At 35.9% G+C, this 144,179-nt stretch overlaps 1 protein-coding gene across 2 annotated transcripts; it reads left to right on the forward strand.

The window, feature by feature from the left end:
- The first annotated feature begins 8,271 nt into the window (after nucleotides 1-8,271).
- On the forward strand, nucleotides 8,272-96,242 carry GLRA3 (glycine receptor alpha 3). 2 transcript variants are annotated; one of them, XM_071807692.1, is made up of 10 exons: nucleotides 8,272-8,642; nucleotides 28,801-28,928; nucleotides 35,396-35,463; nucleotides 53,801-54,024; nucleotides 55,753-55,835; nucleotides 67,979-68,116; nucleotides 79,203-79,417; nucleotides 80,796-80,942; nucleotides 86,043-86,162; nucleotides 89,938-96,242. In XM_071807692.1, the coding sequence occupies exons 1-10, from the start codon at nucleotides 8,524-8,526 to the stop codon at nucleotides 90,205-90,207; spliced, it is 1,512 nt and encodes a 503-aa protein (XP_071663793.1). In that variant the 5' UTR covers nucleotides 8,272-8,523; the 3' UTR covers nucleotides 90,208-96,242. The 2 variants fall into 2 exon arrangements, with proteins under 2 accessions (XP_071663793.1, XP_071663792.1); XM_071807691.1 differs by lacking the exon at nucleotides 86,043-86,162.
- The last annotated feature ends 47,937 nt before the right edge of the window (nucleotides 96,243-144,179 follow it).

Below are 144,179 nucleotides of genomic sequence, written 5' to 3' on the forward strand. Positions count from 1 at the left end.
GAGCAGCAGGAGATGAGCCAAAGAAGGGACTGAAGGAAAGGCTACAACACAGCAAGAAGACAGGGCTGGAAAATGGTACACTTACAACACTGCTCAGTCTCGAGCTTAAATGGATCTCCTGAGCCCACGTGCAACATTGTTCTGCACTGAGGAGGTGCTGGGTCTTTTGGGATCTCAGTAAGAAAGGCACTGACACTTAAATCTGGTTAATGAGTTTATTAAGTAAAAGGCAGAAAAAAAGAGAGAAAGTGATAGCAATCTTATATCCCTTCTGAGGTTCAGTGTGGCTGGAGGCCCCAGATGAGGCTGTCAGGGTCATTAATGCCCACTAGTGCACTTAGGACAATGACATGAGTGTACAGGATCATACCATTCAGGGCAGTCATTGAGAGGCCCGAAATTTTACTCCTTGCCTACTTAGAATTTCCAGTCATTTGAAATACATCACATAAATAAAAGTCAGTTAATGAATCACGAAGTATTAGGAACACTAAGGGTTGAAGGCTATTACACAGCAGAACTGCAATTTCTGAAATTTTGAATATGCATTGAAAGAAACAGGCCTCATGGCTTTTGCATGCTGACCCCCTTTTCACTTTGCTGTCAACCTCATCAAACTGTAGCAGCACCTGTGTATCTACTCACACTTGGGCTAATGTTTTCAGTAGACCAAAACAGCAACTAGTGGCTAAAGCAATGAAAGAGCATGTCTCCCAGTTCTGCACATTAGGCATGTTTGTCCTGACATGACTGCAGATAGAGCAGGGACATAAAAGAGAGCCTTGGCTGCCCTGCTTTACTACTTGGAAACTCAATAAAAGATTTATACGGACACTAAAACTGGCATCAAACCGAACAGCGTAGCTACATCGCACCAAGAAGTCTAACCCTAGAGTTTTATATGTAGACTTAAGTTATGATCATTTACTGATCACTACAGTACATATCAGAATGTACTGAAATTATTGATAAATTGTTTTAAGTTAAAAGTGATTGCATCCAGTAGATTTCATGAGCTCTGAAGAACATAAATGAAGGATCAAGATAAACAAGACATTTAAAATAAAATCTAACAAGAAGGTCCAAACCATATGAACAGGGATATTTTTGTTTATTTTCTTTGATTTGGTTCCAAACAAACACTGCATATGTCCAGAAAATTCTCTTAGTACTTCCTCATGTATTGGAAAAGTTATATTTTTAGGCAAGCACTAGTGCCATTCTGTAAAGTCCTGAACTGACCTTATGCAGAATAATGCATTTTATTTTTTGTGAAAGAGAAATTCAAAGTAAAGAAAAGGTGAGAAAAGCTACTCAGGAGACTGGAAGAGCTTGGTTCATTTGGCAAATGCATTTCCTGAGGTAAAAACAAAGGAAGGAAAGAAATAATATTGGGTTTGAAACAAACAAAACAAACAAACAAAAACAAACAAGCAAGCAGCAACCCCAAACCAATCAAACAACCAACCAAAAAATAAACCCCAAACAAACAAACAAAACACAAACACAAACCCCAACCAATCAAACAGAAAATTGTATGTGAATTTAAACTTGCCAGGGTTTGAAATCTGAAAAGATATCCTATTCATCAAAGTAGTGAGATACTACCTCTCTAGGAGCAGCAGCAGAAAAAGAGTCAGATATTTTTACAATATAACTTATATATGTCAAACTGTGGATGATTTTTCAGGGTGTGATTACTTAAAGTATCAGTAGATGTGGACTAAACCTAATGTCTCTAGAGTCAGCTTCCAGAGAGAGTACAGTTAGTGGGAAATTTTCCACTTTGGTCTATGTCTTGAGAATTCACTCCCTGAATTCATACCTGTACTTGTTAGCTTTCAGAACATGCAGCAAAATCTGTAAACTCTCTAAGATGAATGAGAAAACTGGTGTAAAGTATGGCAAGATGAGAAAATCTGGGCTCCCATGTTTGATTCCTTCAATTCCTTCCATACACCTGCTGTCTCTATGACTTTGCTGCATTTGTTGGCGGACACTGAGAAATGCTTATTTTAAAGCATTGGGTTTGTTTTGTTTTATTTTTACCATAAAATACTCCAATAAAAACAAAGGTAGTCCAACATCTGCAGATTTTTAAAATGTAATATCTAAACCCCTGCCACTAAAACAAACATCAATACAGTCTAAAATATAAAACACTATGATATTGTTGTAATAATCCCACTCATTGCATGACGCACACATTTTCAGCTGTATCATTAAAATGACTCAACCCATACTATGCTTTATACATGCAAACAATCATATTCCTAGCACCAAAACCCATTTAATTTATACAGGTACAATTTGCTTCTCAAAGTTAATTTTTTGTGTGCAAAACTATCTCATGGGCAAAAAGAAAAGAAAAGAAAAGAAAAGAAAAGAAAAGAAAAGAAAAGAAAAGAAAAGAAAAGAAAACAAAACAAAACAAAACAAAACAAAACAAAACAAAACAAAACAAAACAAAACAAAACAAAACAAAACAACAACATTCCAAAAATAGAAGAAACTTAAAGTTGCACTCTGGGAAAATGTCAGGCTAGTCTGGATATTTAAATTAAATTTAAAATTTAAATTAAATTAAAAAAAAAAAAAAAGAGATGAGCCCACTAACTAGCAGGAAGTCTCCTTTGAGGCTTGAGCCAGCAAAACATTCACAGGGCCGCTGACTCCAGCAGAACAGTTCTCTTGCTTTGAGCTAGAGTTTAATAGATTGAAGCATTGATTAATAAATAGAGCTAATAACAAAGTGTGAAATTAGTTGGAAAATCTTTCTGCTTTTGATGGGACTCTGTACAGAACAGTTCACAGGCATTTCTGACCCTATTTCAGACCACTATTGAGTCTGTTCTTTTCTGTAAAACATAGAGGAAATACTACCTTCCCATTGACTCTCATTATCTGACAGAAATTCTGCAGATAAAGAAAAGACCAGATTTTGCTGCAAGGCAGTTAAGACACTACAGTGAATATAAACATATCAGTCTCACCTCTGCACTTCTTTTCAGTGATGATTGCTTATGTAGTACAAATTTACACTGCATTTATATGCTTGCTTAGTTGTCTTCATATAAAGTGAATACATATGCACATATTTTGTAAGCATAATGACTAATATCTAATAATAATGTTATATTTCCATATTAGACAATTTCAGGGTGGTATTTGAATGTATAGACCTGTGGGTTTTTCATTGAAGTTTCAAATCTTTTCTCCCTGTATACTTTCCAAATTCTACCGTGTACACAGTTGACATGCACATATTATTACTCTGAAATATACCACTTATTAATATTAGATGAGCTCTAGCATGGAGAATAAAATACAGATCATCTTCTGCATTTAAATTTCTGCTACTACTATAACCCACTCCCCAGAGATTAGATTCTCATATAGTTTAGCACAGATCTAAAGAATATGGTGGGTAGAACACCAGTTGCCACTGGAACTCTGGAACTACATCTGAATTAAGAGAATTAAGGCTTAAGATAGAAGGTGCTTGAGAAGAAAAATTATCTGAAGAAAAATGCATGCAATCCATTAGTCATATCTCAATTTGTTAAAAGACTGATAACTTAATTAACCATGAAGTAGAAACAATTTCTTTGTCTGCATCCAGAAATTATATGCAACAGCCAACAGTTAAGAAAACCAGACTTAAAAGTTGATTTATTTTAGTTACTCCAAGACTTACTTTTGAGGTAAAACATTTTGAAGAATGTTATATTACAACCTTGTGGTTAGCACCTACATTTCTTATGGAGAAAATCAGCAAATGCTCTTCTACAGACTCCACACTTTATTTTCAGAGACTTAAATACATTACTAAGCCTTTTGTTTCTGATTGAGGTATACTAAATAACTATATTTTTCCTTCTGGTGACTTTACTCCTATATTTTAAAGTTGGCCTCTCTATTTTAGGATTGTGTTTATCAAGAAAAGTTTATTCTATTTGTAGTTTTGTGTTTAGTAATAGGTCAAAGCCTCTGGGGTTTCACACTTGAATGAATTACATCCTGGGGAATCCTGTGTACTGAGAATACCAGATTAATTAACATAATCAAACATGTCTCAGTAAAACCAGGATCTAAAACTACAGTGATGTCATATCCCATCACAACACTCTCCTAAAATGCTGCAATGTTCAAGCTGGCAATAGAAGTGTGGTAAAGACTATATTTGTGAGATCTTTATTCCTTACTATTATGATACATGTGCTTTTCAACTCTGTGAGCTTGTAAGCCAATCTAATGTTTGTAAGGTCAATCTACTGCTTTTCTGTGAAAGTAAATAGCTTTAACTTTGTAGCTGAATATATCATGATAAAACATTGTGTGTTTATAGATTCTCATGTTTTAACACGGGAGTCACCATTGATTCGAAGTTCTGAATCTTACATCTCATAAAATTTTACCCAGCAGCTTCTGGATCAAACCCAGAACATAGAGCTGACCTAGATTTAAAGACTTTAAATAGTGAGTCCTGTTTATTCTTTAGTTGTTTCAATCTTTTAATTGCTTCAAAGTAGGATTTTTTTTTTCTATTCCGAATTCCTCTTTTATCAGGTTCCAGACTTGCTAATTTACTACCTCTATTTATTTAAAAAATTACCTTAACTTCACAATCTTGTTTCCATCATGAATGTGTTTAAAGACACCTCTAAACCTTCTGGTTTTTACAAGCTAAACTGTTATAATCTTACATTAGAAAAGTATTCCAAACCGTACTGTTCTTGTATCTCTTTTCAGAAACTTTTAAAATATGTCACCAGCCTTCTTAGAGAATGTTTATTTTAACATTTTGTACCATAATATGTTCCAGGATTGGGCACACTAAAATGATAGTAACAACTTCTCATGACCACCATTGTGATTAATTTGTCTTAATATTCCACAAAGACAATGTCACACTGAAAAGTACATTCAGTAATCCCTCAATTCAGATCTGCACACTGGCTTCTCTGTATGAACACTGTTGAGTTGCTGCATGATCTTGCATTCAGTTGTATAAATTGTGTGTTATTGAAGTGAGCTACTCTGTACAATTGACCTATTCATACCTCTAGGCTATGCCTGGAGAACATCTGTCAAGTTTATAAATAAGAAGTGGTTTACTTTCAAATTTACCTAAATACTGGTTGGATGACGGAAAGAGTAGCTATACAGTGTACTGGTTATGAGGAGAATTACAGACTGACACCAACGTATTTTGGTGAAAACTTTTCATTTCAACATACTAGCATTTCCTATTTGTAAAGAATATGCTTCAGCTAACCTCCAGTACTACTGGAAGTGAATTATACAGCTCACCTTTGTACACATATGGCAAGCTCATATCAGCCATCATGTTTTGAACGATGAGCAATATTTTGTGATGTTGTTATCCAAGCATATAAGGAATATATAAATGAACAACATTAATATTTCAGATAGATTCATACCACAGTGACACTCCATGGATTTTGTTTTTTAAATGGATGTTCAAACAACTCTCACCTTTCAATTTACTGTATCTACCAGAAGTATCAAGAGATACCATTAAGGTTTTCTAAATACTGGACACAGCTATGTGTTCAGCTTTGTATAATAGCAATGATAGACTAGCAGTACTCATATGGAAAGAGAAAAAAAGATCGTAATTAAACCAGTAGCTAATTAAAACACCTAAAACAATTAGGGAATATTTTATCAAAGTTTGTGATTAAAAACTAAGTTTGTTTCTAAGCTTCTAATCTCATCAAAGTCAACAGTATGTGCTTGAGTGCTTTGTTAAACTGGAACTTTTCACGAATCAAGCCCAGTTGTTTAAATCCACTCAAAAGAGAGTATTTTAATATTCAACACTACCTATATGTAAATTTTCAAAAGCTTAAGAACAACATTCATATTTAGCAAAATAAAATGATGCAACAATAAAGTTCCTACTTAAAGCAAAAGCAAGTGTATGTTTTTGCCACAGGGATTGTGAGAAGTTTGAACTTTGCATATCTGAAGTCTAGACTATACTTATAATTAATAGAACTGTTCCTACCAGAGAACTGGAGAATTTGTGCTGGTAGTTTTAACTAATAGCCTCATAAGAAAAACGCACTTGCTTGGTGAAAATAAATGAAACGTTAGATTAATTCACTGTTGAATTACACAACACACAGATATAAAGTGCCTGGAGAAAGAGCCTCACTAAATACTCATTTTAAGGGGAAAGATAAGCATCAACTGTTGTGAATATATAAACGAAGTACTCTGCACTGATTCTGTTGAGCACCTTCATTGATGGACTGTCCTTGAGCAAAGAGAGGGATTCCTTAGTTTGCTAGCTATTACTTCTTCAGTTAAGGGTTTAAGTTAAGTTCTTTTCATGATCACTGTTGCTACCCAGAGTGAGAGGGAGAGTGAGAACAAAAGGATAAACTTTTTGCAAAGTGGACCTAGAAAATTCTAGTACAGAATACAAAGAATCCTTGAATTTATGTAAACACTACTAATACAAAGTTTAGGGAACAGAGGAAATAAGTTAGTGACATAGGTATCAACAAAGAAAACCAAACTGGATCTAAAATGTGTGGTAGGTGTTATTATTTAATGGTACCTGCTGGAACAACCTTGAAGAAGAGCTAAAAAAACCAGACGAAAAGGATATGGCAAAAATGGAAAACCTAAATATTACGGTCAAAGCTGTGTGTGGGATATTTTTGAAACAAAAAGAAGACACTATACTTAGAGGAGAAACAAGTGAATGCCTCCAAAGATTTCTAATGAAATATCCTATTTCTAACACACACACACACACTATCCTTGGACACAGGATTGCATAAAAACCCTGTTTCTAATTTCTTTCCTGCATCTCCTCTACTCAATGATAGTTCAATATTTTTTCTGTTCTGTGTAAAAAGTTGTCCTATATTTCACTCTCTGTTTTCCCATCATCCTTTTTCTGTATTGAGTTCATTATACTTCCCTCAAATTCAGTTTATTTTACTCTGCCTCATGTCCTTAATCTTGCTGAACTTTTGCCTTTTTCACATCTTCCTTCTTCAGTACTTGAGCTTTCTATAGCTGTTTGTAGTTTAAATAAGACTCTGACCTGATATAATCATGTGGGGTGTGCAACCAGTGGAGCTGCACAAGTAGTGGGGCTGCTCTCTAACACAAATTAGTGGCTACGGGAAAAAGCAATCCAGCAGATTATACTGAGGTATACACCGTAAGGGGCATACGCCCAGACAGATACATTTCACCTATGCAGAGATCTGCCCCTGAACTGCTGTCAGATTTCTCCTTCCACTGGCTCTCCCAGACATTATGTAGGTGTTCAGAGCTCATTCCTTTTAGGTTCAGATAAAGTATCCCTATCCTACAATCTCAGACATATTTTCCTCCTCTGTCCCTCTCCAGGTACAGCCTTTACTTATGTATCTTTCATTTTAGTTCATGCACAAACCATACAGATTCCCACAGGAATTTCTCAAGCAATGTTTCTAAATATCAACTCATAAATCCTTACCCTTTCCTAATACAACCAGCTCCTGGCTTGCATGAAATGTATGGTTTCTCTAATAGCTGAAATCATCTCACTGTCCTACTGTCATCTGTACTTGTAAATTCATTCTGTTTTTCTCATTAATAACTTTTCAGTTTCCGTATTACAATGTTCTTGCACATGTTCCTTCCCAGAGTCCCATCCACTCGCCTCTTCAAAAAATGCCAAACTTTCAAAGTCTTTGGATTTCCCTGTTAGTCTGCCTATTGACACTAGATCACCTTTCTTTCCTAAAAAAAAAAAAAAAAAAGGAATAGAACAGGATATATATTTCCTGTGTCCATCAGCACTATACGTTCAGAGAAAACTAAAGTACAGAGGTGGGATTTCCACCCCACCCTACCCACCCCACCCACCCCATAGAATAACTCCCACCTCTCTTTCCACAAATAATTGCAAGACACAAGGCTCAGTTAATTCACCGCAGCTCTTGAGGGACAGCTGCCCTGTGCGGGCATCAGCCCCACCGCCCCTCTTTTGGGCAGAAACATCCACCACGAGCCTCAGCGGGGCCATTCCCCCTGCCAGGGGCGCCCCTCGCCGCCGCCGTCCCCGGTCCCGCCCCGCCGGCCTCCGCGGCCGCAGCGCGCTCCGTGGGGGCGGCCGGGACTGGCCCCCGCCCCCTGTCTCCCCGCCCGCCCCGTCGCCGTCGGGGCCGCGGCGTTCCCCGCGTCCGGGATGCGGCTGGCGGCGGGGTGCCGGCTGCTGGCAGGAGCCGGGGACAGACGGCCAGGAAGGTGGGCTCCCGCCGCCGCCACGGCTCGGCGCCGCCGGCGCGGCTGGGATTAGGCTCCCGCTCGGCTGCGATGCGGAGCGGTGGGGCGAAGGCGGCGGGGCCCAGCGGGAGGGCGCTGGGCGCCGCCGGCCACTAAGCAAACGGCGGGCGCGGAGCCGCCGGAGCTCTCCAGGGTGCTGGGAAGACGTCCGCCCGCGGGGAGCCGCGCTGACACCCCAGCTCGCCGCGCCGCGGAGCCCCGCCGATGCCTCGGACACGACCGCTCCAGGGCTCGGCGGCGCCTCCGAGCAGCATGGCCCGGATGAGGTACCTCCGCACCGCTGTCTCGGGATTTTATCTGTGGGAAGCCGCGGTCCTGCTCAGGTGAGTTGTTGTCTCTGGAGAAGCAAAGGTTTATCTCGGGCAGCTGAAGTGCCTGGGACTGGTGCGGAGGCTGGCATCGGTCACCGCCTTTCCTCACCACTAACACCCGGCGAGCTTCGGCAGCCGGACCCTGGGCACGGAAACTAAATGCCTGGGGTCCCTGCTTCTCGAATGACTTTGTAACATTGCGTTGCCTCAAATTCGATATTGCGTTTTGCAGACTGGAGGCTGTGCGATTCTTTCACCTGTTTGCAGGTAGGGTTCCTCTATTTGGTCTGTGAATTTTACCACAGGAAACAATTAATAATCTTGAAAATTCTTCAGATGCAAAGTGTCTATATGTAGAAGTTGGGGAAGACAATCTGAGTTGGGAATCTATAGACTTATTTACTATCAGTTCTTTTCAGTAAAAGGAAAAATCGGGATTGCATTAGGTCGGAGAAGTCTTAGAAAAAAATCATAGCTAAGTGGATAGAGGATACAGTCTACAGAATCTTCCTCAAAAGGGAAAGCATTTGCTGTACCAGTGGCAGTCTAGGATTTGTAATATTAAAGATAAATTATAGCCTGAGGTTCACATGGATTTTTCTGCTTTCTACCCAGCACACTTTTTCTAGCTAATGTTATTGTATCAATGCAAGCATTCTTTTAAGACATAGCTCTGGAAGTGTGGTGACAGCAGGCAAAAATCAACATAAGCCCTCTATTTAAAGGTGAAGGAAAATTTAAAAAGAAGAATCAGACACGTAAAGAGGCAGATTTCAATGTCATCACATATTCACTGCTGATGCAGAGTTAGCCATGCTTGTTATCAACAAACATTCTAGCTCTGAATCACAATAAACAGACTATGGCATATAGCTTGATAATGCCAGACTATTTTAAGAATCACATTGTTACTTGACAAGGATAGAAAAAGGAAACTTAAATTTGAAACGTGGTTCTGCAGAGAGTATGGAGATGATTCATGTAAGGGATTTATAACCAGGAAGTTTGAACAGTAACATGTAGTGCTCCGCAACGATGGCACACTTCACGAGTGCTCACAGGTTCCTAGCAAATCTTTCCTTTTTGAAGTTAGTTTAATGACCTGTTTTGTATCAACATATGTAATGTAAATAGTTTATAATGTGATTGTAATTGTGCCAAAAGAAAGAGATTTTAAGAAATTGGTTCACATGGTATGGAATTAATTGACACTGAGAGGAAAAAGTAAATGCACATATATTGCAGTTTAAACTTTCCAGTTGCATTGAGTATTTAATGTTCAAAGTAGATTACCAAATCCTAGTGCAGTGTAGGTAATACAAGCACCACTGTGTTGTTACTATTCTATTTCAGGTTAGTTATAGAAATGATTTTTCATCTGTATACTATTTAAATACCATCTTACTGTTGAATGATTCATCCTTTATTTTAATGATGTAGAAACACATATTACATTCTAAGGGGGGGAGGGAAGTGAAAAGTGATTTTTTTTAATGCATAGGTGTATTTTGCATCACATAATTCTGGACTGAAATGTAATCGTTTCAAAATGTATACAGGCTTCTTATCTTGGATAAATTCAAATTATTCGGTTTAATGTCCAAAAAACTGTTGTATTGCAACAGCCTGCTGCTCTTAAATTGTCATTTTATCACAGTGAACAAAGTTACTGTGTACAAGGTCTGTATAGTTTGAGAAAGACTTCAGAAAACTGCTCAGAGTCTATGTATATTTTTGAAATGTATCTCAACATAGAGACTACTAGTGACTTTAGGTCTAGCAATAGTATCATCTGAGAAACCCAGTCAGTTATGGACACACAGGAGTATTTTCCATGCTTTAAAATGGGGGGGGAGGGGGGGGGGGAGGGGGAGTGTTTTAAAAAAAAAAAAAAGGTAAAATATTAAAGCCTCTAAAATTCCCAAGCTTCCTGGAGCCATCAATTTTAGTTCTTTTCCAACTTAAGCCTTTTGAAATGCTTTACATTAGAGCAAATGGAACAGGGAAGAGTAGAAGGCTGTTTCCACTCTCTGCAAGATGCAGTCTCTAGCCTTAGCACCTATATAACACCCTCAGTGAGAAGATGGATGTACTCTGACTTTCCAGGAACAACCAAACCTTAAGCGCTTCACTTGCTTAAACATTATGGAGAAAATAATAAATCTTATCTTACATCGTGAAACATGAAAACTTTTCTGCTTTTCATTAACAAGCAGTCAAGGCTGTGGGAGAAGACTGAAAGAACCCCACAGGAAGAACCTTCAATTCTTGTCGAACAGCCCTGAGACCATTTAAAGTGATTGTTTAAATTACATGCCTGTGAAGACAGACATTTAATTTTCAGTACAGGTCAAATGAAAACAAGAAGTATTTTTTTCAGTATAAAGTTACAGGCTTGCTACTTTAATGAGCAAATCCTCTGGATGGGTAGACTGGTATGCTTCAGAAGAGGAAACTGCACCTGCTTTTTTTTTTTAAGGAATTCATTTTTCATCCCACATCTAAAGGCTCTTCCAATTGAAATGACTGAATCAAGATGCATATTAGTCGTAGGATCTAGTTTTTCAGAAAGACATCGTAGGAAAAATAAAATGTTAATGGTCTTTCATAATATTGTGAATATTTGTACTACATCTTAGATTAATAATATACTTATTGATAATATATCGATTGACTTTAGACAATATATTGATTGACTTTAGACATCAAACCCAACAGTTTAAGCACATAGAACTCTAATATGTTTTCAGTGGTATATTTGAGAACTGAGAGTAAAGCTCTAATCAGACACAACATAATTTTTAGAAAGTATTATTTATTAATGACTGCTTGGCCAAGCCCCAGTGTGATATGAAGAAGTGGGCTGAGGTTTAAAACAAGGAAAAATCTAGGAAAAATAATTTAATGGAGCCTCAATATAACTAAATCACTACCAAAGAATGAAAATAAACACTTCTGAGATACAGTTTGAAGTTACAATAATCTCTGAGTATTCCCCTGTTTTCATTAAAGTAATAGTGTTAACAAGAGTTCCTCTGGATTTGCCTGGATTCCAAGAAGTAATGCTGGAAGTATGATCATATTTGTAGAGTCAACATGATGATCATATTTTTGAGTCAAATAGTTTTATGACATCTCTCAAACTCCCAACGGCACCAGCACAGCTCTGTTAGAACTACGCTGTCAGGGACTTGCCAAGGACTCTGCTTTCTCCTTGAAGAGCATGGTATAGGTATTTTATGTGAAGACCTGTGTATAGAGAAAGCACAGGACAAAAAGGTAGGTGGCACTGTGGAAGTGTAAAATAGATTTTCCCTATATGATATTTCTTTAGGTAGCCATATTAGCTTAGACCATGAATCATGCTATGATTATTGTCTCTTTCCTTGTTCTATTCACTGCCTCATTGGCCTTATTTTGAAGGAAACAGTGTCACAGAGACAGCTAATTACACTTAGAGACCAGATTCTTGAGGAAAAAACCTCCATGCAACCTAACTCTGGGGCATGTCTGAGCTCACGGTTAACTGATTTTGAAATTATCCTTGCATTGCATTGCAAATTGATTTCAGATGAATAGCTTGAAGAAGCAGAAGTGAATATTCTTTGAGCCAACATTAGTTCCTACAAATAATGAAAAAGAAAAAACAAAAGCAAAAAGATTAAATCTGGCATTTCATCACAAAGATCTTTGAAAATAAAGATAACTTCAGTAGCTTATTAATATGTTAAGAATTATACCTACAATACTATTCAAGAAATAAAAGTGTCTGCTGAAATCAGGATGTGAATAAAACAGTGTGTGAAATAAAATGTAGTAATTCAGAATGAGGGCTTTGAGGCATAGTACCTTTCCTTGGCAGCCCAGACTCAATTTGAAAAGTTTCTGTGGGATAGATCAGTAGACAGACTCTAGGTCTCACTGAAAAAGATTTGATATGTCTCAGAGAGCAGCAAGGGAAGGGGAGGTGAGCTGAGAGTTCAGATGCACAGCAAGGCAGGCTGGAGCAGGGTCCTACCAAAAAATTTCCAGACCCACAGAACCTGTGCAGGAGTAGAGCAGATCCAGCCCAAACAATGATTCAGATTGCAAGGCAAAGCTGGTAGTGATGAGATGGGTCTAAGGGCAAGCCAAAAAGTCAGGTCAGCAAATCAGGCTCAGGGTCAGAATTAGAAGGTACAAGGCTGGGTGAAGGTGCACTTTCACAGTAGCTCATCCAGAGACCAAAAGCATCCCCCAGCACTCCCCAGGGAGTTAAAAACAAAACAAAACAACAAACAAACAAAAAACAACCCAAACAAACAAACAAACAAAAAAACACAACACAAACAAACCACAGAGAAAAAGAAAAAAAAAAAAAAACACAGTTCCTGAGAGAAGAGGAATGAACCCTTGTTGAGACTTCTACAGCTTTTTATCAAACAGCTCTGCTTCAGAGCTGGGCTACTGCATTATCAGAGCTGGCACTGAGCCCAGGTAGCCAAACCCCTGGGATGAAGGAAATACAGTCACGGTCTTTATGAAATGTCAAGCAGAGCATTGGGGTTCCCTTGCAGGATGTTCCCATAGGCAGGCATTGTACTTTCCAAAACTCTGACAAAAAAGTATTTTTTTTTGTAATTCAATTTCTCTTGTATTTCAACTATATCAGTGAAAACACCAAAATCCCTGTGAACCAAATAGGAGTTTTGTCATAAGTACAAATTCATTCAGAACTTTTATTATCCATTCTTCATTTCTATTTTTTAAATTGACTACCACGTTTACAATTTTGAGAAAGAATTGTGTAGATTTTTGAGTTTATAATATTATAAACTGTCACAAAATTAAATAACAAAGAAATTTCAATTAAAAACATGAGTTTCAATTCTTACTGTGCTAGTGACATTTTCTTACTCTGCGACCTCTTATAATTCTTTCCTAGGTAATTGATGCTTACAACAACTGAAAGCAAGTAATATTGGGACATAAGTTCTGTGCTTCTGTATGATGACAAATGCAATAGCTCCTCTATCAGATTGGTTCTGTCCAGATATCCTAGGAATGATGACAATTAGAGAAAATGAAATTTTTTATAAGATTAGGGCTTCTTATTTTAACAGATTTAGCATACAAGCTTCAAATGACCTTACTGATTATTATGTAATAATACATACAGGGAAAGATTCCCACAAATCAGCTTTTCTCAAGTAAAGAGCAATGAAGAGCCCTTCTGTGTGGTGTTGCATCTTCTCATTTTTATTGTTCTTCCAACCGATCTTCATGATATTTATTGAAAGACTCAGTAAAAGGAGACAGGACCTAAAAAGGACTAGTTTTACCTTCACTGATATGTAGGCATTGTGAACAGATGGAGCAAAGGGCACCTTTTTGAGGATATCAACTACCAGCAAAAAGGGAACATCTCAGAGAGCAGGAAAAGAGCGAGCTAGAAACCATGTGTAACAAGGACCAAAAACAGGAGAATGAGAAGAGCATCAGGAAGCAGAACATTCTGCACAATAAAGTCAAGAGAAGAGAAAGCAAGAATCTTTGAGATTGCACGTTTTTGTAGCACAGGCTGTAACAGATTATTTTTACGGTTTCTGAAGCGATATGATCCATCTTCACTGATGTCTTTAGATGCTGTGTCAATGTGAATGCCAAGTAGTGTGAGTAAAAAGAAAGAATGAAGGAAAAAGTACAAACATAGACAGCATGCGATTATAGAAGTATAAAAGAATGCATTTTCTTATTACTCTTCCAGTCAGCTGTCTAATGAATTGCTCCAGCATTATTAAACAGCAAACAGGGTGATAATACTTTGTGTACATAGCAGTGGACTTTCTACATAACAGCACTTCCTATATAATTTTCCTATACCACATAGTACCCCATTATTCTCCTAGCTCTACTGCAGATGTACAAAATGAGCAAGGAAAGGAGAAAGATTCAGGGCTATTTCCAGGTAGGAACTTCCCTAAGAAAGACCAGTCCTCTACAATATTGGTGTAACTGAAGTTTCTATTCGGTGACATGAAATATTAGCAAAATGCAGTTTTCGAGGAAAGCCAGCTTGAGACAATAGAAAATGTAGAAAAGTTCAAGAAGACTCTGACCTGAGATAATGATGCTGTCACTGATGGGGCTGGTGAAAGAGTGGAGTTCCACAAACAAGTATTGGGGCTGCTGGCTAATACAATTCAATGGCCACAGGAAAAACGCAAAGCAGCAGATTATCTTGAGACTATTTCAGTGAAACAATAAAGTGAGCAAAAAGTAAACACAGGAATACTAAATTATCTCAGAGTGTGAAGCTGAGTTAATTGGTATTAACCTGTTTGTGATTCTTACAGCTACATCTAATTTTGGAAGGTTATCATAAGAAGAATCAGTGCAGCTGTGATATTTAAAAGAGCAAAATAGTATTTTTGCTCTTCCTGATTAAAATTCAAGCTGCAGTTATAGCTATATAACCTACTGTCTTAAGATTTTGTCTTTTGTTGCATTCCATCTTTGATGTAAAATCTATATTAAAACACCTTTGATGTAAAAAAAATATTATTGGAATATGCTATGCATCTCATCATTGCCCAAGGGTTCACATACTATGTGCAGTTTGCATAAGACTCTACTATGTCTAGAATTTATCTCATTTCTTATTAAATTCTTCTGTCTTTCAGAATTGTGAAAGCTAAGATATAAGCCTAATGTAATCCTAAGTAGCATCTTTGAGGATTCACAGGTACCAGAATATATCATTTCCAAGATCAATTTCTATAAAATGGGCTGTTAACAAATTTGTATGCTTTTTAGCAATTGACTTTCAATTCACAACTAACCACTCAGTAAAAATGCCTATTAAAAACAGTTATACCAGCATGTTTTTTCTGAAGGCGGTGGGGTTTTTTCAGTTTTGATTACTTTCCATGTTAGATGGTGACTGCCCAGCTTAGGGACTTTTTTGTGAATAGTTGGTTCATGATGTTCTGAGATACAGCGGGAATTGATTATTAAGAAGATCCTGAGTTTTTGTCCTGCTAAGGCTTTTCATTTCATAACATTTTCAAAACTGCCCTGTCATCTGTTAGATTCAGTGATGCAGTGGAGGGTCACTGCTCTGGGCATATGTAGGTTAAGACATAATTCATCTGCAGGGACCAACTAAACTTCCAGTTTTGTGAGCAACATGTCAAATGGCTAAGGGTGCCCTACTAGATACATAAATGTCACCAAGTGGTAACTTACTGGCAAAAGTAGGGTAAAACTTTTCATGTTTTGAGGGAAAAAATAAAAATTTTGGCATCAATCATGACTAAAACACTGATTTCACACAGTTAAATTACAACTAAATACAGTATTCTAAGATAAATATTAATTCTATGCCTAAGCATCTGTGTGACACCTCCATGAAGGGATGCACACCTGACTGATGTTTTCCCTGATGCTATTAGGTCAGATCTATTACGTCTGACTCAGTAGTATTAGAACTAAAATCCAGGTAGGCAGATTTCAGCATCACACCTGGACTGCATCCTATTAAATACTTTTTTTGAGATCGTACTGGGTTTTCTTTGGGTTTTTTTGTTTGTTGTTTTTCTGTTTGTTTGGTTTTTTTTCTTTACGTATCAGAAAAAATGCTTTATCCAAATTCCCTTTTTCTTTTTTTTTTCTGAAAAGAAAAATAAGCAGATTTATTAGAGCTTGCAAGGTTTGTTGGAGTTTGCTCTTACTCTTCATTTGCAAGAGTTAAAGTAAAATAAATTATCTTTGGTTTTCCTTCAGTTCTCACACACTGAAGATTGGATGCTCAATTGTTTTGAACAAGATACTGTGATTTTTTACTACACAGAGTGAATATGAGATGCACCCACTTGAAACAGTAGTACATGATTACAAAAAGTACAATACAGTGGAGTACCAGAATTAAAAAAGCTATATGTAACCAGTTTCTGCATATATCCATTACAATTTTTCCTCCAAAACTTATCCATAAATTCTAACACTGTGCAAATGAACTCTAAGAACATATCTGTGCCTTTAACTATTTTTGTAGCTCCTGAACACAGATCTTGGGACGTAAGAGTACTCAAATTTTCATCTATAATCAAAATGTGAGCACAAATGCACTTGTTCAGATTCTCTAAGTAACAGGAAGCTCCTCCTTTGTAACAGTGATGCCTCCTGAAGGAGATGAATTGTCTTGCACATAGTAAAGACCGAAACACATTCAGTCATGGTCTTTCCTTTGTCCAGCACATTTCCAATTTGTTTATATGAAGCTTACAAGACTCAGATCATAATTAAGGGGGTGCTTGATATGTGGCATAAGCAATGCTAATACAGCAAAGACAAAGCGTGTATCTGAGGGCACTTTCTGTGTCTGAAAGAGAATGTGAGGATGTGTAGTGGACCAAGATAATTTTGGTGGAAACATGAAAGGCTAGCAGCACTGCTTTTTAACCTTCACATTATTTTCTGTGTCTTATTCAGTAAGGAATATGCTCCATTGCATGCATCAGGAAAACTGGGTGCTGTCATTATATAGTATAAATCCTTCCACTCTTCTTATGACCCTGAAGCTCAACCCTGTTGTTCCTTAAAGAAAGTCTTATATTAAATTATCATAGTGTTGATTGTAGGTAAAATTAATAAAAAGGAAATAAAAAATACTTAACCGATTTATCTCATATAAGTTAATAGAGCTGGTTGAACTCTTCCTGTCTTACAGAAAATTTCAAAGCACTGAAAAGTTTTTATTGCTTTTTCAATGTATAGAAATAATTTTAAGTTGCAGAAAGCAGGAAAAAAAACTCTGTCAATTCTGTGGAGGAGATGTTAATATATATATATACATATATTTTTAATTTAGAATGCAAGACCCCACCTTCAGTTCCCATCAACATCAAAGAATGTACTGTGGCTGCCAGAATAGAAAGGACAATACACAATATTCCCCCCAAGCTTGCCAGCAGTTCATTAAAACAACATTGAAACCGATATGTTTCTGTAAAAAACCTATTTCAAGAAATCGGTACTTTTCTAACTAGAAATATTTTATCTTAACTGAAAATTCTTAATCACTAGTAATAACACAGTATATACACTACAATTAGCTGACTAATCAAAATAAATAATTTAATCTGAAGCATTTTGGGAAAGAACTTCATATAGCACTGAGTTCTATTTACTGGTAAGTTTTGACTTGTCTGGGCTGTAGTCCTCCTGCTTGTTGAAATACTTTAATTTTAGGTGAGTGACTCTTAAGCTATATTCAGTTTTCTCTTCCTGAACTTCCATCTTATCAAACTCATTTCGGAGAAGTCTCATCTTCTGAACAGCCATCTGACGTGCTCACTGCAGATACAGGACTACACTGTTGTACTGATACAAGCAGAGCTTCCCTAAGGCAAATGGAATAATGTTTAATTGAATTGTGCTTCACTCTTCCCGAACCCTGGGTTTTCATTCCAAGTGGAATTTTAATCTAGTTTTGATAAATCCCAGCCATTTCATTGTATTATACGAATTTCTGTAAAGATTTTTTATGAAGAGTAAAAGAATTGTTTGAGAAGAAATATCAAATAACCCCAGTTTTCAGTTTCAGTTAGTCTTCAATTCACAGAAGCGGATGCTTAAAGCAAAATAAGACAAAGGAGGAACAGAAGACTTGTAGCATTCTAAATGATCATTGATTAGGATTACAATAAATATCTTTTTTCTACAGATGCACACTTCAGTGGACACTGTTTTGTTTACAGTGAGTGAGAGTACAGCAACCTCATGGATGCAAAGTAAGCTGATGGGGCAGTACCACAACAACAGTAAAAAATCTAGGCAGTGAATTAGAAAAAGAAATCACAGTGATATGTAGCTCTACAGTTTAAAGGACATTTTTGGATGTATTAAAAATATAGGATCAACAAAGCAGTTGCAATCTGTAGAATTCAGTTTTCAGTATTCACAGATTGCTCCTAGATCTGGGAAGAGTCTGTCTTGGGAAACAATAGTCTGCAGTTTTAAGCCAGGCAATGTCTCATTTTAATCTCCTTTCAATCTAGTGTTGCCTCATTGTCATCAGTCCAATTACTATTCATTGTGGTGAAAGACACCAGTCAGTTCCTCCTCAATTTCCGTTGGTTAGAGGAATCGTTCATTAATCGTAAAACCAAATGCAATTGTTCAGTTCTGACATACATTTATAGAAGGATTTCTGGTGTTATAAAGGATAATATTATGAAATTATTTTACTCGGTCATTTTGCAATCTGTCCATTACTCCAATAACTTTTCTCCATTATTCAATTAATACACAAATTAATCTTTATAATCAGGTAGTAATTCAAGTTCATACTACTATAGATTAGTGATTTACAGTTTCTATTTTCAAAGATATTATATTCATTTTAGCCAAGTATTATTTGTCTAAAAAGAAACAAACAAACAACAACAAAACCAAGAAGAGTTAGTTGAATTTTGGGAAGATCTGACTGTTAAAGTTGTCAAGAACTTAGCGCATGCACCATGTCTTTGGAAGAGTCAGAGATCTGTTAGAATTTGAACATCTGAAACATTCTCTACTCCTTGTATAGCTGTTTGAGTCAGATCTTTGCCCAAAAACATAGGTTGAATAAATGAAGAGACAGCAAGAAACTAAGACCTGAGTTTGGAACACTTATAAAAATAAGATGTACAACAGGTACCAAACACTACTAAGGAAGTGCGTGCTTCAGGGAAAACAATGAGAAAATACTCAGATTAGAGCAATAATTCACAAAATATCTTAAGAAAATTCACATGGTACATAGCTAAAATTGGCAACAATAAACTTGTCTTAAACAAGAAAGCAAAATTAGACAGGCAACCCATAGCTTATTCAATGTATATCTTAATAGGATTATGAAGAATGCTGTCAAATTAGTTTTCTCCCTTTAACCCAAGAGTTTTTTTGTTTCAAAAGGGTGAGTAGTAAAGCATTGTGCTTGTATATATGCACAGAGTCATAAACAAAAATAAGTATATACCAGTTTAGCCTCATCTAGAATAAAAAGTCCTTTGACCCACAGAATGGTGATCAGGTCAGAGTGACTTAATCAGAAGAGTTAAAACCACATTATTCACTATTTTTCTTCTCTGTTAAGAAAAGCCACAACAATCCAAACCTTCTTAAATTATAGTATATAAAGTAAAAAAGCTATAAACATATATAATTTTACTTCCATGACAAACAGGATTGGAGAAAGACTAAGGGCTGGAAGAATTCTCAACTGTATTAATAAAAGGGAAAAAATATGACACTGTAAAGCTATCAGAAACATCTTTGCAAAATACTTTTAATCATTGCCTAACCTACAAATACCACTAGAATGCCATGTTATTTCAGTCACTGAAACAGAAAAATAATTTTTTTCCAAATCTGAAAGAAAAACTGTTTTTTGATCTTAAACCAGAAAATTATTGTTTGTTGCACATAAAAAATGTTACTTTGGCTGAAAATGTGTCCTGATGTAACTCTACTTAAAATTAGTCTGACCTTTTGAACTCATTTAAAATAAGAGGACAAAAGGTCAACTAGAAAAATCTAAAATTGTGGAAAAACAGTAGAAAAATCTCACCTGTCAGAGAAAATATTCAAAAATTCTCATGGGGATTTTTCTTAGAAAACACCTCTTTAAAATCTTGGTGATACAATGCTTCTGCTCCTGTTAGTTGCACTGACAGTCTTTGGCAAACGTGAGCTAAGGGTTCTGTGCTTCTCTCTGACCTGATAAAATTATTATTATCTAAAACATTGCAGGATATGAAAATCTGTACTTTCATTGCATCAGGAATTGACAACTTCATGACCTACAACAAATAAAAGAAATTTCATCTTCAGTTAGCAATCAAGACGTTATTGTCAGTTTTAACGGGAGTAGCAGAAAGATAATTTGGAATCTCAGTCTTTTTTAAGACATTGCAAACTTACTTCCTCCTTCATTTGCTGTCTTTGGTTGTAGCACATAACCCTTTTCCATTACTCTTTCACCTTTGGAAACTCACTTTTTTTTTTTGGTCCTTCAGAAGGAGATTAATTTATTCACAAATAAAGCTCAAGTAGAATAATTTTCATGTTGGAATAGAAAAGAGTTGGAAGGAAATTATCTCCTTGCACTAACCTTGATCTGTAGAAGAGGGTAATGTTATCTAATTCAGGCATCTAAATGAGGAGTTCTGTTACCCTGGGTTCCCAATGTAGATAATGTAAAGAGATCGAGTCTTTCAAAAGATAGTTCAGAGAAGGAGCTCAATTTTGAGTCGTGTTTTGCTCCTCAGAAGAAATTCTTTCTGTGTGAATCTGAATGGGACAGTGGTTACAGCCAATTCTGTACGCTTCCAGGACTCCTGTCTTTCCAGAGTGGCCCCAGTGTTTCGTGAAGCAATATTGCCTTCAATAAGAGAAATCGATTTATTTTCTGGTTTCTGTGAAGGATTGTAATTTTCAGTAGACTGAAGAGATTGCTTTATAATTTTACTGCAATTTTAAAAAATATTAGCTTTAAACGTATTTCCCCAGACCTCTGAGCTCCCAGTCCACAGTATTTGCCTTATCTGCAAGGCTTTCCAAATGTGAGATTGTTTATTGGAATGAAAAGCAGAGAATTGTATTTCTCTTCTGACATCTGAGGTAGCAAGTTTAAACACATCACACCTCAGAAGAACATGTCATGCTACTTGACTGAACAAACACCTTTTAACAGCAAACTGCAAAGATTTGGAAAAAACTTCAGGAAGCAGCTTTACTCACAAAAACCAGGCTAATTAGTATGTTTATACTTTATATTGACCTTTTTTTTCCTGAAATTGAAAGCAGTTCTTATTGTTCTGAAGGAACAGGATTCATTTTGGTTCAAATATGCAAAACACTTTCATTTGAATGGGCTTGGGACCTTCAGCAGCCCTTCTTGTCAACATTTGTTGTTTGTTTTAAGCTGTCATATTCTGGAACTTCCTTCTCTCAAAAAGGTATTTTTTTGTCAGGTCTATATTAATCCTTGGAATAACGTGCAAATTCTATATACTATAAACTCTGATCCTTTTAGTTATTTTCCTACTTTAATCAATAGATCAGCGAAATACATACACTCCCTTTACAACAACAACAAAAAAAATCTTCGACCTCTTCAAACATAAAGTTAATGCTCTCTTCATACCACAAAATCTTAACTGCCACAATTTTCAAAATGCAATTACCAGACACCACCTATAGGATAATCATTTCATTTTAGCAGACCTTGTTAATTATATGGTTATATGGAACATTTTCTGTTTTAAGAATTCTATCACTGTTACTGACAATTACAGAATCAAGGGAAGTAGTCATGAGATTAATTCACCTGTCATTGGTGAGCCAATGAATAAGTACCAACTCAGATTAATTTACTGAAATGCTTTTGTGTATTGCTGTTTGTGAGAGCATATTGGTTGGCTGCAGGTTTTGGTTTCCTTATGAGTATGTAATTAATTTCCTTGAGATTCTCTGCAAAGCTTTTTAATGTAGAGTGCATTAAAAACATTTAAACATCAGCTGGAGAGAATGGACCACAAACACAAGATCAAATTGCTCCAGGGGTTTGGCCACACTTGCTGCCTTAAAGAATAAGCTAAATAATGAAATGAAGGAGCTATTGGACCATCCTAATGCACGCAAAGCATCCTGTAACAGCTCTGTAGTATGCATTGCAAGATGAAATACAAAATTTCTGCCTCTCTGAATGGCTAGGATGGATTGTGTTCGAGACAAAATAAATAATTTATGATCATATAAGAAATATTAGCAAGCCAAATATGACAGTAACTTGGTGTTAATATAAGATTTTCAAGATAAAATACATAGGTAGTTTAACTGTGGAAGGAAGAAAATTAAGATACCATCTAATTCAAAGATTAATTGCATTAATTGTATTCAAACGTAAGTTAGTGAAACAACATGACTGGAAGTGATTTTTAAGAACCCACCTTGAAGATGAAAAGCTCAAAAAAGAGAGGAGAAATCAGTGAAAAATAGGACTTCCTGTAGCACACAGGGAATATAAAAGTCTCAAAATCAGTATGATTGAAATTACTTTTTAAAATACAACTTTTAAAATAAAGCATATATAAAGCATTTCCATTTGTAAACAAGTGCAGAATTTTGGGGCAGATAAAAGAAAATGGGTAGGAATACAGTGGTTCTTCAAAAAAAACATGGGAAAGCAATCTGATTTTTGTAGCTTTAAATGTTTCAGAGAAGGAAACGTTTGTGGAGATTGTGAAATTCCCTTTGAAGAGTATTTCTCAATTGTTTTGTTTTGGAGCAAAGGAAGAGAGAGCGGGATTTTCTCTCACAAACATGCCTACTTTAAATAGACACTCCAGGAGCACAGATTCATGACCCATGCTTTCTCTTGCTAGCTAAATTGCCAGCTGCTGAATGAGATCTCCAGTTTAAATTCGATAGATGTTAGTGCTCTGACTGCATAGCTGTGTTAACTGTATATTTTTTTCAGAGTTCTGTGCTAGTAATTATCTTAAACACATGAAAGAATGATAATGCAAACATATCCTCAGTAGTGGGGTTAGAAGTGAGTCCCATCACTTACAATCACAGTCTGTACATGTTACAGAATCCTAATCTCTAGCTTCATCTTGAAACACACAGGGCTTTTCTACCTCTACTCCAAGTGCTAAACTACTCTTGAACTGAAATGTTTCAGTGATTGAAAACCTTTTAATTTACGATCCAAATTTGTCCCTGGCCTCTTCATATTCATGACAATGTTATAATTTACCCTAAAATTCTTTCCTCCTTGCAGGTGCTTGTTACAGGTAGAACATTAGCTCATTTTTTCCCAGTAGTGGTCAACCTGTGATTTTTAAGCTGCCTGTAGCTTCTGGGCAGCTCAAGTGCAGTTTCCATAATTCTATATTGTGCAGGGAGCTGATGCTCATGGAACCACTGGGCAGGTCAAATATCCTGCTGTGAAAGGAATTGTGCAAAATGGGCCAACATTGCCAATTGTAACCTGCAACTCAGATTATAGGTTACAGTATAGGCATCTGCAAGCCTGCAATACAGCTCCACTATAGAAGGACTCCGAGAAGACACCTTTTTCCACTTTGAACTACTCCCATTGCTTCCCTTCCTTAACCTCTTCAAGTCTGTAATGTGTCTTTTGGCAATCTGAAGATTTTTGCATGAGATTTGTAACGTCTACTCTGAATTTAGCCTGCTTTTCTATATATCACAGGTCACTCCTTTTCTCCAAGCTACCCATATATGAAACACAACACCTTATATTTTGCTAAATTATGTCTTCCAGAAAGCTGTACTGCCTTGGCTGGTACAGTTTGATCCTCTGTTAAATTATCTTTTTTATTAAAACTGCGTACCTGAATTCCCATCTGAATTTGCTTGTCTCTCATTGTTTGTCCTCTGCCTTTCTTCTTTCGATAAATGTCCATCATTTTCTGCCCCTTTGAGCTATTTATACACTTCAATCATGTTATTTTTTCAATCTTCTTTTTGATAAACTAAGTAGATTGAGCTCTTAAACTCTCTTACCATAAGAAAATTTCTCTCAACTCTCAGATCATGTCTTAGTGGCTTTGTTCAGTATGTTCCCTAATGTTTTAATGTCCTTTTAAAACTTGGACATGAAATTTGATGCAATGTCCCAGAACCGGTGTCATGAATATCTTATAAAATAGTAAGTTAACTTCATGGTCCTGCTCACTTTTTCACTCATTCCACACCAATGTATAACACACTAGTGCAGTGAGAACTTGACCACAACAGTGCTGAGTTGTTCAAGACGAATTCTGAATCCTTTTTCAGACTCATCACTGTCTCCAACTCTGCCCACATTCCAAATTCATATAACTCTTAATATCCTTTCTTTGTTTTAAACTGTTCTACTTAAATGGTCTGAACTTCAGAAATTGGTTTATTTTCTTGCCCTTGTCAATATTTATAACCCTGTCTTTTTTTTTTTTTTTTGCAATTCTTAGCTTTAAACCATCAATGATTTTGTATTTTCTTTCCAGACCATAGATGTCAGTGCTGAACACCATTCTTACTACAACTCCCTACAGCATCTTTTTGTCTAGAATTTGTGATGTGTGTGCTGATTTAGAGAAACCACATGTTGGCTGTACCATGCTCCTTCTTACACTCTAGGATTTATATCCCACTGTAAATGTCTTCAGCTTGACCTAACCAGTTCTTACTTAAATATGACTTTTGGTAGGTCATGCACTGTCAGAGATCCGTAATTTAGGATATTTTCGCATCTCAGTCCATGAAATTTCAACTTGACAGTCTTCAAGGCATGATGCAAAGCTCATCTCCTCTCATTTTACGTAAATGCTAATTTAACAGACAGAACAGAGCAAAGACAGGTGTAATTACAGTTTTGGTGATTCTAATCTTCTTTTCATATCTGGTTTTGTATAACAGCTTATTTGGAACAAAAATTCTTACCCTAATTTTTGATGGTGTAAATTCAACCAGTCACTTTTTTTTTTTTTTTTTAATACATTGTTCGACAACATTTTCTATTATTTTCTCTATTTTTATCCACTGCTTTCATTAACAAATCTATTTTTAATTGTTTGGCAAGACTTAATTTAACTTCTAAAGATGTTCAGGACACATCAGGAAAGTCAAATAAAGCACTGCTTTAAATCTGAAACTTGAAGATGGTTTAAATCCTTATAACTGTTAGCAATACTTACCAATAGCTCACAGGAATAACACAGAGTGACTAGCAGGGATACTATTCTAGTTGGTAACATTTCCTGGTAAAATATTAATATACAAGAAGACTGGGAGGCTATAATCTCTCTGAAATAAAAGACTTCAGCAATGGGAAGCCTTTTTTGCTTTTGCCTATGAACAAAAATGTGCAGCTTCCCCTCTCCGTAGTTTAAAGTTGCATAATGACTTCATGCTAACCGCAAGTCTATTGTAGCATACTTCTGAATGCACCATAGTATAAAAGTTTTGCTGATATTAAATTCTTCTAATTCTACCTGTTAGAAAATGCATGCATGAGTTATTAAAAAAAAAAAAAAACAAGCAACAGGTCAGACTAAATCCCCTCTGGAGGTACACAAAGCTGTTCCTAGTGTTTATGCAATAATTGTGTGTAGAGGAGGAAGCAACGTGCATTAACACTAAAAGGACCTACATTCATACTTCATGAAAGGAGTGTGACCTCCTCTAACCACTTAGCCAGAGGTTTATTTTTTGGAGGCAATGTATAATTAAATTGAAGAAACCTTACCATGCAGAATAAATTTTTATGTTAATTTGTAAACCCACAGTTTGCCAGGTAGGTCTTCCTAAAATTCTTCCTAAAATCCACTGCTTTACTCAGGTTTTACTATATAACCAACCAAGTCTCACTCATTTTTAACTCTGTAAGTATTCCACTATTCTGTTTGGATAGATGAAGTTATTATTTGTCCAACACTGTGCTTGAAATACATGTTTTCAATTAAAGGTAGTTTGAAAGGGCAGAAGTCTGCAGTGCTCTATCATCTTTTATTCAGTAACACCAAGCTGAGAAAAAGGGAAAACTTGAAGAAATATTTAGTTACAAATTACAACTGATTTCTAAAATAAAACTTGCTTATACAAAATGTATTAGTTATGCTGAATATATTGTTTCAGAAGCAGACAATAAAATTATTCAAGATATTCTGAGACTTTTAACTGACAAATGAAAACAAATATTAATGACGCTATCATACTAAAAAGTAAATACCACTTTGAGAAAATCCGTAGTCAGAGCAATTACTATTTTTCCTGTTCATCATTAGTTACTTTAAAAGTCCTCCATTCCACCACAGCCTTTAAAAGTAAAAACTAGAAGAACAACAAAGATTTAGAAAAAGTTCAGAGAAGTGAAAAAAAGGAGAAACAAATTCTCCATTCAGAGAAACTGATCGATATTGAGGCTAACAATACGCCTTTCTATATTTGTGTTCTGGATAGTTTATTTATATGCAGAATAAAAAAAACAGGGGATATATATCATGTAGTGTAGGAATTCTATATGTCCTACAGAAATGTAACTTTCTTATAGAAGAGTAGAAGAAAGAAATCTAAGTGTTTATATATGTACATACATAGTAATTTGACTCTCCTGCCTTGCAAATAGATAAAATCCAGTAAAGCGTAATTGTACTTGCAGATTTTATTTGCTTTATAACCACATATGTTGTTTTCTAGAAATATAAATGACTTCGAGTTGAAATAATGTGATGAATCAGATAAATTCAGAATGATTGGTGATGAAAATTATGTCAGAGACCAATAGGATAATTTCAAATTGAACTAGAAAAATAACATACAAAGTACTTTCTCAGTAAGGGAAATACATTCTCCAGCTATGGGAAGAAATGAAGAACTACGTTAGCTACTGAAGGGAATTAAAGAAACTTATTTTTTCTGAAAGATAATACTGAAAGAGATCCCAAATTATTCAGAAAAAATATAAATATCCAATAATTTAGAAATTTGTGAACAATCTAGAAACACGCAAACCAATTTACACATAGAATAGCCTAACCACTAGACAAGCTAATAAATGGAAGAATTAATTTTTAACTCTCTGATTTCAGTTAGGATTACAATTACAAGACTTAATTTCAAGGTTATATAAAATATTAGTAAAACAAAGTATTCTATAGGTTTCTAGGTTCATACTCTGTGCATGTCCCAATATGTGACACTCAAGATTTAATATGAAATAATTTTTGATTTAAGATATTAAATCTAAATTTAAATTTTGAAGACAGACTTCTTAGTAGACCTTCTAAATGGAAGTTGCCATAAAACTGCAAGTTTTCATGTCCTGAGTAATGAAGTCTTGGGAAGAAAAATAAACGTATTCCCAGTCTGCATCTGCATACACATATACCTGTATGGAATTTTTCCATTTGGAACTCCATCCACTGTTAGCAAGCAAAGTTCAGCATAAGGTTCATTTATGAGATAGAAAATTCCTAATGATTTTACATTATTCCCTGTGTTTATTTCTAAATGAAGGCATATTTAACACTCCTGAAAGAGTTAACTGGTATTAATAGGAGACAATGAAGTGAGTAAGTGAAAGATTCATATCCTTCTGCAATAGATTTTTTATTAGAAGTCAGCACAAACAGGAAAAGCTCTCTATCTTTTACTCGAGACTCTAAAAGCCACAGAAGGTTTTAGCTGCACTATGTATCACAATGTTACCTATAATTCTATTTGCATATATATTTACTGAGTCTGTTGTTTTCTTCAATGTGTTGGCCAGAGTCCAAGTAAGAGTTCCACAACAATAAAGACCTTTTTCTTCAGGTCCATATGACTGATCATAGTGCTGGTACTTTACTCTCTTGGCATGTGTGGAACACACTTTACAATGTCAGTGAAAGTTCTGCATACATATGGAAAGGAGGCTATAGGAGATGACATTCGCCATGTGGCCCTGAGATGAAAATTTTGCCCTAAGATAGTTCCTTCAGTAAGTTGTGCATTTTTATTTTTTTTTTCCCACTGCAGCAGTCACTTTTGTTTTAGCAAAAAACAAACCTCTAAGACCATGTTGAAGAATACCATTTGCCAGGAGACTGTTTGATATGTTGTATTGTGTTTAAATATCAACATAAAACATTGGCTGAACAAAAACTGAGATAGTACTACTATTCTGTGAAAGATCCATACTACGTTTTTTTTTTTTTTTTCTCTGATCTAGGCTTCTATTACACCACAGCCAGTTAAACAGACCAGTCTCAGAGTAGACTCCAAGTTATAAGATTGTACATGCACCGCTATTTGTGTAGATGACATTATTTAGCTCTCTGATAGTGGATTGATTACTGTTGACTGGCAGTGTTATTAATCTCCAGAAGTCCCGAGGAAATGGTAACAACAACCTCCAATGATGCAGCTTAGCAAAATAAAATTAGCATGTAAAATGACAGATACAAGAAGAATTTACTGTTTCCATTTCTTTGCTACAACTACTTTTGAAGCATAACCTAGTTTGAAGGGCAGTCATAGGTTTCCTGTTTTCCTGTTCATACAAGAAGGAACTAAGGGTTTGACTGCATAAAATCAAAGTTTCTCTAACAAAATATTTTGTTCTTCTTTTATGTTTGTTTTTCCTTGCTGTTAGCTTGGTGGCCACAAAGGAAACAGACAGTGCAAGATCTCGGAGCATGCCAATGTCACCATCTGACTTCCTGGACAAGCTCATGGGTAGGATGTCAGGCTACGATGCAAGGATCAGGCCAAATTTCAAAGGTAATTTCAAACCTAAACCTGCAGGTTTTCAGTATTTCTACTGACACAAATGCAGCTTCTGGAACAAACATGAAAATGAAGTACATTCACAAAAAAAAAGTGCTTACTTTTGCCTTTCTTTGCTATGACAATTCATTTCAGTAGTAATATACCTTATAGCTAGATTTGAATTGTCTAATAGGGCTTGGTTTTGTTTTTTCTTTCCTGAAATGCTTGTTACTGGATTCAAATTCCCACCTTGAACTACCATAGCCTGAAGCATTCCAGAATGCAAGTTCCATGAAAGAGAGGCCAAATCCTTATATGCACCTGATCCTAGACTGAAAGGACGAGTGTGTTAATGACGTGACTGTCAAACTCAAAAGAGCTGATCTGTTACCCAGTTTATCACTGAATTAGATTCCTCCCTCCTGTGCCACAGTTCTGTTCTGAAATGACAGAAGGGACCATCTTTCCTCTTGTTCCTTTCCCTGTTCTCAGTTCCTCAGCAAAACTGCTGGTTCTCAACAACTGGAATTGTCTCTTGGGGTCTGACTTTTATGCACTTATCACAAAGGAGATTCAAACAAGACAAAGGAGATCCAAAGACTGTTGGGAGCCTAAGGCTTGCAATGCACTGATTACATCTTGGCAGGGTCTTCATGCAAAACATATTATCCAGACTCAGGCATGCTAAAGTAGGGTATTTAGTGAAGGATTATACAAAATACATTGTTATACAAATATACAAACTATTATACAGACAAATATCTCCCATTCTAACTTTTGCAGTCTGGGAAGTTTAAGTAAAATTGACTTTTATTAGAACACAAAGAGTTCCAATAATACAGCAGAACTATATTTAATTCTATTTCTGAATCTTTGTATCAAGTTATTGGTCATTAAACTCTCCAGAACATAAGGGTTTTTTTTCAAAGAATAAACCTATTGTGACTAAAAATTATATTATTCTTACTTTGCCTCAGCCGCCTTCTCTCATGCCTGTCTTCTTGAGTGCCAAGAGATTCTCTTAGCTCTAACATTTCACTATAAGGTGGGATTTACTCCACGTTTACTACAAAACTTTTCCTTCGGGCAGACAAGCCTTCCTCATCTAAGTCATCTGTCATCGCCTTTCCATCTTAATTCTTATTCAGCATTATATTTTATAGTTTTTTGACATCTCCAAGTCCCAGAAACTTAAGTGGTTATGACTCTAAAGACATTGCTATTTACTGGTTTTGCCAGAATTTGCCCACAATGATTCCTAAAGACCAAATAAGTCACATTTTGTCAAATTACTTTCTCACCAGTAAGCCATAAACAGTTGGTGCTGTATATATAAACTTATTACCAAGGATTTACTGCAGCTGGAAGTGCTTTGCTTTTAATAAGTAAGTTATCAGTGCTGATATTTCTCAGATACTGACAAACGTACAATAGAAATTCAAACATACAGCTAAAAGATTTGCCACAATGATCAATATCCCTGATGGCCGTACAGAATTAAGTCCCCTGGACTTTCCTTCCCAGAACTATTCTGAGGAATGTTCTAGTGCCTGGCTTCCTGGAGGGTTAATGTATCAAAAAGTATTTACGAAGTAATGCAAAACACTGTATTTCTAAAATTACTTTCTTATATGAGTGGTAGCTGTTAAATTATTTTTGCTCCTTATTAAAGTTGTCTTGACTTGTTGCCACAGTATACTCTTTGACATGCAAACTGCAGGTTCAAGTTGAGGTAAAGCTGTGCTGGGTAGAAGAAGACCTCAGGCAAAGCCTAATAACTGCAGTTTTTCTTCTTTTTTTTCGAATCTCCTGAAGTGCTACAGACAAGTGCTTAAAAATGAGGAGCTTACAGCTTGTAAATTGCTTTGGAGGCTGGATTTTGGAGTTTGTCATGGACACTAAGCAATCACAATCTTCTAATAGGGCTACAGTGAAGAACAGGCAGATGGTTTACAGATTAGTGAATTCAATACAGTACTTCTTGAAAGTATGGTTCAAAAGACTTAGAGCCTTGTTTTGTAACTGTTGAAATTTAAAGAGACAAAACCTAATTTGACATTGTTCTTTTTCAAAAAGTGCACATTCTAAATCTTCTAGACAGCTATGCAGTTTGAACAAATCTGCCCAGAATGATTCAGATCTATCACTAAGTATCTCCTTAAGTGACTTTGCCACTTTCTGGTTACTTTTGTTAGTCCTAGAAGAAGTGCTGGGGCTTAATGCCATTTTGAATTTTTAATCTGGCAACAGTTTTAAAGAAACAGAATGATTACAAACAAGATAAGTCAAGTAAGCATTTAAAATAATTAGTTCTTCCAATAAAATTCTTATGTAGACAAGATTTTCAGTTGCCATCTTTTAGTCATAATTAATCTTGGTCAATAACACAATCTTATATATTTTGCCTGATTGTTCTGCTTTTGGATAAAGAATTCTGCATATCTGTTCTTGTTCAACAGAAAAAAACAGAGAAGACTGTTGGTATTTATCTAGCTATGGAATAAAACGGAAAATTGAGAACTCTTGTAAAATCCTTTTTCCTGTTGCAAAGTATTTTTATTACCAGTACATCAAACATATAGCAAGGTCCTTATCTTACTCAGCTGTTCCATATCCCAGACTGTATCTATTCCTGCAAATATGGGAAATACTGCACTGTCTTTCAAATTTGGACACAGGTATGTAATCCATATGTGAAAACTGTCATGGCCTGAAGATGCTCAGAACTACCCTGGTGCAGAAGAGGTGTTATGTTTTTAAATCTATACAGTCCTGATTGTACCCTTTGATAATGATCTACTACCAAACACTATTCAACAATCATCAGTTTCGGAACTTCTTAAGCCAGAACTTAACTGAAAAAAATAATATAGATAAATATGTTCTTCTGATCACTTCTGGAAGCTGTTTATACTTTTGACTTTTCCTGTATTTTACAGCACTAAAATCTTCATGTTTTGGAACAGTGAAAAGTATCATTTTTTGTTTCCCTTGAATTTGGTGACTATTTTACTTATTTTTATTGCCATATGACATATTGAGATATGAAGGAAAATTATTACTGCCTTTTGATCTTTACAGATTTGCATACTTAGATATCAGTCCCTACTGTATCTCTTTTCCAATGCTAAGAGATCTGCTCTACTTGAGCTGTTTCATGTGGCAGCACATCATAGAATTTGTGATCCTTGTTCGCCTTTTTTGACATCTCCTTTCTCCCTAATATATCCCTTTGAAGCACACAGAGGAGAAATTTTGGAGTATTCAAGATGGAAGTTCATGATCTGTTTGTATGGTAGTCCATTTTTTAAAGGTATTTCTTTGCATTCTCCTGTTTTTATTAGCTACAGAACTTGCCTCGAGAAAACCACCCATAATTAATCTAGCCTCTCTTTCCTGAATGGAAATCATTCATTTGGAGCCCCTCTGTAGGAATGCATAGAAAGGATTATTTAGCATTTGACCAACAATGAATTTCATCAAATATTTTTTTGCTTGATAGCTCAATATTTTGTGATTTTTCTGCATCTCTTCGCAGTCAGCTTTATATACAACACCACTAAATAATCTCCTATCAGAAGCAAAATTATATTGCCATATCTTCCTTTCTAGGATATCAATATTGATCTGAAAAGATTCAGTGCAGATCTGTGGTTCAACTCATCAACATTAACCTTGCATTTTGAAAACTAGTTATTTATTCCTAGCATTAATAACTTTAAAGGAAAAGGCCTGTGAAAGGAGTGTCTCTCACTTCATCAAGATTAACATCCTTAAAAAGCCGTCAACAAAAGATCACATTGAAAAGTTTTCAAAACTCCAAATAAATTATTTTAATGAATTTAATTTTATACGACAGTTTAAATTAATATTTATTTAATTAGATTGTCTGTGTCCACATGCTCATCAGGTCTCTGAGAGAGCTTCAGTAGGTCTGAGAGATGTTATTTCAACAACAATAGTATTAATCCATATCTCTTACTCATAACACTTATCATTTCTACCAGTTTAGCTGGTACAGAGGTAAGGTTTACAGGGATAAAGTTCATTGTCAACGTCATCCACCATCATATCTGGAGTCTGTTTTTTTTTTTTTTTAATTCAAGTTATAGGTCCTGGATGTGGCACACATTTCCACTGATAACAAAACTGACACATGTGACAGCTGACTCAAAGTGATTCATACTTTCACAGTTTTGCAAAGATTTTTATAATATCTGGCTTGATATCACCTCAACCTGTCAGTTTGTTCCTCTTCATTTAATCTGAAATGTCTTCTATAGTCTTCATAGAAATCTTCCATCAGAATAGCTCAAGTATGTGACACAGCTTGCAATCGGAGACAACTGCTGCTACAAAGATTTCATTTAGTTTTTCTGCTCGACCTTCTTCATTTTCATGGGTACTTTCATATCTTAATCATCACCTTTTGACTTCACCTTCCAGATCTTGGCAGGATTCTACTTTTAACACCTTGTAGGTTGTTATCATTGTTAGCTTTTCTGCCTCTAGCAAGTTTCAGCTCTATTTTTTCCCCTCTGTCTTTAATTTATGTTCAACTTGCCTGAGTTCCTGTGTTTGAATATGACTTCCAGTTTTAATGGCTCCATTTCTTCTCTTTTTTTTGACCATGTTTTCAGAAGTTCCTTTTTACTCTCAGCACAGTATCTTTGAGTAATCTCTAAATCATTTGAAAGGTGTTTTTAACTTATCCCTTCATGCTCTTTTTAACAAGCTGTTAACTATGTTTTCGTAATGCTGCTTTTGAAATTAAGCATCAACATTGTAGTGATTTAGGGCTTTTCTTTATAAAAACAACTTTGTTGATATAGCAAACTTACACTTTAAAGTATAATACTATTTTAAACAAGATAGTATCATACCAAATTTGAAATGTTGACGAGTACTACAACATAAAAGTGTTTGAAAGGAAAGCTGCCTTGCAAATAAATTATCAAACATAGTCAGGAAGTACAATTTCCTCCCTGACAGTTTTTAGTGACTGCCTTTGGTCTTCTTCCCTGCTTTTGCTTTTTCTCTTGATCCTTGTCAGGAGTTGTCAATGTCAAGCTTTTACTGAATTCTAAGAAATATTGGATATGCTCCACAGCTCTAAATAATTAATCAAATTAATCAATTAGCCAAATTTTAAAAAGTGAAAAAAAATACTGTGAGTGCAGAATGATACCTCCTTACCTGAGAATTCTCCTCCACAGCTGTGGTCTTGTGTATAATGACTGAAGTACATGCACTGATTTTTTGTTGTAATTGCCATATAGTACTTCAAAGCAAATATTGCCTTGAGGAAGGAAAACTGGATGTTCCAAGTTGTGTCCTGTTGACAGAATTTGTAATGGCCGTTCTGATGCTTCAAGTATTTAATATTAAGTTCATTGGTCACATTAGATTTTGCTAGTTGCAAACCACCAGCTCTGGCAGAGCAGCTTCTTACTTCAGTGACCCTGAATGATAAATATTACATAACGGTTTGTAAGACTAGTCCTCAAATTCCTGGTATAGATCTTTCATTATTAGTGACTGATAATACATGCAGAAAGAAATTAGGTTCTCCAGTGCTGAAATGTATTATTGATATAAGAATATCAAGGTGCAGGATGGTGACAGCAAAACGTGATGGAAAAACTTTGTTTCTGCTGTACACAGACTGACAGCTGTAAGAAAAAAAAATGGAGAAATTAGCATGCTCTACCAGAATGCCATTTTTACAGACACTTTCAGAGAAATAATTTCAAACCCTTTCCATGAAAAGATGATTCACTGTTCAGTTATCATGATTGCTCTGCCACTACTGATGCTTCACAAATGCAAGATAAGACAGAACAACATTTGACTGAAGACCCATGTTAACAGAAAATTCAGTTTAAATGGATTCTTAAACATTTTGTTGATTTAAGAGAAATAAGAATAGAATCTAAGCCATTCTTTCCTATCCACATTTGTTCCTGTAAGCAGTAGAGATAAGAGCAGCAATGATGTGTTTCTGTTACCAGTGATGATCGATAGCATTAAAAGCAGTGGTCTTGAGTGAAAAAGGTCACTTTTTCCCCTAATTGTTGTGAGAAGTGACATACACTGCTCACTAAAATGCATGTAAAAATATTTTTTACTATATATTTCAAATGACGTGTTGTTTTTTTGAGTAGAATCATCTGTACAGGTTTATAATAGTTAACTTTTTCTGATTCTGTGGTTTTCGTGGGTTTTTTTGTTGTTTTTGGTTTTGATTTTTTTTGTTTGTTTTATTGCTAGAACTGGCTAGTCAAGTAGAGTACCTTTGAGAAAAATCAAAAGGAAATTTATTAGAAACCATTCAATTTAATTTTGCATTAAATGAGTTGTGAATGTAGCACTACTTCCTCTCAAGTCAATAAGCATTGTTTCATAATAGTTTATATGTTACAGTCACTCAATAAGCAATGATTCTGGAACAGGGACTGGTGTTTTTTCATCTTTTGCAGGCCCTCCAGTTAATGTCACATGCAACATATTTATCAACAGCTTTGGATCCATTGCAGAGACAACCATGGTAAGATATTTTACCTCAAACAGTGTTTAAAGCTCAAGTTAAATATGTTCAATGAGCTCAACTGTTATCTAAGGCTTCTCTTTACCTGGACCTAAATGAAGAATTAAATCCAGTTCTCTAAACAGAAAGTCAGAACATTTAATTTGGCAGCTGACTTTTTCTAACAGAAATTTCATCATTATAGCATCAAACACACCAGTAAAAATAAAGCCAAGGGGTTTTTTGTTTGTTTAGATGTTGAACTGTGATCCAACAAAAATAACTTGGATAAACTTATTTAACAGGTGAAACATATATGCTGATAACTTGGAGCACAGATTTACCTCTTTAAATTGGGTGAAAGATAAGATATACGCATTCTTTCTCCATGCAAGTGCCCCATATATTTTGAAGAAAGGCAAATAAACACATTTTAAAACTTTCACATAGTACTTTGGGGACAGAGAGGATTAAAATACATAGAGATGAAAGAACTGTGAGTTCATTAAAAAAAAAAAAAAGTAAATACTCTGAAATCCCAACAATTTCAGGGGTCAGTACACATACTTGGAATGACAGAACGCAGACTAAAAATAACTGGTACAGCTATAGCAAAAAAAAAAACCCAAACACCAACCAACCAAAAACAAACAAACAAACACCACTCAAACAAACAGGAAAAAAAAAAAAGCAAACCAAAAAAAGAGAAAACCACAAACCACCACTAAGTGAAAGCCATCCTTCTGAATTACCAGTAAGAGGAAAAAATGAGATCTTTCCATGTAACTGAGGAACCCTAGTTAGGAAATCAATAACAAATTCATGAAGTCAAATATTTATGTCCCATATCTCCAAAGTGATGTTCACAGCTGCCTGATCTTTGCTCACTTTAGAACATAGCAGTAGAATTTACTGAGAGACAGATGATCTTTTTCAGGTATAAAAATCACTTTAATTTGTATTTGGGTGCCTTGCCAGATTGCAAATCCCAAACAGATTGACATGGCATCCAAGGAGATTTATTCAGGTTCAATCAGAGGATTAAGCAATTCCCACAGGATTAGAATAGTGCTCCACAGCTACTTTTTAATGTCTGGATGGGTGAATCTGGTGCAAAGCAGGAGACAGAGCATAGGGTCAGTAAAAAGAAAAAATTCAGCAATTACGTCACTATAAAAAGGATATTTGGAAAACTGAAGTTGCTACCCTTAAAAAAATTGTCCTGAATTTGGAACGAGAATGCCTGAGTTCATGTCTCAAGTCTATCTTCTATCCAAAAAAAAAGAGAATTATAAACATTTCCTTTCAGTAAAACTTAGCAATTAATATAATACTTCAGTCTTACAATGAAATCACATTCTGTTTTGTGTTGCCTTGAAAGCCAATTGAAACAGTTGAGATAGACTGCAATGTGATCTGCAACAAATAGTTCCAGGTAGTATGTTATAGAAAATGCCAAACCTGGTCAGAACCATGGGATTTCTCATTCTATTGCTTATATGCATTCAAAAAAGTACTTTTATATTCTTGATGATTTTTTTTTTCAAACTGTAAACAAGAGCTTAAGTAAAACACAAGTGCAAATTAAAATCTGGCTACTGAGTGGTACTCACTGGTATTTAAAACTATGAACTGAATAACAGGATATGCATATAATCTATCAGCTTTAAAGAAGTCCAAGTACATCAAGTCACGCCCTTCACTGTCACTGTGATCGTTCTTGGCACTGTCAGTCTTGCTGTTGCTCTGGTTCTCTTACTCATAACCACAATCTTTGAGCACCCTCTGCTGCTGCGGTTATGTACAGCACAGCAAACAGTTACAGAAAAATAATGGGTTAAAAAAACCCAAAGATCATCTGTAAAACAGCCCATTGCCAACTTTGCATTACTGGAATTTCTAGTTCTCAGTAAGGAAGAGAAGGTCGGCAATGTACAATTGGGGCTTATGGTGTACAGCAGGAATCAGCTTTCAGGCAAGCAGATTCTCTTATCATTCATCCAGGCCTGTTTAGGGTTTTACAGAGGGGTCTAATGGATCAGGAGGGACAGCCAAACCAAAGAAGTAGCTTAATTTGGCTTAGAGTTTATTAAATCTGTAAATTGGTTTGGGTTTTGGTTTTTGGTTTTTTTTTTTTTTTTTTTACCATGTCTTTCAACTTCTGAGTATGGCTTACAGTTAGTTGATATTCCCTTTCTTTGTCTTAAAAGACAAAATTTGTTCGTTCATAGTGGGAAAAAGGCATGCTGCCTTTTGCTAGGAAGCTGTGATTCCAGTAAGTTTAAGAAATCATATGAGGAACCTAACCACATCACGTATGTTCTGAGGAGGCAGAAAAAAAATCACTTCATTTAAAACTGCCTTAAAAAAAAAAAGCTTTAATCATCAGCATCACTTAGAGTCCAGCCTTGACAATCTCTCTATGTTGTTGAGCTGATGTGTAGATCTCTTGATGTTCACAAAGTGAGGATTTCACACTCATCCTCAAGCCAAGTAAAACTCTTATTGTTTCACACATATAAAGGAAAACCTTGGTCCAGTCTTTCATTTCTGACACGTTGCTACTATTCTTTTTTCACATAAGGATTTAGAAATCTTGAAGAATAGCAGGAGAGTAAAATGACTATTTCATGATATGAAATTAATGTAACTTAATATCTGAGGTTTTTTATTTATGCTAAATAGCAAAGAACGTAAGCACACTTAACCTTAAAAATCTGAGAAATTAATAAGATTGCTTGGTCATGTAAAGTTAAATGTGTATTGCCAAGATGGGAACTATGTCCTACAGAAAACCAGATCATTTTCTTATTGGTGCACTGGAACTAGTATTTCAGGTTTTATCACAACATCCTCAAAAGTTCCTTACAGAGTCTCTCTTTGTAGCTCAAGATGTGTATTTGCCCTCTATCTCCTAATGCTCAGAGATTACCTGATTCTTAAGAGCAGCGTCACTGTCACATTTATTGACAGTTACCAACAAAATAAAACAAAGCTTATGCGGTCTTACAGGGTGAGAATAACATCAGTGCCAACATTTTCAGCTACAAATGTTCAGAGACAAAATACTGAACACATGAAGCAAAGGATACAGAATAGTTAGGCTACGGGGTAGATAGTAGGCCATACCAAAAAAGTCTCTTTTTATTCTAATAAATATGGTTGACCAACTTCCTGAAAGTTTTCTGAATCTTAAAGATCAGGAACAACACTTCGATCTTAATGCAGATTTACAGCAGTACTTACTAAGTATGTATTAATATGCTTAGCATAATACATGTGCTAAAAGTGCATTGAAAGAGACACTCACCGAGAGACCTAGTGGCAAATGACAACAGTGCAGACAACTAATACATTAAAAAGCATGTCTGTTATTTGTTCCTGTCACATTTTTGCCAATGGGCATTTCTCAACTCAGCCTGAAAAGAACTGTGTTAGCTTGAATGTTTTTAGGAAGCAGATGATAGACCTTTCTGTGCTTCCAACACTAATGAGATTATCTTACATTTACAAATAAAATGTGCTTTTAACCTACATTAACCCATTTTTAAGCCACCATAGTTACTCTCACAAGTCACAGCTCTTTAATTTCATTAGCTTCATTTTTCTTCAAGTGCGCATTTCTGTTTATGCTCTATTCTATGTATTCTAGGTTGTCTTTAAATAGAGAATTTGAAAGGAGTGCTCATTTGTACATGTTGCAAAGCTTAATGATAAAGATTTTCACCAAATATTTATCTCAGTTGATCATCTCAAATACAAGGAAATATATGCCCTCCTTTGGTAACAATATGTTGAAAAATTCTGTATAATGGATATGTGTTAATATTGAAGCGAGCAGAAATAGCTATACTGCACATTTTTTTAACTCAGGTGCATGAACACGCAATAAAGGCCACTTTACAGTTTCAAAATTACCAAAAAAAAAAAAAAAAAATCTTTCCCTATTTGACAATTCATTCCCTCCGATCAAGTCACAGAGAAGTCTAACAGACTGCTCTTGTATGAGTTTGGAAGGTGGATTATTTAATATCCTTTATTTTATCATAAACTTGCCTCTGCCACCCTGAGCCTGGGAAGCAGGTGTAGACAGGAGTAGACAGCGGTTTTCCAAATTCTAGCAGGTCTGCAGTTCTCCAGTTTGTAACAGAACCAGATTAATCCAAGCAAATTCCCCTGCTGAATCTGCATTCCAAGCAGACAGCATCATATCACCCTCCCCAGATACAGCATCTATTTTCCATATTGTATGGAAATTGTACAGAATGCAACCAAACTGTTCTTGAAAAAGCACATTGTGATGCCTACAGTGCATGAAGTAGCAAAGAAATAGCATCATTTGTTTTCAAATTAAAAAGTTGGCTTTATAAGCAGCAATGGAAAACATCATATTGTGCAGTTCTCCTCTAGGAAAACTTTTTAGAAGGGAATCTTGGAATTCAGATACTGTGTGGTGGAAGATATCAGATAAAACCCTGGCTGGTATTACAATGACACAACAGCATGATGAAGCAGAGGAAGTGTTAGACAAAGGCAGCACAGCTGACTGCCATTTATCTCACTGAGTTACAAGGTGTGGCGAGATACCAACAACTGCTCATGACAGCTGATCACAGGTACATACTGCATGTCGCTAGTGGGTGTTGAGGGGAAGAGGTGTTTTTGGGTGCCTATTAAGAATGAGATCAGTTAGAGCTGTGCATAAAAACACAGGGGTCAAAAATCCAATTTTTTGATAGACTGTAAGAGATGGTGCAGTGAGTTGGGAGATGCTACACATAGAAAAGACTAGTACAGAAGATACTGCACCTAATGGTTATCAGGTATCAAATATCTGATATCAGTGCCTCCTGGCACTGAAACTCAACCTTATACAACAAACCAGAAATTAGGAAAAATAATCTCACTGCATTTATCTGCTGGCCTGTGGGAAGCTTATGAGAATGATTGTACTAATCCATACCTTTTCCTAATCTTCTCTTTCTGTGCTGTAAGATGAGAATATTTTTTTATTCTTTCCTGGCATCTATACCGGAGTTTTTTCTCAGGAAATAACTCCAGCCTCTTGGGCTCCATGAAAAAGTAAAGCAGATGTCAGTTTTTCCTTTTTGATTATTTTGATGATTTATAAATGATTCACAAAAAAAAAAAAAAAAAAAAAAAAAATTATAAACAGTGTTTGGATTGGATCATTCCAGAAGTAAATTCCAGGAATTTGGGCAGCAAATGGGCTTTGTAACTGAAGAACATAGTTTTGACTATTATGTTTGGTTTAGCTTTGGACTAGCAAAAATAGCTGATTAAATTGATTTTTAAAAATCATCAGAAGCTTTGCCTTTGCTGGAGCTGATGGCCTTTGCAGAAGCTGGTGGCAGGCTTCTTTTCCTGTCCCCTTAAGCCTTTGCTTCCAAAAAATCTTGAAATAAATTATGCACCACAACCACAACAATTACTCCAGTTTACAAATCACAACAACGGAAATGGGAAGTTTAATATTTCATTGTGCAAACCTTCTGGTGTATTATGTTTCTAGATTCGGCTTTAAAGGCATCTGTTTTTGCAAAAAGACCACACTTTTATTCTGTTTTGCCCTTGCAATTCTGCTTTATACTCATATTCAACACCTCTTCTAACACTGCCTAAAACCCAAATGGCTTCTTTAGATGCCAGCCCTTATTAAAAGTTCTTCCAGAATCGTTTATGTCCTTATTCCAAGGGAGATTTAACCTTTAGCCAATTTTTTTATGTCCTGTGTTTACCTACACCCATCTGATCTTGTCCTGGAAAAGGTAACAAGGAGTTCACATCTCCTATTACCACTTACCTATGCTTCCCTCCTTTTATACTTAAAGGAAAAGCCATGGCTTACACAGCATTGTGAAAGCTTATGGCATTCCACCATTCCCTTTCTTTACATTTTTAAATTAGTCTTTTCAACTTGTTTGAATAGCAGCCATCAGGTCCATATCCTGCTATAGCAATTACAGCTTTACCTAGAAAAAGCTGTGACAATAATTAAATTGCAAGCAGAGATCTACTCAGTCACTATTGTAGAAAATCTGAGGATCTGTGAAAATAAAATCGTGACATCACTACATATCTCTGTTCACATTGTATAAGGCATGCTGTTCATAAAGTTTTATATGTTGTTGCAATCATACGATATTCTCTCCATCTAGGTTATGGTCATGTATCCATCATGATATTTCTTTAATTAATAAGGACACAGATACCCATGTAAAGACATCATATTAAAAAAAAAAAAAAAAACAAAAAAAAAGAAGACTAGGCCAAAAGAAATAATTTTTCAAATATCTTTCATGTAGCTGCCTCATGATGCACATTTAAGCAATAGAAATTAATCACATCATAATACATGGAGATTTTGTCCTCAACTCTCGTTAATGTTCACAGGAGTTAAGTCCATAGATTTCCATCTATCACCATAAGAATACAGCCTTTCTCCTTCATTTTTGCAGGAACCTGCAATTTACTAACACTTCATTTACAGGAACAAAAGCTATAGTTGACTTCAGAAAAACTGTAAAATTAACCTGGATCAAGAAAAAGAAGGATTTTCAGATTGTCTTTGTTCCTAATTTCTGTTCTCAAATATGGTAAATATGTGCTGGAAAAGCTCTCCATTGCAGACATTTTACATGAAGCATGAACCTTGAAAACATTTCCTTGAATAAATTTGAGTTATTTTGGCATCATTTAAAAATCCAGTTCTGCTCTCATGGCTTCATTCTATTCTGAATACTTCATACTTCATGCACTCTGGGTGTGGATTTTTAACTACAATAGCCAAAGTAATCACTCTGTATGGAAGGGTTGTACATTCAGATTTTAGTACATCATATGCACACTGCAAACACATATCCTAAATCATTTCCAAAAAAAATGGAAAGTATTTTATAACACTTTAAAATTATAAAGTAAAATCATACAATTTATTAAAAGAACGTCCAAGAATGTGTTCTACATAGGCATTTTTTTTTTCCAAAGAGAACACATATCATACTATCAAATGCCATTGCTAACAGCTGGTAGAACAAGAGGTATTACAAGACTGTGATTCAGGCTTGATTGTTCTTTAAAAGCCAATACAATCACAGCGAAGTGTGTGCTGATATGCATTTTTTACTGACCTGCACTTCCCTATGTCATTATTGGCATCACAACAATAGTGCCAGATCTGCCCTCCCCTTCCCCTTTCCTCCCCCTCCCTCTGCCAAACCCTTCCAGATTCTAGTGCAAATGTACACAACAGTAAAATTCAGCATCTCTGAGACAGTTTTTCTTCAACAGCACAAAGTAACCTTTATGATTTCAGAATCTGTCTTGCTTCTCACGTACAACTCAGCAGGCCCAGCCATCCCCAACAGCACAGAAATTGGGTTCTGGACCTTCCCTCACTCCCAAAGCACTTTCCCTTGTCCCTTCAGCTAGCTAACCACCTCAGCCAGGAAGTGCTACCCTGTCATCTAGATTCACCAGACAGGTGTCTCTAGACAAAGATCTACAGACTGCCACCTTCCTCCTTCTCTCCAAACTGCAGGTAATCCCAGCTCAGAGGCTTCTCTGCTCTGCTGCTTCCACTGTTCCAGCTTGCAGAGGGTTTTGCTTTCTCAACAACTTCATCCATGGCTTTCAACACAAGGAAGCCAACAAAAATCAGCTCCCTCTAGCTGCAGCCTTCTCCACAGTTTAGAAAGTTCCCAGCTTGCACGCCTCTACAAAACATTATCAAACCCTAACAGCAAATTTAATCCCATATCCTTCTTTCCCAGAATAAAACAATCAGCTGCCTTCTCAAGGCATTTCTTGTCAGAGACTGTGAAGCAGTGTGAACAGATATTGATCAAACACTTTATCACAATCATGATAAAACCATATACTGGAAAATACATGATAAAACAAGATACTGAAAATTAGTTAAAAAGAAATAAATTAGGCAAACGTAACTGAGAAAAAATGATGTATTCACTATTTCTTTGCCTGTTTTTAATGACAAAACAATAATCATGAAAAGAGTTTCTGTGGAATCTGAATTTATTCCCTTTCTTTAAAAAAACACACACACAAAACACAACAAAAAAAACAAAACAGTGTTTACATTACCTGATCTTTCAGTCAGTGGCTTTCATTTTCAGTTAATAGATTTCCAAAATGCAGATGTATAGGAACATACAAAAGTTAATTTATGGACATAACAAGATTAGTTAAATAAGACTTCTAGTCAGTTTTCCATCTACAAACACTGTGTGTAGGATCTCTCAAAATCTTCTTTCTAGTTGTTGTATCTTTTTTAATAGATTTAAATTGAATGTGTTTTAGCTACTTGACTCCTAATAGGATTGAAGGGATAGAACACTGAAAATTTAATGTTTCTAGTCATTCTTTATTAGTTCTCTGTTTTGTTATATGTTTTTCCTTATTTTTGTGAACATTATGAAACTGGCTGATCTACAGTTTCCAAAAACTGAATATATAAAATAAAAAATTTGCATGCCTTGATATAATATGTTATATTTTATATATATATACACATATATATGTATATATAGAGAGATGTATATATAAATATATATAAGATATATATTTATAAGAAGACTTTTCAAAATATATGCTTATACTCCACACTGGTTAAGTCTTTCACCCATTTTTGATAATTTTACTCGAATTTTAAAATATTTATACTAGACCTGACAGTGTGACAAGACTGTTTCTCAGCTTAACAAAATGTAGGGAAAATGTTTCAGATTTATGCCTGTGACTACTGTTCTGGTATGACTGTAGTATTACAAACCACTGTATTTGAGATCTATCAAAACAAGGTTAGGATTGACTTTTCAATGAGTAACCTCTCTTTCCACGTCATCATGCATGTAGTGGAAGCCCATGAACTTGACATTTCTTCTTTCTCCCTTGACACTCATCTAGACCCACATGAACTGGTCTATAAAATGAATTTATTCATTAAAGGAGTAGGTTAGCAAATGGATACTGCATGGAGTTTGTGCCTGTTCGATTTTTGTTTCATTGCCTAAGTGCATTTGGTGTATTTAGAGATGGCCTTAGCAATCCCTAAGAGTCCCTGGGTTATATATAGGCTGGTAGACATAGCATAGGATTGCAGGAGACATGCATCTTTTTTGAACCAGCAGTCAAAAGGCAGAATATCTCCTGGCTTTTCAAATGCCACCAGATGTCTTTGGGTAGACAATGAAATTGTTCTCTTTCTCCTCAATACTGGTACAGTTCAAGTCAACATTAACTTACATTTGTTGCCATTGCATCAGTGTAGAACTTCTAAAACAACATTATTTTCCTGGCAGACTTGGTGCCCATCATGCCTATCAATAGATTTAAAGACAAATAATATCTAATCAAGTTTGCCTAAAGTTAGAGAAACATCTCTTCCCACAGCCAATTTTAGAAGGTCTTCAAGCTGCTGAAGATAGCGGGCCCTACTTCTGAAATCGAGCTAGTTCAGCTTTACCTTTTATTTTACCCTATTCACTATATTCTAGACAATGCCATGTTTACCTACAAACACAAGAAAAGCAACAGGGAAAGCTAGTATGGAATTTCCATGTTCCTATTTGATCTAATTAGGTTATATTTCCCTGAGGACAAGAAACAGAGAATAATTTCAAATACGTGTTTTCAATAAAGGTTTCTACTACTAGCCCATTCACTCACTAATTGAAAGCAGTAATATTCCAAGTGCTAACATGTAAAATGTATTAATAACAATGTGGAATATATAGGAGAAATATAGAGAAAAATTAATAGGAACAAATGAATAATCTCAGAAAAACTCAACTTTTCACTTAGCAAGAAATCCTTTCTGTTGTTAGAGCAAAAGCATCTTCAGGGACACATCATTTGTCTGCAGAAAAAAACCCCAACAGAATATTTTGTCAACTGAGAACATGGCAAAGATCAACAAAGACAGAGGCTTAGCGCATGATGATTGTTCATGTAATTGTCATGTCCATTTTAATCTAATCCTTTATACTACTGCTTGAAAGTGCAAACATTTTAAAAGCCCCTGAGCTAAAGCTTAAAAAAGCAATTACATCGAACACGTTGCAAAAATGTGATTTCAGTGTAATGCGTTAGGAGCTGGGAACACACAACTTCCATTAACAATGGAAGTAGCATATTCAATTTGTGATTAATAAATATTCCAGGACATGCAGTAAGAGCTGTGACAAATGTTATTATACAGTATGTCAGTACTGTGTTTAATTATTTCTTAAGAGTAAACATCCTAGATATTAACTAGATTTGACTTTTGATATGGCAATTATTTCTGAGCACAGAAACTAAAATCCAGCCATTGCTACTGATAATGAACCAGAAAAAAACTCAACACCAAAATTAACTAAACCTGTCAATTTTGCAATGTTTCCATCCTAAAATCTATGGAAAATAAGTAGATTTTGTAGCATGCTGTGCAATTCTACACACTTTGAATGTTTTGTAATAAAGAGAAGGGAGCCAGAACCTAAAAGTCAGGGGGTTCTCACAGAAACTACTGACTATGTCATTTTAGCTAAGAGTTGAATGACGACCAATAGCTCAGTACTAATAAACATCCTGTAAGTGACCCCACACTTTCAGTAAGGGAAAGACTGGAGTAGTGACAGAACCATTCTCATCCTCCGAACCATTAGCAGTGATAGTGAACGAGATATTACTCAACCCAGAAGAAAGCAAATGACATTCATCTGTCCCAGGCCGAGTGTTAACAGAGACCATACTACTTCAGAATTCAAGGTTATGAAGGCAGGTGATACACCTAGGAATATCACTTGGTGCACAGACAGCGTATATACTTATTTGCTGAACTCTGAATTTTGATTTTGTAAGGGAATCTGAGACACTTGATATTACAGGTAGCAGTTTTGAAGTCCTAGTTCTAGCTAGTTCTTTGCCAAGTAAGTTCTAGTGCTATTGACTTCAATATGAGTATTGCTGGGCAGTTACTGGAGACAAACGCTGCAAAGGAATTGGGCAACACTTAAAACTTTAACAAAACTATTCACAGGACATCCACCTGGATACTTAGTAGTTCAGAAATGTAAGAAAAATGAACAAAAACAAACAGAACCACAAAGCAGACAAACAAAAAGACCAGGAAGATTAAAATATTAATGAACACCTTAGAATCTGCTTTTATATATCCATGGAGAAAGAAAGAGAGAGCTCTTCATCCAAAACCCATCAACAATCTTTTCTGAATAGCTCAAGTAATTTCCTAAAGCTTCCTGAGTTCAAAGGCAAGTTAGCCCTCATCCAAATCCCCAAGCCATCTGGCCTGTCCTACTTAATGAAGGGGTGAGAGCACCCACCATTTTCAGACTAGGATTAGAGCTTTTATCCAGGAACGAAACAGGCCTTACTGCTCATCCTCAGCCTGCAAGGGCTCAATACTAGAGATCCTAATCACCAACTATGCACTTAGCCAACTAACTTAAGGCAGGACTAGACAGGAAAGTCTTCTGTCTCTTTGTGTACAGAAGTGTATACTTGCCCTTCTATAGGAAAATTGCAAAAGTCACTGGATTAGAAAGAATAGTTGCCAAAGAAAAGCATTCCCCTAAGGCACGTCAATGAACACATTCCTTTCTGAAGGAGGAATCCTGTGGTTCTGCAAAATTCATGAAATCTCTTCTTACTACCAAAATCAGTTCTGGAAAGAGAACTTCCACCTATGGAATTATCCAGAGACATCATCAGGAAGGATTCTGTGAGTCACACAAACTCTTTATCATAATCAACAGGCCATATACATTCCTTCTTTTAATGAATAGCCTACAGCTATTCAGTACAGAAAAGCGTGTTCTTAGGGATGTTTGGCATTAGTCAAATCTTGTTACTCTGACACAGATTTGACGTGTCAATTAAAGTTAAGTACTCAGCGATAAATTTAAATCACAGTTAATTTCTCTTTAACTGCTATGATAAATCTTGTACAGATTAATGAGTTACAGTTAATGGTGGAGCATGGAATCTGTTGCAATTTTTTTCGCTCATTAATTGAACTGCCATACAGCATAGATACATGCACTATTGTTGCCGCAGTTCAGACCTGTAATAATGTAAAGATGTAATAAATAAGAGTGCACTTATTTGCAATAATAAATCATCTCAGTGAAAAGATCGATGTTTATTAGCATGATAAAAAAAGGTTGAGACTTTTCTGTCCAGCCTAAATTTATTGATAATTAAGGCTGTTCTCCTTAGATTTAAAATGTGTTCTCCCTCTAGTATTTACCCTTCGATATATTTACAGATGACAATCAAGTCATAATACAAGTTCTTTGTATTACTGGTTTAAAGAAATCAAACTCCTCTTGTCTGCTGTCACAGAACTGGTTACCCTGTCCATGCCTATATGATCCATTTCTGCACCTTTTTCTACATGTTCTTATTTTGAACATGCATGACTACAGACGAGGCCTCACTATAAATAATCTCAGTAATTGTAGAATTCCAGCTATTAAGCTTAAGGAAATACAGGGGAATCCTTCAGATTCCACAAACTATATTATATTTCTCAAATGCCAGTGTGAATTTCAAGGTCCTTCTACTTTAATTTTGCATTGGGATTGGTAACCTGCATGGAAAATGTGTTACCAGTTTGAAGGGCTTACTTAAATTTAAACACATCTGTTTCTATACTAGGGAAATTTCATCAAAGCTATATTGCAATTATTAGCTGAACAGCTTTTGGTCCAGTCTGAAATTTTCAGATAGGCAAAGAAAAGCTAAGGAAACCCCATCAATTTACTCACAGTAAATATGTTACCTAAAGTGCAGCCATAATGCTTACTGCTAGTGAACAAATTTAAAATTAAAAGAAGCTATTAAGATGATATTACCGCAAAGTACTAATATGTCACGAGGCATCTTGATTAATTATACTGATCAAGTCAGCAAGAAAAAGCATATCAAGTTGTATGTTTTTCAGAGACTGAGGTAGCAACTTTAGAAAATCTCACCAGTAAAAATTAAACCTATTAATATGTTCTGTAACATAGTAGCTTTTCATACATCAGTGAGAATGAGAAAGCAAACCTGAGAAGACCACTATGACAAACAATCTGTACCCATCAAGTCCCCACATTTTACTGCCTTTGTATCACTATAACAAAATCCCAAATCATCCTGAGCTTTTTGTGAAATTTTCTAAGTAAAAAATAAATAATTCTGGCTATGATAAACTAAGAAATAATATGTTGCAAGGGGAAAACTGATCTTAGAAACTGCAAAATAAAACTGTTAGTATTCAGTACTATTCTGGATTTTGCAGCACTCATCTGGTTCACAAAACAACCATTTTCTGTTTAGCTTTCAATTTTGTCTTCCAGTTGTGGAGTTAGTCTTAACTTTTCCACAATACTACATTAAAATTAAAATATAAAAGGTAAAATTGCTAGGGGCTTTTAATTAGCCTTTTGCAAGCAACCTGTTTAACAAATTGCACCAAGATTAAGAAGTCAAAGTATTTTGAAGACAAAATGTGTAAGGCAAATATTCTGTAGAATAAAAGCCAAGGGTATTTTTCATTTACCCAAGAAACAGAATAGAAAAGGAATTGAAATATGCTTTACAGCATTCCTTTTTAGGTTGATTTACCAAGGACGTTATGATGAAATATGAAACTACTAATGCTATTCCACTAGCACCTGAATACCTGATAACTCAGCACCTGACAATGTTGTTCTTTTTTTTCCTCTTTTTTCTTTGGTTGCAGGGGGAGGGGAAGCATGGATAGAGGGAGAGGCAGGAATGGTAAGACACACTCAGAAGGAGAGAGAAGAATGTTCCCTATGTGGTGGTAACAAATTCAATAAAATCAACAGCCTGCTATAGTCACAAAATTATAATTAATTTGAAGTGGCTCTTCAAGACATGGGTGAATTTTTTAGGCCAGGATTCCCTTGGGTCTTATTCTTCCTGATAGGTATACCTCTCCCTTATAACACCTGCTGAAATAATTTAAATTGTTCCCTCTTCTCCCACGTTCTGCCTTCCTTTTGGTGCAGGTCCCAGTGTTAATTTTCATTCCTCGCTTCAACCTTCATGTAAGCAGGTCTGTCCAGTACATCCGTGATTAATTTTTAGGTACAGAAGATCATATTCAGCTTTCACTACAAGAAAGTAGATTCCAGTCCACGCCTTTGTCTGCCAAAAAATCTGTCCGGTATTACGTGCAATGGAGCTGTTAGCAACAGCCGTAGAAACCTGAAAAGGGAGAAATCTGACCATTGTGAGGCTGATAGTCTGTGCATGCATAGAATCTACAAATATGGGGCTTTGCTCTTGACTGGTTTTTAAGCACTTACAACATATGAAGTTACTAACATGAGTAAAAATATGTTCAAACAACTCTGCATTTTTCCTACAGTTTATTGGAAACTTGATGAACAAAATCTTTTTTCTATATACTTTAGTAAATGCATCTGCTTTTTGTGCTATTTTTTGTGACTTCACCAGAAGTCAATACAGATCTTTAATGGACATGAATAAAAATTGACGTAGTTATCAATTCAAAATAAATTTCTTCACAAGAACAATATTTCTCATGGTGCCTTTAAATTTAGTCTTAGCAATATTCTTGGAAAGTCCATAAGATTTCCATATTAAAATTCTACAGTGAGCTAGAATAAATAAAGCAAGACTTATTTGACTACATTATGCAAAAGACAAATCTAGATTTCACTCGGATATATTAGTCACAATTATATTAGTATTTGGAACTGTAAAAGGTAGAGCTCTGAAAGATTATTCATTTATGAATAAAAATTTGATTATTTGGTTCAAATAGCAGCATTCATAAATTATGAGAGCAGGTGATAGACAATGTTGAAATGAAGGGCATATTTTGGAAATTCTTTTATACATCTCTCGAATCTAGAAGGATTCCACATACAGTGCCTATTAAAAATGCATTAAATAAACCAGTGAGAGTCAGGCAGTTAATACCTTGAGGATTTGTGTCAAAGTTTCCATAAGGCATTCTAGCTATATTCTGTAATCTATGGGAATATAGCTCTATCTGTATCAGTATAATGAAGAAGAGATCAAAATATTCTGTAAGAATTTTAGATTTCTCTATGTGCTTGAAATTGCTATCTATGCTGAGGCCATTATGGACTCCAGTACTAACATTTTGATTAACAAAGAGAAATTACCTGATTTCCTAGTTATGATTTTATTGAGCCCTATGAAGCAGATGAACAGTATCCTGACCCTCTAAGAAAGTCCATCCTGTGGCTTAGGGTTTCAAAGGACAGTGAAGCAAGTGTAGACCTGTAAATCAGTCTCATTCTGTAGAACCTGGGCACAACAGCACTTCAGACCATGGCAGCCTTGAGGTTATAGAACTGGCTGTGGAAGTCACCACAACTTAAAGGATGATTTCTCTCTCCTTCCAAGGAACCTCCCCAGCACAGAGTTATTTGAGTTGGGAGTCACCCCTCCAGGCAAGTAGCACATGAGAATAGTAATTCTCTTGTAGGAAATCAATTATTTTAAATCCCAGTTCTGGCAGTTTAATTCTCAAACAACCCTACTTGTTTAAAGCAGTTAAGCCTTATGCTCATGATGAGTAATCATAAACTGAGACACTTAATACTTGTCTTTCATACAATAGCAGTCAAATGTATCCCTTTCCTTTTGATAGATTAGGATTTTTTTTTTGTGAGTAATGACAGCCAAATTAAGTCAGACTTTTCAGGGGAGAGAACAGTGAAAAATGGCTTCAATTGCTTCAATGAAAAATTTAACTGAAGCTGGAAACAATTTAAACCAATAAGTTTAGGCAAACAGACATACAGAATAGCTTGATGTAACCTAGAACACATTCCACCATTTGTTTTACTCTAATTTCCATTTTCATTTCAACTTTCTGCTATGCATCTTTCACCTCTACTGTCTTATACACATGAGAAATCTCTTATTCCGTAAGTAATCCCATTCATAAACTTACCACATTCTACAGAGAAAAGTAAAATAAACAGACATACTTCAGCTTATATAAATTAAAAAGTAAAGCTTGGGTTTGGTCGAAGTGCAGATGAAGTCCTGAGAGTTGCAGTGCTCACACCCAGTGCCCCCTATTTAGGGTTAATGTTTCCTTCAACATGATGAGCCCACATGTTGGGACTGGCAGTAGCACCTTCAGTGCTTCCATGTCCTGCTTCTTCCTGGTCTTTGGATTTCATACAGGAATTTGGAAGAGGAACTGGTACTAGAAGGTGTTTGGGATATCATATAAAGAAATAAAGGTATTTCAGGGGATATTATGTCCCTTTGCTGCATGGAAGACACCAAAAGCTCAGTTCTATGAACACCAAGGCACTAGCTTGTCTAAGGGTTTTGGCTTACTGGAGGAGAAAGAAAAAAAAAAAAAAAACCACCAACTTTTTTCTACACCTATAAAGTAGACAGCCCTGGCTCTGGTTTCATCACACCATAGTGCTAATTATCAAAAACACCAACAGCTTCTCTTAAGAACTTTTTACGGCTCTTAAGGGTGTCACTAGGCGTGATGGAAAATAAGAGAAATTTCTTTCAGTCCTTTTCTGAAGGTAGGGTTAACAAACTAATTACTATAAAAAAAACAACTAAACAAAACAAAAAAAACCCACAAATGAACAAAAAAAAAAGGTTAACAAATTCTGCACTTTTCCCACCTGGGATTTAATGTTGTATGCTTCAGTTTGGCCGGAGAGCCTCTTTCACGTCTGCTGAAAACAACAATCTGAATTAATTTCATTCTCCAGGTGTAGTTTTCAACTGGCTTTGTCTTGAAAATTTATAAGGTTATATGAATATATAATCCTCTGCTGGGACTGTCTTTATATTATATGCAGTATTTTCTGATTATGAAGCAACAAATGCTTGGTAAGCAAGTTTTTAGCATCTTTGACCACCTTTAGTTAAGCTGAGTAATTAAATTGACCAACCCAGCAGTATGCTGAAGATGTAAAAAACTATTTCTCATGAATAAACATTGCATATTGAGGTTCCAGTTTTATTATATCATTCTGTTGGTATGATTCTCACAATTCTATGAGTATATGTTCCAAGTTTCATAAGACCAAATATTGATGTGACACTGGAATTTCAACACTACCCACAATTTCTACACCAGTGGAGTTTTAGCTAGTAACTACTACCCATAGTTATTGGCCAAATTGTATTTCTCAAGCCTTGAACTCTTCATTTCCCATTATGACTCAAAAAGTTTTCCTTTTAAAATTAATTTTCATTGTCTTTTATTTTTTTAAAAATGTTATTTAGTTCTATTACATTCAGAAGTGTCACATAAGCTCTGACGACCAGCTCTCATTTCCCCTCTGCACCTAACATGTTTTTGCTTCTATTTTATTTTTATCTTCTTCCACCAATGCAGTAGTGCAAAGAATTAGAAAAATCTTATTATGACCAATAAAATATAGCCTTATGTCCTTATGCTTGGTGTCTCAATTCTCTCAGTTCTGTATATAATTTAATGAGATGCTAATATTCACTCTTATTTAAAAACAAATATTTTCATTGTTCAGAACAGTAAAGTTTTAATAAATTTTGCAGCTATAATACAACATACTCTCTGACAGAGTATCTGCAACTCCAAACTGACTTCCAGAAGTTTGAAGCACTCCACTCAGCTTTTTTATAAAAGAACCCTCGATTAAGACAGGACTGTCTGTAGGAATCAAGGCAACTCCACTTGTACCTAAGCTAATTTATCATAAGGATTTATAAGATCTCTACCATATTTGAAGAGAGAAGGAACAAGTGTCCTCCTTAGACAGCTGTGTGGCAAGTTATTGCTCACACAATTTTCAATAGAGAACTGAGGCATGAAAATTCTAAGTAGTGGCTTGAAAATATTTAAGGATTAGAGAGATAAAAAAATAAATGAATCGAGGCTCCCATACAGTGGGACAGATTCTCACTGCCTAAGAAAGGGAAGTAGGACCATTCCTGCCAAGAGTTGGGCAGAAAAAGGTAAATCCATAAAATTCTCTTTATGCTTTCTCATTTTGATTTCAAGACAAAGCTGCTAGAGGGGTAAAGTTATCTGGAGTTATATGAACTATACACAGAAGCTGGATTTCCTTACCTTGAGATTTTTTCAATTGCCCTGAAATGCATCTTTATTCTTATCCATTGTGTCCCCACTAATACAAATAGGTATCATGCTGGCATTCAGCTAAGTAACTCTTTTGTCATCCACAGATGGGCAGAGGATTACATGGCTAAGAAATGAAATAAAAACTAAATCCCTATGCTTGATAAAGCTTTGCTTGTTTTCTCTTTCATTCAGGATTACCGAGTGAACATCTTTCTCCGGCAGAATTGGAATGATCCACGCCTCGCATACAGTGAATATCCAGATGACTCTTTAGACTTAGATCCGTCCATGCTGGATTCAATTTGGAAACCTGATTTGTTCTTTGCAAATGAAAAAGGTGCCAATTTTCATGAAGTCACAACAGATAATAAGCTGCTGAGAATTTTCAAAAATGGAAATGTACTTTATTCCATCAGGTGAGTCACTAATTCAATTATTTTTTTCAGATAAAAGCTCAAAGTGTGCCTAAGAATTTCCCACAGATATCTTCAGTTGTTAGGCATGCAGAACTATAACTAAAGTAGTTGTAAGTTTTGAATACAGGACTTTATCATAATTGCAGTCCACTGTTCATACTAAAATAGAAAATGATCCTTCAATTAGGCACATATATAGTAAAAATAATAAGAAAAGTGTATTTCCCATTTTAAAGTACAGCTACTGAGCCTAGAGTAACTAGGACATGTCCACAGTGCAAATAGCCCTGAAGTATTATAGTCTGAGCTGGCCCATGTACAAGTTTCACACACCGTAGCATCCAATGTGATGACAATCCAATGTTATTTCTTGTTCACATTTTTGGATATTGCAGTTGCACTTCAACATGGAAACATGACCTGTTTAAGGAAGCACGAGATTTAAAGAATAGTTCACTTACTGCTGGAGATGGAGAGAAAAGTGGAAACTCTTGAAAAGGTTTAAGAAGCTGTAAGCAGAAATCACATATAAGTGTTGACAGAATACAGTTATTCTACTTCTTTTCTCTTCTCCCCACTTTCATTTCATTAATACAGATATTAGTAGATGTTTTACCACTGTCTTCAAAAACCTGATCTAATGAGAGACACATTGGATATAAGTATATTAATGCCCCATTAGACATTTGGTATTAATCCAGTGACCTATTTGTGCAAAATGTTCTATTTTTTGAAATAAATATACCCTTGCCCACTTAGTGTTTTGCTTTGCTTGCTTTTATGATACCACGTTAATTGGTAACATTAATGTATGAATGGTATACAGCCATGCTTGCTGCCTACTGCCCATTTCCCTTTAGCACCTAGACCAAACACAGGGGAATGGAAAGAGCCTTATGTGTAATGAATTGAACTCAAGCCACTCACGTTTTTGGAAAACATTCTATCAACTAAACAGATAAATGAATATGGGACAAAATTATCATGCAAGATATTTTCTAGCAAGAAGACAGGTGCAGTCATGACCCTGAATTATGAATGGATACATAAACTTGGCCAGTGTGGGAAAACATGTCCCTTTATCTCTAACATTCTTCTCTGAGAAGTATCACTCTAAAGATAAGTTATTGTATTGATATAAAATGTAAAAATACCTCTTTTGCCTATAGTTTGCAAAGTATTTCACAGAAGTATCAGGACTAACATGAAATACAGCTGCAGTTCAAAATTATAGGCATATTTCAGTCTACTATCAGTATCATAAAACGTTATTTCAAACCTTTGTGTTGACAATTTAAGAACTGTCTTTTAAGACAATAACACATAAATTACTTTGCCACCATGATTCACAGCTGACGTCTGTTATGAAATTCTTGCAAATCGGGGTAAATTTTATATCAAGGATTTGATATACTGTAACGGTACAATAATTCCACTGTAGCACAAAAAAAGCATGGTGTTGTTGCATTCTTTTAGACTTCCTGTAGTTCAGCACCTCTACTGAAAAATGTGTTTTTCTGAAACTCTGTAATAATTATTTTCCCCATTGTCATATTGGGCTAAGCATGCGAAATGGGATCAGCTAATAGACATCACTTTCAAGAGCTTTCTAATAAATAATATATTTTCTTCTATTTCTAATGACTTCCAGTGTTTTCATGCATTCTTCCTGTGCAATTTTATGGTATTTTTTGGTATATTTTTAACATTTTTTTTGTGTTCTTCCAGATTGACTTTAATACTGTCCTGTCCAATGGATCTCAAAAATTTTCCAATGGATGTGCAAACATGTATAATGCAGCTGGAAAGCTGTAAGTTTGAGTAATGTATTTTCCTCCTATAAATACTCTTGTAGGGATTACAATAGCTATGAAGGAGGCAGAAAGACCCACAGTGATACAAGAACAAATTTTCAAAAAAGAATCCTCTATTTTACCAAAAGAATCTGTGAAACGTACGTGATTTTCAAAGGAAGAGATTCTTTCATCCTTACTTGTACTGAAATTCAGCAGTTCTCAGTAAATCTGAAGTTACTAAACTTACGTACTCAGGGCTAGTTTACCTTTATTCAAAATTTATGCATATGGGGATTCACCATTAAGTCTTCCCTGTGTTCACATATACATGGGGACAGTAACATAGGAGCACATAAAGGAAACATGAGAATAATTTAAGAGAGTGATTTACGTGAATATCCTGAAATCGACAGCAACACTGGGTCCTTGAAAGCTGGAAACGAAATTATATATACTGAGTCCCTGTTCTTTAGATTCCTGCCCTAGCTCTTCAATAAGCCTACATGTTACAGCTACATATCTGTAGTTTCTACCAAATCATTCTAGAAGGGATTAGGGAAAGGGTTTACTGCAAGGGAGAACTGTAGAAGATTTCACAGCGCATATATATATATATATCTGTATATGCCCACATACCTACATCACTTATACAGCCCTCACCCCCTCGACTGGAGCAACTCCTTGGATCAGTGGAACACCCCCCAGAAAATCATGGAAAGGGTTGTAGAGCCCTTGCATTGAGGAAGAAGAAGCTCATACAAGGTATCACCCAGTTTGGGATAAAATGTGAGTATGATCTGACCATAACACTGGAAAAGACTGGGGTTAAAATAATTTGTAGTAGCACAGATAGCTTGACATTGAAAACATGCAGCAAAACACAGAAAGAAAAAAAGACCTGATAGCTTTCTAGTGTAGAGGAGGTCTGACAGTTTGGTCAAACCTGGTGTTAACCTAGAATTTCAATGGAAGAAGTGAAATTACAACTTCATAGGTTTAAAATAATCTATTCATAAAGCCCCATTTGCATTATACTCAAATATCCTGAGGAGAGCAGAGAAGCTAAAACCAGCTTAGACAAGACAGGCTTTGCAGAATTATCTTTCAGTTAACAGCAATACTTTTTATGTGAAACAAATTAGTATTTGTTAACTCAATCCATCATATACCATATTTATCCTCTCCCTTGATATCGCAGTTGGAACACAAAAGAGGATGGAAAGCATACAGCAGATGTGACATTTCAAGGCACACACACAGGGACAAAAAGACAAAACCAAAGGTTCTGTCTGCTGCTATGATCTGAGGTAACACAGGGTGTGTGAGGAGGAAGGTACAGATATGCATCAAATTCTCATTTTCCTTGTGATGTGAAGTATTTGGGAATTGTCTTTTCCCCTAAAAATGAGAGGACTTTGGAAAAGATTCCTACCAGAAAGGTCCGACTAATGTTGTGAATAACAAAAATGAAATAAAGACATTCTTTGGAAGATTCCATCAATCCGAAATTTGTGAAAACTATTGACAGGAGAAACAGATAAAAATAAGTACCCATCTTCATATCAGATCTGGATTTATGGTTTTAGGATCAATAAGTAAAATACTTCAGAAGATAATTTTCTACATATACAACGTACATATTGGATTCTTTGAAATACATTATAGATCAGAAACACAGCACACACAATTTGAACATTTCTTGGTTTTTTCTTCTTTTACGGGAACAAAGCAGTGCCTAAGAGAAATGAGAGGTAATTATCAGTCAGTATGTCACAACTGTTTGTTGTATGGATAATGGTATGTTTTTGCAAAAAGTTGCAGGATGAGTATGAAATCCAGATCTATCTTTCATTACAATGGACAGATGGTAATATTATAAAGCAGGCTTTCAATATGTAATGTCTGATGGGTAATGTCTGATTCTGACAGCAGAAATTTTCTTGACTAAAATTGAAAGACAGTTATTTGCTGCAAATGTCAGGGAATTTAGGGCAATATTATATATTCAGCATTTAAGCAAAACGCCCTAGTCAACCCAAGCGGAAAATTCTACCAATAGCGTATGTCACCTTTATAATTTACATGACTAAAGGAAAGGTTAATGTGTGGCGGTTTATCAGGGTACATAGAGTTGACAGGTATATTCACGTTATACAATTATGTTTCAAACAGAAAGTACCATAGTGTTTGACCAAACAAGCAAAAGGTATATAAGGTTTATAAAATTATGTAAGTGTTGCTTTAAAAACTTCATACATCTTTTTCCTTTCTTTCAGCCCTTGTGAGGCCAGGTGACACAACAACTGAGCATTTCTGAAAAACAGGCATCTCTCTTGCTTTATAGAAACCTTGCAGGAGCTCACAATTCCTACAAACTGCACCATAGGGAACCAACACTTATTAGTTGAATAGCACTGTCGAAGTCCTACTGTATTTGCCAGCAGAACATTTTTCACTGAAATCTTGTTTTTAATCATTCAGTTGAGTGGGAGTAAATTCCCTGCTGCACATTCACATAGTAGAGAGAGACAATGCTCACAGAACAGCTGAACAAAATACCAATGAGTTCTTCACAGTCTCCTAGATACAGAGAAAGATCAAATTTGATTTCATTAGCAAGTTACAAGTAATAAACCTTTCCCATATCACTTTGTCTAGTTTTATTGTACCTGTAAATCCACACATTGAAAAATAAAGACTATGGGCAAACTAGCTGGCCTGAGGCAGAAAATTTTGCAGCATGTGGGAGCTTTGCCTATACCAACATGTCTGATAGTAGAATAACCAGCTAGGTCTGCAAGAACAAGGCAGCAGTTGCCTGAAATTACTTTGGGACAGATCCAAAGAAGATAGGTACAGCAGCATAATTTCCAAGCTCCTAGACCTCCAAGAGCAGGAATTCACCTGCCAAAACCCAGTTTCTCTATTCATGAAGTACAGGAAGGGAAACAGACACCTTGGAAAAGTTACAAAAAGTATCTACATACTAGAAAGTAGAATAACTGGATTTTAAAAAAAAAAAAAAAAAAAAGAGTTTTATATAAGTCTGAACTCCAGCCAGTTTCCAAGACTTAGAAAAAGGTGAGCAGAAACATCCAAATCTCAGAGTCTTTGGTAAGAACTGGGCATCCAGTTCTCTTTAAAATTAGAGAAGAAAAAAGGAGGATGGGTGCATTTAGCATTTTCCCAGGCTTCATATCAAATCTCCCGAGGTAAGAACTGACATAACGCTGAGAGCCTGGATCCATCCAAGCATCTCTAATTTCTAGGCGACAGTGTCATACCCTCCTGTTGCTGTCTGACTTACATTTTTTGGTTCAGATTGAAACAACTTAAACAGAAGGATCAAAGCACTAACCCTGGTAGTTAGTGCAATGTCCAGGGATGTAGAGGACATTGGGTCTTAAAACTGAGAACACAATCCTCTCATGTCACAAGTAAATTATTTGATGATAAGGCTGTGTTACAAAATCCAAAGTGTTTGCAGAAGCAACACAGCAGCAGCCATGCTTCCAGATGGTTCTTTTTAAAGTGATGGTCATTGCTGTTTTTCCCACTGAGTGCCAGGTTAGGTAGGATTTTATACAATTATGAATTCACAAGGCCCATTTATCTCACAGTTTCCTTAAATTGTATCTAATCTTGCAAGCCTTGCTCCTTCATATGTCGTTAAACAAATTAGACTGTTTCTAATAAAACACTCATTTTTTTCTTTCTCATTTTACCACTAGGTTGCCAAGGAAGGATGAAAGTTATTTAAAAAGGACAATTGGGTTTACCTCTGCTATAAAATAATTATTTTGTTTAGTACTAGATAATTTCCTTCAATATTGATACTGTTGCTTCAGCACAGAAAGCTCTAAGAGGAAAAGTCATGTACAGCTTTTCTTCCCAAATGATGATTTTATTTTTAGCCAGCTCATGTAATGTTTTTTTCAAGGTCAGTCTAAGCAGCTGGATTTGCCCCTGGTTAAAATACTTCACTTATGCTATGAAGTGTCTGAAAAATATTTAAGTGGAAATGTCTTCTATTTTTAAAGGATTTATTTTACCAAATGATTTCTCGGCAACTAGAATGAGCTGCTTTTGTATCTTAGAAAAGAAGCAAATGAAAATGCACATGTGAAATAATCCCTTCTATATTTCTATGCCTTGCACCAGTGCAGCCTATAGGCATGTGAGATAATTTTAGTTTTATTCTGCTTGAATAAGATACAAAGAAATGTCAGCTAGATACATATTTATTTCCACAGCCTGTCTCTCAGGAAAGAAATGTTTTTCTTTCATGTGCTAGAGCTTGTTGCCTCTCTCTTTAAGTTTCAGTTTTATCTCACAATAATCCTTTATTCATATATTACAATTATAACTTTGTGACATTGAAAAGTCCTGAATTTTCGAAGAATAGTAAAAAGACTAACTCAGTTACAAAAGAAACGTACTATGAAAAGCGACATATGTAAGGGAGAAAGCACCTGATCACCACATAATTTTATTTTAATGATTTTTGTTTCTCTTAATAAATTAAACAATGGCCTTTTATTTTTTCCTTTTTGATTTCTGGAGGCTTCTTAGCCTGTCTAAGCAATCATCCTCTTGTCTGTTGGATTTTTAGAGAAACTTCATGCCCTACTACATGATGCAGTTACCTAAATAGTACAATTTCTTTCCTCCCGGTCTCTAAATTAGAGATTGTGCAAATGGCAAAGATCTGTAAGCAGTCGGCAGCAGCAGTACAGGCTACTGCTTTACAGAAAATTATGTGCGCATTGCTCTTTTCCCACAATAGCACAAAGACAATAAGAACATAAGAAAGACAACACAACTGGAGTGTATTTCTTATGTGCCAGGAAACCTCAGGTGTCTACATGAATGACAGTAGTTACGGGCACACAAGGTCAATAACTGTCCGTGCCTGAATGTCTGGAAACCATAACTCTTCTTTCCATTTCAGTAGCACAAAAGTTGTCAACAACTCATCCTATGGTTTCTACTCTGCAGACAAGTGACTCAGTTCACTGTGTGTATCTGAAGTGAGACTCAACACACAACTACAAAGAGCTAGAAAGTTGTGTCTTCAGCTCCCAACCAGTGCAATATGGAAGGGTAGCAGTAACTACGCAACTGCTGTTGAAGCCATAGAAACTCATAAAAATGACAGCTATAGGCCTCAGCAGCAAATATTAGGTTTAAGATGTGGTAGAGGGCTAGGCCCAAAGTGTTCTTCTTGTCTGAAATTCAGGCTAAGAAGGATAAATCTGTAACTCCCAAGGGATCGATTCCATCAGAATGACTTATAGGGCAATGCAAGAGGCAGACCCCTTGCAAAACAGCTCAGAAGTACATAAAATAAAATCCTGGTTTCTTGGACCTCCAGCCTAAATTTAGCCTTGAAATGCATCACAGTTGCTTTCCTAAGCTAATATTTTTAGTGCATAATGTGTATTAGAAGTATTTATTCTGACCTCAAGCGAAAACCAGATTTGTTAGCTCTGCCGTACATTCCCCCTGCTATGTTGCTTGGAATTCAGGGCACAATTCAAACCTCTGTCATGTTCTTCAGAACAGACATGTGCAGGCAGCCTGTCCTGGAGGAACACTGTTGGTATGCCTAACAGAAGAGTAGTGAAATTATTCTACTCAACATGACTGTAGCCCATGCCTCAGCTGGATGCCAAAAGAGCTGCTTGCTTTGCTGAATAAATTCATTATTATTGTTGGATCTGTACCTTACTAAACATTAAAGAAATGAGAATGGAATTTAGATAAATCACTAGGATTAAAACAACTATAAAATACATTCTGTAGTCAAATGAAACTCTCTTGTACAAAAATGCTATATATTCAGCTCAGTTGTTTCGTGCCATTCACAAGTTTGTTTATTGAACAAGAGGCAAAGAATTAGGTTTTAATATGCCTGTAGGTATTGCAAAATGACACGAAGAATACATGGCCTTCTTGGAATAAAACAGAACACACAGAAAACTTACAAGATATATTGGTATTCAGCTGCATCACAAGTTTTCCTAAAAAATTTATTCTTCGTGGCTTTGAATGTTACTTTAAGGGTGGTTAAAAGGGAAGAACTTCACAAATAAGACTGTCAGCAGTCTTGGAATTGCCAGGACAAGTGTGATTCAAAGATGTGGAGTTTCTGAAGGTATAGGAGAATTACTTGCCTTGAATATCAAACTGTTCTTCTGTAATGGTGTAGTCCTCAGGCAGTCTGGAGAAGAGATGATAACATCTTCAAGACACTTCAATAACTCTTCAAAACAAATTTGTTGGATTCCCACTGTTTTGCCTATGACATTATGGGATTTTAATGCCTACAGCTCACTTTGAATTAGCTAAAATAAAATCTTCATACTCTTAGCATACATGTATACAACTGATATAAACACATTGCTTCCAATAAGTTCCACAAAGTCATGTGGACTTACATGGGTTGAATGGAACCTTATTTGGTCAAGGCAGACTTTCTTCCTATACTATCAAAATCAGATGAGAAAAAATGTTCCATTTGTTATTAAGATTACTAATAGTGTTTAAAAAAAAAAAAAGATGCAATTTACTTTCTTTTCTTTGGGAGACATCATATGGGTATCAATAACAACTTGTCAACATCGTTTTTTTAATATCTAAGATTTTCTGTCAAAGATGACCGAGAACAAGGGAAAAGTTTGGTTTTCTCTTTTCCAGACACTGCAGTGGCTCTTGCTTTTTAGACATATTTTAGCAGTATCACATTCTTTTTCCCTACAATTTTTCCAGAAACCTGTAATTGAACATGTTGAAAATGTTCACTCTAGCTAGACAATTTTCAGTGCTGTCTAAAGGCTAAAGTTAGTATGTCTATCTCGTTCAGAGTTTTGTATAGATTACGTCAATTAAATAGACTATCACTACAGTTTCTTTTTATGGGATGCCCAGATATTCAAAACCCTATGTCAGCTATTCCAGGCACAAGTCCTGACAGCCACTTGTCAACTAATGCCTCATCTTTTCCACCTCCTCCCTCCAGAAGTGTGACCATACAGAGATTTACCCTTCATTTTTTCACACCTATCATGAGCTCTGTGACAGACTATTTTCTAAAGAAAAACTTCTGCAGGCTAAATCTAACTTTCCCAATTGTTTTAGGCCCTCTACACTGCCAGCTAATTGTAAATTTTACTTAGTTTGTCTGTTCTTCATGTTCATCTCAGGAGGAGGTCTCAGTCTGCCAGTACATTCTTTACAAGCTAATTACATGGAATGACTTCAGGCTCCTAAAAGTGAGTTGTCTCTTTTAAAAGAGCTGTTTGCTGAGAGGCTATGGTGCCATGTGTACACACACAGTTCTGGAGTTTTCCTGAGAAATACTCCCTCTAGTAACCTTCTCCTGGTATGATAGAGTTGTCATATAATTATCAACCATTTATCATCTGCTTTTGCATTATAGATGTGCTACCTCAGACTTTGGGTTAATAGAGATGGCATTAAGGTAACATAACCAGTCCTGTAACTCAGTCCTGTAACTGCTGAACATGGCTGTTCAATATAACAGTGCAACTTTTCTGTCCTTTACTTCCAGTTCTATGATGACACCACTTAGATTTTATACTTTTATAGAATTAAGTAAGAGCAAACACGTGGACAGTAGCCAGACAATAACAAATACATTGCAAACTGCACTGTACTTGAGCCACAGCAGCTGATTTGTGTCCTATAATGCACACAATTTGGTATCTCTACTTCCTTTCTCAACCCTTCATGCATGAACACCCTGCAAACCCAAATCCTAGCACAATGCATTTCAGTGACAGAAGTCCTTACTAATCCACCTGATTTAGTTTAGGTTGGCCTGGTCCTGCAGACAACTAGACTACATGAAAGCCTCCATTGCTTTCAGCTGTTTCTGTAGTATAAAAGGGTTACTTTATCCACCAGCAATGAAAAATCAAGTTGCACCTTCACATTCTAAGTAGGTCAGTGACTGACTGTCCTTTTTTCAACACTAAAATGTAGTCACTAGAACTTTCTTCCATAACACTGTATTTCCCAAGCACAGGTAATAAAAATATTTTATAGCAATTTATAATAGTCACCAAACCAACCTCATAGTCAGAAAAGAAAAACTGGTTTTCAGTCAGATGCTGAATATCCTGTTGGCCTGCAGGAAATGCAAGTAAGCAAGGGATATATATGTTCTGCTCACAAAGCAGCAGCAAGAGAAACAATATAGTAAGACTGCACAGGAAAAATTTACGAAGAATAGGAATACTCATTATGTAGCAAAAGTTTACCCTGGAAGACAGGTGTACTCAGAAATAGATTCACAGTTTTTTCTTCCAGACACACAGACTTGTACTCCTTTCAGGTGTGCACACCACATTCCCTATGGAAAGTAGAACACAAGGAAAGCAAGGCACAGAGGGAAAACATCTCTGCCTTTTCTCAGCTAATTAGTTGCTAATTTTGTACAGACAGTTAAATCATTTCATTTTCATTCCTGTAAAACTCATTTTAGCAGTGGATAGTCAAGCCTACTCTTTTAATGTAGATGAGCAGAGACCTTTGTTGCAGCATCTAATCATTTCCACTTTGCAAATGTAGTCCTCAGTACTGCAGTTATCTATGCATGAAAGATCTGTATAGTCTCACTGAACTCAGGCAGTAGCACCAGCATTTTAAATTTATCCAAATAATTCTAATACTGTAAACTTTTACGACTGGCAAGTCTATGTTTCTAAATCTAAAAAGTGACACTCAGCCCTTAAGGCTTCAAAATTTCCATTACCAAAGCTCACTACACTTCTGCTGCTTGCTGTGCACTTAGCCCTCCCACCCCTCGTCGATGCACTAAGCAATTTGGTGCCTTATCCACATCAGGATCATAAGTCCCCACTTGTTGCCGAGACTGAAGTTTAAGGTAATTTCAAAATCTGCCATGATGTCTTCTTTTGTGCAGGGAATCCAGTCACTAGTTACATTAATCAGCAGAGCTACCAAAAGTAGGGTGCTAGAGCACTGGTTTTTAAGGCCCATTGCATTTATAACACTATATATCTAAACTGTAATAGTATATATACTGCAGGATGGTAACCACTGACTATTTTAAAGGGCGATTTCTACAGAACTGCCTTTTTCCCCTTATGCACAGTAGACCCAACACCATGAGCATCCTGAGTGTTAAGTGCTATGCTATTCAGCAGATCTTCTCATAAAATTAATTAAAAACCAAAATATTTTCCTTTTTTTGAGATATTAGGAAAGCTCAGTTAGCTCAATTAGTATCGCTGTTCCTCCTGAAATTTTTTTAACACTGAATAACATGGGATTTAGCCTTTTTGTGCATAGAACATCCTGGGATGGGCCTAGGACATGAACTGCAGTTTTTTCTTGCAAATCCCCCAATTCTGCTGTATTTCTGCTGGTTTCCACTGTAGTCTCTCTTCCTTTTCTCCATGCCAAGCAGAAAGAATAATGCAGTAGCTGGCAAAAAAAAAAAAAAAAAAAAAGATTGTCAGTTTATTTGGAACTATGCCAAATAAAATGTTCTCAGTTGGAAAATCAAGAATACCGATCCTTGTTAGCACTGCTCACTAAAGAAAATTTAGGGACAAATTTGTGTGATCAAATAGTTCAATATGCTCAAATAAGTTATGTTTTCTCGCTTCCCTAATTATAGGAATATTATAAGATTTTTAGGTTTCCCTAATTCAACGGGTACATTGGATTGGGTCATGTATTTCACATTTAATAATGGCACAAAAATTTATTAGAGATTTACTTTAAGTTGATTTAATTAAACATACCTAGTAGAAATATCATATATATTACACTATTTTCAATTTCTTTGGTATAACAGACTCAGATCTCCATTAAGTCCTCTATATTTTAAGACACATTTACTTTATAACTATGATCTTGACTTACAAAACTACAGTTATAGCTTGACTATTCAATAGTGTATTTGGATGTTTAAAATATAAACTTGATAAAAATTAATTACTACATTGGTATTTTACATACACTGATATTTTTAATAGATTGCACTATAGAATAACTAGTTGTCAGGGTAGATAATCAAAATTAAAAACATGCATTAGAGATTAACGAATCTGATCTGGTGAAACAAATTTTGATGCAGCAGTTGTTTCATGTCAGTTCAATGAGTTTTACTCAGGGGATATCACTTCTGGCCACAATCTACATGCTTCAAATGATAATTTCCTTTACACACAACTGCTTTTTGTCTGAGTTCACGAAAAGTTTGATAAGAGCTGTACTCTGATTTTTCAGAGTTTATGGCATTTAATAACGAATCTTAAGATTGTGGTTATGGAATGTCACGTGTTTAATAATACAAAAACAAAAGTGTTTCTTTGCACAGTTAATGTATACTTGTAATGACTTGAATAATGTGTGAACTTAATTAAATACTTATTTAAACGGATACGGTCTCATTTTAGCATATTCATCCAGCCACAACAAAATACCAAAGCAAAGCAACAGTAAGCCTGAGTGCCTGCTAATACCTTGTATAAAGGCTTCCCCACCCCGCCCCCAGCAAAAACAAAACAAAATGCCAAAGAAACAAACCAAACCAAACAAAAATCCCAAACCAAACAAAAAAAAAAAAAAAGAAAGAAAAAAACACCACACCAAACAAAACAACCCACAACCAATCTAGAAGCAGAGAGAGGTGCTTTAAACAGTTTTAAATTTCTAAACACTGATTCTTAGCTCATAGATGAGAAAGGATGAAGTGTGTCTCAGATTTGAGGTCAGCATATCACAGCATTATGACTGATTAGTATTATTAGAATTATCCAGAAAGTAATGAAGTCACTGAATGTAACATGAGAAAGACTTATGCCCACACACTACTAAAGAGGTTACTTCCTTCATGAGAACTTGACATTTCAGTATTTGTGGGAAGAGAATTACTCTTAGAAAGTTCTGCACATTATACTTTGAACGGTACATTGTTACTGAAATGTTAAAAGATACTTCCAGTTATCCTAGCGTATTCTCAACAGCTCATTAGCACTGGACTAAAGCAGAAAGTAAATATTGCAAAGAAGAAAAAAATCGATAAATGAAACCTATATAATTCAGATGTAAAAATTATTCCCTTTTCCTTTTGGTTAAAGCTACTATAAGTGGCTCAAGTGTACCCTTGTCCTTCAAACTACTACAACAATAGAAGTTATCACGTTTTAGATTTCAATCTTCAAAACTCACTTTGCCCAAATCTATTAGATTCTGTGAAAATCTTAATGAAACCTGAATGAGAAGACTTTTTTTTCCCCCCCTGTTGTCATTATCAGACAAAATTTATTCATTTAAAAAACACAGCATAAATTGCCAGGGATATACTGGGAAGTTAATATATCACATATTAAGAGGAAGTAGATGTATTTTCCCGAATTATATCCCTCGCAAATGTTCAGCTGAGAGGGAAACAGAGGGAAAAAAAGTATTTGCCCTTTACAAAGTCTGGCTTTTGATTAGTACTTCTACTACAGCTTTTGCTGTTTTATTTGATCTTATACACACATGCATGAGGTACACATAAGGGCAGGAATCTGAATATTAAAACCGAATGCCTTTTAATATCATAATATGTCACAATCAATTGCTTTCCCTTGTTTTGTACCAGTTTCAGAGAAAAGTATTTCTTCAATTCAACTAACACCTCACTCCTGCAGAAATTTTCATTCATTGTCCTCTTTGAAGCATTTGCACCTAACAATTCAAATTGACATAAAACCATGAACATAGTTTTGACAATCCATCATTTCACCTCAGATAAAAGGAGAAGGAGATCTGAGTGTGAAGGCCCTATTTTAACCTTCATGGTCTGGGGAGGGTAGGATTTTCCCAAGCACCTGAGAGAGCTGGATGTTTATCTCGTTTTGATGCTTTTGTTAATTCCATTCATATACAACGTGATAATTAAGATTTAAAAAAAGATGCTTAAAACTGTTTTGTTTTCTAGTTCGGTATGGTATAGAATGCAAATAAAACTTTGTGATTAAGAGGCACAAGCAGACCCCTTGTTTTATCTCATTCTCACAACATTTACATAAGCCATCACTATTCGGTATGTCCCTGATTTTCAAAGTTTGCAGCTGACTTAGAATTCATTTGCTTTTTTTTTTTTTTTGTAGTTGGATACACAATGAATGATCTCATTTTTGAATGGCAAGAAAAGGGAGCAGTTCAAGTAGCAGAAGGCCTCACTCTGCCGCAGTTTCTGTTGAAAGAAGAAAAGGACTTATGTTACTGCACCAAGCATTACAATACAGGTAGGAAAGCATATTAGTGATTAAAACTTGAAAGACATCTAACATTTATTGTTATTTCAGAGAGTTTTGGTTGGTTGGTTTGGTTTTTTTAACATTCTCACTGAAGTCCCAAGAATTTTAACACGTACAGGTGTGCTGTACAGTCTTAAATAACTGACACAATGAAACAAAACTACCTGAAAGCTGATGAAACTTCTTTTTCGGTAAACTTAAGAAAGTACATAGTTGAAATAATTCAGAAGCTATTCAGTCAGGAGTTTTAGTTTTACAGTAGGTGCAGTGACCATGTGACCACTGTGGGACCCAAAGCATTGCTGACATTCAAAGGTCCATGATGGGCACTAAGCAGGAAAAAGGGACACGGCTGCCAAGCCAGCCATCCCTGCCCCAGTTCTTACAGGAAAGGGGCAACACAAACAAGCTGAAAGCTTCCTTATTGTACAATGGCCAGATGTTCAAACTGGATGTGGCCTTTCTGAGTTCAAGCCTTTGTAGAACTGCAATGTTAAACACATGATTTCTGGGATTAATTGTAAAGGGGGGGGGGGGGGCAATTAACATTATTAATATTTTATTTTTAATTGTAAAAAAAAAATCTCAGTAACTGGACAAGCATAATAATACACATGTAACAAAGGCTAAGAACACATTGCTTCCATCTTCTTGTAGGAGAGAAAGAAAACAAAACACGCCAAACCTAGAACTCTCTCATTCTAATCCAGATCTGGTTTAATTTCTGCTCTACAATATGATTCTTAATAAATTAAACATATCTTGAAATTCTAATTTAGACCTGATCTATTTGAATTCCACTGAAATGGTGGAACAGATAAAATTCAATAGATGGCATTCATAAGGAATGTCCTATTACAATCAAAATTAAGGAAGAATGCTTTTCAACACCGAGTTTCACCACAGCTACCATGGTGCTCTAAAGGAGGGAAAGGTCCTCTAATAATTTCCATTTAGAATAGAGAAATATTGATAGAGACATTTTGAAGTGTTCCCTAAAATAGATGGGAAATACATAGCATGCAGTTGTACTGCACAAATATCTGGCTAATCCTTAAAATCCTTCAAGAAATGGAGAAACATATCCTATAGCAGGTTGCTTTTTTCACTCAAACATCCCTTTGTTAATGACAACAATGAAATTAATATTTTTCCTTTTTGTTATAATTGGTAAGATAAACAAGAAAATCTTATTTTCCTTATTTTTCTCTGTTTCCCTTGAGATACATAGGCAACCTCTTCTTTCTTTTTAGGACTCTTCTGCTTTTGTTGCATTTTAGCATGCCTATAACTGTACTTCATTAACTACATAACAATATTAACAAATGAAAATTCATGGTAGAAAGTATTCTCATTTTTCCAAAGTTAATTTGTACAATATGATGGATCAAAAATCAATGAGGAACTAAAATATTACTGTGGTACTTAATTTGATATTGAATGGAAATGTTTCTTTAAAAGTCAGAGTTTTCAGTGATTTCCAAATATCTCTCCAAACATCTCATACAAAGCCAAATTGTACTCTTATGTCTGAGAATTTCAGTTATAATCATCATAGCTCAAATATTTTTATTTTTACTAAAACTCAGTTTTTGCAGTATTTTTTCTTCATTATCTAAATTTCAAGCCTATTTAAGATGGTATTAACTTTCTTCTAAGCAGAAATAGGAAAACATGCTATGCCTAGGCATAACACACTGGGTTGCATAGGGTTGGCTTATGTCTACTTTCTTTTTTAATGTGGCCCTAAACAGAGTTGAGAAGTGGGAGGAACAGGTTATTAACTGCATGCAAGGTCTCATGACTCTCAAAACGTGCCTGCAAGACAAGTGTGCTTGTCCTTGTGAACTGCTGCTACATTTAGGTGGGAGAAGGGGTTTACCATCATGACTCTAGAGGATAGCGTGGCCAGTCATCAGTCTGTTGTATCTCTGTATTGCTTTGGCCAGACTGCATTTTTGTGGCATAACAGGTGCTGCCCACAATCTTGAAAAGGTGGCAGAAGTTTCTGCCTCTAAGTAGAAAAATAATTAGTCCATTTATTGTCCATAAAAAGTCAAACCATCTACTAATACAAAAAACTTGGAAGCTTGGATGCATATAACCACTGTGTGCTTCAGGATGGAGACTTTAAAGGATCTCAGCAAATGAAAGGCAATTGCACAGTTGTGGAACCTGCATATGACTGACAGGGGGGAAAAAATGCAATGCTGCAGGCAAAAGGGTATGTCCTCACCCGAGGAAGCAGTGCAGTGGCCCACTCTGAGTTACAGCACAAAAATTACAGGTACAAATCTCATGCAGGTCTACATCTATTGTGACGTTCTCCTCTTCAAAATAACAGTATTTTCACCAGAGGTTTGGTGTTGTTTGGTTGGTTGGTTTTTGGGTTTTTTTGGTGGGTTTTTTGTTTGTTTGTTTGTGGGGGTTTTTTTGGGTTTTTTTGTTTGTTTGGTTTTTTTTTTTTAATTTAAGTCTTCAGTATGAAGTTAATCAAGTTAGAAGGGTTTGGGTTGGTTTCTAGGAGGGTAGGAGTGCCTTCCATTTCTTTGTTACAAGCAGTATTATTAATTACTGTGGGTAGTCTAAAAAACCCTAAACATTATATTAAAAGACAATAACAACTAAGAGTTTATTTTCCTACATTATTTCACTCAGATATGTGACTAGAAATGTGCTTTCTTAAGCCTCCTGCAATGAGATACTGTAGACAAATACCCCTTCAGGATACTCCACAAGAAACAAACAAAAAATTTTCAAAACTAGAAATAAATCCTATTTTGCTGGCCTATGACAGATTAGATAAAATTAATTCTTAAAAGAACATTAAGCAACTGCAGCTGGTATGCAATAAGTAACCAAAGAAGAGTTTTCGATTTAAATTTATTTACAACACAGGATGGAAAGCTCTTCTGAGACATCCTGTAAAACAGAAAAAAAGACCCAGAAGTTCCCCTGTGAAACAAATTAACATGAAGCTTCAGGACAGTATGTGGAAACTCATCAGTGCATGTCTCATCAGTGTTTCATGCCCAATTGAAAATGGATCACCACAACCACAGCTTGAAAAATCAACTGCTTCTAAATATAGAAACAGAAAAGTTTCAGCAACACTACAGCATAATGGCTCATCAAGTCTTGTGTTCTGAAGCAATGCAACATTTCTGATCATTTTTATGTTTTTGCACCCACTGACATATATGCAGTGACAAATTTGGGAAGTAGAATCAAACAACTAGAAAAATCACAACATGTGAACCATTTGCATTACAAGGAAGGTCTTGCTTTATCACGTCCTTATTCACTTCATTTCTCACATACATCCTTCCCCTGGGATTTTAGGCAACACCCAATTTTAATTTCAATCACAGGTCATTTGAATCACAGCTGCAAAAAGCCCAATATATGATAGTATGAATGTACACATAATAGCATTGGCCAACAGGCACAACCAGAAGTACTCGGTCTTGGCTTTATTCTCACACCGTGGATAACACACTAGCCCTGTGCTCAAATGGGGCTGCTCAGAACTGTCTTATGTCTGTTGATGGGTTTTAGCTAAAAGTATTGGCTGTAGCAGTCCTGGAAACAATAGAGCTATGGTTGCTACGCTCACAACCAGAACTGATGGGTTCTGGCTGTGGCCATTTCTGATAACTCTGTATCCTTAAATCTGCGATCTTGATGAATACCCCGCTTTCTTCACTCCACATTCCCTGTTCAGCCTCCTAGCACATACATCCCAAACACAATCTTTTCTCATGGCCCCTTTGGTTCCCTCTAAGGTCAAACAAGTTGCTTAATGATCTGTAGATGGTGACCCTTCTAGGTCCTAGCTTCAACTGACTTTATTCCTTATATTAGGTCATTTTGCTGCCAACATGATAGGGATGAAGGAAGACACAGCTTTGACACCTTACTCTGCCAACAAGTACTTAACTCCTACTTGTTTTGACAAACATCTAAACCACTGCTTTTCAGACTATAATAGCAGTGATTTTTAAGCCATGACTTTTTAACCCCTTGGCATTTTTTCATAGGCCACTTATCAGAAAAAGTAGTTAGTATTTGCTATCCAGGAGGTATTATATGCGTGTGAAATCTTGAAAGTTGCTCATTCCTTCACTGAAAAATGAGAAATTATAAACAGTTTGAAAAACAGAGTCCATGACAGTCTGAGGACATGACCATCCCTAAACACACAAAACAGCACTGCCTGACTCCCATGGGGCATTTTTCTCTGCAGAAAAAGATATTTCAGTTGTCACCCCTGCACTGATCAAAATTTAAACATTCTACCTTAAAGAGTCATTGAATAAAAATTCATCAGCTGTCCTGGAAATAAAGACTTTACGTCTCGATGTCCTTGCTATTCTATGTTGCTATAAGCTTATCCTTAATTTCTACTTCTCCCCTCTCTACCCCTGCTGGCACAGTGCAGCACAAGTCTGGAATCACAAGACTCAATATCCATTCTGCTGACTTCTCTTCAGCCCAGTATCTGCCAGGCTCCCACGCCTTTCCTGCAGAACTGCTACATACTCAGTCCATCCCCAGCCTGTACCAGTGCAGGCAGTTACCCCATCCTCATCTCGGAACTGTGCGTTGTCTTTCCTGACTGTCATGATATTGTGATCGGTCCTGTAGCCTATGAAGATCCCTCTGAATGGCAGCTTGGTCATCCGTTCTGAGAGAGATGGGAATTGCAAATGTAAATTTCATCAAGCTGAAAAAAAATTAGTTGCACATTTCCACATCTATTGTCAACTTTCTTTTCCTGTGGTCATTAGCAGTCTTACACCAATGTTAAGTTCACCACTTGCCCCACAATTTTTTTCCAAAGAATCTATGTCATTTGTTTCTAAACAAGTTACATGAAGTTACTAAATCTTTCCAAACCAAAAACTTATCTAGTCAATGGCAGGTGACAGCACCAGCACTGACATTCCCCATTATGCCACTGATATCTGCAGAGTGTGATTTGAAAGACAAACTGAATGGCAGCACATCGCTACAGTCGTTTTGGGAATCTTGGCTTCAGATACATAGATGCTACTCATATATATGAAAAAACATCTAGTTCTACATGCCAGGCACTCAAAAATCATCATTTCTAGTCAGGCTGCATGATCGTAGATACAGCCTGAATGTTTTACAATGAGGAAAAGACATGTACTTTTATAAGCAGTTTTTAATCAGCAAAATATACTCAAATTGCAATTTATATTTCAGTGTAAATTACAAAAAGTGTCTGGAGACTGTACTTACCAAGTGGGTTTTTTATTATCCTGTCTCCTCCTTAGAGAGGCAGGACAATAATTTCAGCTAACTCTACTTATATATAATCAATTTTATAGATACAGCTTCTTGAAATAACCAGCTTTGCACAAACACATAATTTATAGATAGTCTTGTTTATTTAGGAAATTTCATCATGGGAAGTTAAAAGGACAGAAAGTACAGTGGTATTTCTGTAATAAGTAAAGCAGAATGCCTCTCAAATGACAGTGTAACATTCTAGGAGGAATAAAAAGGAAGTCTTTTTATTGAACAGGGTAAGCTCAGCTAGACTGCTTGCCTAGTAGTGGTTCTAATAACAACTCAACCAGGAGAGAAAGTAAAAGAAGCAGTACTGCCTCACAGGAAAGTCAGTTTATGGATTTCCTTCTTCATGGTCTCCGTGAAAATCATCTGCCATTATGATTGTGGTGTGACAAACAACACACTGTACTTTGTTGTCAAGAGAGGTTAATTGTACTCTTATTTTAGCAGATGCAGAACTAACTTAAAGCCCATAACAAAGGGCAGATGGAAAGTGCTGGTAGTCTGTGTCACCCCTCTTAAGGCAATACAATTTTATTTCATTCAGAGACTATGTCTGTTTTCAGCCAAACAGTTCAGTTAGAATGTAAAATTGTCCTCAGAAAAATTATTTCAATGTTAATAACTTAAAAAAAAAAAAAAAAAAGCTTTCTATTTGGGTTTTGGGTGCACTTTTTTCATAACCCAGTTTGTCTGAGGACACTTGAAGCCAATATTCTCACTAAAGACAACAACCATTGCCAGGGTGATTCCATCCTATGTGCTAGATAACCAGATGACCTAAAGAATTAGGGCTCACATATGCAGGGCACTTAAGAAAGGCCTTGATTAATTACATGACGAATGATTTTGTTTCAGGACAATACTGATCAAAACTTCATCTGTCTGGGGCTCTGCCACACATACATGAAGGACAAGCTTTCTACTACCTAGCACACTGAAGAGTTCCAACTCAGGATCAGTACCAGCATCAGCATTAAGGAAGGGTTGGAAAAATATAGCAAAGGGGAAGTTTGTGGAGGCCTGCAGTTACATCATACCACATATATCTCATAAGCTATTCTCAGTGTGTATTGTGCTGCAATAAACATTTGTTTTGAGTAAATCTTGGTCCTTTTTTCCTTCATAAAAAGGTACAGAGAGTAGACAAGAACCCTCGGAGCATTGCAATGGTAACTATTTTGTAAGAAACTGGGAATCCAAGGTATTAAACATCAGAAAACAGTCAAAGTCATAAAGTGCAGTAGCCATATTGAATCAATCCATACAAAAATCAGTTTCTTGAGTCCACCTGTTGTTCTGTCATAGAAGAGTCATCAGCTTTTGCTTTTAGAAGAGAAGACTGTCTTTACTTTTCTCTCTATAGAGCTGTTTTTTGCAATCTATTCCACATAAAATGAGAAACTGTGAGTTTTGCAAGTCTGAAAATGATATACACCACAGAGGTTCACAATAGCACCTAGAAATAAATAATCTGTCTAACACAATTTTCAAGCTCAGATTGAGCTTTAAAGCTTAGGATCTTTATGAAGAGTAGAGAAATTGAGCTGCTTAAGAAAGGGATTTCCAGAAGACAGAGAAATGGGAGAGGCTCTGTATTCTATTAAGGGAGCTCAATCTAAATCAGCCATTTAGACTGAGCATATCCTAGCCACTGAATAAGTCTCTCTCCTTTTCTGCTCTCTCAGTACTTAATTTCATGTTAAACCTGCATCTCCAGTTATTTTTCAAGGGGGAAATTGCAGTGCTAGATGAGAGGACCATCATCACAGTTCAATTGCCTCAGGACTCTGTTAGCAAATATCCATAGTTAACAATATTTTGACCCTTGGGCTGGCTGTTTGTTGGTCATCAGTCACTGCTAAAGACAGAATTGTGTAGCCTACACCCATATTAGCAGATGTGTTGGAATCAGAATATACAATATCTGCCTCCCAGATGTAAGATTTGTATTTTGCTGGGCTCCATAAAGATTTATTCAGATTTGCTTAACTTTGTTCAGTTCAATTTTGCTAAGCTTTTTATCCCTCTATTCAGCAAGAAAACATTCTTATTTTAAGTAAATAGTAAATGTTAAGTAAGCAGTTTAATATAATTTCATTAAGCAACATAGTCTTTAGGACACAGTCCTCTCTACATCCACTCAGGTTACTCACAGATACAGCACCAACAACCAAAGAACACATGTAAAAGAGAAAAATGCACCACCACATGCATATATACCAATACATTCACTTCATGTGTATAGGTATGTCATTCAGCAAGGCAGCACTTTTAGTGCGTTTAGCACACTTGAATCCCTGGTTATGCTAGACTTACAAACACAAAGAACATTACCTCTATTTCAGGAAAAAAAATGCCTTTTTTTTAGGAAGCCCTCAATAGCCATTCTTTTGCATTACAAAAATTTGTCCATTTAATGGATTGTGTGCACATCTATATTTAGGTCTGGTCTGCAACTACCATCAGGCCTTAGTTTCTTAATCAGCCTGTGCAAAAACCACAATATCACAAAGGTTTCATATACTCCTCCTAGCCACTTTCCATGACATTTACAGTGCACATCACAATGAACTTGAGCTTACCTTTTCTGTATTGCAAATGAATTATTAGAGCAATGCTCTTAGCTGTTTGTCTGTCTCCTTCCCCAACTGAGATGACTTCACGGGTATGTCTCTTCTGATCTACTCAACCATCCAGTTAAATAGATTAAACCACGGCTAACCTGGCTTTGCATTCAAAATGGAATGCATGAAGGGAAAGGAGACTCAGCTCTGGTTTCAGCTAGGGAAAAAACAGCACAGCTTCTGCTGGTTGTCTCCTAGCTGAAGCTCATATTCACAGGTGCAAATAGTTTATTTCAATTCTGCTTCATTAGCCAAGGTTATGCAGGTGATTGTGATCTCAGTCAGGGAGGGCAGAAACTAACATCACCCCTTCCACACTTAGACCTGCAACTGCAGCACTGAGACTGATACTGACTTCCAGGTTCTGCTTTCTCCAATATTCAGCAGTGGAGTAACAGAGAGAAGCCTCCAATCTCCCTGGAAAGTTGCCATATATTAATTTTTCAGTGCTACACTGGAACAGAGCAGATGAGGAACACAGTGATCTTGGCTGGGAAGCAGTGGACATATGACTGGCATGTCCATAAACTCACTGGGCGTAAGAGGAAGGCAAGAGTCTAAGTCGTACATTCTGTAGTTAAGCAAAGGTGTTTTTCCACCCAGAGACACACTTCACTTTTTTTTTTTTTTTACTTTAACCGATGATGTTTGTGATATTTACAAAAATACAAAACCAAGCAAAACATCGTTCAGTACAATTCCTCTGACACATCTCTCAGTCCTAGTTCTACTCTCTTCATAATCGCATCTCTTTTCTCTCCTTCTCTGTGGTTACAATATATTCCACTGGCACTTCTTTCATTCAGAATCTCTTTCATTTTGTTCAGGTTCTGTTGAACAGCTATTTTTCTCTTTCTCCTTAGTTCAGACAAACCTGGCAAACTTCCACCTACATAAAAATAGTTCACATCAGAGCTAGTGTGTTATTTATTGCTCCCTGTTTAGGATCACGGTATTTTTGTGCTGAGAGCTCTGTGATAAATCAAGCCCACTTGAGTACTCAGGCAAGAGGCTCAGATCTCTTATCTCACCTTTCTCTGGAGAAAAAAAAAAAAGCACACCACAACGTACAAACAATAGCCAAGGTTTATTGATACTCTAGTTATGCATATATTACCCATTCTGGTGCTCCTTAATTTTCCTTCCTAATTTGTTTTGAAAGAATAATATAGGACCCCATAAGAAGCAAATGTTACATGCTGAACTGTAATCATTGGTGGTGTGATGCCAAAAAATGGCTTTGCAAGAGACCTAGATTTGGTTGATGCATTTCTGTCACTCCTTACCACCATGATTTACTGTGATGTAGGAGTCCAAGGCTGCTGAATTAACAGAACAAATGGGACAAAAAAGAAATCTTCAGGGTAAGGACTGGTTTGAAGTAAGAATATGAGGCCGGTTGGTGAAGAACTTCTAGTTATGTGTGGTGTGCTGAATTGCTAAGTAAAACAATGTGTCATTTTGAAGACCCTGTAAGAGAAATGTAAGGGAAGATCCTGGTCTTTTCTGAAACAAACACCAAAATTCCCATTCACTTTGTTAAAGCAGGTCTTGATCCTTTGATTGAAGCAGAAATCAGTTTTGATGCTGGGGCAGCAGATGGTTGAGACAGGATTTGGGACACAGATTTCAGGAGTGTAGATAGGATTCAGAAAACACCAGCAATTAGAAATGGAACTAATAATTGAGCCAGCAGATATAAAACTCATGAGATACATCATATCATTTTAAAATTGAACATCATAACTACCATCTTTCTAGTACTTTTTGTAGTGCCTCAGCAGAATAAAAATGTCATACAATGACATTACTATGATACAGCTGAAAGAAGTAATGGCCTCTTAGGAGAACTATTATGAAAATCATGAAGTTTAGAAGATATTTGCAAGCACTCAGAAGAAAAACACTTCAGTTTGACTTTATCTGAAACTCATTTCTGCACGCCTAACACTATTATCACAGTATAATACACAATATATTAAATTAGTATAAGATAAGCTCATAAATAAGTCTATTACATGAATTCTCTTAAATGATAAATATTAAAGCACTATTCATATGGAATGATTTGCTGTAAGATGGCATTTTGTCAAAGAAAAATGGATTAGGAAAATATTTATTAAAAACTAATGGAAAACATAACCAAAAAACTTCATATCACTTAAGAAATAAAAACCTATAGAGCTTTCTATGTTAAACTTAGAATGAGGAAATGCTTTCATTCAAATAAGGAAGAAATTTGAGCTATGTATATTTCTTGCTGTGAGAAACTGTTTCACATATACACTATTTACAGTAAGAGCATTTCCTTCAGCACCATTCATATGTGACTAATATGAGCACTGAGCAGAATGAGCAAAACCTAATGAGACCAGGTCAAGTTATGTGAAATAATCTACAGTCTACAGGGTAAAAACTAAACAATCTGGATAAGGCGAGGGAAGGGGGGGGGGGGAGAAGGGTTTATGGCATTTCTATGAGAAAATAAGAGATTTTTTTTTGTTCTGGTTTGGTTAAATCAGTGGAAGTTGCTTTGTGATCGATATCTGGAAAAATTAGGCTATTTAATTAGCTTCCTAAAGTTCTCTAATCTCAAATTCTCAATTTCTGTTTGCATCTCAGTCATACTTTTGAGCTGGAACAGTTTGAATGGGGATAAAGGGAGAGATTTAGCAGTATCTCCTGTTGATAACGTAATGCCCACACTGATCTCACTATATTTTTATCAAATTCATTGGATTAAAAAAAATAAATTTAAGCTTGAAATTGAACCGAAAGATAAAGGAGACTTTATATAACAGGAGAACAGACGTTTAAGTGGAAAAACAAGTCTGATCACACAGAACTTTCCTGCGTCATAATGAATTGTGTTGTGCTTTTTATAAAGAAAGAAGAGGTCCAGAGGCCAGAGAATTCTAAAATGTTCAGTTTTTTCTTTCCAGTAGATACACCTGTTATAATGGGGACCACGTATATTAAAAATCACTGAAGACAAATCAAAAAATTAATCTTTCATTAGAGAACAGATATATTTGTCCATGTGTGAATTCTTTAAAGTGTGCAGTAGATGTTGAAAGTAAAGAATATTCTATTTATATTAAATATTTCTTCCTTGTTATCTAAAGGAAAGTTTACATGTATAGAAGTCCGATTTCACCTTGAGAGGCAGATGGGTTACTATCTCATCCAGATGTACATCCCGAGTCTCTTGATTGTCATTCTCTCCTGGGTGTCATTTTGGATCAATATGGATGCAGCTCCAGCCAGAGTGGCTTTAGGCATAACAACCGTACTGACCATGACAACACAAAGCTCGGGTTCACGAGCATCTCTTCCAAAGGTAAGCAGAATTTCCTTTGTTTCTACCACATCAGTACAAAGTCATAGTGCTATGTGACAAACAAACACTTTCAGTCAACCTTACGTGTTTTACTTCTTAGCATTTATGCATTTTCTAAAGAAGATAAGTAACTTTGAAATATTTAGGGTTTTTCTGAGTCACGAATCAAATATATTCAATTTCTCTCCTGTCTTGACTATTTAGCCAACTGCATATCTACTAAATTCCATAAACCTGAGAAAGTGCTGAAAGGAACATTATTCAGTACTACACAAATGCTGCTGAGCAGTTGAGTAGTTTATCCCTTTCCAGATCGCAGTATCTGATGACATGTTAGCAGACATGACTGAATTTCTAAAGGTCGTAGATTCCAACCTGTTCTCAATGATATTCCTTTCTCAAAACCTGCCTACATTTTTAACTCAGTAGTTACAAATGCATTTACATTAAAATGTGGAAAATGAGAATATAAATAGCTTCAAACAATTGTATAAAGAACAGTTCACTACACTATATAAACATCTTAAAGTATATTCCTATGATTAGCTATTTAGGTTTCTGACTTGTCATTGCTTTAAAGGTTATTCCTTGACCATCTTCATGTACTATTTCAGTTAACAGAAATAAAACATATACAATAAAAATACACAAAGTCCACTTCTGTATTAGTTTTAACATGGTATTATTAGGTTGGTTAATTTTTTTTTTTCCTAAGTAAAATAGATACTCCTAACAGAGCTCTTGCAAATCTGCACACAGAGAGGGAACAGGTTGTACTTTCCTACTTCAGATTATGTCCTGCAGCTGAGCTTGGCAATAAAAGATTGCAAGGAGTTCATCTACTCTTTAATTGATTTTCAATACTTCCACTGTGTAAAAATTACAGGACTAATTTGAACTAATTTGAAAATTACAGGACTAATTAGCAGAGAACGAACATATCAGAGTTCTCCATCTATCTCCCATCTTCTAATTTCTATTCCAGGAACTTTAAATTGGATCCATTGTAATACAGCATTTCCCACTGATGTCACTGTAACCTGTTCTCTGGTTCTTTAGTCACCGATCTCAGTGGGACAAATGGATGAAGAGCATGTGCTTCATGTGGATTATTTAGCTTACAATAAAACACACAGTACACCATGAGGAACTGTTAATGACCTAAACAGCAAACACATTTTGTGAAAGACTACATTTTTTTAAAATAACATTTAATGCTTATAGATTGAATTCTTGCCTTCTAATCATCTGGCTTTCATGTTAAGTTTTGTTTGAGAAAAGTAGTGTTGGGAAGTGGAGACACTAATGTGCTTCCTCCTGACATGAAATACTAAACTTCACATCTGTGGTTTTAACATATTCAGTCTTCTCTTCCTAGGTGTCATATGTCAAAGCAATTGACATCTGGATGGCTGTGTGTCTGCTCTTTGTATTTTCTGCACTTTTGGAGTATGCAGCTGTAAATTTTGTGTCAAGACAGCATAAAGAACTTTTGCGATTCCGACGCAAGAGGAAGAAGAACAAGGTACAAGTAACAATATTCACGAATCTGAGAGTCTGATAATGATTTATGCCAGAATATCTGGTTAATTTGGTAAACATACTGCAGCTTAAAGTGGCAATATAAATAAAATGGCAGCACAGAATGAAATTCACCATAGACAGAGGGTCACTACAAGGACTATGCATTGCATAAATCCAACTTGAATTCTCAAAAGAGGGATTAAGAGGGATTTAAATGAGGCATGGGCCATGTGGGAACCATCTGCACAAGCACAAATTTCACTCTGTAAGAAGAGTTAGATTATACCTCAGTGGATGAATTTTACTGGTACTTGCAGCAGTTTGTACTACACAGAGATTCAATAATGTTTCCTAATGTCATTCTAGTATTTAGTTCAAATCCTTAACAGCTGTGTTTCATGTAAATATTTTTAATACATGTAAATACTTATAAATTTTTAATACAGGTAAATACTTATTCAATTAATATTATTGGTGGAAGAACAAACATTCTACTTTAAAAGGATGAGAATGTGTTAATTTACTGTAAATTGTTTATAAAACTAGTCAGAAACTTTAATACAGCAATGATTATTAACATTTATTTTATACCTGAATCTACCTAGACTACCAGTAAAATAAATCACTAGCAATGTGCAAAGTCAAACAGCTAAGTCTACAGGATTGAATTCTGAAGTCTGCAGTTAAATCAAACAATAAGCAAAATTTCTTACAACAACATATAACTCCTACTTTTGATTTTTCAAGGAGTAAATATTTCTCCAACCTACTTATTAAATGAGCACCCACTATTGGTGGCATCCAGAGCCTTTGCACTGGCTTTCAGTCACTATCTAGAATAAAACTGTGGTTGAAAGTCTAACTGTAAAAACATGACAGTTCAGCCATCTTCCATTCTTGAAGACTTACCTCAATTTACTGCTTACATCACAAGGAAAAGACATTTTACAGATTGTTTGCCTTTTACTTGGAAGATATTGAAAGTCTATAAGTCTATAAAGCCTACCTAAGGAGTCTCTGCTAGCAAGACTCCACGTTAGAAGATAGGCTGGACAGTCAAATGAAAATTACATTTTCATACATTTGCCTGTTCCGATGTGTCGAGTCCTAGACTTCTTCAGGTCCAGAGAGAAACTCTAAGTGCCATAGCCTAGAGGATGATTCAGACTGTATGTACCTGCTTTCAACATTTGTCCCTGTGAAAAATGTACTTTTTTTCTTTCAGCTGACAGTAGCAGAAAAAACGCTTTCTGAGACATGTAGGAGGAAAGCAGCATTTTTGTGACATGGTGTTTGCTTTTGAAATATGGCAGCTCTCTGAAAGCTGCTTAAAGGTTTGGAATAGGGGGAATGGGACTACTGAGGATTATCAGGCAGGGAGCAGGTGAGCCACAACAAATCCATCATGTGTCAAATATGAACAGCTATGGTGAGTGATATGTCACTATGTATTGTAGTGTCTACCAGATTTCAGGTAAATTTACCATATTCAAATTCAGTGAAATAATTTCACTTCCTTAAATACCTGTCAATTATCATAATTGAAGGGTTAGAAACTGGCAGGTAATATTACCTTCCTTTCTCAGAATCAAACCAAATCTCTTTCTAGCCCTCCCTAGCAAGATTTCAAACTCACCAAAGACGATCAGCAATTACAATCAATGAAATTTCAGCTTAGAGGTATGGTAGGAAGGATCCACAATATACAAAGCACTTCTAAGAAAAGATCACTTAATAAAAAGGTATGCCCATGGATATTCTCATTGACTTAAGTGGTTTGTCCAGTCAGTGTGTCTCATATTGATATTTTTTAATTCACACTTTAAAGTTCTTATTCTAATTTTACATTTCATTAGACATTAGTCTTCTAGTTTCCAGTAGGTTGCCTGCTTTGTTCTCACAAAATGAGAGGATTAGATTTAGTAACTCCAAGGTCTACAGTAAAGTATCAAGTACTCCCTTTAGATTCTGAAGGATGAAGACATGCATTTCAATACTTTACTTCATAACATACCCAGGTGAGGGTATTAACTATCTTCAGAGGTATATGGCGTTCCTCCCTCCGTCTATATGTTTCATAATGAGACAGGTTTCTCAGCCTAAATTTACCAAAAAATGCTGTGTTCCCATGAAAGTTTACAATTTCGAGAAACAGTTTGCTGAAAAGGTTAATTTAACTGTCCCATTCTCCACTGACTCCAGTTCTGTGTAGAGCTAGAGCCCCTGGCCAGAGTTAGCCTTTGAGAATACACCTTTTCAGGCTCTAAAGACAGCTCAGCTAATTGCTTCTCTTTTTCTGTTTTATTAAACCATTCCTTGCACAAGTATCCTAGAACTTGAAACATTACAGCATGGAGATTTCATCTCTTACAAAAAATTGGAGTGCATCCTAACCCTCTGGTATACAAAAAAAAAATGTCTTATGGATTAAAGAAATAAGTTAGTAACTAGCTTTCCTTACCACAAATGTTATTCATTCACCACAATTTCTAACATGCAGGCCGTAGGACTGTAAGTCAAATTTACTTGTGTTTCCCTCCTCTTTTGTCTCTTTCAAAGGCAGTGACTACAGCTCATGATTATAAAGTTTTGTATGTGTTTGTTATCCCTTTGGACTCAGTCAAATAGCCACTGGCTCTCAGGAATTACATTGTATTGACTTCTTAAATTGCCATGTATAAAGAAATGTTAATTTGACCACAAAGTCAAATACCACAGTCAAATAATTTAGGTTAAAAGGCCGTGTTTAAAATAAACTTCAGGGGCTTCCTTGAACATTAAATCCTATTTCTTTTCAAAGTGAAAACTGCTATTCTATTCAGTATTTATGTCCAAGTAGATTAGGGAGAGAAAGAAAAGCTAGGTTAGCTTATTAGACTTTCTCATCCTATATTCTTACCATCTTGGGACATTTTACAAGGAGTAGGTTTTTCTACCAGGAGAATTCCAACCGATGAATACAGAATTTTTTTGAACTGGCATTTTATCTGCAAGGGTACAAGAAAATTCCTAGTGATTTGACTGTCTTTCTAAAGTCCAAAAATAAATGGGTTTGGAAATGTTTCATTTTAGATGTATGTTAACAGAAGAGAATATGTATGAATAATACCTAATTACAATAGGGTAGCTGAAGAACTTCCAAAGTCTATTTTCTTTGTCATTAAGAAGACATACTTCTTGCAAGAAGTATGGTCAGATGATTGAATTTAGGTGCTGGAATGCCCTCAGGAGATCAATGAATCCATTTTCCTGACCTAAGTCAAGATCAGTTATACCTAATCCATCCCAGTCATAAAAATTCCACAAGGTCCCCTGTGATCTATTCAATGGTTTAGAAAGTTGTTTACTCATACGTTTTTTAGCCTCTCATGGCTTGTCTAGGAAGGACACAAAGAACAGACTACTTCATTCCTATATGTAGCCATTTGCACATTTCCATTCAATCTTCTTTTCTTTAAATATTCCCAGCTGATACAGTCTTTTGTGGTTTTGGTGGGTTTGAGGGGTTTGTTTGTTTGTTTGTTTTTCTCATTGTCATTCTCCTTCCCTGGAAGTTCTCCTAGTAAGTCCATATAATTCCTCAAAACTGTGTTTGCAACATGAAGCCAGTGACAGCTGAGAGCAGCTGAAGGATCCCAAGATGCAAGTGATACATTTGTTTATCCAGACTGGTTTGCCATTTGCCTTTTCAACAACAGTATGGTATTGACCCATATTAAAATTGTCACCTTTCTTACTGCCAGGTCTTTTTCCAGAACTGCTGCAGAGTCATTCACTTTCCATCTTATGTTTGTGAAGCTGATTATTCCTGGCTAAATGTAGTACCTTGTATTTGCACCTACCAACTCTCCTCCTGTATTTTTCAGACTCTTTGTCCAAATAATTTAATTCAATTTTAACTGCTTTTCCTACGTTGGAGTCTCTCGTAAATTTTATCAAAACTATGGGTCATTCCTCTTAGTGCTGATTAAAAACACAGGAGAACTGAAATCTCTGTCTTAAAAGCATGTCATTGAACCTGGATAAAAACCCCTGCAGTAAGTGAGTGTAGCAAACAAAATAAGAGTTGCTGAGTTTTATGAAAAATTATACAGACATATGAAATGCAATTATGTACAGAGCTATATCAAAACATTTTGGCATCCAAAACTCATCTATCTTTGCGATTTTACTTATGCTCTTTCCACCTACACTCACTGCCTCTTTTTCACACCATCAAGTACATTTGCAGCCTCCCTTCTCAGACAACAGTAACAGCAGCTTCAAAGGCGATTCTTAGGTATAACTGCGCCCTCTCGCTACCGTTTTTATGGTTGTAAGTATAGACCTCACTTGATGATACCAAATAACTGAAAGACAAAACTTTCAGAGACACAATCCAATTTGCACAGAACGAACAAAAATTTTGAAGTGTCTGGGATTGCGTAATAAGTAAAACCCGATATTGCAACATAATATGCAACCTATTCATTGCTGTTTTGCAATAGACATCACAATAGGAATACGAGATTTTTCAAAAGGGTCTAATTTCTTTATGATTACACAAATGGTATAATGAATCTGGAGAACAGGGGACTTTTGGTTTCCACTTTGAGACTTCATTTGGTAGTCAGTATGTGACATGTGCTTTGGCTTTGTCAGAGAAAGAAATCTGGCCAATGAACACAACTATTTCACAAATACATTACTAATGTGGTGGAAAGATTCCTTTGGAATGAATGAATATTACTAATTCATTCACAGTTACACTCCTTTTGGTCTTGAAAGACAAAACGAAAAAAAAATGGCAGAATTCAAAGTCACAAAGGGATCCTGAAGCATACTTAGGATCAATGATCAGTGCTTTTTCTTAATTGCATTTACACTGTACAGGGAAGTAAAACAACTGTGTACATATACTGAATAGCACTTTGATTTTAGATTAACTTTTAATATATTTAGATTTCAGAAGTAGTAAATCTTTCAACTCTATTTTCAAAAATCTAAAGATCACTGCATCTTTAGTGAGGAAAATAGACATGCAAACTAGATTGTCTTTAATGGTAATCACACCTTTTTTCTTTTGTTTTCTTTTTGGTCAACCCATCCGTTTTGCTGAAAGTATTTTGAGGGAGTTCTTGATGGAAATGAAATCAGTGAATCATTGCAGCATAGCAATGGCTTGAGATGTACAGGACCTATAGACGGGACTTTGCCTCAAATCTACAGTACAAATTTAAGGGTAAACGATGAAGAAGATGTCCCATTTGTCATAATGTGATATCCAATCATTAACAGAGGCCCTGTCCTTTTGTCTGAAATAATGTCTTCCCATGTGAACTCCATATGCCTTCATTGCTACCTGTATGTGATGACGTGAAATGTTGATAAAGGTACCTGTCTTGTTAATTTCTTAATTCATTTTGATCTGTATAAATCTGAATTAAACATACTATTAAAACTTCACTGTCTGCAACTTCGAAGAAACATGGGCCTTGGTTCAAGGAGAAATTGGTTGGTACTAGACCAACATTTAAAATAAAGCTGTTTGTAGTGCAAAACAATTGAATAACATTTTTCTTCTCAAAAGTGAACAGTAAAAAGATATAGTGTTCAAATAACCAAAGCCAAGGCTTCAAATACGTTTTCAAGCTGTTACTATAACCTACAGTCAAAAGGGTGAAATCTTTTCAGCCCTTGATATATATTACTCCTCAAGAGAAATGTATTGTTAAATATATGGACAGAAAACGGCGTGGTCACAGGACCACAGAAAATGACAGCTTTCCGGTACTTTATAGCTAAGTATTTTGTAGAACAATACCGATATGAATATAAACTAATTGAAATTATTTTGTTCAGGCCTCCAAAGAATTCTAACTTTCTAAATAAAAATTGTTATAAAAATTTATTTTCATTCTTGCATTAGAGTAATTTAAATATAAATTATAAAGTATTTATATATATCTGTATGCAGAATAACTTTCAGATTGTTAATTCCAAAGCCATAGGTATGAAAACTCATTCATATTGAACCTTTATTAAAGTTCATTCATAACGAGATTTTAAAAGCTTTATCAAAAATCAAATAAGAAATCATTAATTTTAGTTTCTTTAGTGATGATGCACTAAACAAATACACAAAAGACCAAAAAAATAATAAAGCTTCTTTATTACATGGAAAAAAACTCAACCTAAATGCAGGACTTTTTCAGGAATCTTCACTGTGCAGATTCTCAGCTGGGACATACGGGATACTTCCATTAGATGTGTTCAACAGCTGTGAACTCAGACACGTGCATTATGAGAAATATTTCTAGTCAAAATGAGGGACTGCAGCCAAGTCACTGACATTTTATAATACGTTCTAAAAAGCACTCAAAAGTCAGTATCAATAATAGTATCTGCATCTTTCCTGCTGGGCACAAGCAAGCTGAGGTATGAACCAAATTAATATTTTTTTCTGCATTATGAACCTGCTGGAAAACTTGCAGAACCACATTTTGGGTATTCCAGCTGCTACCCCAGGAAAAAAATAATGGTGGTACCTGGTATGTTACAATGGTCCAGGAGGTGCCCTTTCCTGCATATCCATTAGCCCTGGCACTTTGGTCTGACTTGGCAAGCTCCAGCCATCCTCCCTGCCGTCATGGATACACCATTCATCTGACACTGGACAGAAATGCTAGAATTCTAGAGGGACCTTCACATCACTTCCCCAACAAAAGAGAACATTTCCAAGCCTTGCTTGCAGACTAAATTCAGGATATCTGCAAGCAAAAATAGAAACCGGTTCCTGGCCTTTAAAACCATTCTAAGGAATCCACCAATTCAGGCAAGCATAGAACAGAGACAGTAAATTCTTAGCATGTGGTGCCTCATCCTGAAAACACATCCAACTGAAATCTTCTATGCTGAAGAATTATTTTATTATCTATTTGACCCTGTGCAATCATAAGCATTTTCTTTCTGGAGAAGCATGAAAAGATTTAAACCTTGAATTGTATGTATGAAAGTGTTTAAATGGCAAGTTTAGTGTAAATTTTCACAGTCCATGTATTTGTAGCTTCTGTTAACTGGAATATAACACTACAACTCTTACAGAATGCAACTACTGTAAATATATTATTTCCCATTTCTGACAGGAGCAAAACGCTGTTGTAGTAATTACATTTTATCACGTCATCAAATAATGATCCCATCATTTTGTATTTCTGTTATTCATTTCCGTACTGAAGTCAGTCAGTAATTTTTCCTCCTCCTTTACTTTCATGTTAATTTTTCTTTATTTTTTGTTTTTATGTGAGAATTCTAACACAGATTTGAAGTATGGTAGTTTCAGTGCACTACATTAGTCTATAAGTACATTCAATTTACATATTGGAAAACCTATTGAAGTTGGGTGATAACTACAGTTCTCCTGGATGCTCATTCTGATTGTTGACTAGTTCACTTCAAACTTAGTAATTGATATGTATTGTTTTGTAGATAACTTATTCAACTAATATTGATAACAAAAATCGAATTTTTTTAAACAAAGTAATTAACAATGGTTCTTCTAGCAAGTACTACTTGATCAAAACTACAAATATGTTCAGAATTAATTCCCATTCCATAACATTTTCAGATGTTCCAAATGCCACAGGCATTTTCCACATGAGAAAATTGGAAGTCTGGACTTAAACTGCATTCATTGAGAAATTACATTTGTACAAAGTAAGAGCTTTAAATAAATCAAAAATGCTTCAGAATTGCTGAACTGAAACACTAACTATTTGGCTTGCTTTAGTAAATATTTTTTTATCCTTTTCTTTTAAGCCAGGAAGAGCTTCAAAATATAAAAAAATCTCTTACAAAAGGAAAATTGACTGCTGATCAATTCCTTTTTTAATACTTGTGGAAATTATTTTCCAAAACACTTATTTAAGAAATAACATATACACAACAGTTTGGCATACTTCACAAAAGTCTGGGATCCTAAAGCAACTAGGCTAAATGAGACATGAAAAATAGGAAATCCTGGGTTTAAATCAGTATTACAAAAATTGTGAATGCCACCAAAATCACATGACTGTCCTTGAATCGCATACATACTGAGGGAATACATTGCAGTATATGTCAGAGTCAAATTTGGCCCTGCCTTCACATTGTATGTACCCCTTATTTGTTGCATTTGTACCTCCTTTATTACTTGAGGCTACCTAGAACTAGGTAAAGAGAAGTACAAAATGTGTTTCCAGATAGAAGTCACATTCTTGAAATGCATGCAATGAAAATATGTATATCTTCAGACCTTCTACTTTTTTTTTCTGTGCCACATGATTAAAAACCACTTTCTCTTATAGATCCCTGAATTCAGAATGTCTTTGCTTGTTCTTCTCTGAATTGGCAGAATGATTCAGAAGAAAAATCTGGCCTTTAGCCTTCGTACACTTTGTTTCAAACTTAGACACTTCACATACTATTCTCTTTATCTGATGTATTCACAGGAAAGAGAAGAAATAAGGCATATAGAAAAAATTAACTAAACATACAAAGACCAAATAGGCAGAATCCTTGCTAATAAAATTAACATGAACATCATTAATGCTTGTATGATGAGTATCTTTAGACCCCAGGATGCCATTTTACTAAGCAACTTATAGAATTAATGTCTGTTCTCTAAAAGACCAGTGTGAAGTTTACCCAGTTGCAGACTACGTATATGTACTGTAAACTGGGAAACTTCAACCAAATCAGAAGTGGTGTGCCTGATTACCACTAGTTTACTATGCTTTCCCTTTTCTCTAAATAGATTACAGAATCTATAAACAAATAGGAAAATTCTCTGCTTGTTAGACCTGCTGTGATATTTTTGACAGACACTGATAGGGCTGAAACTTCAACCAGTTTAGATAAAACGTGGATTCAAAAAGTCACTGAGATAATGATGCAACACTTGCTATTTATCAGCTCATAAGATTTCTGTAAATAAATAATAAAAGAAAACTTCTTGCTTTTTTTTTTTCCCCTAACAGGATGATGATGTAAGGGAAAGTCAATTTAGCTTTACAGCATATGGAATGGGTCCATGTATGCAAGCAAAAGATGGAGTGGCACAAAAGGGGCCAAATAATCCTGTTCAAGCTGCACCAAAAAGCACTGATGAGATGAGAAAGGTATTCATTGACCGGGCCAAGAAGATAGACACAATATCCAGAGCTTGTTTCCCATTAGCCTTTCTGATTTTCAATATTTTTTACTGGGTAATTTACAAAATCATCAGGCATGAGGACATCCACCAGTAACAGCATTAACACTTGCAGCACATGCAGATCTGGCTACCATGTTCACCAAGAGGCTTTCTGTTAGAAATGCACATCAGAGGGGTGATTGGGAGAGTTAAAACCATTGAAGGTTTGGACTGAAATGTCCAGTCACAATGGAATGGAAGAATGACACCCTGAGAAGATACATCTGCTATTGCAAACTTTTTGTGTCAAACTAAATATTAACAATTTTCCATTGTAAATCACACTCTACTGAAGCTTTACTGCCAAGTATTTATACATATTGTTACATAGTGGTATAATTGTACAGTACTCTTTGATGTTCCTTAATTTTTTAATTTTGGTGTATTTTTAATTAAAAGAAAAAAAAAAAAATGGAGCCAGAATAGCCTAGGTAGATCTCACAGTATTACAGAATAGTTTAGTATTTGTAACCTTTATTTCAATTTTACAAGATAATGAAAAATTGCTGATTTGAGGTTACAGTCTTAAGGACTTTTTCTTAAGAACAGTACCTGTGGTTTTGCAATGTGCACATTTGACACATTTATGTTATATAAGTTATTCAATGTACTTCATATTACTGTTCCCCTGGAAGGTGTCTGTTGACAGAATCTCAGACAGCATAATCTACAGCCTAACAGTCTGCATATCACACGGCAAATATATTCAAATTTGTAAAGTATTGATTCCTGCAGAGGTATGTGGTTTTTTTTCTTTTAATTACCTACATTCTGATAATCAAAACTTACAATATTTTTCATCCTTTTTATATTTTTGAACTTTTTTTTTTCAATTGATAAAACTCATATCATTTGTGAAATAGACAAACTACACCAAAATTTTTCAATACTTCATTTTGATTCAATGCAAAGAGATCTTCAACCAAAACTAAAAGCATATATTCAACTGCTTCACTGAAACATTTGGAGGATAAGTACAGCTGTGTTTATGCACTTTTATCTCCTATATGTTACATACGGGAAGCTTAATTTATGAATATATCAAGTTTTCTGGCTCATTCTTTGAAGCAAATTGGTATGACTTGGATACTGGTTAAGAAGCACTTCACAATTTTGGAAAAACAGGCAGATCTTCTGAAAGATGAAAAAGGATCTGGGTGGTCTTTCAAATTTACTGTACTTCACATTAATAAATAGGAGAACAACTATGAAAACTCTTACAGATATTTTACTTGTTTAGGATCAAATAGGTCCTACTACTTGCTTTGAATTGTAACACACTAGATCACAATTAAGGCATAGCTTGTAGGCAAGAGTGCTTACTTTCCCCAGTCTTGTCTACTAAAAAACAAAAACATCGTAAGATATGGAAATCTGACATTTAGAATTATTAGATACCTTAAGTTGAGTAGCTGAGGCTCTTTCTCACTGTAAAATATGTTTATTTTGAACATTTTAAACTTTTGGTTGGTTTTTGCTCAGAATGTGCATACAAAAGCAAAATCAGCTGGAGGCAAACATCTGGTGCACTGCCAAAGGCACGGTGCATATGAAGTAACAGAAGCAATGTAACTCTGTACAGAGGACTATAACATAGCAACCTTGGGTTTGGTTGAGTTTGCTGCTGTTTTCTTCCAAGAATTAGTTAGAGAGATGCTAAAATATTAGCTCTCAGATTTTGTTTAGCTGAAAGAAGCTGTATAATCCTCCTTTATTTTAAAACAGTACTATTTCTTTCTAATTTGCTTCATTTATGAGCTGAAATTAATTCAAGTCACTTTAAACAATTATTGTCTGCTGAGGATGTGTCTTGTTTTTGTCAATTTCTTCATGTGCATGTTCAAAAAAATCCTGTTTGCTTATGAAGGTACTCATCCATGTGAGGGGGCATCATGAACTAATGGGTGACATTTCAGTTGAGTTATATTCATCTCTCTCAAAGTTATCATAGCTGTATTGTGTGAAAAGGGATGTTAACTTGCTTCTGCTATCAGCAAAGTCAACAGTATTTTGTTTAAGGACTGTTTGAAGTACTGGATCCATATAGAAGAAGCAATCATCACAAATCGCTTTATCTTTCAGTTCTTCTTTCTTTCTAAAATAGCTGAATAAAGAATTATTAATTGAAAAGGTAAGTGCATAAAAAATGCTGGCCAGATCAGAATAACTCCCAGTTGTTCTAATTTATAACACCTGAGTACCTGGTTCACATTGCCTCTTTCCCAATTACGTAATAGTCTGTCGCTCTCAGACACGTAGTACTTGCTTGTTTTGAAAACAAATTTGAGTAAGGCAGAGCTAAATAAATTTATCTCTGATTTCCTTCTCCACTCTTTAGCATGGAAAAGGTCCATGGTCTCAAACAGAGAAATTAGATAGGAAATCTTGAAAGTGATAAATGAGAGATTGGATTGCAACACTGTCAAAATGTAACAGGAAGTCAAAAGGAATGTAAATTGTTAAGCAAAAAGGACAAGATCCTTCATTCATATATGAGCCTGTTACCTCAGCGAGAGAGAAGAACCCTAGTGCCACATTTCTCTTTGACTAGAGTATGCTGATCTAAGGAAAAATTACAGCACATAGCATATATAAAACTAAAAGCATATATCTACATTATCATTCTGTTCTGGCCTCCCTAATGGCTTGTTACAAATATTTTCTATCTAAAATAAATGAGACCTGTAGATTTAATGATGGGACCTAGTGCCTAGTGTTGTCTGTCAGAATGCATCTCTTCAGCCATGTGCAATGGTGAGAGAGAAAGTATATCCCTTCCTCTATGTAACTATGTTTCCCTTTCATAAGCATTCTTATATTGGGAAGTTGAGCATACCCTACATTTATACTAAAAATGTACATATATAATGGACAATCTTCTAACAGGGCACATTGAAAATAAAGGTTATTAAATATTTTTAAAATATCATGAAAACTCTACAGTGTTGCTGGAATATTATTTTATTTAGCAATCATTGATAACAAAAACATTTCAGAGGAGAAAAGCAAAAAATGGTTCAATTATGATGTTTTCAAATGCACATAGCATTTGGCATATCATCCTGCTGCCCTCAGGTAAGTAAAGATTTTCTGTTTTGATGGAATGGAAACAAGATCTCTGATGGTTTTGTGGATTTTTTTACTGGAACCGTAACAGTTGCCAAAGTAACAGCCCCTGCAGTCCACCAAATAACATGTGTTTTAAAAGAAAGCAGAAGTTAATACTTAAATTTAATTTAGATTATTCCTAAATGACTTAGTATAAAGTCACATGGTAAAGAAAAAGAGAGATGCAATTTGAGATCTTAAGAAACTTAAAGGTATAACTGCTTGCAATTCACCACTGACTAGAGGAAACGCCTAAAAATGCCAGCAGGCATGCCAGCCCTCTGTATGAAGCTAAAATCAACAGCTGTCATCCTCAGCTATGATTAGTGTAGGAGATTATACTTTTGTAACTGTATAATGAAATAGCAGGGAATAACGTTAAGGAGAAGCAAGAATTGAAAGGTACTCTGCAGTATTTATCAGACTGCAATACTTACGCTACAGTCCTGTGAAAAAGGCAATGGAGAGGCAGAAAAATAATCATCAAAGAATTAATGCTTGACGCAGATGCTACCTAGCAGGGCTTCTGCTACATCCAATAAAGATCCCCTTCATCAAGCTGAAGTAGACAGCTACCTCAACATACTGTTCCTGAACCTGGGCTCTGCAGAGTACCGGTCCTTAGCAAAGCCGCACAAGAAGCCTTCTTGTAAGCACAACCCCTCTATGACAGGCTAAGGCAGCTGTGCCCCAAGTCATCGCTCACTAGAGATGCAGACCCTGTGCTGTCCAGGTTGTGTCTTTGTGGTCTCTATAGATCAGCCCTGTATTTCAAAATACTGGCACCAGAAGATCACTGCAATACAACAGAGAGAAACTGTGGGATCTGGAGGAATTCCCCAAAAACACAGCTACCAAAGAGCTGACACAGTCACCATAAAGTTGAAAGAAGGAAGAATGAGGCATCCTTACTACTTTTCCCCATCCCCCAGTATCCTTGCCATAGGTACAGTTGTTCAGGAAGCAGTAGCTGCAGGGGGAAACAATTTATGTCAACTGCTGCAAAGTAGTCATGGGACAGCAGTTTCTCCTGCATGGACAGAGAATTGGCTTCCACACCATCCACTTTCATAATGGAAAGAGGAGCGGAGCAGGAAGGTACAGGATGACAAGCAGGGGCTGTACATAGCATAACAGGGATCACAGGGTGAGAAAAGGCCCAAATCAGTGCCTGGAACCTCTTGTATCACAGTCTTTTCTTCCTGAACTAGAGATGTGGCCACTTGGAAGGCCAAAAACTCTAAGACCTTGTGAGAGAATAAGAAAGGTCCCTTAGAGGTGTAGTAGATATACTCCACTACTACAGTATCAAACTTCTGCTTAAATTCTGAACAGCAAAATGCATTTTAATACTATATTCAAATATCAACAAAACAGACTTGCATGTTAGAGGGCTGGCTTTTTTTCTCCATAATGCTGATAACGATAAACTAGAGGAGGCTTGAAGGAGAAAGGGAAGAAAGGATACTAGTGTCTTACTATTTAGAATTTAGCTATTTTAACACCAAAATGAAGCACATTCTACTGGCAAGGAGTTTTGACAGTAAGTACTATTATTTAAGCAGTTTGTGACATTCAGGGAAAACAAGGGATTTAATTATTTTTTCAGCTCAATAATATATAGGTTTTCTTTGGATTCTGCTCATTAGAGTTTGTTCCCCAACCTTTTTATAGGCTTCTTTAGAAAGAGTCCTTTGTGATGTGTGAGAGATTATTCTGTTTACTCACTAGAAAGACTTACATGTAGGTGATTTAGATGTGCACTTTACATTTAAAGAGTAAGGTATTGCTTACACTTTGTACTATAATCCCTTACAGAACTATAGGTTGATAATGTAGATAGAAATAGAATACAATATAATAATCTATACAAAACCTTATATTTTTAACAGTAGGGAAAGATAAAAAGTCTTCCTTAACCTTAAATATATATATATATATTATTTTAAGCAATAATTTTCTATTAGATGGAAATTAATTTATTTATACAGTTCCCAGCCCAAGCTGAGAAGGTTGGTTACAAAAGACAGGTATACTTTATGTGCTATTTCTGCTCTCAGTTGAGCTATTGTAGGAATTAATCTAACCCAACAGAGCAGAATTTGGCCTTAAACTGTGAAACTGCTGAATGAGCTCTTAATTCTTACAGTACCCCTGTGAGGTAGTAAAATAACTTTACCCACATCTCACTGTACAATCCTGTGGTTATTTAGATGAGAACAATATCAGATCATCATGGCTTTTTTTCCTTTTTGAGACAATTAAGAAGAAAAATACAAATCACAAGCTAAGCTACTTGTTACTAATAAAATGGCCGTTCTGTTTTGGAGTTGTTACGAAAAAAGGTGCCTTCGGGCAACACAAAACACCTGAAATGCTGTTTAGCTTGGAAAGCTTGTGGAATCGGGTTAGATTGCTAGAAGCAGTGGGTTAAATGCCAGAAGAATGTTGGCTCATCCTGTATTCTTGACATTCTTGAATATTACTGCACTTCTTCACTTTCATCTTTGTGAAATATGCAAAAAACATTTATTATGTTTGTATTTTAATGTATGACAGAGTGAATCTAACAGATGAAATGGACTAAAGTAGCTACTGATGTTCCATGAATGTGTAATTGTGAGCTGTATAAAAATAAATTGTGCCATAAGCTTTTGACCTAAAGGTTTAACATAATATACAGTATTTTGTGTGTTAGTCATCCCAGCTTTTTAAAGGCTACAGCAAGAAAAAAGAAAAAAAATAATATGATAGTGTATTAATAAATTGTCTGTGAGTTTTCAGAATATTCTCATGTGAATTCTGTCTGATGGCAATTTACTCTCAAAGTACTTCTTTTTTTGGTAAAACTCTATAAATGTGTTGTGCATGGATTTGATTAAATTCCTTTTTATTGTATTATAGTATCATATTGCACTTAAACTGACATTCTCTGCAGACAGAAGCATTAAAAAATGTGAAATTTATGGTGTCACCCATGTCATTGTAGATATTTTGTTCAAATATAATAAATTTAACTTTTTTCAGAAACCATGCAATTATTCTAATGATATTTTTATGCAACGGGTTTAAAATCATAGGAGGGACTATAAACACCATAGGAAAAAAGGATTAAACCCTCAGCAGTAGTTAAGATGCATCACTTATATATTTCAGAAGTGAAAACTTGAGGGAGAAGGAATAGAGTGCCTTCAATTGTTTTATTATTCAGATTAAGCTTCAAAATATTTTAGCTGCATGAATGACACATGCAAAAAGGTGCTTCCAGGGAGCATGATGGAGGATCGCAAGTACTTAATTAGGAGTTTGGTGTCCCAAGGCTGCCTTTAGAGTGAGTGGGCAGAAAGAGGTCTCTCCAGAGGACAGGCAGAGAATGGGCTCCAGTTCCAAAAAAAAGCCCATTCTGAAAATGCAGGAACGTTATCTTATTATCAAAAAAGGCAAAGAATTTCACTTGCAGCAAAATAGCTTAATGTAAACTTTATAGAATCTGTGGACTCTCCTAAGTATTCCTTGATATAATAAATATTTTAAGAAAACTGGAGTTAGCAAATAAGACATCCTTTAAGAACTGTCTGAGTTCTGTTAATCTGATTACAGCAGTGTTAATATGCTTATAAAGAGCATAAAGAACGGTCATCTCGGTAACAGCCGTATGTCAGTGTGATGCCATTTAGGCTACAAATCTTTAGCAGCCTCAGCACTGATGCTTTGTGCTCCCTGCCCCCATATGACAAAAAGTAACGTCAGTTCACTCTTCACGTGCTTTTCAAAGAGATGGGATACAAATACAAGAATTTTGCCATACTCGCAAGTGAAGTGTTTCCATTATTTGCTGCTAATAATTCAGTTCAACAATGTATGGCCTGCAGCTTTACGAAATGGAAATTCCTCAAAAGAACAGACAAATATTAATATAACAGGAGCAGCAGTGGAGTTTGAGCAGAATGGCGGAGCATGCCCTCCTAGAGCCCACAGAAGCATGTGATCAGACCCCTGCTGTTTTGTGACAGCTGTTGCTCCAGCAGGCTGATACCATCTTGTCTTCCCAAACCCAAAGCAAGACTGATACTTCTGGCCTTGTCCAGATCTGTTCACAGCCAACAACGTTGTGAAACTACTGCAGTCACAAATGCATTCCTGCTGAGATGCACAGTTCCCAAAGCATGAAAGCTGCAAATATACTGCAGCAGGTGTAAGACAAGCAATTAAACAAGAAAGTAACAGCCAGTTAATGTGATCCAAGTGTCATAAAAAAAAGAAGTAACAGATTGTATTGAATAAACTGTGCAACCCTTTAAACACATAATCCTGGAAAAAAACAGATATCAAATATCTTCTTTTTCTTGTTTGCATATATAGCTACCTAACTATATTTAAAATGAAGTAAAGATTTAATTCCATGTGGTCCGTGCAATTGATTTTATTTCTAGTACCCTATCCTCAGGATCTGAAAACATTTTTTGCTGAATAAGACACAAGTATGTGAATTTTAAAACCTGGATGACAATCCACCAAAGTCACAAAAGTAGAATTATGGAAGAAAATTAATTTTAAAAATAAATTAAACTTTTTCAAAATTTGAATTACATGCTTCAAACCTTTAATAAGCATCTATATATAATAATTTGTGATTGACAAAAATTAGATATTTCAACTTTTACATCGCAGGCTCACAAGATTACAGAATGGTTGAGTTTGGAAGGCACCTCTGGAGGTGCCTTGTCCAAACACTCTAATCAGGCAGAGCCAACAACAGCCAGTTGCCCAGGACCATGTTCTTTTGAATATCTCCAAGGATTAATATCTCCAAGGGTGGAGCCTCCACAGCCTCTCTGGGCAACCTGTGCCAGTGCTCAGGCACCCTCAGAGTAAAAAAGTCTTTCCCGATATTCAAAGGGAAGATCCTGTGTTTATTGCGTCTGTTGTCTCTTGTCCTGCCACTGGTGCATGCGGCCCAGGATATAATTAGTCTGTTTTTTGCCACAAGGGCACATTCCTACCTCATGGTCAACCTGGTGCCCACAGGACCCTCAGGTCTTTTTATGCACACCTGCAGGTGGTTGTCTCCTAGCATATACTGGTGCATGGGCTTGTTACTCGCCAGGTGCAGGACTTTGTACTTTCCCTCACAATACTGAAAAACTTTTCTTGTAGGGTTAGTCACTATTTAAGTAATCTGTATTTAAAACGTCAACTGAGGTAATGAGCTCAGCCTGAAATCCACTTTTGCCATGTTTTAATTTCTCTCTTAACAAGCCAAATAACACACCTGACCTGCCTTGAAAACCAGTGTGTTACTTGGGAGAAGTTTGGTTGTTCTCATCAGTGTGTTCAATAGGTACAGAAGATATTCAAACAGTTGTTTTTAAAAGTACCTGGTACTGCACCTTGTTTGCCATTGCATTATAAAAGTAAACCTAATGTAGGTATATTAGATCAGAATAAGCCCACACAGTGCTAGAATTTGGATAAAGGTATTTAAATAAGAGAATATTGGAAATGTTTATAAATTTCAGTTACACTTGATTGCATTTTATATGAAACAGGTTTCTCTCCCCATCCACTTTTTGTTTCATTGTATGATTGCATTATTTCTCAGGAAGTACAAATTACACCACAAGGTGGCTCACTCCCATACGAATTGAGGGACGTCAGGGATGTTTGTATTTTGTTCAAGGACGTAAGCTTTAGCAAAATGCATTCATGTAGAAACACTACGCACTGACATTCATTATTTAGGATGAAATTTATAAAAGGGCACTATTCATGCTACAAATCACACTGCATTTTGAAAGTGTTACAAATGTTTTGTGGTGATGCCGTCTTAGAAATAAAAATAGCTGAGATGTTAATTTATTAAGAATAAATCCCAAGAATTTATCTCTCTCTCTCTCTATATATATATATATGTATACACACATATGAAAATGTAAAGGTTGGTGCACCTGAATGCTTTAAAATAAAAATGGCATTTTAAAATAAAAATCAGTAATGTACTTCATTTTTTTTAAGTATCTGTTGGTTGTCAAATACTTGTTGCTACAGACTTGATTTTGCCTAACAGAAAATTAATGGCTAAACAATTTTTAAAGGAATCTTTAAAAAATTAAAGAGGAAAACAATACTTTACACTCTTCTCCCAAATCTGCTAAAGTTGGAAGGTCTTTAGAGCAGACTCCTCATGTTAAGGATGTGTTGAGGGCCCAGTTACAGGTACAAATACATCCGTTATTAGCTATGCACAACAGCTGTTCACTTACAACATGTATGCTGTTACGAGGTAATAAATGCGAAGAAGGAAGCATATACAGATTTCACTGAGGAATGTATAACTTCATATTTTCTTATCTCATATCTAAGATGAGGTGAGCACATACACTTCAGCAATGTAAACAATGGAAATCTGTAATTCAGTCTGCCATGGGATAGCTTGTACCATCACTCTCTCACTTTCCAACCAGACTTCACCCCTTCACACATTCACTGAACAAATATGGGAACAGAGGTAAGAGCACCCTGAACTTTGAGCTGAAATAATACTAAAGACTTTATTATAGTTGGATACAACTGAATAGTTACAGTCTAGAATAAATACTATAGTATATCACTAACATCCATTTACTGTTCTTAATTTCTCAAGGGAGTACAACATATGTTCTCTTTCATGATTTAGATGCTAGTTAAATGAAACCACAATGAAGACTATTAATTTTGAATTTAATACTAGTTAATAAATTGTCTGGCAAAAACTAGAGAATTACATATTTAAGGTTCATAACAGCATTTACAACATAAAAATCAATGAGTATTGTGTTTGTTGTACTCTTTTTTCTCCAGGCTTTGCAGGCTCTTTGGAATTACGACTCATCTGAATTACTTCGACGTAACAACCAACTGCTTTATATTTAAATGCATTGCCAATAAAAGAAGCTCAGTAAAAATAAAACAAGAAGAGCATATCTCAGTTCAACAGGAAACTTTTCACTTTTATACAAATATGGTCAGAGGCAATACAGAAACCATTTTATACCAACACACTGTTTTGAGAAAATACATCTAAAAACACTTTCAAAAGTGTCCTATCCCATTTTCAGTAGCTTCACATTTATTTTAGGATTCTAAGTACCAAAAAACCCCATAACTTTTGCTATTGCAAATATGTGAGACCAAGTAACTTCATGAAGAGTTTTGTAACAGTTCCAAAATGGCTTCTAGGTGAAGCAACAGAGAAAAGCTAATAGGTCTTTCCTCTCTCTCCGTTTATCTGTCTTTTCTTCGCAACATCTTTACATCTCACAGCAAATCTGATCCATCTGGGAGACTAGGACATTCTTGGAGCACTTTGCCCAAAAGTCACAGTACAAGATAGCATTGGTTCAAGGCCCACCTGGGCTACTGGTTTTAGCAGGAGTTCAGTGTTCAGGTGAAGTCTTGATGGTATCAAAAGGTCCCCTTCTGAGAGCTACTTGAATATTGACCTGAGTTGATTTCACCATTGGATTTATTCTTTTATTCCTTAATGAACACTGCTTTCATTTGAGAGGTAGTACATTTCAACACCACCGTCTAACATAGAGCTAAGCATATTCTGCAGGTTTGTCATCCCTGCTCCCCTTTTAATTATTTCTCCCCTCCAATTAGCATCAACATTTCACACAGCTGCTCCACTCGTGGAACAGTTACATTGTCTTTCAAACTTCTATTACTTCATTTTTACCTACAATACTCATGTCTCATGCTTTCACTCTGGTTCCCTCTGTGAGGAAATTACGGATCCAGCTTAACATGAAAAACTATCTTCTTTCCTGAGACTCCAGGCAATCACTTAGGATAAGACTAAGAAGAAAATGCAGGCACTTACATCCCTTCCTCATCTCTTTCGTTCCTTTACTACCTAATCCTGGAAAAAGTTCAAGCTCGGTTTTCAATATTAGCATGTTCAAGTTGCCTAAAATCTTCTATAAGCACATTCTTCACTACACATTTTCAAAGTATCAAACCTAGGTCTAAATCATATCAGAATTTACAAAATTTAATTATTCCTTCCCTGGTTTCACCTGAGAGGTAGAGTTCCTTTGGCATGCCCAAAGGGACTTATGGACAAGCTCTGTAAACGTATAGAAAATCCTATATACTCTCTTTTTCCTGTCCAAGCTCACATTCTCTCCTGAACCTGTACTAGCTCTCATCCAACCATATCACATTCTCTATTATTTATGAGATGGCTACAGAGTAGTTCCAAGGAACAGACAGATAGTGGTTACTGATCAGTGAACTTTACAAGGTTACATAACATTTTTTAAATTAAAGGATAATATTTGACTTGTAGCACCAGAGCAACATATCATGTGTGCTTCTTTTGTAATCTGCAAAACTGTCCAAAACAAAAATATTTTTTCCAGCGTGACAGAAAGTGTTAGTGTTTTCCCTTATTTGTTCCATGTCTAAAGGTTTTCTAATTCAGAGTCAAATTTAAGCCTTAGCAAGCACACAAGTCCAACTTGCTGTGTGCTTCTTTATCCCTCCCAGGCTCTACGTACATTAGACACAATTTGCATATGCATCATAATTTTGCAGCTCCAGATAGAGCAGATCTATTTGTGGTCACAAAAACTGAGTGTACAAATTCACAAGTTATGTTTATATACTCATCTTGAACAAAACAGGATAAGAAGTTATTCTGTCATTGATTTTTAGGCAAGGCTCTCTTACGACAGCATGATCTAATCCTCCTGAAAGCAAGTGATAACATAGCTACTCATCCAATGGAAAATGATTCTGAGAAGTTGTCCTCTAAAACTTTATTTGCAACTTTCTTAGCTCTGTTGGTGTCTTGCACATGCCTACCCAGATGTTCCAGAGCAAGCAGAGCTTTCAGCAGGAGTAAAGACAAACTGTGGGCCATGTACTGTGAGACATCAGCCTTACTGAAGTGACAAAAATGGTTTGTTTATATTCCCAACAGAGCATTTATGTGGTATTTTGGGTGCCTGTGAGTGGTCTAAAATGCAGAAGGATACATTTCCAATAGAAATGTCCACCTACATAACATTTTTACAGACGTATATGTAAAGTGTGTCCAAAAATCCATGGTTTGCCATTTTACTTTTCAAAAAAACAGACAGATTTTTATTTGTTTGTTTGTTTTAAAGCAAGCAATGCTGGGTGAAGATGCTTTCAGGCTTGCTTTTAGCCTATGTTAAAAAGTACAGAAAAGTAGCATGACAAAGTAGACTGACCTTTTACCCAGTATGTAACCCACCAGAGGACGAAAGGCTAACATCTAACTACCGTGTGAAGCCTGTCACAAGTTTTTGAGATGAACATTTTTAATAAAAGAACAGGGCTTTTATTTGTCTTATTCTTTACTCATCAGTATCAGTGATGTGTTTGAACCATGCCAGTATCACAGTATCTAATATGGTTACCTGATCACTCTGAGCTGCCATCCTGGGGAAAAAAAACACCTAATGTCACCTCTGAGTGAGAAAACTATGAAGGATATTAACAACTTACAAATTTTACAAACTATGCATCCCTATCCATCTTAACCTATATAAGTCTCCCATAAAAAAAGATATAATCAATATTCAAAATTGTCTCATCAATAGTTTAAGATTAGTGAATTCATTGTGATGTTGCAATTTTCTGCACTTAATATCCTTGATACAGTTTTAGTGGCTGGAGTTTCTGTAAGTCTGGTTTGAACAAGACTTTGTTGTCAAGCCTGCTTGGGTAGTTCCCAATAGCCCTATTCTGTGGGTCTGAAGTCAATGAAAAAATATCTACAGAGATCGGATCAGGCTGGCCTACCTGCTAATAAAAGGCAGTGGTTATATAGCTCATTGCAGTTGGAACTTTAATTATTACTTTTCCAAAGGAAATTGAATCACCACCTTTGACATAATCCTTCTGAAAAATTTCAGTCTGCTTCAGACCTTAAACACATGCTCTGAACTCAGGGAGTTAAGCAAATTATGAGTCTTTTTCAATGTTCAGTTGTTGTGTGCCTGCAAGTTAATCAGCTATTTAAAAAATATTCTGTTCATAAAAATAAAGTGCAGCAGAATCTAAACTGAACTTGAATATCTGAACCCAACTTGAACATCTGTAAAATATGGTTGCCATCTTGCCTTTCTTAATTCTGCTGCAATGCAGTCTTTGCTCTGCTTGAAGTGGAAATATTTCTACTGACCTCAGCAGCAGCTGGGAGAGGTTTTTAAAGAATTTTTCAACTCACACATGTGTAATTCAAATAGTTTCAATTACACCATAATATTTTAAATAGTAAAAAAAAAAAAAAAAAAAAAGGAAATATTATTTGAGATTGTTAGAAAATAATCACACACAGAAAATTCCTTTCATTGTACAGCTCTGAAGCTTCTTTTATCCTCTCCAATCTCTTTTAAAAAAGTTCTCAGGATACAGGCCTGTGGAAACAGATGATGAATTTTTGTTTGTGCTCTTTATATCCAAACATTAAGTAGCATAGAAGTCAGAATAAGGAAACACTTAAATCCCCTAGCTTTAGACAGCAGATTTGAGTTGAGATCTAGAAAAAGTTCACTTAATTTATTTTCATTTATCCTTTTTTAGAGAGGGTCTGCAACTTTTCTCAATGGTTCATGACTTTTGTTCCATTTCCACTTGAAATTCTGTATTGAAATTTTCTCTGTCAACATTAAACCCAGCAGAGGACAACAGCTCTTGCCTTTTCATGGATCCCTGTAGATTAATATTCATTTAAATAAATCTTTATTAAATCCTTTGTGGAAGTGTACTTCAGAATCCGGATATCTTCTCCAAACAGACATACCAGAGAAGAGAGCAGTCTTCAGTGTTGCTCTAAGTCCAAACACATAAACTGTCTCCCTGAAATTTCTGTGCTGATAGGAACTTATCTTTGGTCAGGTCTCCCCAGAGCCCATGGAAAAAGAGGTAAAAGGCTTCCAGAAGTGATTAAACAGACTTTGCCTGGATTTTACCTGCTGAAGAATCACTCTTGGGGTTTACTGCACTGTACCTTGGAGATTTCCTTCTTGATCAGCTCTTCTATAGTCTGTTTCTACTTGATATGTATGAGAACTCCTATCATTTAACTACACTACTACACCACTCCATAGATGTATGTGGAAATAAGGCAAACTCTTGCTGTCCTTTTCATGGGAGATCAGTTGAATCAGAAGAGAAAATGAGTAGAAGAACAACGTGTAGATGCATTTCCAGTCATTTTGTCCATACAAATAAATCCATAGAATGTAATTATTACTGAGCAGTTAATTTGAAACCTAACCCAACCAGTCAGACTCCATGGCTTCATCTACACAGTTCTGAAGGCAGCAGAATTGAACCAAACCAAAGTGTTTATTCAACAAGAACATGTAATCATAATAACTCCCTTCTGAAATCACGTAATGAAATTCACATCTTACTTGTGGAGAAGAACAGTCTAAAAGGCAAAGCTTAGTATTATTTACAGAATGATCAAAAAGCTATGAACTGAATCTCTTCATGTAGCATCCATGACAATGGTTCTAAGAATATTTAGCATGTTTTACAGAAAAACCAAATAAACTTTTCTGTTTCTCCAGGATGCCTCCTGTGAAATAACTGGAATTGTAAAAGCATAAGAGAGGATAACTTGAGCCCATTCCAATATCAAAAAATAACTTTATTGCTGTTTGTTAGAATTAGGGCCGCATCCATAGCATACATACTAAACAAAGATCTTAAATGTCTTCAAGCCTTGCCCCTGTTATTTACTTTCCCTCCATGAAGTTACAACTCTCGCATATTAGCTGCATACTAGTGATGGTAGGTACAGACTTGGTCTTCACAGGATTCACTCAAAGGATCACAATATCAATAGTTACAATCTTACTTCAAAGGACAAAAGCACAGAGTTAATTTGGGAGGCTGAAAGTAAGCATCTTTCTCACAGTAACCATTCGTTCCTTGACCTCTTCAGTGAGGCCAGGACCTATCTCTTGCAGAACTATTACAGTCTGAAGAGTCCTCAGTGCAAGAAAGAAATGAGACCTCCTTCTTTTTTTCTTTCCATCCCGTGGGGTATTGCTTTTCTTCTTCCCTCTGTCAAATGTTCCTTCCCGGAAACCTAAGTCCCTTGCACACTTCGCTGGCAAGAGGGAATAACCTTATAAAGCTAATGGAGGGTCTTCCCACAACTAGTGGAGAGGACTGGCCACTGCAAAACACCTTCTGACATCCTGAAAAAAGAACCAGCAGGAGGAAGCAGGAATACAGTGGGATAAACAATAAATAGGAGGGCTACAATGAGCCAGGTTGGACTGCCCATGTAAAAACCACTGCTGTAACATACAACAACACTGTGATAACCCAAATCCTTCGACCACTGTCTCACAATAAAATTTTATAAAGCTCATCCTGCTCTTCATACAGACACACAAAAGAGGCATTAGCTGGCTTAGTTGCCTGGTGAACTAAAGAACACATGGAGTTACTACTCCGTAAGAAACAGATCTGCCTGAATAATTTTCCTATAGCTGTGCAAACCAAAATTTGAACAAAAACTCACATTGATGGTGGTTTATTCTTAAATCAAATTAAAATTCAGATTCATATCAAATGAACAGCTTTATTGGAAACAAAATAAGTAAAATATTTTTAATTAAATCAAGTAAAAGTTCTAAACTAAAATTCAACTTCTTATTGGTTTTAGATTCTACATCTAAAATAGTCCTTAACTAAATGTTCAATGGTCTAATACCATTTATATGATGTGAATTCACCTGTTTATTCACTGTGCTTAAAATTTGTATTGTAAGTAAACATAAAATCACGGGAGTAATGGGAACTTCTCTAAGAAGACTCAGTTATGTATATTTGGACAGACACTTGTTAAACTTGTTTTTAAATAAATTATTTCAACTACATAGACCACCAAGGCCTTATTCCAGGACTTCACTATTCTTACTCATAGAAGTTTTTCTGAATATCTAATATAACTAGTCCTTTTTGCAATTTAAGCTTATTATTTTTTATTCCATTTACAATAAACAAGGAAAACACATTACTCTCATCTCCTTTGCTAATCGTTGATTTACCATATTCCTTCTCCATACTATATTCCCCAAATCTTCTTTAAGACAAAAAAGTCCAATTCATTTATTCCTTCCTCACAGATGATGGTTTCCAGACTTCGAATCACTGTTACTGCTCTCCTCTATGTGCTTTTCAGCCAGTCCTCTGCCTATCTTGGAGAGCAAAAAGCCAGAACTGAACAGAGTATTCTAACTATTCTTACTATTGCTGTGCAGAATGGGGGGATCACATCACATGTTTTGGATAGAGTTCTGTTTATGTTTTCCTTCTCACAGCAGGGTGCCTCTCTTCATTTGTGTTCAGCACACCAGCCACACTAATCCACAGATTCTCCTCCGTGCACAAGTACTAGTTGGCCTCTTGTTTTGATTACTTGAGCAAAACATTTTTCTTACTTCTAGTGTGAAGTGACATGAAAACAATGTAATTTGAATCTATTCCAAGGAACAAGAGGCCCCTTTTAAAATTCCTTCCCCAGCTTCACAAGACCTTTCAAAATGTTTTAAGACTGTCTATGTTAATAGAGCAGCTGTCCCCATCACTCAACAATAATAATAAAGTATCCCTGTCACAGCCAAGCCACATATTATTCATATGCTGTAATAACAGTGCTTTTAAGGAAGAAAGCATGACAATTTCAAGTAAATATTTATTTGATGCCATTTCTTGCTTTCAGAAAAATGAAAAACAGATTTTTCTATCCTTCCCTTTTAAAGCATGTACACTCACAGGCACGAATTAGTTTATCATGGAGGATGCAGGATTCTGTCACTGTTAGAGAGCTGTTAAAATACTTCCAGGATATAACTGGTGCTTAGAGAAGAAGACATTCTTTTGATGAATGGAATTTTTTTGTGACATAGGTTGGAATAACATTTTAGGTGTAATTCTCCTAAGTATTTCAGCTGCATGATAACACTATTTTAGACAAAAAAAAAAATCTGTAATTGCTGATCAAAGCACTGATACATGTGGGTCCTAGCCTTAAAGCAAGGGACTAAGCTAAAAACTTGATTTTAAGTGTGACATAGAGCATAACAGAGGGTTACCAACATGCAGAGCCAGAATCCAATTAAAAAAATAAACAATTACTCTATTAATAATTTTGAAAATAATTAGGTTATTCTAGAATTTCATAGAAGTTACGGGTTTGTTTTAAATGAACTATCTTGGTTTACTTCCTGTGAACAATAACTTTTGATGATTATATGAGAAATACTGAATAAGCAGATGAATGAAAAAAGTTATTAAGGAAAATAGTGACTTCTGTGAAATGATTGTGAAGTTTCTATGTTCTGTTACGGCCAAATCAATTATGCAGTTTCCCAGGAATTACAGGTCAAGGTAAAACCAAACTAATGGACTGGTAGAAGCAATACCATTGCAGCTGACGTTATACAAAAACTGAGAGTAACATTGTGTTGCTCAAAGCTTATTCACCTTCTCTTGGACATGTCCTTCAACTTTTCACTGGCTCAAGAGCCAAACTTAAAGCTTTTAATCTCTGGTTATTACTGTTACAACTAATAAGGAATTAAATACAGTTCCTGAAGAATGCCTTTGAAACATCAAATGAAAACAAGCTATTTGTACATCATATTAAATTATATTTATACATTAGATTTTCCTCTATTAGCATAAATATTTTCAAAGCTTTTGACATCAAATTGACATACAGTGACAATTCTCAATTCAATGTTTTTCACCCATTCATAACTTCAGATAACTTCTTTTGGAGGCAGTTCCCTCATAAAAGTTAAGCTATCATTATAACAGGGATTTCTCCTCAGAATGAGTCTTCTTAAGATTATTTTATGCATTTCTGAGGCCACGCTTAGCAAATTCAATGAAATTTGCTCTCTCACAGAGGCTACTTGATCAGTATTCATTTGGCAGGTTAAGAGCTACCTTGCTAGTACATAACAAGAGAGACAATTTTCTGCCACAACACAAGATTTCAGTGACAATCTATAAAAATGATAACATAAAGGTATTATTTGTGACTAGTAATGACAGAGAGAGTCACATATATTCTTTAAAAAACAAAACAAAACAAAAAGTTTAGCTTTCCAGACTGCTTAGGAAGCTTGCCATCATTAAATAAACATAACATTGGCACCATCACTTCTCACAGGGAAAGAACAGGAAACGCCCGTTTCCAACAAGCAACTGAGAAGTTCTAGCCCACTTTCATGTGAGTATCTAGATACAGTTTCCAGGACAACCCACTGTAAACGAGCCTAATTAACTGAAGTGGCATGACTGACTGCAAATTAGCAATAAAGATATTATGGATTTTTGGTATAGCTTTCATGCTTTGGGGGTCTTGCAGCCTGTGTTGCTCAGCATCCACCTCCCTTTGATTAATCAAAGTGGTTCCTATCCCCCTGAATTTTCACCCGGGGAGGATGGAGAATAAGCCAAGCACAACTTTTTTAAATATCATATTCTCATCTGTATAGCACTGGATTATTTCAAAGACATTTTAGACTTCCCTACTGCAGACCCTTTACATTTCCTCTAGATGAATTTCAGACACTAGCTAATAAGGGAAGAAAATATAATAATCTTCTAGTATTTTTTTACCATATTCCCAAAATTTATACTGATACTATCCCCAAAAAACAGTGTCCTTTATGGAAAGACAGCTGGATCTGGTGAGAAGAAAAGCCTTTGCAGCGCGTGGATTCAGGAAATGTGTAGTACTGCTATGGACAGTTGTGTTTAAAGTTATTTTATTTTTCACTGTTCTTAAAGAAGATGTAGTTAAATATTTTGAGGTTTTTGTGTAATTGCAGCAATCTAAAATGTAGTATAATACAGCACAGTAATTTAATATCCTTACAGCTGGGTTTACGATACTGCAAAGAGTGGACCTACATCCCTTTTGCCTCCTTCCTGTTGCTAAAGACAATACAGTCAGAATCAGTGCTTATATTTAAAGGACATTTTCTCTGAATTGTCAAACTTTTCAGCACGTCAAAAATTATTAAATGGGATTGCCAGTTGTTTCAGAGAGCACATGGGGTAAAAAAGATTTATATAGTCTTCCAAAATCCTGAAATGTCAGCAAATCCAAATGCTTCCTTTGATGTAATTTCAAACATCTAAAAAACATTATTAACCCAATGGCAAGGATTCCTCTTAAGTCGCTAATGAGACAAAGAAGATAATAGACCTGATTCTCACTGTCTTTTATCTCATATAGTTATTAGTTGTGTAAAATGTGTACTCAAGCAGATGCTAATTTTAAAATTGAAAGGGTGAGCAGTAGGTATTTCCTCTATCAAAAGCAAGCTCTTTGGCATAATTTGGAAGCTGGTTTTACATTACCTGACTCAGGTTTACTTTGGAATATTTCTTCTGTTAAGCGCTTTCTAAAGAAAAGATATTGACTATTAATTGGCGATCAGTTCTCCTTTTATTTTCCTCTTCCATATCAGCTGCATCTCTGATTGTTAAGTGAGAGTGGGAATACCAGGTTATGTGCCCTCAAGGAAGTACAATAATTAATAATGAATAATATCTTGAGAATGTCAAGATTTCAAGAAAAGTCATTTGTTCTCTTCACCTGAATTTATTCTTCTAGTAAGGTTTTTGTTTTGTACTTTGGCCCATGCTTAGTGGCTGTCATGGTTTACTAGATATAATAAATTATGTGACAGGATACTATTTCAGTAATGCTATACCTGCAGTGCAGAAAGAGACATGTTCTGTTGAAAAAGCAATACAGACAGAATGCGTTATAAAGCATAGTAGAAACCATTCCCTTTTTTTTCCCAAGGGGTTTGGCATTATTGTATTTACTAATACTTCACCCAAGAGGTTACTGTTATTTTGATTTTCCTCTTCTATGTGTAATTGTGTAAATGACTGCAAAAATACAAGGTGATCAAGAAGAAGGGCTGGTGGGCTGGTTGTGACCAAAGACAGGTCTGGTAGAAATTCTTCAGCTAAAAAACAGTGAGGATCTTTCTCTAACGAAATCTCTCTGAGGACAGGAAACAAAAAAAATACTTAGAAATTAGCTTTACGGCAATGTAACCATTTGCTTTGCATGAGTTTTTTGTGTGTTTTTTGGGGTTTTTGTTGTCGTGTTTTGTTTCAGTTTGAATTTTTTATTTTTGTCTTTAAAGCCATAAATAAAAGGAGAGAGTGAAAAAGTCATAACTGAATGAATTTCCATATAAGGGTGAAGCTTCCATAAAACACTTTACACTGAATGTCAAAATTCCCTGGGTGGTTCTGGGCTCCTGTCATGCCAGAGCCATTATCAAATCATAGGCGTATATATTCCTCATAGCAAAAACTGTTTTTAAGAGGTAGATGCAGTTGATTAAGTTACCATTTAACAGCTACTGCCCAGTCAATGCTTTGACTACTTTAGAAGCACAAGGCATAATGCCAGATGAGCATTACCAGTACATATGGTCTATCACAAGAACATCTGTAACTCTCCGTTAGTGTGTGGCTTGAAGTTCTGTCTCATGTCTTCTAAACACAGCTGTTTGGAAGTATGTAAAACAGTTTCCATAAACTTCTCAATGATCTGGTATACTGGAGAAGGGAAGAACTGATATTCATTCAATAATATAACACGAAGTCTTAAAATTATTCTGTAAACTGGAAGGTGGTCAGCTAGAAATGCCCAAGGACTTAAAGATGAAAAAAGGATAGTAGTAAAATGCCATGTGCTGCAGGTAAGAAAAAGGAATCCTAGGAAACACCAGCAGATGCACTTTTATTAGGAATAGGTCCCATTCAACATGTTCAAAAACCTAAAACAGATCCAGAGGAGGACTACTTGGATTACAAGAATATGAAATTTGTCTTTCACATGAGAAGGCTCGAAGAGCTTGATTTTTTTAGTCTGGTGATAGAAACCGCAAGGATATATGACAGATCTCTGGAAACTGAGCATATCCTTATAATCCTGACAAGGGATAAATACCAAGAACAAAAAAAAACTCTTTAAGCTAAGAAAGAATGCCAGGGGAGAGAAAAAAAAAATAAATAATAAAATAAGTCATTAGTGGTTTTAGTTTTTTTCTTCTAGAAGAAAGCATTCTAATCTAGAGAGTATCCAAGATTTCAGATGGACTTCCAGTGAAAGCAATAGGGGTAAACACCTTCAAAAGGAGAACTCCTTTTATGGAACATAACATGATTGCCTACAGTAGAGTGGGATTTCTCTCAATGACTAAGTAACTTCCTTCTAGTCCATTGTTTCCATTACTGTGTGAATAAGGATGTGTACACACACACACACACATATACATGTATATGTAGATAAAATTTCCAGTACACAGAAACTACATGTTATTGTATAATGCACTGTATCCATGACAGTGCATAGTACATATGAACAGTACATAGAGATATAGGAAACCCTGGTTAGGAATTAAATGTCATTAGCTCTTGACACTGCAAAGCAAAATATGTACTTTGGATGTATAGCCCTTAATCAGTGTTTTTATTTACTTTAAGATATTATAAAATATTTTCAGTTTAGATGTACACAACAGCAAACCAAGAACAAATACATTTTTCCAGGAATAAGTTAGGCTTTGGTGCACCTAATTATACCCTGAAAAACAGTGTATAATTTATCAGTGACTCACTATGGCACCAGCTTTGGATAGTCTGTTCAATTCCTGCTCTATCATGGCCCTAGAATTAGTCAGAAGAAAGCCAAGAAGAGACTATTTTTACTATTGTCAGTTCAGTCACAGTGTTGATGGAATTCCTGAAATTAGTGCAATCTTGCTTACTACTCTGTGCACAGCAGAGACTGAAGACTGTGTGATAAAAATGAAGTCAGTCCAGTAACCCACTGACATGGGAAGAGGTGATGTCAATCCTATCACCATCTCCCTCACACCCAGATACCCAGCCCTGCCCTCTACTCCCTCATACCAGCTCTGTGGCTGCCCCTCAGAAATCTAATTCAGTTCACCAAGCTCACTATTTCTGTTTTACTGATCAAAACAGGAAAGGGTCAAGTTTAGCCTCTCAAAATCAGGATCACAGGAAACAAGGCTACATCTAATTAGTATCATCTGAAACTGCATTCACAACCTTCAAAAAGGATTAAAAAAAACAATTTCCCAAGAGAAATAACACCATTTTCTCAAATCTTCTTTAGGCAATCACTCTTCTAAAATGTTGAGAAGCAGAAAAGAGAGATGGTTTGTCCAGTATTACACCAAAAATTCACTCATTTACATCTAGCATATTTCTCGTAAACTATTAATCTTTAGAACCAGATTTCTTCTGGATAGCTAAGAAAGTGTGTGTATTTGTGAGTGTATTGTATGTAAATAAACAAAGAAGAACTGAGTTACCCATTTCATACTTCAAGACCATTTATAGCCAAAATACCTGTGGCATTGGTGAATTTCTATTCTGGATAAGGAGGGGAAGGAGGAAGAGTGTACACAAACTGCTTCGTTTGATTGCTTGGGATTAGATTTGTCTTGTACTGACAGGAAATTCTAATGAGATTAATTGGTAAACTGAGTGGGGTTTACAAATGTCAAGCTGGTAGGAATCTTAGTGACAATTAGCCAATCAACCATAATACATTGTTTAGTTACACTGAAATAGCCTTTTATCTAGTTATGTCTATCTACATACAGGAACACAGCAAAATATTCATTCCACAGTCATTGTTGACCAACATGAGCTATTACAAATCTCTAAATGAAACTACATGCTCTCAGCATTTTCCTACATAAAAGTTGTTCTCACCTTTGTGATTATTAGTGATGTGTTCATTCAGCTTATTCAAACTTTCAAGGAATAGACAGAAAAGCAAATGGAAAGTATCTCTGATTATTGACTTAACATTTTTAATAGGATGGCTAAAGTAAGATTCACACATCACTAACAAAATGTCAAAATAGAAATAATCTAATGGCTGCTGAACACTTAATTCTCATTAGTGACAGGATTCATTTACCTTATTGTGACTGGCACCATGCTCATTATTCTAATTTATTTCCTTCTAGTAATTAATTCCACGGTATATCCTCTCTGGCAGCAACAACAATTTTGATTGTATTATGCAGTAGAATATATTAAAAATAGGCATAGTTATTCTGGAATAATCATATAAATATCAGGCCCTCTTATGGACAATACCTGTGCAATAACTGTTCTTTCAGACTTCAGTGCTAGGAGCAATGAAAACTGAAGAAAATCGGACTGGCTACAGCTACTGGCTCAAAACTACAAGCAAGGAAACTGATGCCAAAATTGTGTTTAACAGGCTCCATAAACACCTCTGAACTAATGCGCATCATATTCATCCCAAGAATTTGTCCCATCCAGGATTATGGTACTCTTTTCTACCCACAGAGCTGCTACTGAAAGAAATTGAGCCCTATATGGCCAATGGTTAAAGGCATGTATTAATTAAGGATTTTCCTCCATGAAAATTCTAACCAGACTACTGTTTTGTGAGGAAGAGCCACTGCCTCAAGCCCCACATGACAGGCGGAGAAAAGACCAGTGGCTTGCTAAATCCAGGACACCCATGTAGTTAAATCTGAGTTGTTCAATCACTGCTCCTGTGAAATAGAATCTGGAGATCATCATCATCTGAGATTTTTCTATATTATACTCTGTGTTTTTAGTAATATATAACTGGTTTACAGATACAGTATCTTTTCTACGATGCTGATCACATTATCTAACAGCTCTATTTGTATTTTTACAGTACCTCTGTAAAAAAAAAAAAAAAAGGATTTTTCTATTTATTAATCCAGAAATTATGAATAAGTACCAAGAGAAATTATTTTAAAATTTCAAAACACAGAAGACCCTAAAGGGGATCAACGGAGGACCTTACACTGAGTCAACAGCAGCATCCAGCTCCATCCTTAAGTACTTTAAGTGATGGAATGATAACACAAGAAACAATGGATTCATTAAATGTTTTACTTAACTGACTTATTCCATCTTTTTTATGCTCAGTGATATTAGCAAGAGCAATGTACTGTCCGCCACTCCCAACAGAAAAACCCAGTAGGATGTAGGCAGTTGGAACAACCTTCCCTTCTCTTCCTAATGACTCAACAGCTGCTTACCATGCATTTGAATAAAACTGTTTTTCAGTGCAATCAGGTAAGCTTGTATTGGTTTATTTGCATTTTCTTCCTATTTAACAGATAGAACAAATCCTACCGCAACAGACTATGCATCTACAGCTCTGCAGAACTTTATTCAAAAGAAATTTCACTATTTTTCTTCTTTAGTTCTTTTTAGCACTGTTACGTTGCTTGCACTTACGATAATTCCTTGCCAAAGAATGAAATGCTCTCTTTTCCTGTAATGCTAAAATGACTAGATATCAGACCCATAGGTCTACAGATTAAGCTATGTTTTTGTGCCTCAGCAAACAAATTGCAACCAAATCTTTATGAGTACCATACATTTCCATTTCCCCTGAACTCTCTAGGTTCAAACTCCTTAGTTATTTTTGTTGAGAGGTTTCCCATTGTGAAGGGAATTACATGAAAAGTGCAAGTGCTGGAGGTGCACTGAGGAAATATTGTTGTGCTCTGAGTCAGACTGGATGGAGTCATAACACATGACTTAAGAAACACTGGTTGAAAATAATGGAAATCCCAGATATACCTCAGCTTTTGCAGAGTTTATAACAGCTGTGCTGAAATTCTTGTCATCCAATTGCAAGTGATAAATATTATCTTTCCCTTCCTTCATTGGATCTATTCTAAATTACAAGTTTATGTGGTTTTTATCTCAGAAAATATATAGAAAAATCTGGATACAAATTTCTGTGTAAAATGTATGATGCCTACAGTCAGAATAGCTTCTTCTTTTGGTTCGTCTTTCACACAGAGTCCAAGGTAAGCCTTTGTATCTTCATGTAACTCCAGAAAGCTTAATCTCACACTACTGTAAACACAAAGTCCAAAAAACAAGTTACAGATACCAGCTTCCCTGTGAGTGTAATCAAAGCCTATGACCTTTGCTCCTCTGGTATGTTTAGCTGGATTCTGAGCTTGCTACCACTTCCTTAAACTGCGCTATTCGAATGTGAATTTATCTCATGAATACCACCCCTTTTTCACATCTGCATGGCAGGAGATATTTTGGCATGTTTTATCACACACACAGACAAAAATATATCATACAATTCACTTTTCTCAAAATGGTTCAATGCAAGTACTTGTGCAATCATAGAAAGCTCTTATTTTTCCCTGGCATGGCACAGAGATTTAAACCTTGCTTTCTCAAAACCATGGCAATTGCTCTTCAGAATATACAGCAACAGAAAGCGGATTACTGTGAAAGGGGAGAAAAACTGGAGACCAAACTTACATCTGAAATTCCCTGTGGAAGTGGACTTTTTGAAACTTGGATTATTCCCTTTGGGTAATTCAGGATTTTTCCTTAAAAATGAAGAAAGACGTCACTTATTCGTTGTTTTCCTTTTTGTGTTTTGTTTGTTTTAAACTTTTACCGTGGAAATGTGCGAACGAGCTGCCTTCCCCGCTGACTGCAAAAGTGATATTTGCTAGATTCCTTAAAGAGTGTCTTTTTAAGAGACAACATACTCCAGGAAGTAAATGTACATTAATTTAACTTCATGTCTTCAGCAGGGTGGGACACAGTGGTAGTGTGCTTGAGAGCAATAACTCTAATTTGTACTAGAGCAACAGATCACTTCTCCTGAACCTTTTTCTTCTGCTTTATCATTACCTCTCCAGCTTCACCTGCACATTCAAATGACTTGTCAGCTTTGTATCAGAGGGCTGATGGACTACAGCCTCTCACTTGATCCTGTTACGTCAAAATCACATAAAAGACAGGTTTTAGTGCCACTGAAGAGCCTTCCCACCTGTGATAAATAGCTCATTTCACATTGTCTACAAGAAGAGAATGAAGAACTCTTTTGCCCTGAAAATTCATGTAACAGAGGAGGAAAATAGTATACAAAAGATTCAGCAAAATAGACTTGTTCCTTGTGGTCTTCTGCTCAGTTAAAACAAACACCTCTCAAGCCTAAAGTGATCTCTTAGATTTAGTATTCCCTTTGCCCTCAGTTGTGTACATATTTTTGTGGATAGTAAGAAAAGCAGTAATATAATAAGTTCATTGTTACATGTTAAATTTATACTCCGTAAACTTGCCAAGAATGTTTCCAGCTGACTCAGAAAGACATCAAGCTATTGTTTTGGAAAATGGGATATTAAAATGCTTGCTGATAATTTTGTTTCCCCTGGGAAAAAAAAAAAAAAAAAAAAAAAAAGTATATGATGATAGTGACTGTGTTTAAAATCACTCATAGTTCTTGTTAAAACACACATGAAATAGATGAATTACTGATACGTGTAACTAATTGTGTCTGCCAGGTTCCAGAAATAAAATATATGCTCCTTGGTTCAAAACATCGTTAGCTCCAAGATTTATTATGCTATGCTCTTGCCATTCCCCACTTATCATTACTATTATAAATATATATTTGATGCTATTAGACAAAGAAAGTAATCAGTTTAGTTGTTCAAGAATACAAAACTTATTAGGATTTTCATGTTTTACACGACTGACATGTATGAGATCCTGTTCGTACTAAAGACATCTTTGCTTGGGGACTACATGAAACAAGATTACTTCAGGTTTTACAATCTCAACAGTAACTATAAAGAATAATCTCATTACCCTTCAAATTCTGCTTTACATGAATTCAGTAGTTTCATATGAACATGATAACATGTCATAATTGACTACAAATCCTCTACCAAAAAAACATAAATATTCATGGAAAGAAGTCTACATACCATAGATATGTAGTTGGCCTCTAAAGAAGACAATAAACCTTTTTCTAAGTTAGACTTAGAGGCTGAAGTTAGCTTTTGACAATATCTTTTTGTACTTCACCTTTCTGGCTAGAGTGAACCCTACTGAGATTTTTTTAATTATTTTTCAAAAGAATAATAATAAATATATTTCTAACAACAAGCATGAGAGAACTGTTATTCAGAGCATTGTGCAACAACTGTACACAACATAATAATTATTTTTTACATAGGGAGTCAAACTTCAGCAAAAATTTCAGTTGTATAACAATCCAGATAGTAGGAAGAATCTACCTGCAAGGTAGAACTCGCACATTAACACACAGTGACAAAAACTCATAGAAAATGATGTGAAATCTGATCTACTCCTCTTCTACTTGACGGTTTCACAAAAATTACTCTGGAATGGAGCTGAAATGATATTTGGGTTTGCTTCAGATAATAATAATTTACAAACATCTAGAAATTTCTAAAGGTTGAGAAGTAGGATTTAAACATAACTCAGCCATGCTACCTTAGATCGAAGCTCCATGTAGTCCAATAGTCTGCCTGTGACAAGAGCAGCTTAGAAAAAGTGTAACAGAAAAATCACATAACATACTTTCTGTGAGTATTCCTGATAAGCAATTGTTTGCAGTTATCCACAAGCTGTAGGTGATTGCTGCATATTTAGAAATCCCTAATGGAGATTTATCCTGTAAACTTGTTCAGGTTTCCCTTGGAGGAGATAAAAAACTTGGTATCTACAGTATCTGTAGAATGGATTTTCATAGTTGAACTGTGCATTACGTGAAAAATGCTTTTGATTGGAATTCAGTAGTTATGACTGATTATGAGACCAGGAATATTTTAGGTATGGATTTTTTTTTTTGGTACAACATGGGGTTTTGTTGTATTTTATTTTTTTGCTCAGAATTCATACGCACAGAAAACCTAAATTACAATAACATACATTCTTTAAAGTATCTCAGGTCACTTGTCACATGTAAGAGTAAGAGTATGAGTACCAAATTGCCTTAAATTACAATCAGACACTTTGCAGGATTGTCATATTTCTGTGTACCTGTAAGAATTCTACATTACCTGGGCAAAACTGCTTCAAAGACAGATAGCACATTCTTGAGATGGTGCTAGTAATTTAAATATTAATTCTTCACAGATCCTGCTGACATGCTCTGGTAGCAAGCATATGGAAACCTCATACTGCCAAGTATCATTGATAATATCTACAATGCTCATCACTAGTAACTTCTATCTAAATAAAAATAATATCAGTGCGGTACCATGTGCTGAAATTCAAAATTGATAGTGTATGTGAGCTTTTCACCATTTAAAAAAAGACAGCCATTTTTAATCTCCAAATATAGTACACAATGTCTTTTTTTAACTACCGTAACTTTGTATTCCTGAAAAATTGCCTGGCCATGAGGATAGCTCTTGTTTCGTAAGGCAGAACTAAGTAAAGTATTACAATGAAAAAGCACTTGCTACTCATAGCAGATCATACTTTCTTTTGTGGTTGGTTCCTTAATCCAGTGTTAGCTTCTCAAATACATATGGTTTATCTCTGTATATCGAGAAAGAGCATATAAGAACATAACCCAAGAGAAAAATGTCCATTCACTGTGACACTAGGGTCACTGTTGTCTGAATTTACTGGACAAACTCCAGTTTCTAATCTTATCAGCTGTAAAACTTCCAAACCATACATGGCTTCCTCCACTGCCCTGGGTTTGATCCAGCAGTGTTACTGCTACTGAAAAAGCTGTGGAAGTCACATCATGCCTTAGACATTGGCTCTAAAGCAGAATGAATATTTCAATAGCATATACGTTTTTTATTCAGTTCATTTATAGAACCACAAACCAGCCAGACAAGCATCATAAGTCCTTTCTGAAATTCCAAATGTATCATTAAAAGCAGGAATTTCCTCTGTATCTCTAATTAAAAACCAAACTGAGAAATATACAGAACTAGCAAACAAACAAGCTGACTCACAGCTGCATCAGGCCCCATAGTCATTCAAGTCTATAAACTGCTGGGCAAACAGCAAGGATGAGGCTTCGCCCTACATGCAAGTTCATATTTAATTCAGTTCTCTTTCTTTCCAGAAATTCCATGGTGATTCAGTCTCATCAGTTGGTATTAATATTTAGCCATTACAAAAACTAAATGATATTACTAGGTATCACATGATCTAGACTTTCGAAGTCTCTGTGTACAGAACTTAAATTTATAAGTTTGCCTTTACCCCTGACATGATATGTGACCCTTAGCAGATAATGACTCTGAATTTTACAACCTGGAATGTCTATATGAATGTCTCCTTCTCTGGAGACATTCAAAACCTGCCTAGACGCCTCCCTGTGTAACATTATCTAGGTGTTCCTGCTCCAGCGGGGGGATTGGACTAGATGATCTTTCAAGGTCCCTTCTAAGCCCTATCATTCTGTGATTCTGTGAAACATAGCCTACATAGAAAAGCCCTATTTATTGGACAACTTGACCAAAGAAAAAAATGTAACCAAAAATTGTAGAAAAACTCAATATTTTAAATAAACCCTTTCATTTTCAATTAATGAAATAACATATAGTTTTGTAATTTCAATAAAAATACAAGAGAAATTCAATCTAATTAACTTAGAGCTTTGTTTTACACAGAAAGGAAAATGCAAAATGGAAGGTAAATATCCTTATTTTTCTACAAGAAGTGATCTACACCAAATCAGTGTGATAAAAAATACAGCATCCAAAGTAAGATTAGTAACAAAATGTTCTGGTTCTAAATGAGGACACATAAACAATTTTAAAAGTTACCTCCTTTATGTTTTATGCAGTTTAATTTTCTTTCAAAGAACATCCCTACTGAACACTTCACCTTTTTGTGAGATTATTTTTCTTTGTTGCCTTTTTTCCCCTGACTCTTTCAGAATAAAAAAACAAAACAAAACAAAAACAAAAACAACAAAAAAACACAAAACAAAACAAAAAGAACCAACCAAGCAAACAAACAAACAAAGAAAAAACACACACACACAAAAAAACTTGCTTGACTTTATATTTAGGTAGATCTATCTTACATTCTGCAGTCAAACAATACTGCTTAAACAGGGTGTGAGGCACAATAAAAATATTTGGGCAGGATACAGTATCAGATCAAGTTACATAACTCTGACCCTGGATTTACTCATCACTTTCCCGCAAAAGGCCTGTGCCACCATGTGTACAGTTATCACAGCAAAACTATATCTCTTTGACAATTACTGTTGGAGCTTTCACTCGTTAGTTTCTCATTTGCTTTTCACTATGCCCAGTAGGTAGATCACTTAGATAAGAAAACATATTTAAAGCATGATTTATTCCACACTGTTATTAACTGCTATTTCGATGCAAACAAAAGAATTGGCAGTTGCAAAATGAAATGCTCAATGACAAAAACATTATTGACCACATTTTATGGCTTGATTCTGTTCTGTGTAAAGCCAGAGTATATTTTGAGCAATCACCTCACTTATTTGTCTGACTGGAACACCAGTGCGAGCAGAGTTGGATTCTGTGCACCCCACCTTCCTGTACAGGCATCTTCCAAGAGCTAATGTGAAGTACAGTGGCTGTTGTTGTTACCCAGATTTTACTGAAAGAGAACCTGAGATAAGATAGAGATCTTACTAACAATTTGTTGCAGCCTACACAACAAGTCAGAGGAGGTCAAGCAGCTTGTCTTAGACCGAGAAGTCTTAATATCAACAGAATTAAATGACCTTGACATCATAGTCCTGTCTTAGAACACTTTTCTTTCTGCTCAAGTGAAGAACTTTCATAAATTTAATACACATATAAACATCCTTTTCAGTTTGTATAATACCTCCATGGCTATCAAAAATCTCTCTATTGCCAGTTTTGTATAGATGTTTATTTGTGACCACTGGTTTTTGATTAAAAAAAATAATAATAATGTCTTGAAGCACTCCATGTATTCTACATTTGTAGTCTTTCTTCTTGGCTCAGAGTTAAGAGCCCTCTCTGTCCTTCCAGTGTGATAAGGAGCCAAAACTTTGCTCCAAGATGTTCTAGTAGTGAAGTAAATTGAATGAATTTAAGCACATGTAGAATTTAACCTTGAAGATACAATGTAAACTGTGCCCTGTTTTCACTACAATTATTGATCTGAAAATGTTAGACTCTTCAAAACACCTACATCAAAAACAGGAAGGATCTCTCTATTTGGGAAATACAGTTTATCATGCTAAAGATTATAGTGATAATTAAAATGAAATATTAAGCATAATTAGATAACTGATAACAGACTGACCTGCTGCTATGCTGCTACACAGTCTGCAAGAAAAGATGAGGAAAAAAAAGAAAACAGTTTATATAATCCTAAGAGTATAAGATGTTATTTTATAATTAATATTAATTAATAGTTGCTGACAATTTCATTTAATAGATTCATTCCTGAGCTATTATTTTTATCAATTTATGTTATGTATTAATTTGTTGCATTGCTACTCATAAGTCAAGGTGAAAAAACAAATGGCTAAATATCTCCTAATTATTTTGAATTGTATTGTTTACATAAAACTATGTAAGTTTATATATGTGTGTGTACATACATGTACATAAACAGTACCATATATATTAGCTACTTGAAAGTTTTGTTATTCTTATAAGCCTGTAGAAGACAGCAATTATTTAGCAAGAAGAATTTCACTGTGTATTATTAGGAGACCAGAAACATACATGGTGCTATGGGCAAGTTACCACTACATGATTGGCATAGAAAAGGGGCAACTGGATTGACAATTTCTGTCAAGATTGTCTGTCCTAACTGCAAAAGACCTTTCTACATCCTCAGTGCATTCCTATATCCCCTGCCTTCTCACACTCATAACTGGCATAGTGAGACAATGTTACCCTACGTTGCTGTTTTCAGTCCTCTGTAACAAAAGGGGAGAGAACTCATGCATTATATTAAACAATTATCGCAAAATGAATCATTATCTGTGATACATCAGAAAAAAATCTAAGATTAATTATGACATGTTCTAGCTACAGCATTCAGAATCTTGCCATTTTCTAAACCTGTTTTCGGTTAACTTTCTTGAAAACAAATAAAAACCCCATGGGATTTTTATTGATACTGGTTCCTGTAAGTTTTCTTAGCAAACTTAGCTATGTTGTTTATCTAACCTGTAGCATCATTATTATTTGTTCTTCAGATTCCACAAACTATCTACCACAACATAAACATACTCTCAAGCAAACAAACAAACAAAATAAAATCACTAACACAAACAAAAATAAGCAGCCTCTTGCTAAATAGAGAAACATTACCTATCTATCTAAATTAAACAAAATCTTACTTTGTGCAGCTCCCTAAGCAAAAACTTCAAAGGTCTGCATAACACCATCTTCATAAAGGTTCTACAGCAGGCTCTACGAAACTCATGGGGAAAAGAGAAGGGACTCAAATTCCAAAATGTAGCCTGTAAGCTACAAAGCATTTAGCATCTGCTTAATTCGAGGCGGGCAAATAGTCCAAATGACTGTAAACTCTGTGTGCCGGTCTGCCTGCTTACCCGCCTGCCTGCAGCTAGTGAAACCTTTTCCAAGCATGAAAGCCATTTTCAAAGAGGATGTGTCTTCACCTGTGGTAACAAATGCCTAATGAATCCTTAATGAAGACGGTCGATTTGGAGCTTTCACACTTCAGTTTTGCCGTAGCAGACTGTGCTGCAGTAAAGGATCAGCTAGATCTCCAAATTCATGTTGAAATTATGAACTGACTTATCTTCATTTGGACTTTACCTCTCACTGTAACCTTAGTTGTCACACGCTAGTCAAATTGAGTAATGAACACATTGATTTTGGGGGGAAAACAAGACGTATGAGATGGCTCATCTGTTTACCTGAGGTCTAGATTAGGACTCATTTGAAAACAAAGAAGTCAGCTAATGATTGCATTGAGAATAGTCTGGCGATCTTTATCACCTTAGGGTTACAAAAGAAGGAAGTTTCTCGAACTCTTAGGATGCAAATAACTCGTAATGACCGCTGGGAAGTGGACTATATGTGGGGATAGATATTGATCCTTCCTTTGTCAAGGATCATTCTTGGCAAAATTTGCTAATGAGACTGAATACTCTAGGGTTTTTCAAATAAAATATTTATTTTTTCCCTGGCAAGCAACCTGTAGGGTTACATTCTTTTAAAATTCTAAGCCAGGGTTCTAGTAATTTTCCTGATTTTTCCAAATGAAACATATACTTGTGATATTCCTAGAATCTGTTTAGTTTGGTTTGCTTTTCAGTGAAGATAATTTCTGCTTTATTACTTTAGAAAATGGTAATTTGAGAAGGATTGGTTTAAATTGTTGGTTTTGCTTTGTTTTATTTTTACATCCAGAGTTACAGCCTATGCTGAAGTAAAAGCTTAGTAGAGGCAAGATTCTTCAGTTTTGCCTTTAAGCAAAACAGATTTGGTCAGTAGTATGCCTTCAGATTTCTTTTTTTTTTTTTTTTTTAATGTTTGTTTACCTGGTAGAAAAACTGAACTTCCTTGTCACTGCATGCATTTTGCTTGTAGTAATTGCCCTAAGGTAAAAGCTTACTTAATAATGAAAGCCAGTCTAAGGCTTTTATAATTATGGTTTTTGGAGTGGTGGTTGTATAGACTTGGTAAGAGTATGAAGTCTGATGCCTGCTCTGGTACTAGTCTGAAATTATTACTGGTTAGCAAATACTAAGACTTCCTTTTTCCTTTAAAACAATCCAACATAGAACCAAGTTAACTTCTTTTTTTTCTTTTTTTCAGACAATGTTTTTTTCTCAATTGTGTCTGTAGGTACATTCTGAATATAAAGTTTAAAGCAACTCCATATTTTATCCTACAGTGCCACACCTTTACCATGGCACCTGAACAGACAAGCAAAGTCAGTATAAACCTTGAAAAAATTGCACATAAAAAATCATATGCAATCATTAAATGGACTTTTTGCATATAAGTTTAATTAACAGCAAAGTTCATCCAGTAATTTCCAGTATATAAGTACATGTTTTTCACTCATACTTGTCATTAATCACATGACTAACTTCCTTTTGACACTTTTCTTCTCTGAAACATGCTAATCGGAGAGTTTGGCAGACTGCTTGTCTGTAACAGAGAACCACATTTAGACAAATTTGTTAAGAATGCCAGTGTAAATGAATCCGTTTCAGTAAAGTGACTACTGAATTTACTGATGACAAAACTAATTTTATTTAGAAGAACAAATATAAAGAAGTAATAAGTAGACAATATAAATAAATAATAAACCAGAACTGAAGTACAGAAAACTAGGAGACCGTGGGTTCAGAGTAGTGTTTGTAGCCCAGAATCCTGATTCTAGAAGACAAAGGAAGTAGCTAGGGAAAAGCAAATACATACAGGGCAAGCATAGACTCTATTTGCTCTAATAATTTCCTGACCTCAACTGTTTTCAGCTTATGGAATTTCTTGAACCTGATGTAGTTTATCTGTTTAATAATCTCTCCCAAGTACTTGCATCAAATTTCTAAGTTTCTTTACACTTGTCTGCTTGAGCCCATGTTAATTTTTTGAATATAAAACATCCTTTGGCAAAAAGTTCAAAGAATTCACAAGCCCACTGCATAATCAACCACCTTCTGTTTTAAACTAGATTTATACGATTGGTGCCTAGTTCTTAGCCTGTGACAGTGAAGATGTCTCTCCAGCCTCCCCACAGCTATCTGTCCCTCCAGCCTCTCCACAACTACGTCCAGATAGTTTTGATCCTGTAGAGTTTTACCATATGCCTATCCAGTCATCTCTCTTTCAGTTGAAAATCATTCAGTTTAATCATTACTCATGCTGAAGCTATTCTATATCTTTTATCATCTTTGTTGTTCTTTAATTCTTTACAATTCCTTCTGTAGACCTATATTCTGCTGCAATGAGATGGGAAAAAAAATTACAGTATTCTAGGAGAAGATGAAGTGCGTGTTTACAAAGTGGTATAAATGTTTATTTAGCATTTGCTCTTCCTTCCTTTTGTAATAATTCTTAACATTCCTTTCTGTCCACTGCTAAACATTAAGCCCATGTTTTGACCGAAGGAGTTATCATAGCACCAGTTCACTTGGGAGTGGTAATGGCAAAGTTGCAGACTGCCAGTTCACATGTGAAGTTTGGATTGGTTTTCCTCACGTGCATCATGTTGTATATATTTACAATGAATGTCAACTGCCCCTTCATTACAGAGTCACTTGGACTTCTAAATTCCTTTAGCTGTCTTCAAATATTCTAGTAAACAATATCATTTGAAAACTGTCTTACCCAGTAATAATACTGGGTTTTAAATAATGTATAAATATGTGGATGGGCACAGCTGAAGTGGTAACCTGTCGTGAGAAAAATATATATACTCATTCTTCTAAACTTTTAACCAGTGATTCATCAGTGGGACCTTCCCCATTATTGTATGACTACTTAGTTACATCAAAAGCCTTTGGACAAATACAGGTAAACTATAAGCCAGATCATCTTTAGCTTCATGTTTGCTGATTGCTCTGAAGATCTTCAGGAGGTTTGCAATGCAGGACATCATTTTAGTGAAGCTATACTGAATCTTCCCAAAGGTATTTATCCAGGTTTCTAGCCTCAATTAATTTAATACATGCTAAGATTCTGATCCCATAAGTATGTAAATGTTTTTTTTGCTCACCTCAGTCATCTATTCAACAGCATGAGACTATTTAAATGAGTGAAGTCACATATATGCTGCATCTTTTTCAAGAATGTCCTGTGCTCTAATATGAACAGAGGATCTGATTCTTTCCCTTCTATAATAGAGATATAAAGGCACCCTAAACCACCTAAGCTAACATAAGTGTATTATAGTGTAATGATGCTGCATTACAATGACTCATATTTCTGATAACTAAGTTTCTGTTAGAGGAAGAAGTGTGAATCAGTTCTTATAGGAAATAGATACTTAGTCTGGAAGACCAGAGGTAGAGTATCCGGTATTTGGCAAAAGAAGTTTACAACATCCTTTGGTCTCACTCTGAATTCATGTAGTACAGAGAGCCAAGAGCTGGAAAACATTGTGTCAGAAGTGACATCAGTTGAGTTAAAGCAAGAAGAGGTTCTTTAGTCTGAGACTATAGATATGTGACAAAATAAAATGAAGAAGTAACAATAAATAAACTTCAAAGCAATATATATTTAAAAAATACACCTGTAAGCCATTCCCAGCCTAATTTCTTCTTGGTAATTTTGCAGAGAAGTAGAGGTGATTGGACCAGCAGTCCTCCTACAGCTCAAGGCTCCAGGAAAAAAACAAACAAACAACAAAAAACCAACCAACCAAACAAACAAACACCACTACTACAGGATTTAAAAGCTTTGTTTTAATTCCCATAGAAGCAAAGATTCTCCAAGATTGTAACAGTCTACCATTATGTGAAATGGTTATGAATATGCTTTGACTCTGAAAAAGTCTTCGAAGTAATTACAGACTATCAATTTTTACAGATAGGAAAAAAGCAGTAACACAAGTTTGTAATACAGTAGAAGTAAGAGGCAAGAAATTTGGAAATATCAAAAAGATGCAGTCAGAGTGAAGTAGGAGACAGGAAGAGGAGACTTTGAAAAAGACTGTGTCACTGAGAGACCCCAAAGTCAGTTTTATGCGGACAACAAGTTCCAAAACAGACTTTATTTTGGCCGGAAAAGTACAGCCAATGAACCAACCAAAACAGGGTTTATACAATTAGTTAGCATTCTGATAACATAAGATAAAGGTTCGGATATCAGTTGAGGAGATTATTGGGGTGCAGCAAAATAAGAATAATGAGGATCCACAGCGTGAATGCACGCACTCACAAAACCAGAGACCTCTGCCTCGGGTACCCAAACACTAGCCTGGTTCAGCACGAACTGTCAATTATCATTCACCCAAACCAGGAGGTGAGGCGCTCCCAATCCCAGGAAGTTTCCTTAGACGGCATTCCCACCTAAGGGGAGGGCTGCGGCACAGACCCGCTGCTCCAAGGAGACCACACAAAGGGAATCTTTGGTGGGTACCCCGTTTTATAGCCTGATCAGATCTGACTGTGGGCATTCCAGAAGCTTCTCGGCTTCTCTGGGCCCCTCCTCCTCTGCTAACGACCCTGTCAAACCCGACTCCGGGTCCCACAAAAGAGCCATTAACTGCCCTATTGAAGGAGAGGAGGATGTACAACTGCCACCGCAGTTCTCAGAGGGGGGAAGTGCAACTGTCACAGATTGTTGCTTGAATCTGATTAAACCTGCACCCAGAATAGAGTAATGCTGAGCAGGAAAAGTAGTTCAGTATGAGCAGCAAATCTCAGTTTTCCGCATTTTAATAATCAAGACTGATACAGAGCCCGAAGTTTTTCTTGGTTCAACTTTTGAGTCAGGTGCTAGGGTCTCACCTGCTTTGGTGTTAAACTTATAACAGAAGGCAGTTCCAAGCAAAGTCCCTTGAACACCGTTTAAGGGCAAATCTTCAGCTCTTACGTCTCTTATGTTAGACTGAGAAACCACAATACCCTAATACAAGTCCTAAGGCAGCCAGAACACACAAAATCTGATTGTATGATTCAAGAAGCCCTTGCAGGCCTGTAAACATGCCAGTAGAGTACTTACATCAGTCAGCCACTATTATCAAGCTTGGCCAGAAAAGTAGTCTCTTTGCAGGAGACAGACTCAAAATTGTACCCAGGCATCTCATAAACAATGGTCAAGGCCAAAATGGACATATCCACAAAGGTTTATAATTTTAGTAAAAGCTAAAAAACCCCTGTAATTTATCTTAATCCCAGACATTTTAACAGGTTTGTTCTAAGCATTATTCCACTTGTTCGTGAACAGATGTTCAGCATAGACTATATGATGAAAACGTATTTTCTCCTCTAGATAAAAAGGACTGATATTGGCAAGTCTGTTTAAATGAGGAATCATCTAGGCTGTGAAACACCTGAGGCAGCTACAAGATAGATAACATCTAGCTTTTGGAATAAGGGCAATAAGGAAATTGTTTCAACAAAGCAACAGTGAAACGTATTGAGCTATTAAAGACATCCACATAATAGCTGGGGACATGATAATTACGGTGTCAATCAGGGAGGAACATTATCAGAAACAGAAGAAAGGGAAGGCAAAGATCCAAGTAGAAAATATTAATTTAATTCAAGTGAAGGCTGAAAGATGGTAAATACAAAATGGATCTAGACAGATGACAGCAAAGATGAAGACTTCAGGAGCATTGAAAATTAAAATTTTATAGTACAAGAAAGTCTACAAAAGATCCTGCAGATAATTAGACTAACCACAGACATCTCTGCTGAGACAACAGGATAACTTGATAATGGTCAGAGAAACAGGATGGAGCTCTGCAGCAACTAGATACAGTGCTCTCTTATGTGTGACTGCAGTGCCTGCTGTTCAGTGTATGGACATAAATTCATAGCTTTAACTCCCCTGTTGTCTGATTTTCCAATCATTACATCACTTTTCATGTATTCTATCTGTTTCTAGACTAATATCCCTGTCTCGGTCATTATGCAGTTGGACACATGAAGATAGCTTAGGAGCTCCTTTACAAATAAAGTGAGCTCTCACTGAAACAGAATGAAATTTTACAGAAACCAAGAAGGAAAACCTGGCTGCCACGTTTTCCAGTAGAAACTATAACACATAAAGCTTCAATAGCAGAAAATGCGACAGGTGTAATAGAGAAGTGCTTTGTCATGAACTGCATCTGATGGATTACTGTACAGGATGATAAAAACACTGATCTATGTTATGAACTTAACTCTTGCACTGAGTACAAATTAGGTGAATATGTACAAGGACGCACACATAAAAATCCTGCAATGCAAACCTTGTAGAAAACTGAGGCCAGGTTGTAGAGCAGATTACCAGAGAAGCCCAAACTGCCCAGGCCTGTGGAAATACTATTTTACTACAACACAGATTGTAGGTAGCAGATCGCTATATGCTTCACCATTTCCATAGTTATAGTAAGGCTTCCAAAGCACAAGATCTTCTACCAGGCAGATGATGTATTGATTAGGTAGGTATAACTCAACAAATAAAGAAGTTTATTGCAGTATCAGAAGTAGAGGACAAAGAATAAAAAATATGTTCTGTTACAATGAAATTTCTAATTAACAACTATATAAAGCAGTATGTTTTCCGAACATAAACAACTCCCATGATTAGTTTTAGCAGAGAAACTTTGGAAGCTGTTCCACATTTCAGTAAGTCCATCTTCTGTTGAACAATTGAATACATTATATCATTGTTGAAAAAACATGTTTAAAAGACAAGACCTAAAACTCAATTTTGAATGGATACATTTTTTAAGTGGTGGGGAATTAAATATATCTATCCACGTGTAGATAATGATAATTCCCCAAAAAACTGGTCAGATTACCAAAATGACTTTTTTTATGTGACACCCACTGTTACGATTCAGATTCACAAAGTCTCAGTAAATTTACATGAGAGTAGAATATTCAAAGGTATAAAGAGGATACTTTGCCAAAAGAAGACACCAAATGGTTTATACCCCACAATATAGAGAACTGCATGACAATCTTAGACAGGTATTCACAGCCAGGCTGAGCTGGTGATAAAGCCTGAACTCAGATGAGTTAAGTGTTAACAATCTCAAACCTACACAGGTATAATCAGCAGGCTGTCAGAAGAATGCCTAATGATGAGGACATTGTTTGTCTGAGATATTTTTAATGGGAAATGGCAGAGGTAGTGTATTGTGATACTATCTTTTAAAATTAGTCATGTATAATCATCAGAAAACTTCCATTTGAGAGAGGTCTTATACATGACGCACAAAACAGCTAAGAGTTTGCAAGACTGGCATATCTGTACAAGCCATTGTCAACCAAAATCTCATTAGAAGAAGAGTTCTGCCTGGAATGCTACTCTCACTGCATGTCTGGTGGTGCAACAGCTAGGAAGAGCAGTCAGAAAGGATGGAAGCCAATGGATCACATCCTGTGGCCCATGAAGCTGAATTACAAAACTTAGTGGACAGGCAAGCCATGACAGCCCCAAGTGGGAGCAGGTGTATTAATCTAAAGCAATCCACAGCAATACTGATCCAAGGCTAGGATCTGAAGTGGCATTGCAATTAAAAGCTGTTCCTATGCTTGACTGCCACTTAGCATCAGAAAACTGATAAATTTGTTGTTCTTTCCCTTTAGAATTACTGCTGACAATGAAAGCACAGTGGTGTAAATAAGATAAGCATTATGGTCTCCTTGCTGTGTTTGGCACTGCTTGTGTGTATTTTACTTTGCAATGGTTTTGTTTTTATTTTGTGAAAACAAGTTTTTTATTTGATACAATATGAATTTCACAAAGTTGCATTGTAGTTGGTCTCATAATAGGGAGAAATACGATAGCTTTAATTTATTCCTTTTATGTTTTTCTTTTATATGAAAAGGGGAGAAGGGAAGAGGCATAAGCACTGTTTCACATCTCAGGAAACAAGCTGCTTCCTTGGTCTTACTGAGATCTGGAAATTTTCCATGCCAATAGAACACTTTTCTTTCTGGTACTGAAAGAATATTTGTGATTTCTGTGCCTAACACAATAGTTTATTTTAGCTGAGTCCGTTTCTGTAAAATCAGTTCAATTTTGCCATCTCAAATGATAAAATTGTAGCATTAGCTGGATTTTTCATTAAGATATATTCTATACGGAAACAACACAGATGCTAAAAGAGCTGTAATTTTCTTCTTTTCCTAAAATATAAAATTCATATGATTTTCTGTTGGTAAGCTAAAGATACAAAGTGAAATCCTAATATTTATACTGTGTTTTCATTTTTTCATGTTGTTACAGCTGTCTTAGCCTAAACAAAACTGTTCTATTTTAAACTAAGAGACTTTGTATATTTGTTTTACAGAATTATCAGAGCTTTTAAAATATTTGTTCTTAAGGAGTCTAACAGGAGATATAAATATTAAATAAATATAATAAAAACTAAACATATATATTATCTAAATAAAAAACAAGTTAGAAGAATAGTTTGCCTATATATTTATTTAAACACTCGTACCTAACAAAGATGTTAACTATTTAAAATAATAAATCTCCCTGTTATTTTATTGCCTAGCATAGTGTTTCATTTAATTTGTTTTGTAATTTAGATATTTCATGTGAAAGTATTTTAGCTTTTGGCAGCATGTTTTATATTCATGTGTGGTTTGGAAGAGTCCTAAGATATATGACACTAGAAATAACAGAAATCTTTATGACAGTACTACTGACAAAAGAAAAGTGATTGAGTTTATCCCAATTTAAAAACATTTCTGAATATTAATTTTTCCATGCTTTCTTCCCCTTAAAATGATCACTTCCACCCTGTACCTGTTTCAAAATGGCTGGCAAATGAAATCTAGAAAGATCAGAAAAGGTTAATTCTAAAAATCGGTAAGTATGCTTAGAACAAAACTGACATATACAAAAACCTCCAGTTTTCATAAAATCCAACATCTGTTTCCACTTTATTTAAAACCATAGCTATCAGTGAGTACACCCTTCTTTTCTGCTTTTGCTCCTTCATGTTCTTTTCAATCTGACATGATTCAAACTCCCATCACCCATCCTCCTATGTATTTTTCAAGTAAGGCAACTTTCCACACCTGTTACTGAATTTGTGCCACTGAGGGCACAGAGGGAAGATTCTGGCACCAGGAACAGAGGCATTTCCCTAGGAGTGAATGTTTTACATTAAGTAGTCTTCAGACAAAACTTACAACATAGCTTTGAAGCAGAGACTAGAACGCAGGATTCTGCATATTTACACTAGAGCCCAAATCACCAAGCATAATCACTAATGCAACACCTACCCACTTTCTCTGATCTAAAAAGGACTTTAGATATTATCTCCTTTTATTGGCCTCACATGTCTGCAAAGGGACTCAAACAAAGCATAATGCCTCCTTCTTACAAGAATAAGAACAATGTTCAGGCATTTTCAGTCTTTTGTAAACAACACTGAAGTTAGGATAGCTCATTTATGCCAAAAGAGTACTATGTTTTTTTCCTAAAAACACAAAAAGAATAAAAGCTTTATCTTATATTATGACCTTTATGGGTCGGATTACCTATAGTTTTAGATTGAAGCATGAAGTGTGTTGATTGGTTTTGTACTTGGTGTCAGTTCTATAATTTGTATTAACAGGAAATGCCAAACAGGGATCGATATGTCTCTTCCTCAGTGCTGTCCGTGTCACCTTTCTTAGGAGGACTGCAATTATTGCAGTAAATTACTTCTGATGTGTTAAGAGTACATAAACTAAATGGCAAGTTCATCACCACGTGTGTTACATCTAACTCTGTTTATGGTGTAGAATATTGACATATACAGCAGTACCCAGGAAAATCCAGTCTAACAATGAATGACTGAGAACACTAAAAATAATTAACTTATATCAGTTAACCTAGTCAATTATATTATTGTTCAGAGCTTTTGTCTCTCCCTTCCATGTCTTTTCTGTCCTCATATCACATACCAAAATATTTCCCTGCAAGTTTATCTTCCTGTTTTAACTTCATACTAGTTTAAGTTTCTATCTTATTGTATATCCTGTAGATATTTAGACCATGCTCTTGTATTTTCTTCATCACCATCATCATCACTTTTATGAATAAGGCTAGATTAGTTAGAGATCAGCATAGAAGTTTGAAAATGGTATTAATTCAGACACTATGACTGCAAATAATGATATTAGATGAGAAGTAATATGTTCTGAAAGGACTTCAGTAAACAAGTAAACATTATGCAAGAGTTAGTTCCATTGAACTGAATAGAAACTGCTTTCCTACTTATCTTTAAGCATGTCTAACTGTTTGCAAGATCTGATATTTTGAAGTTTTGTTTAGAAGAGTAATCAGTTTGTGTACTAACAGTATTTTATGAAGGTCCCTTGGGTTTGTTCATGAAGCAAAAATGGTTGTAACCTGTTCTGTTATGATTACTTAACAAACCAGTCATAATTTTCCAGTTCATAAATAAGACTGATTTCAAAGCTCCATTCCTTTAATATTCTTATAGCACTTTTGGCATGTGTAATGGATGTTTTACAATAGTTTAACATAAGAACAAAAGTTTTGCTTCAGAATTTATTGTACTGCATCAATTTTAAATGTTATAACCCTGTGACATTTTTTTAACCATAAGGACTTCAGCCAAATTCTGCCTAAGGTGTAAATCTGGAATCTCTTTATTGAAGCCAACGGATGTATTCCAGATTTAAACAACTGCAAATAAGAATCAAGTTTGGTTCCAGATCTTCAGCCACAATCAGACATGTTGAAGGGAACAGCAGAAGATTATCCAGACTATTTTCATATAGTTTTTCTTTGGAAGGATATATTTATGGCTGTTACACTGTCAGCTGGAAAAAAAAAATGGTCATATGTTCTTACCCTTGCAAAATTAGGCAAATAGCTTTCCTGCATAGGATGAACGCAAGACTGAGTCATGGTTATAGTATGCCAGGCGTGGCTGCAAAAGAAAGAAATATTCTTTACCTTGACAATATTTGTTGGTACTTTGGAGTGAGGGGATGCAAATATGAGTGATTTTATCAGTGAATGGGTGTGTTCCCAGCAAATTAGCTGGGTATGCCAGCTAAATAGAATTCTCTATGAACATTTTGTACCAGAACAGTAGTAGCAAAGTCAAACAACAAATAGTCTAATAAGGGATCACAAGAAATCCTGAAGTTATAGAAAATGCTTTAGAATGTACGCTAAGTTTGAAAGTGCCTAAAACATCCCAGGGAGGGATGAGGTTTTCACAACAGGTTTTTTTCCAGGTTCCTGACAACCAGGCTCTTGGCTGCAGGTAGATCACACACTCACAATTATCGTATTTGCCCATCTATAACTTTGAGGTTACCCACCAGAATCCAGTGCACTTCAGGAGCTACGTGGATTAAACGTGTGTCTCTATAGAATACGTGAAAGCTTACAGCAGAGCTTTTTTGTTCTTGCCTCTGATCCGTGACAGACTGCTGCTTTTCCTTCCCAGCATCCACTGGCCTTGGTTTTCATATAGTCTGCTCCTTCCACCTCAGCCTTCCTGTTCCCTGATTTCCACAGCTCGCTCTCCCTGTAACCACAGAGCCTGGTGGCAGGGACGCAGCCCGTGGGTCAGACCTGACTCCCACACCCACAGATGGGCCCACTCCAGCAGTGGCAACCACTCTGGCCAGGCCCTGTGGCAGGCACGGGCACAAAGCGGCTCCCAAGGACCTGTCACAGCCTCTCCATGGAGCCCTGAGGCCACCTCTCCTCATGGCCCCACTGCCACAGGGGCTGGTAAGGGGCGAAGGTCTCCCCTGGCCAGAAAACATTCAGAGCTGCTTGGTGGGACAGGGATCGATAGACTCCAGGGGCATGTGGAAGCAACAGGATAATTGTGAAAAGTATCTCATACCTTGAAAGCAAATACTTTATTTTAAGTAATATCAGTGTTAGGCCCAGTCCTTATTCTTCCCGCAACATCCAGTGGCTGGTGCGTACTGGCAATGTGGGACCCACTTTCCACAGTCTCAGAGAAGTCCTAGCAGCAAGTAATTCACTTGCTGGTGACTACTTAGGCTGCTGGGTTTTTTGAGCTAAATATCACTACTGATCTGTCTAACCTACTCTAAACTGAAAAATTACTGATACTGAGACACTAAGAATACTAAAATACTAAGAAATGTTTGCCATGCCTTGTGCATGTATCTGAACAGGACATTCTGCATCAACCTGCCTTTAAAAAACTGTTTGAAATAGGAAACTGCTAAGCAGCCCTCTAAACTTTGTTGCAGGCCTGAAAACAGCTTTCTCTCTGCTTCAGGTCTTAACAGGTGGCGAGTTTGCCAAGATGATACACAGAGCACAAGGCAGGTGCTGGAGTTACAGCTTGTTCTTCCAGGGAAGAACAGGAAGCTCGTAAAAGTTTGCCTCTAACATTTCCCCTATTAGCATACTTGTTCTGTATTAGTTTTGCATTCACCTTTCCCAGTAAACACCTTTCAGCACGACTCCTAGCAATAAATTACCTTGTGAATCAGGATGCTTGGGATGAATTTTAAAACAGAGGCTGCCATTTACTGATTTAACTGAAGATAATCTTCAGCCTGCACAGTGAACATGTCCCAGAGGAATGTCTGCATGCCAAAATTCAGACTTGATGCTTTTCAGCTGAAGTTATGCAATTTAGTTTCCCTATGAAGCTTCTCACTTCTCATGTGAGGAAGTGTAAGGGTACATATGAGGGAAAACTCAGGCTAATACGAGTTCAAGTCTTGCTTATTTCAGCTGATAACTGCTGAATGTACTACAGTTAACTGGAAGTATATTGGGGTGTCTGCATTAAAAAACAAACAAACAAACAAACACCCCCGCATATAACATTTTTAAAAGCACAACAATAAAATGAACTTTTAAAAAGTATTTATGGCTTCAAGGACATTTATAACCCTGAAGTAAAGAGTGTAGAGAGTTATGCAACTAGAGACTGCTCCCTGGTTTACGTTGGATGATGCTAGCAGAGAAAAGTGAAACATTATTTACATGCTGTCAGCATCCCATCTTTGCTCCATATATCTTTGTGGAGGGTCAAGCATCAGGCAGAAGTCACAGCATACCACTCAGATTACATGAGTTACCATCTCAGCAGCAGAACTGGTGGCTTCTTGTCTTAGGGAAGTGGTCTTCCTTCCCCTCAGTAAATTAAAATCTGTGCCTGTGTGCACTAAAATCTCCAAAGCCCCACAAGAGGTGTACGCTGTTTTTCAATTTACTGCTCAGCAGATGCTCACTGAGTGAAGACTGAGCAATTTGAATACGTTTTCACCTACTGTCTTTGCTATGCTCCCTTTCTTCTGCTGTCCCACTGTGACTCCCATTTAGTCAGGTGATAAAGCATGGTTGAAAATGCTTAAATTTCTACAGTTTCCATTTCAAAAGATTACCGGTAACTTCTCTTGCAATTGATTTTAATTTTACATTTTCAAAATATTTACGAAAGACTATTAAAACATCTATCAACATAACTAATGAGTTGTCAGAAGAAAGCAGTACAACAGACAACTTCTTCTTCTTCTTCTTCTTCTTCTTCTGCATTTCTTCTAATTTTTAATGTGATGTTCCATGGAAACAGAACTTAATATATTGTTAGTGTATTTTTTTTTTCTGACTGGTTTCTCCTAATAGCTCTTGAACAGTTTGGCAGATTTTAAACAAGTCTCATGGAAGAGTTTGGGTGGTTTCCATGAAAATAGATGGCTAGGCAGAAAATCCAGACCAAGCAGTTTTTTGAGCTTTGAGAAAAGATGCGGAGTCTGTTCATACATTATTAAACATGAACAAATCCACATGGGAGAAACATGAATATGGCTGTCATAGGGAAAGTTGCTGCCATTTTTAAAGACTAAAGTCAAATGTGAGGCACACATTTCTAGAAAAACAGGCTAGTCCTTGTGATTATTGAGCTATATGGACCAAGAAACCACAATATTTTTTGAAAGTAAAAATATCTACCACTTCTTTGCGAAAACAGGTTTTTTGAAAGTAGACTGTTCCATGCTGGACAAATCAAGTATTATTACTTTCTGTCACTCTAAAAATTATGTTGATGCAGTAAGAATCTAAATTTATTTTACTTCTTTAATGTCCAACCTAATGTTTGCTGGATTGCTTCACTGGATTGTAAATCATCTAGGATAAAGACACAATTTAAAGTCTGGAAAGTGCTATTCAACTCTAAGTTACAAAACAATTATTAAGAATTCAGTTAAATTTTAATTTACGAAAATTTGGTAATTAAAAGGTTTTAACTGTTATTTTCTTCCAGATTTTTTTTTTCCTTTTATCTAACTATACCATTTTTAGAAGGTCTTATCTTAGCCTTTTTTAAGCCAAGTGTTTGCTTCTATATCTCTATTCCCTACAAAAGTGAAAATATCTTAGAAAAAGTCATGAATAGCTGGATTTCTTTTTCCTCGGTAGAATGCTGTCAGCAGAGCAGAGTCTTTACCTGCAAGGAAAACATTGCAGCATATGACAGTACATCTCATATTAGCCTGCTACATAAAAAAAACAGGTGCTTTTAAGTTCATAACCTCTAATGTTCTTCTGCAATGTAGCTTGGGCAGGCCTCTAAATCTTTCATTAGTGGCAGCTTAAAGTAAATAATCTATTTTAAGTTATGTAATTTTCAAAGACTCTTTACTTTCTCTTTGTAAATGTCATAACAAAGCTTGATAGCAGCTTTTATAGTTGACACTTCATAGAATCGCTGTTGGCAAAAATAAATTGCTGTTTTAAAATTATGTACTTATTAACTACATATACCAATGAAACCATGGGAAGATTTCCCTGGGTTCTAGTGAACTTTGGGTCATGACATACATACACAAAATAATGGGCTTCAAGACTAGAAGAGACTATTAAGATCATTTATTATGATGTGATGCACATGGCAGGTCAGCAGCAGATCAGCAAGTAAAACCTACACCAAGCCAGCAGCTTGCTCTTGAATCAGAATATATCACAGTAAAGAAGGATTCAACTTCTGTCAGTTGAATTTTAGGACCTTAATGGGAACATGTGCTGGGAATACCTGCTGGGAACAGAGCTTGGAAGGGAGTCTTTACACCTGGATCCTTGTTAATAAGAGCAACACAATATCAGACTTATTTGATTAACTGCATTTAAAGGGAAAAAAACTGGTGTGAGAGAAGTCGACCTACAGGCCTGGGCTTTCTGATTCCTTTGGGCTATCCATCCTCACTCAGAGATGCAAATCCCTTTGTTTCAGGTGCAGGTGTACCCTGGTCATCCTTACAGGATGCCTGTGACTACTTAAAGAACACTTTATTAATAGTTAGCAATTTTCTTTTAACATCCAGTCCAAGATTTTTCAGGGCCAGCCTATATCTATTTGTTCTTGTGCCAACATTGTTCTTCAACTTAAACAGATCTGTTCCCTTGTGGTGTTTATCCCTGAGGAGAGTAATCTTATCCCCTCTCAGCCTTCCTTTTGCAAAGCTAAACAAGTCACACCCTTCCATCTCCTCTCATTAGTCAGGTTCTCCATTCCTCCTGTCACCCTAGTATCCTTCTCTGCAAATGAACTAGATTCAGTTCATTTCTTTGCATGTCTGTGACTGGAGTTTTTGACTATTCCAGATGACTGCACACCAAGGCCTAGCACCATCAACCCACTCCTTGACTCTCCTCCTGGAATTCTCCTGGTGGGGAATTTTTCAAAAGCACATTTGTCTTTTTTCGTGGCTTCATCCCATCAGCAATTTCCAGCCATGCTGTGATCATCAATAATATCTTGTATTCCTCCTCCTTAACTACTTCCAACTAAGAAGATGCAAACTTACAGCAAATACTTTTCTTATCAGCCCCCAAATCATGTGCTCATAATACTTGATGGCACTCCATATAGATGACATTCTGGATCTTCTAGGTAGATCAAACAGTAGCAAGAGACATGCATGCATGGCTAAGAACTGTTAAAGATGAAAGCGTGGAATGAAATTGCTAAATCTCATCTAACCACAACAAGATTAAGCATAGTGCTTGCTCATACAATAACACGCATTTAGAAAGGTAAAAAAACCCAGAACAACTTGGCAGCATAAGAGTGCAGAAAATTATAAACAAATATTGTAAATCAATCCAGAGAGGCTAGATTATTTTTTTTTCTGGTAAAATGTTTCAGGTTTTTTGTTAAATACCAAAAAATTGAGTATAGTGAACTTATTAAAAACTCTGCATACTTTCCTACCTTAGAAATAATGAAAGGATAAAAAGAAATACCATTTCTATGTCCCAAAATTTGAACATATGAGTATTAAGCACCAGCCTGTGTAGACAAGGCTGTTTGAGATTAAAGTTGTGACAGATGACTTCAAAACTTGCTGACTATTTGTATGCCCTACCTCTTAAGTGAACGTTCTTAGCAGTAGAAGGTGCTCTCATCCTATCCTTGCAAACAATAATAATTAAAACACAACAATGAAATGGGCATTGAGGTGTCTCATTTCTACAGTGAATGTCCCAATGACCAAATAGTCACTCTTCTTCTTTGTGACTTTTTGTCTCACAGTTTCTTTTCTGGAATTTCCACAAGGTGGGTAGTAACAGGATAGCAAAGATAGCCATTCAGCACCCAGGTAGCCAGGATGCTCTTTCTGGAGGTAAAGGACGTGATTTCAAAATCTCTCAGACAGAAAAGAACACCAAACTCCTGAGTCTGTATCTGAATGCCCCAACCATTTTGCAAAAGGAAAAATGGTCTCTCACTGGTTTTTTAAATACACTCCTTCCTTTCGTTTCTTTTTCCGGAAAAACCTGGGAAACATTCCTTTTGAACAAAGAGTTTTGCTAAGAAGTAGGGTAGGAAAGTAAGGATCAAGCTCATCTCAGTGAACCAAACAACAAAACATATTTTGATTCGAGAGAAAACATTTTTCTTTGAATTTTCTGGTTCAGCAGCCAAAATAGAGAACTTATTTTTTGCTTCCTTTTCCATATCTTAGTCACCACAACTTCTTGCAGCTGCATATTTTGACACTCTGACAGAAACTTCAAGGTCTACCCAAAGGCCAAGGGATGACTCCCTCGGAAGTACTATCTGAGACTTAGGGATGCATAACTGCTTTTTAAAGGGAAACTCTGAGCTTGAGTCCGAGCTAAGTTTTCCCTTATTTTTCAGATCCTTATGTGCATAACGGGAAAAAAACATTGTGCAGTGCTTTATTTCTTATAACAAAACGTTCATTGCTACCACCAGGGAATACTGCCCTTTTTATCTGATTCTGTATGGGATTTTGTTATTATGCTATTACCTATTATGGAGTCACACCTCAGGCACTGCCGTCAGCTCTTTCAAAAAGTGCAGCTGATTGGCTAGAATTTTCCCAACAACAGCAATTTGAAAACAAGAAGGCTGTGTTTCCTGTGATTTCATGCAAATTTAAGGGCAAAATACTACGATGTAAGGGTGATTCATTTTGACAGTTTTTGCCAGATGAAGTTTACACTTTAGTCTTCCAGATCAAATCATGGATCTTTGCTTCAGTTTTTTCACATCACTGAAGAAACATTCTGCATTTACATCAACCACACCTTCTGTGTTCACCATAACTTTTTGTTCAAAGCTTTTTTCTTCAGAATTGTCACATCAATGTGTCTGGCAGCTCTAATATGCAACCTTTCACTTCCTTTGTTTGTGGTCTGCAATGGCTTCAACCCAAAATGTATCTTGTAGCATCAGACATCCTCCAAAGAAACACACTCTTAACTTCCTCAAAGAGGGCCACTGCTTTCTTTCTTGAAATCCTCATTATGAACATTTTCTCAAGCAGTAAGAACTGTGTTTTCAATATTAGACAGTTTAGTTCCTGTTATTTTCTGTACAGTTCTGCAAGGTCTTGGAGGTTATCTGTCCTTTGTGCTAACTTAGAGAATGTGCTTTTGTAAGCAAGTAGATTTGGCTCAAGATGTAAAGCTGAAGCCAGTTCAACCTTTTTTTAAGAACATGGGATATATATATGATTCTTAAATTTTTATCCTTTGCATATTAAATCTGACTTCTCAACAGAGTAATGTGAGCCAAAGTAGTGACTAGATTTGTATTAATAGAAAGTTTAAATTCCATAAAGAATTTTCATGAGATTAATTTTTTCAGACCAAATAATTCCTTTGTTTTGTGTAAGAACAGTGTAAGCATGAAGAAGAGTTTTCAATTACACCACTCAGCAGTGATTTTGTAGTTGGTTTTGAATTATAATTTGGTTTATTTAATATTTCTAATTCTTGAAACGTTTTAATAATTGCAGTTGTTATTTTCATTTTTCACAATTAGAGTGTGGCACATGAATATACTTTGATTGACAACATGCAATTACATGATGCAGTGCATACAATCACATACATGGCTGTGACAAAACCAGAAAAAGAGTTGCTAAACAGTTGGAGGAGCATATCTTTTTAGGCCATTTTCATGGTCCCACCCACAGGATTAAAAAGAAGAGGCATATATTGCTCGAGATACAACCCAAAAAATGTTCATTATGAGTTCTGTAGCAGAATTTGAAGGCTAATTCTGTCTAATGTAGGTGCTGTCTTGAACACACATAGATTTAAGAGATGCCAGTCACGTGGGTTTTTTTACTTTTTTTTCATGCGTTGCTGCTTCCTGATGAAAGAAAGGACATAGCAACTGATGCATCAGTGTTTTGGCTCCTGAATACACAGAAATGCCAGTTTGGTAGAAGAACAAATAATATGACTCATTTTAGGAAACTTCTCATTTGTCGTGCTCAAAGTTATCATTTTGCACTGCCAATGAAGTTTTATTGTCATGTTCCAAAATTTCAGCAGAAGCTTCCCAGGATTGCTTGTTCATGACACTGTGCATTTCCATAGACATTATTAGGAGTGAGTTGTTCTTTACCTGTTACAAACGCACCACATAGTAAACTATTCTTTTAGGACCTGTTCTCCTAAGACCTGTTCTTCTTACCCTATGTTTTAATTTCTTTGATCCAAGAGGTAGCACTATCCTTCACACAGTTGTTGGCATAGGAAGTGATCAGTTGTACTCTGCCAACACCATCTCTGTACAGTAGTGCTCTTCTCATGGCACTGAAGAGACAAGTGACAGCCCTTTTTAAGAAAAGAGACTGTGGGGAACCTGTCACTGGAGGGAACAGCAGCAACAAAGCATATAATGTCTCTGCTGTTGCCAAGAAGGAAGCATAACTGTGGTCAGCATCCACACACATTACATGACCAAGTTCATGGCTTCAGGGTGTTTGCAATGATGATTTTGCTGCCTCTGAAAAGACTTGCTAAAGTCTGTTGAGCCATGCTGCTGGAATGAGCTGATGAAATCATAAAAAGCAACAGTAAGTGCTAGCAGACACAGTGCTTGCCTCCTTTTCTCCTGAAGTAACCTTCTGGGGCATATTTGTTCTGTGATGGTTTTAAATTTGTTTTATCATGCCTAATGTCCCCACCCTTATGGGATCACAGCCAAATCATCTGCACAGCCAGCAAATGATGATTATGTCATTCAATAATGTTGGGTTCAAAAGCTGACAGAATTAAACAATTACAAGTGGAGCTGGTCTCTACCAAGTAATATGTCACTTAGTCTCCTAGTAGGGAACTCCTCTGGCTAGGTGCAACAAAAAACAAAACAAAACAAACAAAAAAGGCAACAAACAAAACCCACAGAAACCAAAACAACAACAAAAATACAGAATGGAAAGCAGACCACTAGACCACTGTTGCAGAATAAATTGGTAATCTCTGGCAAATGGCCAGCAATTATTGAGACTTGAAAGAAGCTGTCTCATGTGATTCTAGACTGATTAGAGATACTCCTCTTCTTCCACATCATTAGCATTCTCAAAGTGATGGGATGTGCCTCGAGGTCAGAGTTTGTCTTAGGCTAATTCATATTCACTGATTCTTGGGATTCAAGTTGCAAAACCTCCAGATTAGCTGTTCCACTTAGCAAGCTTCCAGAAGCAGAGGACTTGTTTCTGTTTCTCCTTCTGAAGTACTAAGAGGAATGCTGCCCGTGAACAGTCTGTACTGCTGTTCCTAGAACCATAAACACAGTTTGTGGCTTTAGGAACTGTGAAGCTGCCAGATCAAGCAGCAATATTGCATTATTAGAGCTAGTTCTCTCTCTTCCTTGGAACTAGGAAAATAAGTCCCAAACGTCTTTTTCGTCATTCAAGACATATAGTTATGTATGCAATCATCCTCTTTAGTGACTGCTGCTTCTACTTCTGTTCCTCTGGGCGTTCTCTTCCCTGCACAACTAACTATAAACAGGCACAGTTTCAAATGGACAAACTACAAAAGGAGCAGAATTCGAGTGTTATCTCAGTTTTCTACAGTGAGCCATGCATATCATCAGTGTGAACACAGTCAACAGACACACAAAAACACATAACAGAAGAGCTTCCTGAAATCAAACCAAAATGAAATAGAAAAGCCACAATGGTACCAAATAGGAAAGACATTTTTCAGTTAGTTCAGGTATGATACTGAAAATTTTTCTGAAATCAATACAAAATTATGTGGCTGCAGCTTACCAGTATTTTCTGTGGAAAAAATGTCATTAATGAAAAATTTGGATCAACAAAAGTGAAAATGTCATGCAAAGTGCAGAATAGATAATAAAAACTCAGATACCTGATCTTCAGAATATTCTCTGTCTGCCTGGAAAATCTATCCTCTCTTCAAGGGTGATAACACAACAGTGTAAGCATTTAGGAACAAACTGAAGAGCTAAAATCCTGCTAAAGACACGAGTGAATAGACGCTTGATTGTTCTTGTGCAGTATAGATTCTACATAGCAACTATTGGCAGGTAATCACCACAGCTAAATTAAATGCTAGTAATGGATCCATTAAGGAAACCAAAATGAATAAGAGACTCTCATGTGCCAAAGGTAACATTTTTTAAAAAAAATTTCATCTTCCAAATGCAAATATAATATCTTCTTGGAGACATCCTGAGGTAATAATTAATTTCCTACTCTGTAGCTTTAAACATCCTGGTATGACAGACAAAATATTTAAATTATTTTTGATGTATCACCTTATCTTATTCCATGGCTAGGATACCTTTTACATGAATTGCACTGAGATGAGAGAGCACTAGGTTTAATGTAAAACTAGTTTGCAGTGGATTAAGAATTAATCATTTATGTGATCTTAAACATTTCGTGCTACCATAAACTCATTAACTCTTTGTCTCCGCCTATGCATATGTATGACACACATACACATGCACATATATGCTCTGTCACTTCAGCATAATTCTCATGATTGTTAGGACTACAAACAGGATATGACAGTCTTTATGCCACAGAGAAACTCATCTACTTACAGGAAATTTCCACGT

Source organism: Patagioenas fasciata, chromosome 4, assembly GCF_037038585.1.
Source record: "Patagioenas fasciata isolate bPatFas1 chromosome 4, bPatFas1.hap1, whole genome shotgun sequence".
Taxonomy (NCBI): domain Eukaryota; kingdom Metazoa; phylum Chordata; class Aves; order Columbiformes; family Columbidae; genus Patagioenas; species Patagioenas fasciata.

Bases quoted from the DNA above. Each gene is read 5' to 3' on its own strand.
- GLRA3 (XM_071807692.1), top strand. From the start codon at position 8,524: ATGCCTCGGACACGACCGCTCCAGGGCTCGGCGGCGCCTCCGAGCAGC. The intron at 55,836-67,978 runs GTAAGTTTGAGT...TTTTTTTTGTAG, and splicing joins TATAATGCAGCTGGAAAGCT to TTGGATACACAATGAATGAT. The intron at 79,418-80,795 runs GTAAGCAGAATT...TTCTCTTCCTAG, and splicing joins CACGAGCATCTCTTCCAAAG to GTGTCATATGTCAAAGCAAT.